At 37.5% G+C, this 144,179-nt stretch overlaps 1 protein-coding gene and 1 pseudogene across 1 annotated transcript; both read left to right on the forward strand.

Annotated features, from left to right (window-relative positions):
- Positions 1-40,868: 40,868 nt before the first annotated feature.
- LOC146468836 (uncharacterized) lies at positions 40,869-112,180 on the forward strand. The gene is made up of 5 exons (XM_085124085.1): positions 40,869-41,154; positions 42,198-42,324; positions 42,950-43,021; positions 51,880-51,951; positions 112,075-112,180. The coding sequence occupies exons 1-5, from the start codon at positions 41,013-41,015 to the stop codon at positions 112,178-112,180; spliced, it is 519 nt and encodes a 172-aa protein (XP_084980211.1). The 5' UTR covers positions 40,869-41,012.
- On the forward strand, positions 100,977-102,744 carry LOC146468837 (uncharacterized; annotated as a pseudogene).
- Positions 112,181-144,179: the final 31,999 nt, after the last annotated feature.

The following is a 144,179-nucleotide window of genomic DNA, read 5'->3' on the forward strand; positions in this document are numbered from 1 at the left end:
ATAATTCCAAAGAAAAGCCCCTCTTTTCTCTTGCATAGTATTTCCTGACCTTACTTTCTTGTGATGAACCGTAACTGGAGTATTGTTAATGACTAGCATATTCCTTCAGCTTAGAAAGTCTCAAAATGTGCTCAATTTCTGTAGCCACCTTTTTGAAAATCAGCTCAGAAAGCTCAATGGTATAAGTCAAATGAGTTCAACGAGCTTGAACAAATGAAAATATGGTGCATATGTTATAGCCCTGCTTGTCTAAATCACATTTCTTTTTTGTCAAGCAATGTAACTGATGTTAACAGAGGGCCTTGAAGCCCGAACTTAGCCTGTCATTTCAGGATATGTTGTATCTAAGAGACCTGTTAGCCTTTGTTCTATGGCAGTCATTAAGGACATGATTTCTAGCCAAAAAATACAACTCTTAAAAGCACCGTTTCTTGTTCATTTCATTTCTACGGATCATTCTGAAGTGATTTATGATGCAAAGCAGAATATCAATCCTTTCTTGCAAATTCAAGGCTATACCCTTGTGCTTAAGCTCAATGGTATAAGTCAAATGAGTTCAACGAGCTTGAACAAATGAAAATATGGTGCATATGTTATAGCCCTGCTTGTCTAAATCACATTTCTTTTTTGTCAAGCAATGTAACTGATGTTAACAGAGGGCCTTGAAGCCCGAACTTAGCCTGTCATTTCAGGATATGTTGTATCTAAGAGACCTGTTAGCCTTTGTTCTATGGCAGTCATTAAGGACATGATTTCTAGCCAAAAAATACAACTCTTAAAAGCACCGTTTCTTGTTCATTTCATATCTACGGATCATTCTGAAGTGATTTATGATGCAAAGCAGAATATCAATCCTTTCTTGCAAATTCAAGGCTATACCCTTGTGCTTTCTGAGCTGATTTTCCAGAAGGTGGCTACAGAAATTGACGTTTTTGTTACCTTTTCTTAAGATATTTATTTATTTATTTATTTTTTTTTTAGCGTTTCTTATTGAATTTCACATCAGTAACTTAATAGATTACAATGGTCATTATCAAATATTTATAAAACCAAAATATTTTTCTATTACCCCCCCCCCCTCCCTCCCTGATTTGCTAACCTAGCCCCACTCTCTCTCAAATGTCTTGTAACCGCGCAACGATTTGGCTTTGAATTCGGCGCGCGCTCTGAGATCAGAACTAAGTCATTAGACCTAGCGTTTCGTTTGGCTTCCTGAAGCAAAGTTTTCCTGAGGACATCATTAAGTCTAGTGATGGGAGAAGTCTTACGAGTGCAGTTTCTGCCTCGTACTAATATGCTTGCTACCAATAGTCCTCTTTTAAGCTAAACGAGTAATTTTCAGTTACTCGGGCTTGGACTATTAAAGGCTTGTATATTGTGGGCTTTGCTTGAGGAGGTGACAGTCTTTGGCTTTAAAAAGTAGGTCTTAGGGATGAGTTCTTTTCGGGCAACGTGAAATTTTCGCGAATTGTTTACCCAGCCAAAGACTTAATATATTTTTGTGGTGGAAAAGGGCGCTAACCCTTCCCTTTTCAAATGTTGATTTCAACATCCGGGATATAAGCTGATATGGAAAACACTAGCAAGAATGGGCAAGGATTTTCTCTTCAAGAAGCGTGAGTTTGAAAAGCTTTTCTATTATTTTTCGCCGTTATAACTGTAGCGTTGTTAGGCTAGTCATCGATTAGTCGAGAAGTGCGATTTTGGTCGGATTTCCGGACTCAATGTCATAAATAATTTCCAGATGTTCGTTCGGCGTGATTCTCATTACGTCTTGAACTTATAATTAACACGGAAAATCAATTTAAAACGCTGTCTTGCCCCGATTAAGCCGATTCTTTTGTGGAAGGCTAGTCTTGAGCGCTTAACGACCGGGTTTTGGTTGAGATTTAAGATGCGTTGGCGCCGTTAATAATTACCAAGTGTTACACTTGTTTAGTCGGATCACAGGTCATGTTTCATTTCACTCGGATGTCAATGTCACGTATAATTCCAAAGAAAAGCCCCTCTTTTCTCTTGCATAGTATTTCCTGACCTTACTTTCTTGTGATGAACCGTAACTGGAGTATTGTTAATGACTAGCATATTCCTTCAGCTTAGAAAGTCTCAAAATGTGCTCAATTTCTGTAGCCACCTTTTTGAAAATCAGCTCAGAAAGCTCAATGGTATAAGTCAAATGAGTTCAACGAGCTTGAACAAATGAAAATATGGTGCATATGTTATAGCCCTGCTTGTCTAAATCACATTTCTTTTTTGTCAAGCAATGTAACTGATGTTAACAGAGGGCCTTGAAGCCCGAACTTAGCCTGTCATTTCAGGATATGTTGTATCTAAGAGACCTGTTAGCCTTTGTTCTATGGCAGTCATTAAGGACATGATTTCTAGCCAAAAAATACAACTCTTAAAAGCACCGTTTCTTGTTCATTTCATTTCTACGGATCATTCTGAAGTGATTTATGATGCAAAGCAGAATATCAATCCTTTCTTGCAAATTCAAGGCTATACCCTTGTGCTTAAGCTCAATGGTATAAGTCAAATGAGTTCAACGAGCTTGAACAAATGAAAATATGGTGCATATGTTATAGCCCTGCTTGTCTAAATCACATTTCTTTTTTGTCAAGCAATGTAACTGATGTTAACAGAGGGCCTTGAAGCCCGAACTTAGCCTGTCATTTCAGGATATGTTGTATCTAAGAGACCTGTTAGCCTTTGTTCTATGGCAGTCATTAAGGACATGATTTCTAGCCAAAAAATACAACTCTTAAAAGCACCGTTTCTTGTTCATTTCATATCTACGGATCATTCTGAAGTGATTTATGATGCAAAGCAGAATATCAATCCTTTCTTGCAAATTCAAGGCTATACCCTTGTGCTTTCTGAGCTGATTTTCCAGAAGGTGGCTACAGAAATTGACGTTTTTGTTACCTTTTCTTAAGATATTTATTTATTTATTTATTTTTTTTTTAGCGTTTCTTATTGAATTTCACATCAGTAACTTAATAGATTACAATGGTCATTATCAAATATTTATAAAACCAAAATATTTTTCTATTACCCCCCCCCCCCTCCCTCCCTGATTTGCTAACCTAGCCCCACTCTCTCTCAAATGTCTTGTAACCGCGCAACGATTTGGCTTTGAATTCGGCGCGCGCTCTGAGATCAGAACTAAGTCATTAGACCTAGCGTTTCGTTTGGCTTCCTGAAGCAAAGTTTTCCTGAGGACATCATTAAGTCTAGTGATGGGAGAAGTCTTACGAGTGCAGTTTCTGCCTCGTACTAATATGCTTGCTACCAATAGTCCTCTTTTAAGCTAAACGAGTAATTTTCAGTTACTCGGGCTTGGACTATTAAAGGCTTGTATATTGTGGGCTTTGCTTGAGGAGGTGACAGTCTTTGGCTTTAAAAAGTAGGTCTTAGGGATGAGTTCTTTTCGGGCAACGTGAAATTTTCGCGAATTGTTTACCCAGCCAAAGACTTAATATATTTTTGTGGTGGAAAAGGGCGCTAACCCTTCCCTTTTCAAATGTTGATTTCAACATCCGGGATATAAGCTGATATGGAAAACACTAGCAAGAATGGGCAAGGATTTTCTCTTCAAGAAGCGTGAGTTTGAAAAGCTTTTCTATTATTTTTCGCCGTTATAACTGTAGCGTTGTTAGGCTAGTCATCGATTAGTCGAGAAGTGCGATTTTGGTCGGATTTCCGGACTCAATGTCATAAATAATTTCCAGATGTTCGTTCGGCGTGATTCTCATTACGTCTTGAACTTATAATTAACACGGAAAATCAATTTAAAACGCTGTCTTGCCCCGATTAAGCCGATTCTTTTGTGGAAGGCTAGTCTTGAGCGCTTAACGACCGGGTTTTGGTTGAGATTTAAGATGCGTTGGCGCCGTTAATAATTACCAAGTGTTACACTTGTTTAGTCGGATCACAGGTCATGTTTCATTTCACTCGGATGTCAATGTCACGTATAATTCCAAAGAAAAGCCCCTCTTTTCTCTTGCATAGTATTTCCTGACCTTACTTTCTTGTGATGAACCGTAACTGGAGTATTGTTAATGACTAGCATATTCCTTCAGCTTAGAAAGTCTCAAAATGTGCTCAATTTCTGTAGCCACCTTTTTGAAAATCAGCTCAGAAAGCTCAATGGTATAAGTCAAATGAGTTCAACGAGCTTGAACAAATGAAAATATGGTGCATATGTTATAGCCCTGCTTGTCTAAATCACATTTCTTTTTTGTCAAGCAATGTAACTGATGTTAACAGAGGGCCTTGAAGCCCGAACTTAGCCTGTCATTTCAGGATATGTTGTATCTAAGAGACCTGTTAGCCTTTGTTCTATGGCAGTCATTAAGGACATGATTTCTAGCCAAAAAATACAACTCTTAAAAGCACCGTTTCTTGTTCATTTCATTTCTACGGATCATTCTGAAGTGATTTATGATGCAAAGCAGAATATCAATCCTTTCTTGCAAATTCAAGGCTATACCCTTGTGCTTAAGCTCAATGGTATAAGTCAAATGAGTTCAACGAGCTTGAACAAATGAAAATATGGTGCATATGTTATAGCCCTGCTTGTCTAAATCACATTTCTTTTTTGTCAAGCAATGTAACTGATGTTAACAGAGGGCCTTGAAGCCCGAACTTAGCCTGTCATTTCAGGATATGTTGTATCTAAGAGACCTGTTAGCCTTTGTTCTATGGCAGTCATTAAGGACATGATTTCTAGCCAAAAAATACAACTCTTAAAAGCACCGTTTCTTGTTCATTTCATATCTACGGATCATTCTGAAGTGATTTATGATGCAAAGCAGAATATCAATCCTTTCTTGCAAATTCAAGGCTATACCCTTGTGCTTTCTGAGCTGATTTTCCAGAAGGTGGCTACAGAAATTGACGTTTTTGTTACCTTTTCTTAAGATATTTATTTATTTATTTATTTTTTTTTTAGCGTTTCTTATTGAATTTCACATCAGTAACTTAATAGATTACAATGGTCATTATCAAATATTTATAAAACCAAAATATTTTTCTATTACCCCCCCCCCCCCCTCCCTCCCTGATTTGCTAACCTAGCCCCACTCTCTCTCAAATGTCTTGTAACCGCGCAACGATTTGGCTTTGAATTCGGCGCGCGCTCTGAGATCAGAACTAAGTCATTAGACCTAGCGTTTCGTTTGGCTTCCTGAAGCAAAGTTTTCCTGAGGACATCATTAAGTCTAGTGATGGGAGAAGTCTTACGAGTGCAGTTTCTGCCTCGTACTAATATGCTTGCTACCAATAGTCCTCTTTTAAGCTAAACGAGTAATTTTCAGTTACTCGGGCTTGGACTATTAAAGGCTTGTATATTGTGGGCTTTGCTTGAGGAGGTGACAGTCTTTGGCTTTAAAAAGTAGGTCTTAGGGATGAGTTCTTTTCGGGCAACGTGAAATTTTCGCGAATTGTTTACCCAGCCAAAGACTTAATATATTTTTGTGGTGGAAAAGGGCGCTAACCCTTCCCTTTTCAAATGTTGATTTCAACATCCGGGATATAAGCTGATATGGAAAACACTAGCAAGAATGGGCAAGGATTTTCTCTTCAAGAAGCGTGAGTTTGAAAAGCTTTTCTATTATTTTTCGCCGTTATAACTGTAGCGTTGTTAGGCTAGTCATCGATTAGTCGAGAAGTGCGATTTTGGTCGGATTTCCGGACTCAATGTCATAAATAATTTCCAGATGTTCGTTCGGCGTGATTCTCATTACGTCTTGAACTTATAATTAACACGGAAAATCAATTTAAAACGCTGTCTTGCCCCGATTAAGCCGATTCTTTTGTGGAAGGCTAGTCTTGAGCGCTTAACGACCGGGTTTTGGTTGAGATTTAAGATGCGTTGGCGCCGTTAATAATTACCAAGTGTTACACTTGTTTAGTCGGATCACAGGTCATGTTTCATTTCACTCGGATGTCAATGTCACGTATAATTCCAAAGAAAAGCCCCTCTTTTCTCTTGCATAGTATTTCCTGACCTTACTTTCTTGTGATGAACCGTAACTGGAGTATTGTTAATGACTAGCATATTCCTTCAGCTTAGAAAGTCTCAAAATGTGCTCAATTTCTGTAGCCACCTTTTTGAAAATCAGCTCAGAAAGCTCAATGGTATAAGTCAAATGAGTTCAACGAGCTTGAACAAATGAAAATATGGTGCATATGTTATAGCCCTGCTTGTCTAAATCACATTTCTTTTTTGTCAAGCAATGTAACTGATGTTAACAGAGGGCCTTGAAGCCCGAACTTAGCCTGTCATTTCAGGATATGTTGTATCTAAGAGACCTGTTAGCCTTTGTTCTATGGCAGTCATTAAGGACATGATTTCTAGCCAAAAAATACAACTCTTAAAAGCACCGTTTCTTGTTCATTTCATTTCTACGGATCATTCTGAAGTGATTTATGATGCAAAGCAGAATATCAATCCTTTCTTGCAAATTCAAGGCTATACCCTTGTGCTTAAGCTCAATGGTATAAGTCAAATGAGTTCAACGAACTTGAACAAATGAAAATATGGTGCATATGTTATAGCCCTGCTTGTCTAAATCACATTTCTTTTTTGTCAAGCAATGTAACTGATGTTAACAGAGGGCCTTGAAGCCCGAACTTAGCCTGTCATTTCAGGATATGTTGTATCTAAGAGACCTGTTAGCCTTTGTTCTATGGCAGTCATTAAGGACATGATTTCTAGCCAAAAAATACAACTCTTAAAAGCACCGTTTCTTGTTCATTTCATATCTACGGATCATTCTGAAGTGATTTATGATGCAAAGCAGAATATCAATCCTTTCTTGCAAATTCAAGGCTATACCCTTGTGCTTTCTGAGCTGATTTTCCAGAAGGTGGCTACAGAAATTGACGTTTTTGTTACCTTTTCTTAAGATATTTATTTATTTATTTATTTTTTTTTTAGCGTTTCTTATTGAATTTCACATCAGTAACTTAATAGATTACAATGGTCATTATCAAATATTTATAAAACCAAAATATTTTTCTATTACCCCCCCCCCCCTCCCTCCCTGATTTGCTAACCTAGCCCCACTCTCTCTCAAATGTCTTGTAACCGCGCAACGATTTGGCTTTGAATTCGGCGCGCGCTCTGAGATCAGAACTAAGTCATTAGACCTAGCGTTTCGTTTGGCTTCCTGAAGCAAAGTTTTCCTGAGGACATCATTAAGTCTAGTGATGGGAGAAGTCTTACGAGTGCAGTTTCTGCCTCGTACTAATATGCTTGCTACCAATAGTCCTCTTTTAAGCTAAACGAGTAATTTTCAGTTACTCGGGCTTGGACTATTAAAGGCTTGTATATTGTGGGCTTTGCTTGAGGAGGTGACAGTCTTTGGCTTTAAAAAGTAGGTCTTAGGGATGAGTTCTTTTCGGGCAACGTGAAATTTTCGCGAATTGTTTACCCAGCCAAAGACTTAATATATTTTTGTGGTGGAAAAGGGCGCTAACCCTTCCCTTTTCAAATGTTGATTTCAACATCCGGGATATAAGCTGATATGGAAAACACTAGCAAGAATGGGCAAGGATTTTCTCTTCAAGAAGCGTGAGTTTGAAAAGCTTTTCTATTATTTTTCGCCGTTATAACTGTAGCGTTGTTAGGCTAGTCATCGATTAGTCGAGAAGTGCGATTTTGGTCGGATTTCCGGACTCAATGTCATAAATAATTTCCAGATGTTCGTTCGGCGTGATTCTCATTACGTCTTGAACTTATAATTAACACGGAAAATCAATTTAAAACGCTGTCTTGCCCCGATTAAGCCGATTCTTTTGTGGAAGGCTAGTCTTGAGCGCTTAACGACCGGGTTTTGGTTGAGATTTAAGATGCGTTGGCGCCGTTAATAATTACCAAGTGTTACACTTGTTTAGTCGGATCACAGGTCATGTTTCATTTCACTCGGATGTCAATGTCACGTATAATTCCAAAGAAAAGCCCCTCTTTTCTCTTGCATAGTATTTCCTGACCTTACTTTCTTGTGATGAACCGTAACTGGAGTATTGTTAATGACTAGCATATTCCTTCAGCTTAGAAAGTCTCAAAATGTGCTCAATTTCTGTAGCCACCTTTTTGAAAATCAGCTCAGAAAGCTCAATGGTATAAGTCAAATGAGTTCAACGAGCTTGAACAAATGAAAATATGGTGCATATGTTATAGCCCTGCTTGTCTAAATCACATTTCTTTTTTGTCAAGCAATGTAACTGATGTTAACAGAGGGCCTTGAAGCCCGAACTTAGCCTGTCATTTCAGGATATGTTGTATCTAAGAGACCTGTTAGCCTTTGTTCTATGGCAGTCATTAAGGACATGATTTCTAGCCAAAAAATACAACTCTTAAAAGCACCGTTTCTTGTTCATTTCATTTCTACGGATCATTCTGAAGTGATTTATGATGCAAAGCAGAATATCAATCCTTTCTTGCAAATTCAAGGCTATACCCTTGTGCTTAAGCTCAATGGTATAAGTCAAATGAGTTCAACGAGCTTGAACAAATGAAAATATGGTGCATATGTTATAGCCCTGCTTGTCTAAATCACATTTCTTTTTTGTCAAGCAATGTAACTGATGTTAACAGAGGGCCTTGAAGCCCGAACTTAGCCTGTCATTTCAGGATATGTTGTATCTAAGAGACCTGTTAGCCTTTGTTCTATGGCAGTCATTAAGGACATGATTTCTAGCCAAAAAATACAACTCTTAAAAGCACCGTTTCTTGTTCATTTCATTTCTACGGATCATTCTGAAGTGATTTATGATGCAAAGCAGAATATCAATCCTTTCTTGCAAATTCAAGGCTATACCCTTGTGCTTTCTGAGCTGATTTTCCAGAAGGTGGCTACAGAAATTGACGTTTTTGTTACCTTTTCTTAAGATATTTATTTATTTATTTATTTTTTTTTTAGCGTTTCTTATTGAATTTCACATCAGTAACTTAATAGATTACAATGGTCATTATCAAATATTTATAAAACCAAAATATTTTTCTATTACCCCCCCCCCCCTCCCTCCCTGATTTGCTAACCTAGCCCCACTCTCTCTCAAATGTCTTGTAACCGCGCAACGATTTGGCTTTGAATTCGGCGCGCGCTCTGAGATCAGAACTAAGTCATTAGACCTAGCGTTTCGTTTGGCTTCCTGAAGCAAAGTTTTCCTGAGGACATCATTAAGTCTAGTGATGGGAGAAGTCTTACGAGTGCAGTTTCTGCCTCGTACTAATATGCTTGCTACCAATAGTCCTCTTTTAAGCTAAACGAGTAATTTTCAGTTACTCGGGCTTGGACTATTAAAGGCTTGTATATTGTGGGCTTTGCTTGAGGAGGTGACAGTCTTTGGCTTTAAAAAGTAGGTCTTAGGGATGAGTTCTTTTCGGGCAACGTGAAATTTTCGCGAATTGTTTACCCAGCCAAAGACTTAATATATTTTTGTGGTGGAAAAGGGCGCTAACCCTTCCCTTTTCAAATGTTGATTTCAACATCCGGGATATAAGCTGATATGGAAAACACTAGCAAGAATGGGCAAGGATTTTCTCTTCAAGAAGCGTGAGTTTGAAAAGCTTTTCTATTATTTTTCGCCGTTATAACTGTAGCGTTGTTAGGCTAGTCATCGATTAGTCGAGAAGTGCGATTTTGGTCGGATTTCCGGACTCAATGTCATAAATAATTTCCAGATGTTCGTTCGGCGTGATTCTCATTACGTCTTGAACTTATAATTAACACGGAAAATCAATTTAAAACGCTGTCTTGCCCCGATTAAGCCGATTCTTTTGTGGAAGGCTAGTCTTGAGCGCTTAACGACCGGGTTTTGGTTGAGATTTAAGATGCGTTGGCGCCGTTAATAATTACCAAGTGTTACACTTGTTTAGTCGGATCACAGGTCATGTTTCATTTCACTCGGATGTCAATGTCACGTATAATTCCAAAGAAAAGCCCCTCTTTTCTCTTGCATAGTATTTCCTGACCTTACTTTCTTGTGATGAACCGTAACTGGAGTATTGTTAATGACTAGCATATTCCTTCAGCTTAGAAAGTCTCAAAATGTGCTCAATTTCTGTAGCCACCTTTTTGAAAATCAGCTCAGAAAGCTCAATGGTATAAGTCAAATGAGTTCAACGAGCTTGAACAAATGAAAATATGGTGCATATGTTATAGCCCTGCTTGTCTAAATCACATTTCTTTTTTGTCAAGCAATGTAACTGATGTTAACAGAGGGCCTTGAAGCCCGAACTTAGCCTGTCATTTCAGGATATGTTGTATCTAAGAGACCTGTTAGCCTTTGTTCTATGGCAGTCATTAAGGACATGATTTCTAGCCAAAAAATACAACTCTTAAAAGCACCGTTTCTTGTTCATTTCATTTCTACGGATCATTCTGAAGTGATTTATGATGCAAAGCAGAATATCAATCCTTTCTTGCAAATTCAAGGCTATACCCTTGTGCTTAAGCTCAATGGTATAAGTCAAATGAGTTCAACGAACTTGAACAAATGAAAATATGGTGCATATGTTATAGCCCTGCTTGTCTAAATCACATTTCTTTTTTGTCAAGCAATGTAACTGATGTTAACAGAGGGCCTTGAAGCCCGAACTTAGCCTGTCATTTCAGGATATGTTGTATCTAAGAGACCTGTTAGCCTTTGTTCTATGGCAGTCATTAAGGACATGATTTCTAGCCAAAAAATACAACTCTTAAAAGCACCGTTTCTTGTTCATTTCATATCTACGGATCATTCTGAAGTGATTTATGATGCAAAGCAGAATATCAATCCTTTCTTGCAAATTCAAGGCTATACCCTTGTGCTTTCTGAGCTGATTTTCCAGAAGGTGGCTACAGAAATTGACGTTTTTGTTACCTTTTCTTAAGATATTTATTTATTTATTTATTTTTTTTTTAGCGTTTCTTATTGAATTTCACATCAGTAACTTAATAGATTACAATGGTCATTATCAAATATTTATAAAACCAAAATATTTTTCTATTACCCCCCCCCCCTCCCTCCCTGATTTGCTAACCTAGCCCCACTCTCTCTCAAATGTCTTGTAACCGCGCAACGATTTGGCTTTGAATTCGGCGCGCGCTCTGAGATCAGAACTAAGTCATTAGACCTAGCGTTTCGTTTGGCTTCCTGAAGCAAAGTTTTCCTGAGGACATCATTAAGTCTAGTGATGGGAGAAGTCTTACGAGTGCAGTTTCTGCCTCGTACTAATATGCTTGCTACCAATAGTCCTCTTTTAAGCTAAACGAGTAATTTTCAGTTACTCGGGCTTGGACTATTAAAGGCTTGTATATTGTGGGCTTTGCTTGAGGAGGTGACAGTCTTTGGCTTTAAAAAGTAGGTCTTAGGGATGAGTTCTTTTCGGGCAACGTGAAATTTTCGCGAATTGTTTACCCAGCCAAAGACTTAATATATTTTTGTGGTGGAAAAGGGCGCTAACCCTTCCCTTTTCAAATGTTGATTTCAACATCCGGGATATAAGCTGATATGGAAAACACTAGCAAGAATGGGCAAGGATTTTCTCTTCAAGAAGCGTGAGTTTGAAAAGCTTTTCTATTATTTTTCGCCGTTATAACTGTAGCGTTGTTAGGCTAGTCATCGATTAGTCGAGAAGTGCGATTTTGGTCGGATTTCCGGACTCAATGTCATAAATAATTTCCAGATGTTCGTTCGGCGTGATTCTCATTACGTCTTGAACTTATAATTAACACGGAAAATCAATTTAAAACGCTGTCTTGCCCCGATTAAGCCGATTCTTTTGTGGAAGGCTAGTCTTGAGCGCTTAACGACCGGGTTTTGGTTGAGATTTAAGATGCGTTGGCGCCGTTAATAATTACCAAGTGTTACACTTGTTTAGTCGGATCACAGGTCATGTTTCATTTCACTCGGATGTCAATGTCACGTATAATTCCAAAGAAAAGCCCCTCTTTTCTCTTGCATAGTATTTCCTGACCTTACTTTCTTGTGATGAACCGTAACTGGAGTATTGTTAATGACTAGCATATTCCTTCAGCTTAGAAAGTCTCAAAATGTGCTCAATTTCTGTAGCCACCTTTTTGAAAATCAGCTCAGAAAGCTCAATGGTATAAGTCAAATGAGTTCAACGAGCTTGAACAAATGAAAATATGGTGCATATGTTATAGCCCTGCTTGTCTAAATCACATTTCTTTTTTGTCAAGCAATGTAACTGATGTTAACAGAGGGCCTTGAAGCCCGAACTTAGCCTGTCATTTCAGGATATGTTGTATCTAAGAGACCTGTTAGCCTTTGTTCTATGGCAGTCATTAAGGACATGATTTCTAGCCAAAAAATACAACTCTTAAAAGCACCGTTTCTTGTTCATTTCATTTCTACGGATCATTCTGAAGTGATTTATGATGCAAAGCAGAATATCAATCCTTTCTTGCAAATTCAAGGCTATACCCTTGTGCTTAAGCTCAATGGTATAAGTCAAATGAGTTCAACGAACTTGAACAAATGAAAATATGGTGCATATGTTATAGCCCTGCTTGTCTAAATCACATTTCTTTTTTGTCAAGCAATGTAACTGATGTTAACAGAGGGCCTTGAAGCCCGAACTTAGCCTGTCATTTCAGGATATGTTGTATCTAAGAGACCTGTTAGCCTTTGTTCTATGGCAGTCATTAAGGACATGATTTCTAGCCAAAAAATACAACTCTTAAAAGCACCGTTTCTTGTTCATTTCATATCTACGGATCATTCTGAAGTGATTTATGATGCAAAGCAGAATATCAATCCTTTCTTGCAAATTCAAGGCTATACCCTTGTGCTTTCTGAGCTGATTTTCCAGAAGGTGGCTACAGAAATTGACGTTTTTGTTACCTTTTCTTAAGATATTTATTTATTTATTTATTTTTTTTTTAGCGTTTCTTATTGAATTTCACATCAGTAACTTAATAGATTACAATGGTCATTATCAAATATTTATAAAACCAAAATATTTTTCTATTACCCCCCCCCCCCTCCCTCCCTGATTTGCTAACCTAGCCCCACTCTCTCTCAAATGTCTTGTAACCGCGCAACGATTTGGCTTTGAATTCGGCGCGCGCTCTGAGATCAGAACTAAGTCATTAGACCTAGCGTTTCGTTTGGCTTCCTGAAGCAAAGTTTTCCTGAGGACATCATTAAGTCTAGTGATGGGAGAAGTCTTACGAGTGCAGTTTCTGCCTCGTACTAATATGCTTGCTACCAATAGTCCTCTTTTAAGCTAAACGAGTAATTTTCAGTTACTCGGGCTTGGACTATTAAAGGCTTGTATATTGTGGGCTTTGCTTGAGGAGGTGACAGTCTTTGGCTTTAAAAAGTAGGTCTTAGGGATGAGTTCTTTTCGGGCAACGTGAAATTTTCGCGAATTGTTTACCCAGCCAAAGACTTAATATATTTTTGTGGTGGAAAAGGGCGCTAACCCTTCCCTTTTCAAATGTTGATTTCAACATCCGGGATATAAGCTGATATGGAAAACACTAGCAAGAATGGGCAAGGATTTTCTCTTCAAGAAGCGTGAGTTTGAAAAGCTTTTCTATTATTTTTCGCCGTTATAACTGTAGCGTTGTTAGGCTAGTCATCGATTAGTCGAGAAGTGCGATTTTGGTCGGATTTCCGGACTCAATGTCATAAATAATTTCCAGATGTTCGTTCGGCGTGATTCTCATTACGTCTTGAACTTATAATTAACACGGAAAATCAATTTAAAACGCTGTCTTGCCCCGATTAAGCCGATTCTTTTGTGGAAGGCTAGTCTTGAGCGCTTAACGACCGGGTTTTGGTTGAGATTTAAGATGCGTTGGCGCCGTTAATAATTACCAAGTGTTACACTTGTTTAGTCGGATCACAGGTCATGTTTCATTTCACTCGGATGTCAATGTCACGTATAATTCCAAAGAAAAGCCCCTCTTTTCTCTTGCATAGTATTTCCTGACCTTACTTTCTTGTGATGAACCGTAACTGGAGTATTGTTAATGACTAGCATATTCCTTCAGCTTAGAAAGTCTCAAAATGTGCTCAATTTCTGTAGCCACCTTTTTGAAAATCAGCTCAGAAAGCTCAATGGTATAAGTCAAATGAGTTCAACGAGCTTGAACAAATGAAAATATGGTGCATATGTTATAGCCCTGCTTGTCTAAATCACATTTCTTTTTTGTCAAGCAATGTAACTGATGTTAACAGAGGGCCTTGAAGCCCGAACTTAGCCTGTCATTTCAGGATATGTTGTATCTAAGAGACCTGTTAGCCTTTGTTCTATGGCAGTCATTAAGGACATGATTTCTAGCCAAAAAATACAACTCTTAAAAGCACCGTTTCTTGTTCATTTCATTTCTACGGATCATTCTGAAGTGATTTATGATGCAAAGCAGAATATCAATCCTTTCTTGCAAATTCAAGGCTATACCCTTGTGCTTAAGCTCAATGGTATAAGTCAAATGAGTTCAACGAGCTTGAACAAATGAAAATATGGTGCATATGTTATAGCCCTGCTTGTCTAAATCACATTTCTTTTTTGTCAAGCAATGTAACTGATGTTAACAGAGGGCCTTGAAGCCCGAACTTAGCCTGTCATTTCAGGATATGTTGTATCTAAGAGACCTGTTAGCCTTTGTTCTATGGCAGTCATTAAGGACATGATTTCTAGCCAAAAAATACAACTCTTAAAAGCACCGTTTCTTGTTCATTTCATTTCTACGGATCATTCTGAAGTGATTTATGATGCAAAGCAGAATATCAATCCTTTCTTGCAAATTCAAGGCTATACCCTTGTGCTTTCTGAGCTGATTTTCCAGAAGGTGGCTACAGAAATTGACGTTTTTGTTACCTTTTCTTAAGATATTTATTTATTTATTTATTTTTTTTTTAGCGTTTCTTATTGAATTTCACATCAGTAACTTAATAGATTACAATGGTCATTATCAAATATTTATAAAACCAAAATATTTTTCTATTACCCCCCCCCCCCCTCCCTCCCTGATTTGCTAACCTAGCCCCACTCTCTCTCAAATGTCTTGTAACCGCGCAACGATTTGGCTTTGAATTCGGCGCGCGCTCTGAGATCAGAACTAAGTCATTAGACCTAGCGTTTCGTTTGGCTTCCTGAAGCAAAGTTTTCCTGAGGACATCATTAAGTCTAGTGATGGGAGAAGTCTTACGAGTGCAGTTTCTGCCTCGTACTAATATGCTTGCTACCAATAGTCCTCTTTTAAGCTAAACGAGTAATTTTCAGTTACTCGGGCTTGGACTATTAAAGGCTTGTATATTGTGGGCTTTGCTTGAGGAGGTGACAGTCTTTGGCTTTAAAAAGTAGGTCTTAGGGATGAGTTCTTTTCGGGCAACGTGAAATTTTCGCGAATTGTTTACCCAGCCAAAGACTTAATATATTTTTGTGGTGGAAAAGGGCGCTAACCCTTCCCTTTTCAAATGTTGATTTCAACATCCGGGATATAAGCTGATATGGAAAACACTAGCAAGAATGGGCAAGGATTTTCTCTTCAAGAAGCGTGAGTTTGAAAAGCTTTTCTATTATTTTTCGCCGTTATAACTGTAGCGTTGTTAGGCTAGTCATCGATTAGTCGAGAAGTGCGATTTTGGTCGGATTTCCGGACTCAATGTCATAAATAATTTCCAGATGTTCGTTCGGCGTGATTCTCATTACGTCTTGAACTTATAATTAACACGGAAAATCAATTTAAAACGCTGTCTTGCCCCGATTAAGCCGATTCTTTTGTGGAAGGCTAGTCTTGAGCGCTTAACGACCGGGTTTTGGTTGAGATTTAAGATGCGTTGGCGCCGTTAATAATTACCAAGTGTTACACTTGTTTAGTCGGATCACAGGTCATGTTTCATTTCACTCGGATGTCAATGTCACGTATAATTCCAAAGAAAAGCCCCTCTTTTCTCTTGCATAGTATTTCCTGACCTTACTTTCTTGTGATGAACCGTAACTGGAGTATTGTTAATGACTAGCATATTCCTTCAGCTTAGAAAGTCTCAAAATGTGCTCAATTTCTGTAGCCACCTTTTTGAAAATCAGCTCAGAAAGCTCAATGGTATAAGTCAAATGAGTTCAACGAGCTTGAACAAATGAAAATATGGTGCATATGTTATAGCCCTGCTTGTCTAAATCACATTTCTTTTTTGTCAAGCAATGTAACTGATGTTAACAGAGGGCCTTGAAGCCCGAACTTAGCCTGTCATTTCAGGATATGTTGTATCTAAGAGACCTGTTAGCCTTTGTTCTATGGCAGTCATTAAGGACATGATTTCTAGCCAAAAAATACAACTCTTAAAAGCACCGTTTCTTGTTCATTTCATTTCTACGGATCATTCTGAAGTGATTTATGATGCAAAGCAGAATATCAATCCTTTCTTGCAAATTCAAGGCTATACCCTTGTGCTTAAGCTCAATGGTATAAGTCAAATGAGTTCAACGAGCTTGAACAAATGAAAATATGGTGCATATGTTATAGCCCTGCTTGTCTAAATCACATTTCTTTTTTGTCAAGCAATGTAACTGATGTTAACAGAGGGCCTTGAAGCCCGAACTTAGCCTGTCATTTCAGGATATGTTGTATCTAAGAGACCTGTTAGCCTTTGTTCTATGGCAGTCATTAAGGACATGATTTCTAGCCAAAAAATACAACTCTTAAAAGCACCGTTTCTTGTTCATTTCATATCTACGGATCATTCTGAAGTGATTTATGATGCAAAGCAGAATATCAATCCTTTCTTGCAAATTCAAGGCTATACCCTTGTGCTTTCTGAGCTGATTTTCCAGAAGGTGGCTACAGAAATTGACGTTTTTGTTACCTTTTCTTAAGATATTTATTTATTTATTTATTTTTTTTTTAGCGTTTCTTATTGAATTTCACATCAGTAACTTAATAGATTACAATGGTCATTATCAAATATTTATAAAACCAAAATATTTTTCTATTACCCCCCCCCCCTCCCTCCCTGATTTGCTAACCTAGCCCCACTCTCTCTCAAATGTCTTGTAACCGCGCAACGATTTGGCTTTGAATTCGGCGCGCGCTCTGAGATCAGAACTAAGTCATTAGACCTAGCGTTTCGTTTGGCTTCCTGAAGCAAAGTTTTCCTGAGGACATCATTAAGTCTAGTGATGGGAGAAGTCTTACGAGTGCAGTTTCTGCCTCGTACTAATATGCTTGCTACCAATAGTCCTCTTTTAAGCTAAACGAGTAATTTTCAGTTACTCGGGCTTGGACTATTAAAGGCTTGTATATTGTGGGCTTTGCTTGAGGAGGTGACAGTCTTTGGCTTTAAAAAGTAGGTCTTAGGGATGAGTTCTTTTCGGGCAACGTGAAATTTTCGCGAATTGTTTACCCAGCCAAAGACTTAATATATTTTTGTGGTGGAAAAGGGCGCTAACCCTTCCCTTTTCAAATGTTGATTTCAACATCCGGGATATAAGCTGATATGGAAAACACTAGCAAGAATGGGCAAGGATTTTCTCTTCAAGAAGCGTGAGTTTGAAAAGCTTTTCTATTATTTTTCGCCGTTATAACTGTAGCGTTGTTAGGCTAGTCATCGATTAGTCGAGAAGTGCGATTTTGGTCGGATTTCCGGACTCAATGTCATAAATAATTTCCAGATGTTCGTTCGGCGTGATTCTCATTACGTCTTGAACTTATAATTAACACGGAAAATCAATTTAAAACGCTGTCTTGCCCCGATTAAGCCGATTCTTTTGTGGAAGGCTAGTCTTGAGCGCTTAACGACCGGGTTTTGGTTGAGATTTAAGATGCGTTGGCGCCGTTAATAATTACCAAGTGTTACACTTGTTTAGTCGGATCACAGGTCATGTTTCATTTCACTCGGATGTCAATGTCACGTATAATTCCAAAGAAAAGCCCCTCTTTTCTCTTGCATAGTATTTCCTGACCTTACTTTCTTGTGATGAACCGTAACTGGAGTATTGTTAATGACTAGCATATTCCTTCAGCTTAGAAAGTCTCAAAATGTGCTCAATTTCTGTAGCCACCTTTTTGAAAATCAGCTCAGAAAGCTCAATGGTATAAGTCAAATGAGTTCAACGAGCTTGAACAAATGAAAATATGGTGCATATGTTATAGCCCTGCTTGTCTAAATCACATTTCTTTTTTGTCAAGCAATGTAACTGATGTTAACAGAGGGCCTTGAAGCCCGAACTTAGCCTGTCATTTCAGGATATGTTGTATCTAAGAGACCTGTTAGCCTTTGTTCTATGGCAGTCATTAAGGACATGATTTCTAGCCAAAAAATACAACTCTTAAAAGCACCGTTTCTTGTTCATTTCATTTCTACGGATCATTCTGAAGTGATTTATGATGCAAAGCAGAATATCAATCCTTTCTTGCAAATTCAAGGCTATACCCTTGTGCTTAAGCTCAATGGTATAAGTCAAATGAGTTCAACGAGCTTGAACAAATGAAAATATGGTGCATATGTTATAGCCCTGCTTGTCTAAATCACATTTCTTTTTTGTCAAGCAATGTAACTGATGTTAACAGAGGGCCTTGAAGCCCGAACTTAGCCTGTCATTTCAGGATATGTTGTATCTAAGAGACCTGTTAGCCTTTGTTCTATGGCAGTCATTAAGGACATGATTTCTAGCCAAAAAATACAACTCTTAAAAGCACCGTTTCTTGTTCATTTCATATCTACGGATCATTCTGAAGTGATTTATGATGCAAAGCAGAATATCAATCCTTTCTTGCAAATTCAAGGCTATACCCTTGTGCTTTCTGAGCTGATTTTCCAGAAGGTGGCTACAGAAATTGACGTTTTTGTTACCTTTTCTTAAGATATTTATTTATTTATTTATTTTTTTTTTAGCGTTTCTTATTGAATTTCACATCAGTAACTTAATAGATTACAATGGTCATTATCAAATATTTATAAAACCAAAATATTTTTCTATTACCCCCCCCCCCCCTCCCTCCCTGATTTGCTAACCTAGCCCCACTCTCTCTCAAATGTCTTGTAACCGCGCAACGATTTGGCTTTGAATTCGGCGCGCGCTCTGAGATCAGAACTAAGTCATTAGACCTAGCGTTTCGTTTGGCTTCCTGAAGCAAAGTTTTCCTGAGGACATCATTAAGTCTAGTGATGGGAGAAGTCTTACGAGTGCAGTTTCTGCCTCGTACTAATATGCTTGCTACCAATAGTCCTCTTTTAAGCTAAACGAGTAATTTTCAGTTACTCGGGCTTGGACTATTAAAGGCTTGTATATTGTGGGCTTTGCTTGAGGAGGTGACAGTCTTTGGCTTTAAAAAGTAGGTCTTAGGGATGAGTTCTTTTCGGGCAACGTGAAATTTTCGCGAATTGTTTACCCAGCCAAAGACTTAATATATTTTTGTGGTGGAAAAGGGCGCTAACCCTTCCCTTTTCAAATGTTGATTTCAACATCCGGGATATAAGCTGATATGGAAAACACTAGCAAGAATGGGCAAGGATTTTCTCTTCAAGAAGCGTGAGTTTGAAAAGCTTTTCTATTATTTTTCGCCGTTATAACTGTAGCGTTGTTAGGCTAGTCATCGATTAGTCGAGAAGTGCGATTTTGGTCGGATTTCCGGACTCAATGTCATAAATAATTTCCAGATGTTCGTTCGGCGTGATTCTCATTACGTCTTGAACTTATAATTAACACGGAAAATCAATTTAAAACGCTGTCTTGCCCCGATTAAGCCGATTCTTTTGTGGAAGGCTAGTCTTGAGCGCTTAACGACCGGGTTTTGGTTGAGATTTAAGATGCGTTGGCGCCGTTAATAATTACCAAGTGTTACACTTGTTTAGTCGGATCACAGGTCATGTTTCATTTCACTCGGATGTCAATGTCACGTATAATTCCAAAGAAAAGCCCCTCTTTTCTCTTGCATAGTATTTCCTGACCTTACTTTCTTGTGATGAACCGTAACTGGAGTATTGTTAATGACTAGCATATTCCTTCAGCTTAGAAAGTCTCAAAATGTGCTCAATTTCTGTAGCCACCTTTTTGAAAATCAGCTCAGAAAGCTCAATGGTATAAGTCAAATGAGTTCAACGAGCTTGAACAAATGAAAATATGGTGCATATGTTATAGCCCTGCTTGTCTAAATCACATTTCTTTTTTGTCAAGCAATGTAACTGATGTTAACAGAGGGCCTTGAAGCCCGAACTTAGCCTGTCATTTCAGGATATGTTGTATCTAAGAGACCTGTTAGCCTTTGTTCTATGGCAGTCATTAAGGACATGATTTCTAGCCAAAAAATACAACTCTTAAAAGCACCGTTTCTTGTTCATTTCATTTCTACGGATCATTCTGAAGTGATTTATGATGCAAAGCAGAATATCAATCCTTTCTTGCAAATTCAAGGCTATACCCTTGTGCTTAAGCTCAATGGTATAAGTCAAATGAGTTCAACGAGCTTGAACAAATGAAAATATGGTGCATATGTTATAGCCCTGCTTGTCTAAATCACATTTCTTTTTTGTCAAGCAATGTAACTGATGTTAACAGAGGGCCTTGAAGCCCGAACTTAGCCTGTCATTTCAGGATATGTTGTATCTAAGAGACCTGTTAGCCTTTGTTCTATGGCAGTCATTAAGGACATGATTTCTAGCCAAAAAATACAACTCTTAAAAGCACCGTTTCTTGTTCATTTCATATCTACGGATCATTCTGAAGTGATTTATGATGCAAAGCAGAATATCAATCCTTTCTTGCAAATTCAAGGCTATACCCTTGTGCTTTCTGAGCTGATTTTCCAGAAGGTGGCTACAGAAATTGACGTTTTTGTTACCTTTTCTTAAGATATTTATTTATTTATTTATTTTTTTTTTAGCGTTTCTTATTGAATTTCACATCAGTAACTTAATAGATTACAATGGTCATTATCAAATATTTATAAAACCAAAATATTTTTCTATTACCCCCCCCCCCCCCCTCCCTCCCTGATTTGCTAACCTAGCCCCACTCTCTCTCAAATGTCTTGTAACCGCGCAACGATTTGGCTTTGAATTCGGCGCGCGCTCTGAGATCAGAACTAAGTCATTAGACCTAGCGTTTCGTTTGGCTTCCTGAAGCAAAGTTTTCCTGAGGACATCATTAAGCCTAGTGATGGGAGAAGTCTTACGAGTGCAGTTTCTGCCTCGTACTAATATGCTTGCTACCAATAGTCCTCTTTTAAGCTAAACGAGTAATTTTCAGTTACTCGGGCTTGGACTATTAAAGGCTTGTATATTGTGGGCTTTGCTTGAGGAGGTGACAGTCTTTGGCTTTAAAAAGTAGGTCTTAGGGATGAGTTCTTTTCGGGCAACGTGAAATTTTCGCGAATTGTTTACCCAGCCAAAGACTTAATATATTTTTGTGGTGGAAAAGGGCGCTAACCCTTCCCTTTTCAAATGTTGATTTCAACATCCGGGATATAAGCTGATATGGAAAACACTAGCAAGAATGGGCAAGGATTTTCTCTTCAAGAAGCGTGAGTTTGAAAAGCTTTTCTATTATTTTTCGCCGTTATAACTGTAGCGTTGTTAGGCTAGTCATCGATTAGTCGAGAAGTGCGATTTTGGTCGGATTTCCGGACTCAATGTCATAAATAATTTCCAGATGTTCGTTCGGCGTGATTCTCATTACGTCTTGAACTTATAATTAACACGGAAAATCAATTTAAAACGCTGTCTTGCCCCGATTAAGCCGATTCTTTTGTGGAAGGCTAGTCTTGAGCGCTTAACGACCGGGTTTTGGTTGAGATTTAAGATGCGTTGGCGCCGTTAATAATTACCAAGTGTTACACTTGTTTAGTCGGATCACAGGTCATGTTTCATTTCACTCGGATGTCAATGTCACGTATAATTCCAAAGAAAAGCCCCTCTTTTCTCTTGCATAGTATTTCCTGACCTTACTTTCTTGTGATGAACCGTAACTGGAGTATTGTTAATGACTAGCATATTCCTTCAGCTTAGAAAGTCTCAAAATGTGCTCAATTTCTGTAGCCACCTTTTTGAAAATCAGCTCAGAAAGCTCAATGGTATAAGTCAAATGAGTTCAACGAGCTTGAACAAATGAAAATATGGTGCATATGTTATAGCCCTGCTTGTCTAAATCACATTTCTTTTTTGTCAAGCAATGTAACTGATGTTAACAGAGGGCCTTGAAGCCCGAACTTAGCCTGTCATTTCAGGATATGTTGTATCTAAGAGACCTGTTAGCCTTTGTTCTATGGCAGTCATTAAGGACATGATTTCTAGCCAAAAAATACAACTCTTAAAAGCACCGTTTCTTGTTCATTTCATTTCTACGGATCATTCTGAAGTGATTTATGATGCAAAGCAGAATATCAATCCTTTCTTGCAAATTCAAGGCTATACCCTTGTGCTTAAGCTCAATGGTATAAGTCAAATGAGTTCAACGAGCTTGAACAAATGAAAATATGGTGCATATGTTATAGCCCTGCTTGTCTAAATCACATTTCTTTTTTGTCAAGCAATGTAACTGATGTTAACAGAGGGCCTTGAAGCCCGAACTTAGCCTGTCATTTCAGGATATGTTGTATCTAAGAGACCTGTTAGCCTTTGTTCTATGGCAGTCATTAAGGACATGATTTCTAGCCAAAAAATACAACTCTTAAAAGCACCGTTTCTTGTTCATTTCATATCTACGGATCATTCTGAAGTGATTTATGATGCAAAGCAGAATATCAATCCTTTCTTGCAAATTCAAGGCTATACCCTTGTGCTTTCTGAGCTGATTTTCCAGAAGGTGGCTACAGAAATTGACGTTTTTGTTACCTTTTCTTAAGATATTTATTTATTTATTTATTTTTTTTTTAGCGTTTCTTATTGAATTTCACATCAGTAACTTAATAGATTACAATGGTCATTATCAAATATTTATAAAACCAAAATATTTTTCTATTACCCCCCCCCCCTCCCTCCCTGATTTGCTAACCTAGCCCCACTCTCTCTCAAATGTCTTGTAACCGCGCAACGATTTGGCTTTGAATTCGGCGCGCGCTCTGAGATCAGAACTAAGTCATTAGACCTAGCGTTTCGTTTGGCTTCCTGAAGCAAAGTTTTCCTGAGGACATCATTAAGTCTAGTGATGGGAGAAGTCTTACGAGTGCAGTTTCTGCCTCGTACTAATATGCTTGCTACCAATAGTCCTCTTTTAAGCTAAACGAGTAATTTTCAGTTACTCGGGCTTGGACTATTAAAGGCTTGTATATTGTGGGCTTTGCTTGAGGAGGTGACAGTCTTTGGCTTTAAAAAGTAGGTCTTAGGGATGAGTTCTTTTCGGGCAACGTGAAATTTTCGCGAATTGTTTACCCAGCCAAAGACTTAATATATTTTTGTGGTGGAAAAGGGCGCTAACCCTTCCCTTTTCAAATGTTGATTTCAACATCCGGGATATAAGCTGATATGGAAAACACTAGCAAGAATGGGCAAGGATTTTCTCTTCAAGAAGCGTGAGTTTGAAAAGCTTTTCTATTATTTTTCGCCGTTATAACTGTAGCGTTGTTAGGCTAGTCATCGATTAGTCGAGAAGTGCGATTTTGGTCGGATTTCCGGACTCAATGTCATAAATAATTTCCAGATGTTCGTTCGGCGTGATTCTCATTACGTCTTGAACTTATAATTAACACGGAAAATCAATTTAAAACGCTGTCTTGCCCCGATTAAGCCGATTCTTTTGTGGAAGGCTAGTCTTGAGCGCTTAACGACCGGGTTTTGGTTGAGATTTAAGATGCGTTGGCGCCGTTAATAATTACCAAGTGTTACACTTGTTTAGTCGGATCACAGGTCATGTTTCATTTCACTCGGATGTCAATGTCACGTATAATTCCAAAGAAAAGCCCCTCTTTTCTCTTGCATAGTATTTCCTGACCTTACTTTCTTGTGATGAACCGTAACTGGAGTATTGTTAATGACTAGCATATTCCTTCAGCTTAGAAAGTCTCAAAATGTGCTCAATTTCTGTAGCCACCTTTTTGAAAATCAGCTCAGAAAGCTCAATGGTATAAGTCAAATGAGTTCAACGAGCTTGAACAAATGAAAATATGGTGCATATGTTATAGCCCTGCTTGTCTAAATCACATTTCTTTTTTGTCAAGCAATGTAACTGATGTTAACAGAGGGCCTTGAAGCCCGAACTTAGCCTGTCATTTCAGGATATGTTGTATCTAAGAGACCTGTTAGCCTTTGTTCTATGGCAGTCATTAAGGACATGATTTCTAGCCAAAAAATACAACTCTTAAAAGCACCGTTTCTTGTTCATTTCATTTCTACGGATCATTCTGAAGTGATTTATGATGCAAAGCAGAATATCAATCCTTTCTTGCAAATTCAAGGCTATACCCTTGTGCTTAAGCTCAATGGTATAAGTCAAATGAGTTCAACGAGCTTGAACAAATGAAAATATGGTGCATATGTTATAGCCCTGCTTGTCTAAATCACATTTCTTTTTTGTCAAGCAATGTAACTGATGTTAACAGAGGGCCTTGAAGCCCGAACTTAGCCTGTCATTTCAGGATATGTTGTATCTAAGAGACCTGTTAGCCTTTGTTCTATGGCAGTCATTAAGGACATGATTTCTAGCCAAAAAATACAACTCTTAAAAGCACCGTTTCTTGTTCATTTCATATCTACGGATCATTCTGAAGTGATTTATGATGCAAAGCAGAATATCAATCCTTTCTTGCAAATTCAAGGCTATACCCTTGTGCTTTCTGAGCTGATTTTCCAGAAGGTGGCTACAGAAATTGACGTTTTTGTTACCTTTTCTTAAGATATTTATTTATTTATTTATTTTTTTTTTAGCGTTTCTTATTGAATTTCACATCAGTAACTTAATAGATTACAATGGTCATTATCAAATATTTATAAAACCAAAATATTTTTCTATTACCCCCCCCCCCTCCCTCCCTGATTTGCTAACCTAGCCCCACTCTCTCTCAAATGTCTTGTAACCGCGCAACGATTTGGCTTTGAATTCGGCGCGCGCTCTGAGATCAGAACTAAGTCATTAGACCTAGCGTTTCGTTTGGCTTCCTGAAGCAAAGTTTTCCTGAGGACATCATTAAGTCTAGTGATGGGAGAAGTCTTACGAGTGCAGTTTCTGCCTCGTACTAATATGCTTGCTACCAATAGTCCTCTTTTAAGCTAAACGAGTAATTTTCAGTTACTCGGGCTTGGACTATTAAAGGCTTGTATATTGTGGGCTTTGCTTGAGGAGGTGACAGTCTTTGGCTTTAAAAAGTAGGTCTTAGGGATGAGTTCTTTTCGGGCAACGTGAAATTTTCGCGAATTGTTTACCCAGCCAAAGACTTAATATATTTTTGTGGTGGAAAAGGGCGCTAACCCTTCCCTTTTCAAATGTTGATTTCAACATCCGGGATATAAGCTGATATGGAAAACACTAGCAAGAATGGGCAAGGATTTTCTCTTCAAGAAGCGTGAGTTTGAAAAGCTTTTCTATTATTTTTCGCCGTTATAACTGTAGCGTTGTTAGGCTAGTCATCGATTAGTCGAGAAGTGCGATTTTGGTCGGATTTCCGGACTCAATGTCATAAATAATTTCCAGATGTTCGTTCGGCGTGATTCTCATTACGTCTTGAACTTATAATTAACACGGAAAATCAATTTAAAACGCTGTCTTGCCCCGATTAAGCCGATTCTTTTGTGGAAGGCTAGTCTTGAGCGCTTAACGACCGGGTTTTGGTTGAGATTTAAGATGCGTTGGCGCCGTTAATAATTACCAAGTGTTACACTTGTTTAGTCGGATCACAGGTCATGTTTCATTTCACTCGGATGTCAATGTCACGTATAATTCCAAAGAAAAGCCCCTCTTTTCTCTTGCATAGTATTTCCTGACCTTACTTTCTTGTGATGAACCGTAACTGGAGTATTGTTAATGACTAGCATATTCCTTCAGCTTAGAAAGTCTCAAAATGTGCTCAATTTCTGTAGCCACCTTTTTGAAAATCAGCTCAGAAAGCTCAATGGTATAAGTCAAATGAGTTCAACGAGCTTGAACAAATGAAAATATGGTGCATATGTTATAGCCCTGCTTGTCTAAATCACATTTCTTTTTTGTCAAGCAATGTAACTGATGTTAACAGAGGGCCTTGAAGCCCGAACTTAGCCTGTCATTTCAGGATATGTTGTATCTAAGAGACCTGTTAGCCTTTGTTCTATGGCAGTCATTAAGGACATGATTTCTAGCCAAAAAATACAACTCTTAAAAGCACCGTTTCTTGTTCATTTCATTTCTACGGATCATTCTGAAGTGATTTATGATGCAAAGCAGAATATCAATCCTTTCTTGCAAATTCAAGGCTATACCCTTGTGCTTAAGCTCAATGGTATAAGTCAAATGAGTTCAACGAGCTTGAACAAATGAAAATATGGTGCATATGTTATAGCCCTGCTTGTCTAAATCACATTTCTTTTTTGTCAAGCAATGTAACTGATGTTAACAGAGGGCCTTGAAGCCCGAACTTAGCCTGTCATTTCAGGATATGTTGTATCTAAGAGACCTGTTAGCCTTTGTTCTATGGCAGTCATTAAGGACATGATTTCTAGCCAAAAAATACAACTCTTAAAAGCACCGTTTCTTGTTCATTTCATATCTACGGATCATTCTGAAGTGATTTATGATGCAAAGCAGAATATCAATCCTTTCTTGCAAATTCAAGGCTATACCCTTGTGCTTTCTGAGCTGATTTTCCAGAAGGTGGCTACAGAAATTGACGTTTTTGTTACCTTTTCTTAAGATATTTATTTATTTATTTATTTTTTTTTTAGCGTTTCTTATTGAATTTCACATCAGTAACTTAATAGATTACAATGGTCATTATCAAATATTTATAAAACCAAAATATTTTTCTATTACCCCCCCCCCCCTCCCTCCCTGATTTGCTAACCTAGCCCCACTCTCTCTCAAATGTCTTGTAACCGCGCAACGATTTGGCTTTGAATTCGGCGCGCGCTCTGAGATCAGAACTAAGTCATTAGACCTAGCGTTTCGTTTGGCTTCCTGAAGCAAAGTTTTCCTGAGGACATCATTAAGTCTAGTGATGGGAGAAGTCTTACGAGTGCAGTTTCTGCCTCGTACTAATATGCTTGCTACCAATAGTCCTCTTTTAAGCTAAACGAGTAATTTTCAGTTACTCGGGCTTGGACTATTAAAGGCTTGTATATTGTGGGCTTTGCTTGAGGAGGTGACAGTCTTTGGCTTTAAAAAGTAGGTCTTAGGGATGAGTTCTTTTCGGGCAACGTGAAATTTTCGCGAATTGTTTACCCAGCCAAAGACTTAATATATTTTTGTGGTGGAAAAGGGCGCTAACCCTTCCCTTTTCAAATGTTGATTTCAACATCCGGGATATAAGCTGATATGGAAAACACTAGCAAGAATGGGCAAGGATTTTCTCTTCAAGAAGCGTGAGTTTGAAAAGCTTTTCTATTATTTTTCGCCGTTATAACTGTAGCGTTGTTAGGCTAGTCATCGATTAGTCGAGAAGTGCGATTTTGGTCGGATTTCCGGACTCAATGTCATAAATAATTTCCAGATGTTCGTTCGGCGTGATTCTCATTACGTCTTGAACTTATAATTAACACGGAAAATCAATTTAAAACGCTGTCTTGCCCCGATTAAGCCGATTCTTTTGTGGAAGGCTAGTCTTGAGCGCTTAACGACCGGGTTTTGGTTGAGATTTAAGATGCGTTGGCGCCGTTAATAATTACCAAGTGTTACACTTGTTTAGTCGGATCACAGGTCATGTTTCATTTCACTCGGATGTCAATGTCACGTATAATTCCAAAGAAAAGCCCCTCTTTTCTCTTGCATAGTATTTCCTGACCTTACTTTCTTGTGATGAACCGTAACTGGAGTATTGTTAATGACTAGCATATTCCTTCAGCTTAGAAAGTCTCAAAATGTGCTCAATTTCTGTAGCCACCTTTTTGAAAATCAGCTCAGAAAGCTCAATGGTATAAGTCAAATGAGTTCAACGAGCTTGAACAAATGAAAATATGGTGCATATGTTATAGCCCTGCTTGTCTAAATCACATTTCTTTTTTGTCAAGCAATGTAACTGATGTTAACAGAGGGCCTTGAAGCCCGAACTTAGCCTGTCATTTCAGGATATGTTGTATCTAAGAGACCTGTTAGCCTTTGTTCTATGGCAGTCATTAAGGACATGATTTCTAGCCAAAAAATACAACTCTTAAAAGCACCGTTTCTTGTTCATTTCATTTCTACGGATCATTCTGAAGTGATTTATGATGCAAAGCAGAATATCAATCCTTTCTTGCAAATTCAAGGCTATACCCTTGTGCTTAAGCTCAATGGTATAAGTCAAATGAGTTCAACGAGCTTGAACAAATGAAAATATGGTGCATATGTTATAGCCCTGCTTGTCTAAATCACATTTCTTTTTTGTCAAGCAATGTAACTGATGTTAACAGAGGGCCTTGAAGCCCGAACTTAGCCTGTCATTTCAGGATATGTTGTATCTAAGAGACCTGTTAGCCTTTGTTCTATGGCAGTCATTAAGGACATGATTTCTAGCCAAAAAATACAACTCTTAAAAGCACCGTTTCTTGTTCATTTCATATCTACGGATCATTCTGAAGTGATTTATGATGCAAAGCAGAATATCAATCCTTTCTTGCAAATTCAAGGCTATACCCTTGTGCTTTCTGAGCTGATTTTCCAGAAGGTGGCTACAGAAATTGACGTTTTTGTTACCTTTTCTTAAGATATTTATTTATTTATTTATTTTTTTTTTAGCGTTTCTTATTGAATTTCACATCAGTAACTTAATAGATTACAATGGTCATTATCAAATATTTATAAAACCAAAATATTTTTCTATTACCCCCCCCCCCTCCCTCCCTGATTTGCTAACCTAGCCCCACTCTCTCTCAAATGTCTTGTAACCGCGCAACGATTTGGCTTTGAATTCGGCGCGCGCTCTGAGATCAGAACTAAGTCATTAGACCTAGCGTTTCGTTTGGCTTCCTGAAGCAAAGTTTTCCTGAGGACATCATTAAGTCTAGTGATGGGAGAAGTCTTACGAGTGCAGTTTCTGCCTCGTACTAATATGCTTGCTACCAATAGTCCTCTTTTAAGCTAAACGAGTAATTTTCAGTTACTCGGGCTTGGACTATTAAAGGCTTGTATATTGTGGGCTTTGCTTGAGGAGGTGACAGTCTTTGGCTTTAAAAAGTAGGTCTTAGGGATGAGTTCTTTTCGGGCAACGTGAAATTTTCGCGAATTGTTTACCCAGCCAAAGACTTAATATATTTTTGTGGTGGAAAAGGGCGCTAACCCTTCCCTTTTCAAATGTTGATTTCAACATCCGGGATATAAGCTGATATGGAAAACACTAGCAAGAATGGGCAAGGATTTTCTCTTCAAGAAGCGTGAGTTTGAAAAGCTTTTCTATTATTTTTCGCCGTTATAACTGTAGCGTTGTTAGGCTAGTCATCGATTAGTCGAGAAGTGCGATTTTGGTCGGATTTCCGGACTCAATGTCATAAATAATTTCCAGATGTTCGTTCGGCGTGATTCTCATTACGTCTTGAACTTATAATTAACACGGAAAATCAATTTAAAACGCTGTCTTGCCCCGATTAAGCCGATTCTTTTGTGGAAGGCTAGTCTTGAGCGCTTAACGACCGGGTTTTGGTTGAGATTTAAGATGCGTTGGCGCCGTTAATAATTACCAAGTGTTACACTTGTTTAGTCGGATCACAGGTCATGTTTCATTTCACTCGGATGTCAATGTCACGTATAATTCCAAAGAAAAGCCCCTCTTTTCTCTTGCATAGTATTTCCTGACCTTACTTTCTTGTGATGAACCGTAACTGGAGTATTGTTAATGACTAGCATATTCCTTCAGCTTAGAAAGTCTCAAAATGTGCTCAATTTCTGTAGCCACCTTTTTGAAAATCAGCTCAGAAAGCTCAATGGTATAAGTCAAATGAGTTCAACGAGCTTGAACAAATGAAAATATGGTGCATATGTTATAGCCCTGCTTGTCTAAATCACATTTCTTTTTTGTCAAGCAATGTAACTGATGTTAACAGAGGGCCTTGAAGCCCGAACTTAGCCTGTCATTTCAGGATATGTTGTATCTAAGAGACCTGTTAGCCTTTGTTCTATGGCAGTCATTAAGGACATGATTTCTAGCCAAAAAATACAACTCTTAAAAGCACCGTTTCTTGTTCATTTCATTTCTACGGATCATTCTGAAGTGATTTATGATGCAAAGCAGAATATCAATCCTTTCTTGCAAATTCAAGGCTATACCCTTGTGCTTAAGCTCAATGGTATAAGTCAAATGAGTTCAACGAGCTTGAACAAATGAAAATATGGTGCATATGTTATAGCCCTGCTTGTCTAAATCACATTTCTTTTTTGTCAAGCAATGTAACTGATGTTAACAGAGGGCCTTGAAGCCCGAACTTAGCCTGTCATTTCAGGATATGTTGTATCTAAGAGACCTGTTAGCCTTTGTTCTATGGCAGTCATTAAGGACATGATTTCTAGCCAAAAAATACAACTCTTAAAAGCACCGTTTCTTGTTCATTTCATTTCTACGGATCATTCTGAAGTGATTTATGATGCAAAGCAGAATATCAATCCTTTCTTGCAAATTCAAGGATATACCCTTGTGCTTTCTGAGCTGATTTTCCAGAAGGTGGCTACAGAAATTGACGTTTTTGTTACCTTTTCTTAAGATATTTATTTATTTATTTTTTTTTTTAGCGTTTCTTATTGAATTTCACATCAGTAACTTAATAGATTACAATGGTCATTAGCAAATATTTATAAAACCAAAATATTTTTCTACTACCCCCCCCCCCCACTCCCTCCCTGATTTGCTAACCTAGCCCCACTCTCTCTCAAACGTCTTCCAACCGCGCAACGATTTGGCTTTGAATTCGGCGCGCGCTCTGAGATCAGAACTAAGTCATTAGACCTAGCGTTTCGTTTGGCTTCCTGAAGCAAAGTTTTCCTGAGGACATCATTAAGTCTAGTGAGGGGAGAAGTCTTACGAGTGCAGTTTCTGCCTCGTACTAATATGCTTGCTACCAATAGTCCTCTTTTAAGCTAAACGAGTAATTTTCAGTTACTCGGGCTTGGACTATTAAAGGCTTGTATATTGTGGGCTTTGCTTGAGGAGGTGACAGTCTTTGGCTTTAAAAAGTAGGTCTTAGGGATGAGTTCTTTTCGGGCAACGTGAAATTTTCGCGAATTGTTTACCCAGCCAAAGACTTAATATATTTTTGTGGTGGAAAAGGGCGCTAACCCTTCCCTTTTCAAATGTTGATTTCAACATCCGGGATATAAGCTGATATGGAAAACACTAGCAAGAATGGGCAAGGATTTTCTCTTCAAGAAGCGTGAGTTTGAAAAGCTATTCTATTATTTTTCGCCGTTATAACTGTAGCGTTGTTAGGCTAGTCATCGATTAGTCGAGAAGTGCGATTTTGGTCGGATTTCCGGACTCAATGTCATAAATAATTTCCAGATGTTCGTTCGGCGTGATTCTCATTACGTCTTGAACTTATAATTAACACGGAAAATCAATTTAAAACGCTGGTTTGCCCCGATTAAGCCGATTCTTTTGTGGAAGGCTAGTCTTGAGCGCTTAAAGACCGGGTTTTGGTTGAGATTTAAGATGCGTTGGCGCCGTTAATAATTACCAAGTGTCACACTTGTTTAGTCGGATCACAGGTCATGTCTCATTTCACTCGGGTGTCAATGTCACGTCTAATTCCAAAGAAAAGCCCCTCTTTTCTCTTTCATAGTATTTCCTGACCTTACTTTATTGTGATAAACCGTAACTGGAGTATTGTTAATGACTAGCATATTCCTTCAGCTTAGAAAGTCTCAAAATGTGCTCAATTTCTGTAGCCACCTTTTTGAAAATCAGCTCAGAAAGCTCAATGGTATAAGTCAAATGAGTCCAATGAGCTTGATCAAATGAAAATATGGTGCATATATTATAGCCCTGCTTGTCCAAATCACATTTCTTTTTTGTCAAGCAATATAACTGATGTTAACAGAGGCCCTTGAAGCCCGAACTTAGCCTGTCATTTCAGGATATGTTGTATCTAAGAGACCTGTTAGCCTTTGTTCTATGGCAGTCATTAAGGACATGATTTCTAGCCAAAAAATACAACTCTTAAAAGCACCGTTTCTTGTTCATTTCATTTCTACGGATCATTCTGAAGTGATTTATGATGCAAAGCAGAATATCAATCCTTTCTTGCAAATTCAAGGATATACCCTTGTGCTTTCTGAGCTGATTTTCCAGAAGGTGGCTACAGAAATTGACGTTTTTGTTACCTTTTCTTAAGATATTTATTTATTTATTTATTTTTTTTAGCGTTTCTTATTGAATTTCACATCAGTAACTTAATAGATTACAATGGTCATTAGCAAATATTTATAAAACCAAAATATTTTTCTACTACCCCCCCCCCCACTCCCTCCCTGATTTGCTAACCTAGCCCCACTCTCTCTCAAACGTCTTCCAACCGCGCAACGATTTGGCTTTGAATTCGGCGCGCGCTCTGAGATCAGAACTAAGTCATTAGACCTAGCGTTTCGTTTGGCTTCCTGAAGCAAAGTTTTCCTGAGGACATCATTAAGTCTAGTGAGGGGAGAAGTCTTACGAGTGCAGTTTCTGCCTCGTACTAATATGCTTGCTACCAATAGTCCTCTTTTAAGCTAAACGAGTAATTTTCAGTTACTCGGGCTTGGACTATTAAAGGCTTGTATATTGTGGGCTTTGCTTGAGGAGGTGACAGTCTTTGGCTTTAAAAAGTAGGTCTTAGGGATGAGTTCTTTTCGGGCAACGTGAAATTTTCGCGAATTGTTTACCCAGCCAAAGACTTAATATATTTTTGTGGTGGAAAAGGGCGCTAACCCTTCCCTTTTCAAATGTTGATTTCAACATCCGGGATATAAGCTGATATGGAAAACACTAGCAAGAATGGGCAAGGATTTTCTCTTCAAGAAGCGTGAGTTTGAAAAGCTATTCTATTATTTTTCGCCGTTATAACTGTAGCGTTGTTAGGCTAGTCATCGATTAGTCGAGAAGTGCGATTTTGGTCGGATTTCCGGACTCAATGTCATAAATAATTTCCAGATGTTCGTTCGGCGTGATTCTCATTACGTCTTGAACTTATAATTAACACGGAAAATCAATTTAAAACGCTGGTTTGCCCCGATTAAGCCGATTCTTTTGTGGAAGGCTAGTCTTGAGCGCTTAAAGACCGGGTTTTGGTTGAGATTTAAGATGCGTTGGCGCCGTTAATAATTACCAAGTGTCACACTTGTTTAGTCGGATCACAGGTCATGTCTCATTTCACTCGGGTGTCAATGTCACGTCTAATTCCAAAGAAAAGCCCCTCTTTTCTCTTTCATAGTATTTCCTGACCTTACTTTATTGTGATAAACCGTAACTGGAGTATTGTTAATGACTAGCATATTCCTTCAGCTTAGAAAGTCTCAAAATGTGCTCAATTTCTGTAGCCACCTTTTTGAAAATCAGCTCAGAAAGCTCAATGGTATAAGTCAAATGAGTCCAATGAGCTTGATCAAATGAAAATATGGTGCATATATTATAGCCCTGCTTGTCCAAATCACATTTCTTTTTTGTCAAGCAATATAACTGATGTTAACAGAGGCCCTTGAAGCCCGAACTTAGCCTGTCATTTCAGGATATGTTGTATCTAAGAGACCTGTTAGCCTTTGTTCTATGGCAGTCATTAAGGACATGATTTCTAGCCAAAAAATACAACTCTTAAAAGCACCGTTTCTTGTTCATTTCATTTCTACGGATCATTCTGAAGTGATTTATGATGCAAAGCAGAATATCAATCCTTTCTTGCAAATTCAAGGATATACCCTTGTGCTTTCTGAGCTGATTTTCCAGAAGGTGGCTACAGAAATTGACGTTTTTGTTACCTTTTCTTAAGATATTTATTTATTTATTTATTTTTTTTAGCGTTTCTTATTGAATTTCACATCAGTAACTTAATAGATTACAATGGTCATTAGCAAATATTTATAAAACCAAAATATTTTTCTACTACCCCCCCCCATCCCCCACTCCCTCCCTGATTTGCTAACCTAGCCCCACTCTCTCTCAAACGTCTTCCAACCGCGCAACGATTTGGCTTTGAATTCGGCGCGCGCTCTGAGATCAGAACTAAGTCATTAGACCTAGCGTTTCGTTTGGCTTCCTGAAGCAAAGTTTTCCTGAGGACATCATTAAGTCTAGTGAGGGGAGAAGTCTTACGAGTGCAGTTTCTGCCTCGTACTAATATGCTTGCTACCAATAGTCCTCTTTTAAGCTAAACGAGTAATTTTCAGTTACTCGGGCTTGGACTATTAAAGGCTTGTATATTGTGGGCTTTGCTTGAGGAGGTGACAGTCTTTGGCTTTAAAAAGTAGGTCTTAGGGATGAGTTCTTTTCGGGCAACGTGAAATTTTCGCGAATTGTTTACCCAGCCAAAGACTTAATATATTTTTGTGGTGGAAAAGGGCGCTAACCCTTCCCTTTTCAAATGTTGATTTCAACATCCGGGATATAAGCTGATATGGAAAACACTAGCAAGAATGGGCAAGGATTTTCTCTTCAAGAAGCGTGAGTTTGAAAAGCTATTCTATTATTTTTCGCCGTTATAACTGTAGCGTTGTTAGGCTAGTCATCGATTAGTCGAGAAGTGCGATTTTGGTCGGATTTCCGGACTCAATGTCATAAATAATTTCCAGATGTTCGTTCGGCGTGATTCTCATTACGTCTTGAACTTATAATTAACACGGAAAATCAATTTAAAACGCTGGTTTGCCCCGATTAAGCCGATTCTTTTGTGGAAGGCTAGTCTTGAGCGCTTAAAGACCGGGTTTTGGTTGAGATTTAAGATGCGTTGGCGCCGTTAATAATTACCAAGTGTCACACTTGTTTAGTCGGATCACAGGTCATGTCTCATTTCACTCGGGTGTCAATGTCACGTCTAATTCCAAAGAAAAGCCCCTCTTTTCTCTTTCATAGTATTTCCTGACCTTACTTTATTGTGATAAACCGTAACTGGAGTATTGTTAATGACTAGCATATTCCTTCAGCTTAGAAAGTCTCAAAATGTGCTCAATTTCTGTAGCCACCTTTTTGAAAATCAGCTCAGAAAGCTCAATGGTATAAGTCAAATGAGTCCAATGAGCTTGATCAAATGAAAATATGGTGCATATATTATAGCCCTGCTTGTCCAAATCACATTTCTTTTTTGTCAAGCAATATAACTGATGTTAACAGAGGCCCTTGAAGCCCGAACTTAGCCTGTCATTTCAGGATATGTTGTATCTAAGAGACCTGTTAGCCTTTGTTCTATGGCAGTCATTAAGGACATGATTTCTAGCCAAAAAATACAACTCTTAAAAGCACCGTTTCTTGTTCATTTCATTTCTACGGATCATTCTGAAGTGATTTATGATGCAAAGCAGAATATCAATCCTTTCTTGCAAATTCAAGGATATACCCTTGTGCTTTCTGAGCTGATTTTCCAGAAGGTGGCTACAGAAATTGACGTTTTTGTTACCTTTTCTTAAGATATTTATTTATTTATTTTTTTTTTTAGCGTTTCTTATTGAATTTCACATCAGTAACTTAATAGATTACAATGGTCATTAGCAAATATTTATAAAACCAAAATATTTTTCTACTACCCCCCCCCCCCACTCCCTCCCTGATTTGCTAACCTAGCCCCACTCTCTCTCAAACGTCTTCCAACCGCGCAACGATTTGGCTTTGAATTCGGCGCGCGCTCTGAGATCAGAACTAAGTCATTAGACCTAGCGTTTCGTTTGGCTTCCTGAAGCAAAGTTTTCCTGAGGACATCATTAAGTCTAGTGAGGGGAGAAGTCTTACGAGTGCAGTTTCTGCCTCGTACTAATATGCTTGCTACCAATAGTCCTCTTTTAAGCTAAACGAGTAATTTTCAGTTACTCGGGCTTGGACTATTAAAGGCTTGTATATTGTGGGCTTAGCTTGAGGAGGTGACAGTCTTTGGCTTTAAAAAGTAGGTCTTAGGGATGAGTTCTTTTCGGGCAACGTGAAATTTTCGCGAATTGTTTACCCAGCCAAAGACTTAATATATTTTTGTGGTGGAAAAGGGCGCTAACCCTTCCCTTTTCAAATGTTGATTTCAACATCCGGGATATAAGCTGATATGGAAAACACTAGCAAGAATGGGCAAGGATTTTCTCTTCAAGAAGCGTGAGTTTGAAAAGCTATTCTATTATTTTTCGCCGTTATAACTGTAGCGTTGTTAGGCTAGTCATCGATTAGTCGAGAAGTGCGATTTTGGTCGGATTTCCGGACTCAATGTCATAAATAATTTCCAGATGTTCGTTCGGCGTGATTCTCATTACGTCTTGAACTTATAATTAACACGGAAAATCAATTTAAAACGCTGGTTTGCCCCGATTAAGCCGATTCTTTTGTGGAAGGCTAGTCTTGAGCGCTTAAAGACCGGGTTTTGGTTGAGATTTAAGATGCGTTGGCGCCGTTAATAATTACCAAGTGTCACACTTGTTTAGTCGGATCACAGGTCATGTCTCATTTCACTCGGGTGTCAATGTCACGTCTAATTCCAAAGAAAAGCCCCTCTTTTCTCTTTCATAGTATTTCCTGACCTTACTTTATTGTGATAAACCGTAACTGGAGTATTGTTAATGACTAGCATATTCCTTCAGCTTAGAAAGTCTCAAAATGTGCTCAATTTCTGTAGCCACCTTTTTGAAAATCAGCTCAGATATATATATATATATATATATATATATATATATATATATATATATATATATATATATATATAGATATATATATATATATATACTTCTTATTTCATTTCATTTATTTATTTATTTAATTTTTTTTTTATTTTGTCATCCGCATTTTCCCATCCGCCATCCGCATCCGCCATCCGCAGCCATCCGGTCAGCGTTTAACAGATACCCGTACAGTTTATCGATTGAGCATGTATTTGGCAGACTTCGCGTCTCTGTTTATTGACTCGAGGCAAACCAATCTCGTCCCCAGAGCCCGCTTTTCTTTTGGTCAGCACCAAGAACGCGGACTTCTGGGCTAATCCAAATGAGGCCACCTTTGATTGACTGGTAAAAGCATGTCTATTTCACGGACCGGAAGCTATTTTTCGGCGCGAAATTGAAATACGGGGCAATGGCGGAGTTTACGACTCCCAACACGACTTCCACGAAAGTTGCGAAAAAAAAAAAAAAAAAAAGAAAATTGCTATCGTAGTTGTAATGCGGTTGACAACCACCGCATTTATATATACGGAGTAAAAGCAAAATCAGACGGAATTTTAATAGCGCTTAAGAGTAAATGTCAGTAAAAATCAAAGAAATCGTGGCCATGGTTAAAAAAATCGATTTCGCGCATACTTTGTTAGTTTGAAGGCCTTAGCTGGGTAAGTATGTAAAGGATATAAGGTTAGGTTTTTGAAATATTCTTTATAACAGCAAAAAAAAAAAAAAAAAAAAAAAAAAAAAACACGAAAAACGGTCACTCTACCCGAAGCTTCTATTTCACCATGCGAGAACCCGAAATTTTTACACTTCCCAGCTTCTCGCTGCACAGACATTTACATAGCTGTGAATCTTTCTTTAGTATAATTTAATACATTGATTCTTCCTCAGTCAAAAGATAGTAATTATTTTCATCTCTGCTCGTTTGTGAGCGAACTGAGACGCAACTGAGCTCGGATGAAGTAGACACACTTTTCTCTATCACGCAAAAGCCCAGAATAATCCAAATTCAGCGAGAAAAAAAGCTGACCGGTAGTGACTCAAATCAACTGATACTTTGACAAAAGACAGTACAGTCATGGAATTTTAGGTGTACAGTTTTTAATCTTTAGGATCTAGAAGAACATTTGCACGAACGCCGATCAAAGTTTGAGAAAATTACAATTCAGAAATCTACAACTCTACATAACATGGCATAATAGAATAAATTAACTTCTCGGCCAAAGTTTGTCTAAAAAAGGCTTTAAACTATTTTCAACGCTTAAAACGTTTTAAAAAATATATTGATGTTAAATATTGTCAACACGGGTACAACAAACCAACAAACACCACAACAAACAAAAGATAAAATTAAATCTCACTCGCTCCCTAATCTGTGTCACGCACGAGCGACTTGGCTACAATAACAAATTCATATTTTAAAATATGTTACTTAACGATGTTCCAGATTTCCCGGTTAACTTGATGAAGAAATAGAAAATAACTTGATAGCAATACAACCTGGAACAATTAAAATTAATTCTATTAAGGATGAGAAGCTTCATAATCCTTCGATAGCCAATCGGAAGTAACTGTTCCCACGAGAAGCAAATATTGCATCGTTCTCTAAATAAACAAATCTACTTATCCATATCTCTAAAACATTAAATCTAAAACCAGAGTTGATTGTTGGGCAAGTTCACAGACATACAGAACAACGATGTTTTTTGACTATTGTCGGTGGGATTTGCGCGGGGATTTGCGGCGGAGACGAATGCACTAGCTTCTCAACTTCCGTCAAACCACTCAAGCAGTGTAACAAGCATACAAAGCATCACAATAAGTCCTTGAAATTTTCCGGAGTTGAAACAGAAGTAGAATTGATTTTGGCAAGAATGCGTTTTTTTAAAAGTTAACGAATTTATCGGAGATGGCTGTCTGCCCTGTTCATCGTGCTAGGTTCAGCATAAAAGTAATTTTTGCACCACCCGAAGGTTGTTTCGGGTCACTCTGAAGCAGCTGCGGAAAGAGACCGCCCTGGAAAAGAAATATATTTATGCCAATCCATGAAGTTATTAGAACTTTCAAAACAGGACGTCCCAGTTGGCTCAGATAAATAACCAGTTATAAGATGTAGTACCAAGCAGGAACTGTATCCAATGAGTTTTGTATTCTCTTCATTCTGGTGATACGAGAATATATGACCATATATGAAAGAAATCATGCATTTATTCGAACGACGGAGAGAAATAATTAATGTTGGTTATCGTGAAGGTCATGTTGTTACTTATCTCTTCATTCTGTTGTCCAATCCAATTATCATAACAACTTTTATTTCATGACTCTCATGTGTTATGGATTGCGCTTATATTATATAAGCCAACATTCCGGTCTTTGTTTAAAATTGTTACGATGATCCTTGAGAATCCGAACAATTAAGTGTCCTCTAAGCTTATTTATTTGATCTTGCATCAACGCATTCAGGGGCAATACCAAGAAAATCGATGAAGAATCTTCTTCACTTGACAGAAAATAGTCAAATACATGCGGTAGAAGCTGATATATGAGTGATTTCCCATATCCTGTAGGAAGTATACAAATAGTATCCTTTCCTTCAAACACGACACTTTTTAAAGCTTCATACTGCGCTTCTTTCAGAGAAAGCTCAGCTTTGCCCAACTTCTCTAAAGCGAACTCTAAAGCACAATGAAAGTGATCAATAGCAGCCGCCATTGTCTTTTTCCATCAAACCTCACGCAGGCGCAATCAAACTGGAACCAGGATTTGGTGGTTCCGGTTTTGGATTCTGCCAGAGCGTCCGTTTCCCGTTCCGCTGGACAAGGGTAACGAAGGCTCTGGGTACGAGATTGGAGGCAAACAAACTTTATTGGCACTCCCTGAAAAGGGCTTTTCAGGGACAATGATAATTAATTTACAAGATCATACGTCAAAATGATAGTAAATCTAAAGGCCATAATGATGCAATGTAAAGATTTATACAAGAAGAAGTGAAGTGAAGAAGTGACAATTTGAAACAAACAAACAAACAAACAAAATCGACAATTTTCTGACGAATTTTGTTTTCTCTTATAATCACCTGAGTAATTATATTAAGAGAATTATTCGCCTCAAGCTCAGTAAATGCATGTTATAATGACGGCATGGAATCGTAGAAACGTCATACAATAAAATTCCGATAGTAACAACCCCCCCCCCCCCCCCCGAAAGTAACTTTTCTCCGAAGGAAACGTCAAAACTTTGTGGCTTCTTAGATATCCCGAAAATAGCGAACCCCCGAAAGTAGGGAAGTGCCCCAAAAGGTATCTATACCAAGTCTTTTTAATTGCGCTATATACTGAATGCCTTTATTGTTTTTCAATCCATAGTCAAATTTTATAATGTACAATACTAATATCTTCGTGCATTGACAAATTGATCGCGATAAGGCACATTACAACAAGTGAAAGCCTTAAACGATCATTCGTCCTTGGTGGCGCAATGTAAAAACTAAACTGGTATAGTAACGAATTAACAACAGGGACGTTTCTTCAAATTAAAATTGAAAACTCTGTACACTGCAGTATAAAACGCATTGGTATGTTATGGAATAAAAGCGCTGAGTTTAGCCTTTCTTCCCTGAGTCAGAGAAGAATTTGATTTCCTCTGCATCGGCTGAAACACGCATGCAGTAGTCCGGTAGACCATTAACGCTTATTTCACTGTCCCCGCTACCAAAAATGGGTAGTGCAAAACCATATTTCACAAATGAACGTATAACTGTGTCTTTATGACTTAGGTATCACTGTCACATACCTTCTGTTTATTAAATTAAACGCCATCTTCATACCATGGAATCCAAATATATTTTTTTAAATATAATGCTATTTATATTTCATTGCTTTGTTTCATGTTTTTGTTCCCGAAAATAACGCCCTTTCCCCATTCAGTAACGATATTCACCCCCACCCCCTCCCCCCCCCCCCAAAGGAAGAAACGAGTCGCAAACGCTGCTAATTCCGAAAGTAACGAAGGTCGCTACTGTCGGATTTTTTCGGTATTATTTTATGATCTTTTCCTCAAACTTTTTTCTTTAGATAAACCCAAGATAACGATTCCAGTGGTGAGAACAGTTCCAGGTCACATAGTAAAGTGTTCTGCTGAAGGAACTCGTCCCATGAACATGTCACTAATTCAGAATTTCACCATTTTGGATCAGAGAACCGATATTGCTGTTGCCAAAGTTACGAAGGAGGGAAACGCCACATGTGTGGCTAAAAACCAAGCTGGAACAGATTCAATGACGTTTTCTGTTTCAGGTGTGCCTTTTCTTTTGTTTTCCTTTTTGTTTGTTTTTTCCTTTAGTAACTAACTTTTGGATTTTTTTTTTTACTAATACATATTTAATTCACATTAAATTTTCACCTTCATTCTTTAAACAATAATATCCACATGGAGATTCCAAGTTTCTTTAACTAGGCAACTCTTGAAACTCATTTAAATTTCTGTTTCCTGACCATTTTCAGTAAAATTGCTTGGACTATGAACAATTAAATGTCCCACGGAACGAGCATTGAGTCAAGTGAACATTCGCGTACCTCACTGATGCTTACTTCTTTCAAATGGATAAATATTTTTTTCTCTTTCATGACATAAAGGGGGTGGATTGGTTGCTTACTCGCGGGAAAGCACTCCACTGAGGGTTGTTTTCTAATCGAGAAAATCGTTATTTTGGGAAATTCTAATAATCGTTAAAATCGCACTGCAACAGTAAAGTATTTTTCGTAGAAAGACACCTTAACAGTGATCAGTTTAATCGGCCACCAAGCCTTTAAGGTAGGGGGACCGTGTGTCTGCCTTAAGAGCATCGGTTTCGTTCACTGATGTAGGGGACACGCTGTTAACCGCGGAGGAAACATTAATACCATTTATACAAATGTAAAACCGTCATTAGCTCTGCAAAGTGAAATAATTATGCCACTTGAAATCTGGAATTACGTCATGTTTTCCAAACGGCAACCGACTTGAATAAAACAGCTCTCATTTGTCCACATTAGAAGACCTCACAAGAGCGTCTGAACTAACCAAGTGAAACTAATTCAAGTTCAGGGAACTACATTTACAGTTAGTCAAAAAAAAAAAAATTGCTGCTACATGATGTTTTAGAAGAAGGTATGATGAAAGTTGCTGGTTTTCCTTTCGATATTGGCAATGTTTGTAAAGTTTGAAACCAGAAGACGTCCTCCTATCCAGGCTAAATAGAAGAAATTTTGTCGTCGATAATCCTGGATAAGAGCATCTGATCCAATTCTACATAGGTCGATCCCAGACGTTAACGCAAAGCTAACTTTTAATCTTTCAGATTGCGGGAATCAGTGCTCTGTCCGTGGGAAGATAAGATACAACCGAGTTGAGAACGACTATACATGCATAAATACAACATTGACAGCTGACCTCCTGCAATGCCTTCCAACAACTGCCACAAAGCTGTACGATTCTCCTTTTCTTCTCGAATGACCATCTCCTTACAGGCTTTTAACAGTTAAATTCTATATAAGGGTGGTACCTACTAATAACGGGATATTTTTGCAAGGTTTAAAACTATGCGAAGGAAGCAGAACTTAGCAAGTGTTCTTTGTATCCAACAAAAAAAATTGAGGGAACCACGCTTTTTCCATAGATAAAAAAGCTTCAACTTTGAACAAAACGCCATACATTGCTTTGTATTTTTTTTTTTCAAAAATAATTGTTGCTTAATTATCTCTCTAAAAGAAAAAAGTGCGCGGCTACCCCCAAATTTCTTTTCGGATTTCAATAGCCCTTGCTAAGATCTGCTTTTCCCGCATAGTCATAAACCGCATAAAAATACTTCTTTATTAGTGGACACCTTCCTGAAAATGAATCTATCTTTAATTCTCCTGAGAAAATATTATAAGCCCATCAATAAATTTTAGGGCGAAAGGTTTTTTTAATTCCAGCCTTGATTAACAAATTGCCTTTTTAAAAAAAATATCTAACTTTAATCTTCAATGATGACTCCATTGACATAAAATGGCTTCTTATAATTTTTGGAACCCCGTTTTATATATACAATTTTGGCTTAATTTTGAACAGAATTTTACACGAGACTGGGATCAAGGATTTACCCATGGGAACATTCCGTCATATGACAGGCCTTAATTATCTGTAAGTAGGTGGGAAAATGGGATTACATAAAATATATTGTAGCTGAGTTTAATCGTTTGTCTCACGATTGAGTCACATAAATGTGGATCGCAACGTTTCGACCGCTATACCGCTGGTCTTCATCAGGCGATGGTTTTGACTGATTTCTAGCAGTATAAGTATATACTGTTACGCAATCAATCGACACCATTGAAAAGCTGATTGGCGGAAAAGTGCAGGCGTCATTTTACAAATAAAACATTCATGAAGGGTCGAACCTATTAGTAGTATCAAGGCTGTAAATTCAAAAATGAGAATGTTTTTTTTTTATTTTCGTATTTATTAAACGACCAATAATATCGGTGTTGGAATAAAAATTAGAGGGAGCATAAAACCGGAAGGGGTTCGACGCTGCTTGGCAAGAACTAAGATGGCTTTTACCCTTCTTTCAGCTGGAAGGTGAAAGCGTGCAAACCTTTTGAAGCCTTTAAGAAAGGACTTTAAGGAAATCTGCTGAATCTGCTAAAGTTGCATTGACCAGGTCGGCCCAAGTTGCTGTAACCACATCGAGTCAATCTGATCTGTTTGAGGTTGCACAATGTCACGCTATGCTATTAATCTCATCAATTTGCAACGACCGCCTATATCCGTTTGATTTACGCAAACGTACATAATACTCTATACCATTCAAAATTTTGCACCTTTCGATCCAAACTTGTGCTAAACTGAGCAACACAAATAAACTTCACTTACATTGTGTGGTGTTTCATTCGATAGTATTTAACGTTTGGAGTCGGTGCCGCTGATACTCCAAACAAAAAAAGAGTGGAAAAGTAAGCGAGTTTAAAGAAAACATTGGACGCTATCCCATTGGCTACTTTGTGTGCTTTCTATCAGTACAACATGTATTCTTTTCAAACTCATTAATAATTCATCAAGAGAAAACAAAGAAAATCACTACCGTGACCGCGGTTTGGATATGTGATCCTAATTACCATAAAATTTTGTCGACTTTAGCCTTGAATTTCTCCAAGAATAGGCCATTTTACAGTTGTGTGTTTAGTGACCTGGCCTTGGATTGGAAGCGAGGCTGGGGGTGACCTTGTTTTGATACAGACCTCACTGCTTTTCATATGTAAATGAAAACTAGTTAGCATAAGAACAACATGATCTACATATGAAAAGCAGTGAGGTTTGTATCAAGACAAGGTCACCCCCAGCCTCGCTTCTAATCCAAGGCCAGGTCACTAAGCACACAACTGTAAAATGGCCTATTACTGATCATTTGAGAAGCCATATCAAATACTCGAAAGTGTCTTCCATCAGACATCCAAACACCTACTTCTCAGTGTTTGGATATCCGATGAAACACGGTTTCTCGTGTCTGATATACACTCGATTGCAAAAACGTTCACACCTAAAAAGCATAAACCGTGAACGATGAGACCTAACGGATTTGTGGGTTGTGTTTAAACCATAACCTCATAACCTCATAACCTTACCATTCTCATTCTTTGCAATAAAAAATACAGTGCTGACTTAATTCTTTTGAATAATTTTCTACCAAATATTGTTTAAGTTCATTGCCTGTTTTGAACTAAGGCAAATCGCGTATTGTATTTCACTCAAATTTGCCCTTGTTGGCCAACTTGGACACTTTAAGGAAAGCTTGAACAGTTTCCATCATTCACCACGTGCAACTAATTTGGTCATCAACCGTCGCACGGGAATAGAATATTATGCAAATAAATTTAGTACACTTATACCAATCAAGCCATTGGGTCTCATCGGTCACGGTTTATGCTTTTTAGGTGTCAACGTTTTTTCAATCGAGTGTATAACATCAAGTATAGAGTGTTTTCATTTACGTGACTACCGGCCATATTGGTTTGCTGAAACAAAAGAAAGTATTTGCATTCCCAGAGGTTTAGTTTGGGACACCAACATGGCCGCCATTTCTTTATTTTGGGACACCAACATGGTCGCCGTGACGTCATGTGAAAACACTCTATAGAGTGTGTGCACGGCGGCCATGTTGGAGGACTAAAACAATAGAAGATATTTGCATAAAAATAGAATTTATTTCCCAAAGGAAAATCATTGTATTGTTTCGGTCTTCCAACATGGCCGTCCTGCACACACTCTATATGATGACAAAAATACATGTATACAAACCTAAAACAGGCTACAATATTTTTAATAATTGAAGCCTGCACACTGCAATATTTTTTGATATTGTGGCATGCTTATTTAGCGCGTTTAATTATATTACCCCTGATAATTTCCCTGCTGACAAAAAGGACCGCCTCAGTTCTCCTCAGACAGTTGTTTTGTCATCTTAAAAACTACAATCGTTGATTTAATGCAGAGAGAGAACAATAGAATTTCATGGCGATCAGTAATTATTTATTTCAGTCAACCAGTGTCCAGGAAAATTTTACTATTGCCTACCCTCATCATGTTTTTCTATGATGTTTAAAACGATAGAGGAGCAACACTAATTGCGGCCGCTTCTAAAGATGATGGTAAGGTGTTTTCCGAGAGCCAGGAAATATGAAATGAACAATTTTCCAATGAAATGCGATGTAACAACTACCGTAGCCTCCATATCACCTCATATGTATGGTGTTAACATCATTCGCTTGGGTGCATGAAATAATGCGCCATTTATGGGGTAAGATTCTGCCTCAACTAGAGACAGCCAAATTTAAAAATTGAAAAATTAATTTCGTTCCTTCTCAATCGATTGGAACCAATTGTAATTTTTTTTTTTTTAAATAACTTCTCACAATCCATAGTACAACTTATAAGAAAAATACCAAATAATACTAAACAGCATGAAACAGAGGCACTCAAAGTTTTCTTTGGCAAAAAGTCACGTCAACATTTTGTAACTATGGAAAAATAGTTAGTTTTGTTTTCGGAGGAGGATGGGAAGAGGGGGTGAAAATAGGTTGTAAAGGATAGGAAAAAAGGGCAGATAGAATTCTTGCAAAGCCAGAAATTAAACAGCTAGTAAATTCAGGGAATAAGATTCCCTTCCTGAAACTTTCTTAACATTAAGTGTTCAGCAAAGCATTTGGACCGACGAAAATGTATTAGCTTATACAAAAATGTCCTTAAAAGGCCACATGACTATCTACGAGCACGGGAGAAATAAGTAAGGTGTTGTTCTCTTTCAGAACCCCATTGGAGACACACATAAAACTGCTTTCATTTTGTTTTCCAAATCGAATACTGTTCATATTTTTTTTGATTCTAAAAACAATAATTGTGTTGCAACATAATTGCAGTAAGGTAAAACCCACAAACTAGAAAAATAGCTACGCTATAAGCGGTTGTATTTTTCTTCGAAATTAATGGAGCATATTATGCCATGATACAAAACGGCGCACTTTTTAAGAAGCGAGCGACGACGCTGCAAGAAACGCGGAAGGAAACCCTCCTAAGGTCCCTCCGTTGTTACTCAAACTTTTCAGTTTTCTCCGTTGCCACTCAAATATCACTCGATTCTGCATTTCCGCATGTTACACGTTATTACCTCTTTATAAAACTAATGCTATGAAAGTAGCCTTTTAAACAAGGTAATATAATCAAAGGTGAGCAAACGAAAATCGAAAGTTGCGTTATCCTTACCAAAGCTTCGTATTTAATATTTTTCTCGATCTCTTTTAAATGAGACGTAGATCGGCGGCTGTTACAAATGTGTGAGATCTAATAGCGTAGTTGGACTTCGTGCGGAATAAGTTTTTTTTTTTTAACAAAGCCGAACCGTTCAAGGCTTGGAAGATTAAGCATATTTCTTGCAGTCCTCCATAACAAAACTGCTAAGGATTATCTTGACAAATATCCCTGGGTACAGTTGATTCATACATATTCATGTTCCTTGTGTACGTGTAAATGTGACAAAATGCGCTCTGATAGCATCACTGGGTTCCACGAGCTTCCCTGCTTTTCTGCTTTAGGCTAAAATAAATAAAAAATAATAAACAAATAAATTAAGAAAACAACCAGACACTCCCAGGCCGCCATCTCAGTTATTGCAAACTAAGTCACAACATTTTACCCTCCCTTCCCCATACTGATATTTTTGTCTTGTCCCTTTTCAATTCATTTAATATTATTTCTATAAATACAACAATAAAAATACGATGTTGATTTTTGATACTGCTTCTTATAAATTCGACCATTTATAAATGTTGAGTAGGTCTTTCAAATTATCAATATAACTTTCATCAAGTTCTAAACAACTAAAATTGAAATAAATATAATATTATTTTAATCTTGATCACAGGTCAGAAAAATGAGAAACTTAAAATTTGACTTAAAAGTTTATTTTTCTGAAAATTGAAAATTATAAATCAAGATTTATATTTTTAAAGGGCAACTTTTGATTTTCATCAAAATTGAATGGACGGAATGTTTACGGACCGCACAGCGCACTTCTGGTAGCAAAACACGTCAACATCATAGAGAACGCCAAGGCCCACTCTGGGAATTTAAGTCCTCTGAAATTAACTCAGGGAATTTAAGTCGCTTAAGGGTAATCGTCGTTCCTTTAGGGGTTAATACTTGTGGTTTGGTACCCCTTAGGGTGGTAAAATCTAAAATTACTTCCGTCAGAGGCATGGTGATACCCCTTAGGGTAATGAGCTGAAAAATATGTCAGCAAACAAATGTCAATCAACTAGTTTGGTACCTTTTAGGGGTAACAAATGGTTCAGGTCATGCCCACCAAACAGAATTCTGGTTCTTTTTAAGGGTTCTTTGCAAAATTTCTGACGAACATCTCTTCACTTTTATATGGAAGTAGCTCTGTATCTTTTTTCCGTGCTTTTAAAAATTGCTTAGGTCGGAAAAAGCTCAAATATGCCCCTAGAGGATAAAATTCCCCACTTCAATAAAAAAAAATGTGACTTTGTTATCTATAACAGTGTGCTGATTGGGTTACTGATCTCTGTCAATGACTCAGCTGGTAGTCGGAACATTGTAGAGTACCGTCAACCATGCCCGATACAAATGTGACGGGTTGGAGGATCCTTTTTTAAAAGTGAAAGGCCTGCTTGTTAAATATTTTAACATACACCCTAAATAAATGGTACAATAATATTATTTCGCTGGTATGGCTCCAATTCTCTTGCACCCCAAGAAGCCTTCTTGGCAGGTTATTAACACATGTGTTTGAAAGCAGATACGAATTAAGCGATAGATTCAAACTACGCTGAGGCTTATGTCATGTGCAGTTATTGAGGGTAGAAAGCCCGAGGGGGGGAAGGTCCTCCCATAATTTTGGATAAGGGTGTGCAGCCCGCTTTCCAAAACCCTTACCCTATTTATGACATAAATCAGCGATTTTCCTTACCCTATTTATGACCTGACCAAAAATTTGATACCCTATTTATGACCTGATAGAGTCTGGTCAACTTCAGTTCAAGAACCCCTCGAGCCCAGCGCGTGACCGAAGCGCGTGCCAAGCCGTTGCGGCACGCACACAGTTGCTGTAAACATCATGATGAAGAAGTAGCTTCTGCTAAAAAAAGAAAAAAAAAACAACGAATTCCATACTGGAGTGCAAAAATTGATATTCTATTTATTACCAAAATTGCGGCAAAATGGCTAAAACCGATACCCTATCTATTACCAAAGCGGCTATTAGCGGAAGATTCTGAGGCTAGCCATGAAGACCAAGAATCAGACACTGACATTGATGAAATATGCGTAATATAAAATCCGGGGCCTCTTACCCCTGCAGTCAAGCAGTCAAGGCACTGAGAGACTTTGTGATGTCCTTTGAAGAGCCAAGGGCAAGGGAGGGAGAGTTTCTTTGTTGCCTTTCTATCATCATGATGGAGGATGCCCTTTTTAAAGTTAGAAGTCAAAGAAAAGCGACAGGCAAAATTCAAGAATACTTTCGGAAATGACCTATGAACCGTGAACACTATAGTATATAAACATGGAACGGTACATCGGATGGCTAAATTTTAGCTTTGTATACGTTAAAGAGTATGTACATAGAACCTCAGAGATTACATGCACTGCAAATACTATGGAAGGATGTTATGTTGTGTTTCGGTTGTTGCATTTGTGATTCACTTGCCCATTGCAATTGAATAAAATACATACAATTCAGATATCAAGTTACGGAAACTTATTCATTTTATTGATTGCACTTTAAAAAATTAATTGTTAACCATATCCCGATACAATGATATATTTGGTTACTTTTCCGCCAACTCGTTAAATCGGGAGTTCGTTTTCAACGATTTCCCGATTTAACGAAATGATTTTGCTCTACCTTTGCCATATCGTAAAATCGGGGTTCAAAGTATAACTTACATAAATTTAGATCTTGGGTAATTAGGTCAAACTGATTTTTTGAGACTTATGATGTACTGTTTGATGATCGATTTTAGGATTAAAGCTGTACATTTAAGTGACCCGATCTTTTTCCATAGGGATTTGTCAGGAAACAAAATTCAAACACTGTCTCAGGAGATATTTTCAAATCTGACGTCGCTGAATAAGCTGTAAGCTGTTGGATATAATTTTGTTTGTAATCGTAACACTAGAATAAATTTTTACAGGCACCTTAATGGGGTGTTTACATGTGAAAACTCGCCCCGGTGCGAGTTTAAAACCGGTATGACATTGCGATTTCATACCGTGTTTACATGAAGACACTTCATTCCGCCCGACGTGATTGTGATGCCCAGGTGACGCCATATTGGATTGGATATCGAAGACTGCACATGCGCTACCCGTTCTAGACTCCCAGGAGAGTAATTTCATGCCGGAGCGAACAGCCGTACCGCGTTTACATGACATCGGGATGAGTTTTCGTACCGGAATGAAAATCTCGCCCCGGTACAGTTACCGGGGTGAACTCGCACCGGTATGACTCGCTCCGGTACAAGATTTTGTGCTGGTATCATGTAAACGAATACAGAGCCACAAGAGGGATCGTACCGGAATGAAAGTCGCGCCGGTATCATGTAAACATTCCCTGTGAAAGAAACATAGCAGACACGTGGGGGCTGTACCATAGAAAAGCCTGCAGTCGTAATTCATTTTATCTCATTTTGACTGGAAAGATCTCAGAAATTTTATTGTCAACGTTTGTTTGAAAAAAAATTCCTAATATTCAACGGTATTGAAAAATCGTGAAACCGATTACGGATCGTAGATGGCTGCCTTTTAAAGAACATGACAGAATTTTAACGTCGATTCTTGTCATAAGCTCACCTGGTGATACAAGCCCGCAAATGATCCCCGGACCGGAAATGATCCCCAAATTGAACCGCAAATGATCCCCGAACGGGAAATGATCCCCATATTGGACCACAAATGATCCCCGATCGCCTTACCATAAATATAGAATGGAATGGACTCAAATTTGGACAGTGGATTTAAACTTTATAGAATTCATATATTTTTTTTAATAACACCAGTGTTATATTTAAACTATCTGCATGCAAATTTCTCAACTTTAAAAATTATAATATAGCAACACAGTGCAACAGAACAATTTACCTATAAACTGTAACATACATGTATATGATTTACTTATACCATTAGTACAATGCCTAAAATGTGCACAAATTGTACGAAACTCTTCCAAATTAAAAAAAAAACGGGTCAGTTAAGACTTTCGCAAGTTTTTCTCTTTTTTCGAAAAAGGAAGGAGAATCGGTCAATGCACTTCAGATGGCGGTCAACACCCACTATCGTCGCCTTTGTTCTTAAAGCCTGGTTTACACGTACGACGCAAGCATAAGCATAAGCACAAGCATAAGCACAAGAAACCTACGTGTAAACCGGTGCGACGCAAGCATAAGCGCCTTGTGCTTGCGCTTGTGCTTATGCTTGCGTCGTCCCGGTTTACACGTACGACGCAACGACGCAAGCATAAGCACAAGCACAAGAGAATGGAACGATTCTCTTGCGTAGTTACGTGGACAATAGTCATAGAGAATTGAAATCTGAGTGTTGACTGTCGATCGATTTTTTGAGAGCGGTGCCGGTCGGTATTGACAATAGAATCGGGATAGCCGCGTGTTTTGAAGATTTGACGCATTTCCTCTTATTTGTTTGGGTAAAATTAGATTAATCACTATATAAAGGTCGAAGTTTAAGTATACGACAATACCCGATAGAATTTTTCACTTGCAACGGGTGAAAAGATGAAAATAACGAAAATAACTGTAGGTTTGTAGTGTAATCCTAGCCTTTACATCTTTCCTTTGTAAAACTGGGATTCAGCTGTGCATTCTTTTTTCAACAGTATTTTCCGTCTTCATCTCCTCACTGCGAAAGAAACTGTTTTATACACAGCGAATCTATCGTTTTACAATTAGTTATTTAGTTAGCTTGTAAGTTAGTTATTTAATTTAGTTAGTTAGTTTGTTAGTTAGCTAGTTAAATAATAAGTTAATTAATTAGTTAGTTCATTAATTAATTAGTTAATTAATTCATTCTCAGTTATGTCGGCTGAAGATTTAAGGCAGCAACAAATGTCTTTCACCATTGTCTGGCTTCTCAATAGTGACCCAGCTGTGGTTCATGGCCTTAAGATCTCCCTCTGCAGTTCGCTACTATGCATTCTTGAGCCTGTCACTCGTGCGTCTGCCATGAGATTTCCAAAGAAGTGATTCTTTATTATGTTTAATAGCTCTATTAATAATCATGCAACAAAGAGAAAATATTATTATTATTGTGTCATAGTGTAATGTTGAGGGTTGTTAGAAGCGTGAAGCTCTTCCTACGAGGTTTGACAATAAACATTGATTTGTTTCACGTGAGTCTTTCACAGATTACAAAACTTAGCAAGATGATTGAGCAGTAGGGACTATTAACTAACATTTAAACGTTGTAAATTGCAGATATTTACACAATAACCAGCTGCAGGATTTACCAGAGGGTATTTTCTCTTCCCTGGTTTACCTTCAAGAACTGTAAGTACCACACAGACGAATGTTTTATTTTGCTCTTTCTCAATATAAATGCGTTCTTGTACCATATACTGAGTGCATTCTCAGCATTCCAGGTGGATGTCCTGGGAGGATTGGGGACTGAAAGGATACATTAAGACCTCATTAAGACACATTAAGACAAATCATCCCCGAACGGGAAATGATCCCCGATCGCCTTACCATAAATGTAGAATGGAGTGGACTCAAATTTGGACAGTGGATTTAAACTTTATAGAATTCATATATTTTTTTTTATAACACCAGTCGTTATAGTTAAACTATCTGCATGCAAATTTCTCAACTATAAAAATTATAATATAGCAACACAGTGCAACAGAACAATTTACCTATAAACTGCAACATACATGTAAATGATTTACTTATACCATTAGTACAATGCCTAAAATGTGCACAAATTGTACGAAACTCTTCCAAATTAAAAAAAAAAACGGGTCAGTTAAGACTTTCGTAAGTTTTTCTTTTTTTTCGAAAAAGGAAGGAGAATCGGTCAATGCACTACAGATGGCGGTCAACACCCACTATCGTCGCCTTTGTTCTTAAAGCCTGGTTTACACGTACGACGCAAGCATAAGCACAAGCACAAGAGAATGGAACGATTTCCATTCTCTTGTGCTTGTGCTTATGCTTGTGTCGTTGCGTCGTACGTGTAAACCGGGACGACGCAAGCATAAGCGTAAGGAAAGGAAAGTGAAAAACAGTGACAAGTTGTCAGCGTACAATCTAGTTACTCATGCGTTGCCATTTTCCGCCATGTTGGAATCAAATCTCGCGCTAAAAGGCAGCCCGGCTGCGCGATTGCGCCTAATTGGTTTGCTTCTGCGCTTGCCTATGTCACGTTATGCTTAGGCTTATCCCACTTGTAAACATCCTTGTGCTTGTGCTTATTCTTATGCTTGCGTCGTACGTGTAAACCAGGCTTAATCGGATCTTAGTCTTAAGCATAACGTTTTAGCCTCGATCGTCCAATACGTTATCGTGTAATATATTGATTTTGTCTTTCGCTTTCGTTTTGCCGCTAATCGGACTCCCAGTCTTTCTTTATTTTTTTGACAAAACACACTGTCCTCGGCATAGACCTGCAGAAGACCATTGTCCCCCTCCATGGCAAGCCGCATGCCTAAACAACCGATTTTGCCATCCAGTTTTTTCCTCGATCACTTCAGGAGGCCTCTATTGTTTACGGGAGTATTGTTGACAGTTTAAAACCACATTTTCGGTGCAATCCGAGTCTCACTGGTTGTAAAAACTTCACAGCAATCAACATTCACTCACTGCGTGCAGTCGATTATTTCCGGTTCAGTCAAAAACCTCCGAATAATTGAAAAATCCGGAGTAAAATAAAGTTATCGTCGATATGCAGCAAGTATTAAACACGGCAAAGCTAAGGCGACACACGCGATTACTGGCGATACGTATACACCCGAGATAAAAATGGCCGAGTTTAAAATCTTCCTCTGAAGATATCAGAGTAAGCTGGATCACGAAGCAAAGGTGACGCACCCAATTGCTTATTGTTCTCAGGCGACACACCCCAGAGAACAACTGGCATGTAAAAAATTATGTTCCAGTTTATATAAAGTAAATTGTTTTGCTGCACTGAGCTGCTACATTATATTTTTAAAAGTTGTAAAATTTGCATCCAGATCGCTTAACATAACGACTGGTAATAAAAAGAAAAAAAAAAGAAGTGTATAAATGTGTCGAAGTGTCGAAATTTGAGTCCATTCCATTCTATATCTATGGTGAGGCGATCGGGGACCATTTGCGGTCCAATCTGGGGATCGTTTCCTGTCCCAGGATAATTTGCGGTTCAATTTGGGGATCATTTCCGGTCCGGGGATCATTTGCGGGCCGGGATCATTTGCGGGCCTGTACATCGTGATAAGACTGTTTACAATGCCTTCTTTTTTTGTGTGATTGTCGACAAATCATATTTCGATTGAGCAGCCACCGTCTTAGTTTTTAATAGCGAGCGCAACCTGGGAGCCCTTGTCAGGTTTTATAGCGTGGAGGAGAAGGGGTTAAATGTTTTTCTCCCCCACCCCCTGCCGGCTGCTCGGCAGTTTTGGCACTCACACCATATTGCGCTCGCCATTATAAACCAAGCTGCCATCATTTCGATCAGAGAATACGATCTCAACTTTCACATTTGGCAGGCAGGGGTTTAAAAACAGTCGATTTGGTGCCGTCAAATAAATTATTTTCGGCGTATTTTTCCATCAACGTTTAAGTGTCATATGCTTAATATTAACTTGTTTATAGCAGCTGGTGTAATTACCTCTCCCGCAATCTGTTTGGGTATAAAAGTAAGAAAGAAAGAAAGCACCGTTTCACATTGACAATACAATCGGATAGATTCACTAGCAACTTTTGTGGCAACTTTTGTCACTGGCTATTAACTTAAAAAGTTAATAGCCAGCAATTAACCCTTTAAAGGGTTTCAGTTTAAAACATGAGGTTTTTAAATTTAAGGGGAGTAAATGAAAAAAAGTTAAAATAAAGATGACTGAACTACCCCAGCTATAGAGTGTAAGACAACGACCCCAAGAATCATAGACACTGCCAGTAATCAGGGGCGAAATGCAACTGAGCAAAGGAGTTTCTAGTTTAGCGCTAGACCTTCACCCGACTTCCCCTTCACGAGGCTCAAAATACAAAAAAAGAAAAAAAGATTTTGGTCGAAAAAATCCAGTTGAGAAAACAAGGGAAAGAGAAGATGCAACTGTAGTCAAAATAATGCTTTTCATTGCGTAGTTACGTGGACAATAGTCATAGGGAATTGAAATCTGAGTGTTGACTGTCGATCGATTTCTTGAGAGCGGTGTCGGTCGGTATTGACAATAGAATCGGGATAGTCGCGTGTTTTGAAGATTTGACGCATTTCCTCTTATTTGTTTGGGTAAAATTAGATTAATCACTATATAAAGGTCGAAGTTTAAGTATACGACAATACCCGATAGAATTTTTCACTTGCAACGGGTGAAAAGATGAAAATAACGAAAATAACTGTAGGTTTGTAGTGTAATCCTAGCCTTTACATCTTTCCTTTGTAAAACTGGGATTCAGCTGTGCATTCTTTTTTCAACAGTATTTCCGTCTTCATCTCCTCACTGAGAAAGAAACTGTTTTATACACAGCGAATCTTTCGTTTTACAATTAGTTATTTAGTTAGCTTGTAAGTTAGTTATTTAATTTAGTTAGTTAGTTTGTTAGTTTGTAAGTTAGTTTGTTAGTTAGCTAGTTAAATAATAAGTTAATTAATTAGTTAGTTCATTAATTAATTAGTTAATTAATTCATTCCCAGTATGTCGGCTGGAGATTTAAGGCAGCAACAAATGTCTTTCACCACTGTCTGACTTCTCAATAGTGACCCAGCTGTGGTTCATGGCCTTAAGATCTCCCTCCGCAGTTCGCTACTATGCATTCTTGAGCCTGTCACTCGTGCGTCTGCCATGAGATTTCCAAAGAAGTGATTCTTTATTATGTTTTATACCTCTATTAATAATCATGCAACAAAGAAAAAATATTATTATTATTGTGTCATAGTGTAATGTTGAGGGTTGTTAGAGGCGGGAAGCTCTTCCTACGAAGTTTGACAATAAACATTTATTTATTTATTTATTTATTTATTTATTTATTTATTTATTTTACGCGAGCCTGTCACAGATTCCAAAACTGAGCGAGATGATTGAGCAGTAGCGACTATTAACTAACATTCAAATTTTGTTAAATTGCAGATATTTACAGAATAACCAGCTACAGAATTTACCAGAGGGTATTTTCTCTTCCCTGGTTTACCTTCAACAACTGTAAGTACCACACAGAGGAATGTTTTATTTTGCTCTTTGTCAATATAAATGCGTTCTTGTACCATATACTGAGTGAATTCTCAGCATTCTCAGCATTCCTGGGAGGATTGGAGAGTAAGAGGAAAACATTAAGACCTGTGCTTTACCGTGGTTGTAATCAAGTTGTATGATATTTGGTTATTAGAGGAAGTGGGTAACTTTCTTGTTTGCAATTTTAAGACCATCAACTGTTTCTCGTAACCATAGAACGCTTTGATTCCTCGTCCTCGGAACAAGTCTGACATTCCAGCTTCCTTCTCCTTTGATTGTTGAGATAAAATTTAGAGTCCTCATCGTGGCCATTGTACCGATTTTTTTAAGGTCAAACGGCGTGATCTGAAATTGGTTTATAAGCCAGTGGTGAGTGTATAAAAATGATAGCAAGACGGTATGATAAGTTATCGCAAGTGGATGAAATTAAACATGCTGTGAACATCGGAAAACAGAACCGCACATACGTTGCCTAATGTTATTGCTAAATGCTTGATGCCACACCATAACTTTTAGGTAATTCCACTGGATTGCATTGCGCATTTTTTCTGCGCATAAATTTAGGGTCATTAACGCGCGTCTAACGCGAGAGTGCACGCTTTAAACAGGATGTGTTCCTTGAAGCTAAACCAGCCAATTACTAAATTATTATTTTATCCCTAACGAACACCATGAGCAATTTTTATTCTCTTGGTAATCTTACTTAGCTATTATCCTATTCATGTTTTAAAGTTTTTGAGAAAAAAAAATTGACAACAGAAAAATGAGTCATTCCCGGAAATACGAGCTTGCCCATCATTTCGGGACTGAAAATAGTGATACTGTGAACACGCTTGCAAGAAGCGTTTTGGTTCAATACTGATTAATAATGTGCTTAATGTTATCTTTTATTGCTGCGTATGCTTCATGCACTCCATGCATAACATTTTTATCAACTCTACTTCATCTTTATTATTTATGTTACCACACGACCTGACAAGAAATGACCAAACAGAGTCATTATTAAATGCAAAAACTGGAATCAAATATTAATTTCATTCCAAGGTAATCACCTTAGCGGTAAAATAGATCGCTGGGCAAGAGCTGCAGCGCAAGGTTTAGCACCGAAAAACGGAATGAAGAGAAAATAAAAAAGCGAAAGATTATCTAAGTACTTCGATATGTACGCACGATTCTCAGAACTGCTGAAAAAGTCCTTTTTTTGCAAAGGTTTCTGTTGCGTTCGTCCATTTTTTCGACACAGCCTTGTTAGTTTTGCTTTCCTTTGTATTTCTGGATATAAGATAAAGTTTTCTTAATTGCATTCTATAGTTGACTTATAATGATCAAACATATGACACTATCTTGCATTTCATTTCCTTATTGCAAATAAACATCTGTTGTTTCCTGAGAAACTAACACATTATCCAACTCACTCGGAAAAGAAACCGCGTAACATTATAATATCTAATAGAGGCATTGTATACATTCAATGTTTGAGAAACACTGTTTTGATTGACAAGTATAATAGCTAATGGAAACCTGACGGCTAGTCACTACCATCAAACGGAAGTGGCTGACCTATCTTGCGCAAAATGAGCTGCGTTAACCTTTGTTGTTGTTGTTGTTAAAATGTTTTGCGGAAAAAGAGCACATCTATTTGCGAGAGGAAACTGTAGTTATTGTTACCCGAAAAAATCGTTTAAAGTTGAAATTTTTTTATATAATGAAAGGAAGTGAAAGGAAACATAAATATATAACACTAAAGAAAATAGAAAAAGTAAAAGAAAAGAACGAAAAAAAAATCAAGAATTAAAAACAAAAGGAAAGAGATACTTCTAATACTGGAAATTGGTAAAGGGTCAAATCTATTATATGCAGTATCAAGACTGAAAATTCAAATATTAAATCGTATTTCGACTTCGCATATATAAAGGGGAAAAGACGTTGGTATTGGAAAGGGAAAGTAAAGCCTGTAGTGCTTGGGAGCGGCTGATTGTTTTCTAATCTTTATAGCTTAAAGGCGAGAAAGGTCCAACCCTCTAGAACTCAGTGATGCTTGCTAAAAAGCCTGGAAAAAACTTCTAAGAAAAATGCTGAGTCTCCTGAACGTCGATTGGTTCGGCTTTGTTTTAACAACAGGCTTTCAATACCAACTGTTAAAAGTCACACGCTATTTGAACTCACGCTTTTGTAACAACCGCTGATCTTTGTTTGACTTTAGCCACGGGGGAATAATTCATAAATTATCTGTAAATTTTCTGATGCAAGCCTGTGATATGACGAGCTAGACAAATAAACTTCACTAACATTTTGCTTTATATTTTTACTTTATATATTTTTTTAGTCTCCCCAATTAGTAGGGCACTTGTGCTCGGCTATTCAGATTTGAGACTTAAATAAAGTTTTTGTTATTATTATTATTATTATTATTATTATTATTATTATTATTATTATTATTATTATTATTATTATTATTATTATTACATCGTGTGGTGTCGTGTGAATTTATGGGGTTGATGTTTTTTAGTTTATTCCGCTGATGCTCCAAACAAAAGAGGAGAGGGGAAGCAAGCGAGTATAAAGAAAACATGGTCGACGCATGGGATACATTGTGGGCTTCCTCAAAAAATCAACATTATTATCAAAACAATAATTGATTCATTAATGAATTTATTTAGCACCAACTTTCCATTTCCGTGCGAATACATTCGTCTTTGATATTCATATTACGTACAGATGACAGATAACCGATACTATTCCAATATAAGTTAAATTGATGCCATCAATTGCTTATTATATGCGGATATTTATCCCTGGAAAAGTGCGTTTTCCCTGGAATCAGGCGATACCCTGGCACCACTTTCCTATTGAACAACCTATTGTGATAAATTCTGTCCATTTAAAAAGGAAGAGCGCAGGAACACCAATTGTCTTCGCCTCTGAATATTTTCACTGGTACGGTGTATTTCGAGAGTAATTAAACGTTGATTGAAAATATTCTCTATTTATTGCGATGCAACAGCTAACATGGCCTCCCCATCATTTAATATGTATGGCGTTCAGACCATTCGCTTGGAGACGTGAGAAAAGATTCGTCGAGGAAGTATACGCCTCATCAGAAAGTTCGAGGAAAGCTTACTATAGTGAATGTAATGTGTGATGCAAGATACTAGTTCAACTCAAAACAAAACTAAAAAATTAAAGTTTCATTTATTTAATTTCGTTACTTCGCAGTCAATTTCAAACAATTTGTCAACAAGAAAGATATTAAATAAATTTTTAACTACTATAACAAATACAAGTTATAAACAACGTCAAACAGGGAAACCCAAAGGTTCTTCGACAAAAAGCCTGCTCAAAATTTTGATCACCGGAAAACTAAAACCATTTGTTTTCGGAGGGGAGAATATGTGGTTTACGATGTGATAAAATATAAAAAAGGAAGTATGGACGATTCTATTGACAGTGCTGAAAACGACGATGAAGGAGTGGAGCTTTGCCGTCAATTGAAAGCACTATGGGGAGTTTCAAATATGTAAGCCAGAAAGTGGATCTTTAATCCGCCTAAAGTTATTAAGACTAAATGCCAGTAAAAATCATCAAAGAAATCGTTTTCACGGTCAAAAAATCGATTTCGCTCATATTTTGTTAGTTTGAAGGCCTAGGTAGGTAAGCAAAGGAAAAAAGGTTATTTTTTTTTAAATATTCCATATAACCAGGCTAGGAGCCATAATCAGGGATGGAGACTGTAACGAGATGCCATTTTGACTTGTGGGCTTGTCCCCATCGCCATGTGTTGAACCAAAAAAATATATTTTTAGAAAAACTTGCGCCATACGGGCGTGCGCGCACGCGTGTAAATGGCCAGGATCGCACGTGGAGAAATTGAATGTTTTTTTCTACCCGTTCAAACCGGCGTCCAAATTTAAAATTTTGCTTGGGGATATATCCTCGATGCCCACATTTAAGGGATTAGACCCTCACAACGAAAAGGTAACAATTGAAAGAAGACGGGGGAAGTTGGAATGAACGGCATATTGATCACATGACTCTTAAAGTAAAGTCAAAAAGGCGCCAAAACGGTGGCCGGCTGCCTGCGTTGTTACAATTGAATGAATATGTACTCAGACACGTAAGTGAATTTTTTCTCAGCTGCTTTCTATCACTTTTGCCAGTATATGGTTTAAATGGTACCCGAAAATTGTCTAAAGTTTAGTTACTTGATATTGGAAAAAGTCTAAACAGTTGTGGAAAGTTATGATGCATCAAACTTGTTACGCAGTTTTCGCAACCTCCATATTGAACTCTGTTAGTTTCACTGTTTTCTTGCTCATGTTGAACTGGAAAAAGAGCTTTAAGCTGCTTGGAATCAAGTTCCGTGGCCATGGAAAGGAAGAAGGAAAACAACAACCGGCTACACGGATGGACTTTCTAACCAGGAAAAAAAATACGCTAAAAAAATGTACCTTCTCACATTCCGCGTAAACCCGCAGCCGCTTTCTTGGCTATAAACAAAGCCTGATTCCGGGATATAAAACCGTGGAGGATGCATTTGACTGAGACCAACACCGAGTTGAAACATTTGGATTGATTTCTGGGTTTGAGTCAAGACACGTACTTCAGAATTAAGTAAAACATTTCTTCTTTCATTTCAGCTTTCATTTTGTTTTCACTCCCGCGGACATGCATGAAAACTTTTCGATTGTCTGCTAGTAGTTTTGTTTCACCCTTCAGTTCTTAATTTCTGCCGGAGGCATTTTGCGAATTATCAGCTTATTTTGATGTTTAAGTTGCTAGTTTGATGTTGAGGAAATTTATCCTGCGAACTTGAAAAAAAGAAAAAGTTTGTAAACAGATAAGAACGTGTTTACAGCTTTCTTGTCGCTTGGATGATCATAAAATCAACAACTAATAAACGAATGAACATTAGTTTCAAGTCTTACGTGTTATACTTCCTGAAAGCAGCAACTCAACAGCCGTCAGTTTTAATTTTGGCAAAAAGAGGTAATCGAAAAATTCACTTCTGACCGATCTTGAAAAATTTGGCACAGATCTGTGAAAGAAACATGTTCAATTCGACAGCTTTTAGCTTGACTACTTAATTTCTGCCTAGAAAGTGAATAAACTTTTATTTATTACGTAAAATCATACATTCGAAAAACCGATGACAGTTTACAAAATTTTGTACTTTAAATTTAAATGTTTTCTACTTGGGTTTCAATTCAGTCAGGAGAATTTCCTGGAGTTGTTCCCAATGCTTTAGTTTACAGCTGTAGTTTAGTTAGATTAGATGAAGACACTTAAACATGTACAGGGCAATGAAATGTTACTCTCACATTTAGAGTATTTAAAAATTGTGTATTTATGTCAAAACAGAACTGGACTTTCTCATCAATTTAGCCCCACGCAAATTTGCGTGTATCCGTGCGTGTTTATAACGTGAAAGGTGGCGCAATTTTTTCTAAAAATTAGATTTTTTTTGGTACAACACATGGGGATGCGTGGAGCCCACGATTACGGTCTCCATCCGTGATGATGGCTCCTATTATAACGGCAAAAACCATGAGAAACGGTTACCAGCCAATCCACCTTAAACCAGGCCATTAAAAATAGAAGAATGATGAAAAATCATTTTCCTCAAACAACTTCAGACGATGTGTTTTCGAGTTTTGTAGTATATCGGGACGATATTTCTGAAAGTTCTGTCATGTAGCATGTTAATCTTCAAAAACTGTGACCTTTTTACTGGAAGGGTCCTGACACAAAAAATAACAACAGATTATCAGGCGTCTCCTATACAAAAGCTTCTAAGACTTCGATATCACGTCAATCATGATACTTTATTGCATTGAAATGCATTTCAATAACGTGTCTGAACATTTTGGTACCAAAAATGTTAAACATCTCTCCAATTTTAACTTCTTGAAGCCTACATGAAGAGCTTATGCAATCACCAAATTTGCGACAAAAATTGCCCTGAGAAACTTCAGATTCTTGCATTTGCTACCAAGGATCATATAAACCGTCGAAATACATTTAAATAAAATCAGGTTCTACATATAGAAATGAATTTCAATTATACATTTCCTTAAAAAATCAGTTCGAACTTTTTTGTAAATTTCGTTTTCTTCTGGTAACGGAAAAGGTAACGGAGGTTACCATTTGTACTGTAAAACTCTAACAACTATTTGCCATAATTTTTAAACATTGTGTTTATCTTTTTATGTCTACCATTCTAATATGAAACATTGTGACTAAATTGAATTGATTAGAAAGCAGTAAGTCTAGAAAACTTCCCGTTTGATCTGAATTTTGTCTGTTTACATCATGTAAAACTCGCTTTTCTCGCTTGAAAAAGAATTATTGATCCACGCTATTTGTAAATTTTGCATTTCAGCTTCTAGAAGGATTGATTAAAATTGTCTCACACGAGATTAATTATTACATGATAACTCTGTCCATATAACAAATAGGGAGAACGTTAACGTTAATGGTAACGGAGGTTACTCAGTTGTGACCCTCATATCATCTGTGTTGCTGTAAGGCCAGTTTTGCTTCTGAAGTCAATCACAAACTGTTCAGCAGTTCAGCTACATGTTTCCTTGGTGGCGATCAAACAGGCTTTCAATCATCGATACAGTGTCCCCGTTTAGCTTGTACTGCCGTTGGGTTTTTCCACAAGGGACAGGAGGCTCTATTACAGCCAGGACAGACTTGAAGTCCATCCAGATCGTATCGGCTGGGGTTGGCCATTTTATGAATCCAGCTTGCTTTTTTTGAGTCGTGCATGAATGATATGTTGGCATCGTTTTCGGTCAGATCAACTGCCAGTACTTTGCCCACATACCATTTATCATCGTACACAGCAGCCACCCAGTCTCCAACCACAGGGACGACCTCTGCTTCCTCCGGACACTCTTTGAGGAGATGTTGCTTCCACAAGCATGGCGATTCTGGATTGAATATGCCATTGGTGAAGCACTGCTGGCAGTGGCAGGATGTTTCTCTTGTGATGACCTTCCCAGGAGCGATGGCTGCGACGGCGTGAACAGACATTGTGCCTGGTACAGGTTTCAGCTATCCAAATTTCTCAATTTCTGATTGAGCTGCACTACATGTCTCCTTGGAAACAAAGGAGAAAGAAACAGAGCTTGAAGACTGGTGCTGCTGCGTCCGAGCGAAGAAGTCAGAGGCATCTTGGATAGTTACCTTCTGTTGGCGGACTGCTTCATCGGCCATGCGTTTGACAGAGCCTCCAACACCATCACAAGGACCTTTGCCATGGCCAGCTTCAAAGTAGTTCCAGGATGCATTGACTCCAAACAGCTCTTTGTGGTGACTCAGCAAATAAAACATTGTTTTATTTCTGTATTGAGAGGTGGGGCTGTCGGTGTAGTAATGAATATGCTTAATCTGTGGAAGTATGCTTTTTAAATGCGGGATAAGTTCTTTAATGAACGCAAACACGGTTCCTGAATTGTGCCCCAATTCATCGGAAACGAAGACCCTGCTCTTGTGGGACACTTGCCCATCCTCAGACCGGTAGTACGCAACAGCAGGATAGAGGGTCACCATTGAAGCATTCCAATATGCGGACTGCACTTCTTCTAGGTGTAGTTTTCTGCGAAATCCATCTGCACGATTGCCTCCTCATCAGCGAGGTTTTCTTTCAAAATTTTCAGCTGCTTGTACTGAATCTGCACTCTTTTTGCGTGTCCTCTGAATGATTCCACTTCCTTTCTAAACAGCTCTCCAAATTTCTCTTTTTCAATGTCCACAGCCAGAATCTTCATCTTCTTCTTTCCATCTTCATCCACCCTCTTCCAGTGGCTGAAGTTTACGCCTGCCGGGAGTTTGTTGACCAATTCTTGCACTGCATTCTCGTCTTTATAATTTGCTATAAACACATCAGGACTTGTGCTCACTTGGACACCCAAGGTTTTTAAGGCTCGTTGCTTGAGCGACATGTTTTGGTGGTGCTGGCATAGACACGTGCGGCGCGAGCTAAACGATGTCGGTATGATATATTTCGGCCTTCTTTGGGCAAAGGCTGTTTTGCCAACCCTTATATTGGGATTTTCTGCCCTGAACTTGGAATGCAGATTGTGAATGTAGTCGTTCAGGTAGTGTTTCTGCACCTTTTCGCCATTACAATTTACGAAGTCATCCTTCCCTGGCATAACACGAGAGTCTCCTCTTTCTAAAAACGCAACCATGGCGTCAGTCAGTTTCTTTGACTCATCTGGAAGGCGCCTTCTGGATGAATACGACAACTTTTTATTCACCTTGGACAGCAAATCTCTGCTGATCCCCGTCAACTTATTAACAAAACGAAGACAACGGTATTTCTTTAGGATTCCACCACCAGATACAACACTGGCTGTAAGCCCGCGCCGAGTGTTACTTTTTTGTGGTCCCTTCTGCAAAGCTTGCTTGACCTCGTCCGACACGGCTTGAGCGAAAATCAATTGCTTTCGAATAATGCGTGGCACTGTTCGCGGGCTCATTCCTGCCTTCCTCAGTGTTGAGTTTGCTTTGCTGCGCGACGTTTTTGAAGACTTTTCTTGGGTGGTGGATTTTGGTTTCTCCTTGGACTTGGACTTCACCTTGGACTTTCGCTGCAGTTGCTTCTTCAACGTCTGTGTTTTTCGTTGCAGTTGGACGTTCTTCTCCTGGAGGCTTTTAATTCTTTTGTGAGCCTTAGCCACCCCTCTACTTATCCGTTTTCTGGTCAAGGCTGTTTTTTTCCCTTTGAAATCCATCTTCACAACCATTTTATGGGGCTGGTTTGCATCTCCTGTCGAAGTGGTAGGTTGTTTGCTTTGCATTCTTCTTTCTCTGAAACGCTTCGCCTTTCCTCCGCTTGGCTGTTTCATTTTCATTAAGAAGAGCAGCGGGGATGTAGGCTTGCCTTTTTCGACCTCTTTCCCGTTGCAGGCACGTTTCGTTGTTTTCCAACTTCTTCCTTTCTCGGTAGGCCCGCTGAATCTCACTTCTTGTTTTCCTAGGCTTTTTTGCCACGCCTTCTTCTTCCCTTTTCCTTTCGCGATAAGCTCTCTGAATTTCGGGGCGCGTTTTAGGTGCCGTTTATCTAAAAGCAGGGAACTTATATCAATTTGCGGAAATCTACTAACCTATGGACTATTAAATACTTTTAACGACTGATATCCAAGTAAACGGTATCTTAATTGAACATTTGAATCATTTCCTTGCCCTAACATTTCTTCTGCTTCAAGATACTCGAATAATAGCGTGACATCTCTGATCCATTCAGAAATAACCTCCGTTACTATTGTCGTTACTTTGATATAATAGATTATTATAGTATGAAATAACTCTCGCGGAGTCCTTTGATAAGGAATGCCTTTGTAAAATGTAAAGATAATGATTTACCTTTGTATTCATGTAGAAAATCGTCAAGTGGAAGTTAAGAAAGAGCCTCTTCGTCGAAATCTTTGTGCCACGTGTGTCTCACGGAAAGCAGTAATGAAAGAAAGAGACATTTCGCAATGCAAAGAGGTATTATATAGCGTCTCATTTACTGCGTGACTTCAAAACTATTCTATTTATGTCATTACAATGACGTGTTTATTTGTTCTGAACATTTTTTCAATACTTGGTAACGGAGGTTATTGGTAACGCTCGGTAACGGAGGTTATTATTTTGATTCTTCCAACTCAATATTTCTCAAAATAATCAGTCAAAAGGAACGATTTTCTTTGGAACAGCATCTATAGCTGTGTTGTTCACCAGAAATACTGAGGTAACGGAGGTTATGCCCTTATCCATAACCTGCGATTCGGCATGACGTCATACAAAATAGTTTTAACTCATTTAAAGCCTCCCCGACCAGACTTGCTGGATCGATTACCCAAAAACGTAAGATAAAAATTCTACCATTAGACGTCCCAAAGTCAAAGCCATAACGTTTTGAGATCTTCTGTTTGTTTGGTAACGGGGGTTAGCTAAAATTCTTGGACATCCTTCCCATAATTACTGTTTGGTGGATATTTATCGGAAACAGGTGAACAAGCCGTCATTCTGACCTGTCTTAATCATTCTACCCTGAAAATAACAATATAAGCGAGTGATGTTAGTCAATTTAAAGTAAAGAGTCAATTTTCATTCGTATGTTGACTGGGGACATTACAATTTGATACAATGGGTCACTTTAAGGACCTAAAAGAAATACAGAAACGAAGATCAAATGCTAGTTTTATAAATTGATCGTATTCAGAGTGTCCAAAACAATTTAGAAAAAGACAAAAAATTAGGTTATTGCATTTCATCTTTTCTTCTACACTCTGAGGCACATAATAACTCTTTTGGCCGGATTTAAGGCGGATTGACTGTTACGCTACCTGAGGAGCTCGCATTTCACCACGAGAGAAGTCGAAATTTTACAATTTTCAGCTTCCCGCTGTTCATACATACATACATACATACATACATACATACATACATACATATCCATTATTTAAACACGATGGGGTTTAAGGCTCAGAGCTTGTGGAGTCGTGTGAAAATAACTGATTACAGTATAAAACTATATTAAAATGGTGATAACATTACATACAGAACACAAAACAATTGACTACAGCAATTAAGACATAAAATGTAAAATATTCAGTAGCATTTGAAATCTTGGTAGTGCCTCGGCAGCGACTGGGCCGACTGTGCGCTAAAATCAAGTTCCTTAAAATAAGAGTCCTTTTTCACTTTACGATAAAAATCAGCAAACTAGCCCGTAAAGTGAGTCGAGACAGCGTTCCAAAGGATAGCACCTCTATAGCTTATAGAGTTTTTCAGAAACTTTGAATTAAAACGGGGGACGATTACGTCATTACTCCTTCTGAAGTTGTATCCAGTGCGAGGTTTATTTGCCAGGTACGAAAGAGCCGCAGGTGCATGCCTCACCTATAGACACGCTATGAATTAATTTAATTAATCGAAGTTTATAATAAAAGGTTAAAGTGTTCCAATTCGAGTGTCGGTATACTTCGTCAGTAGGCGTATCGTGACGTAAGTTATATATTATTCTGGCTGCTATTCGGTGTAGTAATTCCAAAGATTGCAGAAGGTCTGTATTTGGGCAGCCACCCCAAACGACCAGCCCATATAAAACCGATGGCAATATTATTTTTAAGTACAAGTCCAATAGGGCATTTCGGCTCGAGAACGAACTCCTTTTAAAGAGAACGATTCAGCTTATTAGCAAAGTTCATTTTTAAATCTGTTAGGTGGTGTACCCAGGAAAGCCTGTCATCGAAAGTAATACCCAGAAGACGAGTATGTTTTACCCACTCGATCCGTGCCTCTCCTGTTGCCTCTCCAATAGTGACAGGAATTAGCGGCCCGATGTGCGGTTTTCTCATCAAAAGCATAGCTTCGCACTTAGCCGAGTGAGGGGTTAACGAGTTCTCTAGGCACCAGCTGTTCAGTTCAGATAAAGCTCTATTCAAAGACGTGACAGTGTTATCGGCAGTAGTCCAGACATTTATATAGCTATGAATCTATATAAAATAAAATAATCCAAATTCAGCGAGAAAAAAAAGCTGACCGGTAGTTTCTCAAATCCTCCGATACTTTGACAAAAGACAGTTCAGTAATTGATTTTTGGGTGTACGGTTTTAAATATTTAGGATCTAACAGAACTTTTACACGAACGCCGATCAAAGTTTGACAAAATGATAATTCAGCGCCATTGAAATCTAAAATTCTACATCACCAAGGCAAGGCGTAAAAGAATAAATTAACTCCTCGGCCAAAGTTTGTATAAAAAAAGGCTTTAAACTATTTCCAACACTTTCAACGATTTTAAAAAAAAGTACATTGGTGTTAAATATTGTCTACACGAGTACAACAAACCAACAAACACCAAAATAACCACAAGATAAAATTAAATCTCACTCGCTCCCTAATCTGTGTCACGTGCGAGCGACTTTGCCAAAATAACAAACAGATGTTTACAGCCCTTGATTTAGTCATATTTTAAAATATCCTACTTAATGATGTGCCAGATTTCCAGGTTAACTTGGTGAAGAAATAAACAATACATCCTGGAAGAATTAGGATTAATGCTATTTAAGATAAGAAGCTTTATCATCCTTCGATAGCCAATCGGAAATAACTTCCCACGAAAAGCAAATATTGCATCGTTCTCTGAATAAGCAAATCTAGTTCTCCATATCTCTGAAACAATACATTTAAAACCAGAGTTGATTGTTGGGTACTAACAGAACAACGATTTCTTGTTCGTTTTTGACTATTGTCGGTGGGATTTGCGGCGGAGGTGAATGCAGTAGCTCCTCAACTTCCGTCACACCACTCGAGCAGTGTGACAACCATACCAAACATTACAACAAGTCCTTGAAATTTTCCGGAGTTGAAAAAGAAGTAGAATTCATTTTGGCGAGAATACGTTTTTTTTCAAAAGCCAACAAATTAATTGGAGATCTGCCCTGTTAATCGTGCCAGGTTTAGCATAAAAGTAATTTTTGCACCATCCCGGAGGTTGTTTCGGGTCACTCTGAAGCAGCTATGGAAAGAAGCCGCATTGGGAGAGGAATATATTTTATGCCAATCTATAAAGTTATTAAAACTATCAAAACAACACGTCCCAGTTGGCTCCGGGAAATAACCAGTTATAAGATGTAGTACCAAGCAGGAACTGTATCCAATGAGTTTTGTATTCTCTTCATTCTGGTGATACGAGAATATAATTATGACGATTTATCGCGATCCTAAGGGATCTTCTCATTGCGCTTAGACGACGTCATTTTGTGATAATGGCTGTTTTTATGCTACAGACGTTAAGGTCGTATAAGACGTTAAAGTCGTCTCGAGACGGTAAATAAGACAAACGCATTTAACGTCTGACGACTTTAACGCTTTTAGTTAAGTGCGTCGTTTAGGCGCACTTTACAGACGACTTTAAAGTCTCAGACGTTAAATACGTCTAGTATAAAAACGAGACGCATTTAGCCCTGACTCGTCCACAGATGACTGGCACGAGTCAGAAATCGAGGCTTAGCGCTTAAACAACATGGCGGCGAAGAAGAACTTGAAGGAGTCTCCGGGCAAAAAGTGGAGTGAAGTTGAGCTCAGGTCTACTTTTATGCGTCCCGTTTTTATACCAGACGGCTTTAACTTCTCAGACGTTAAATGCGTTCAGACGACTTTAACGTCTCTAGCATAAAAACGGCCATTGTCGCCTCAAAATGACGCTTTTTGATTGGCTCAAGAACTGTCATGTAAGCATGACAATATGGGACTAAATGGGTTCAGCGCGCATAGATCAAAATTTTGCTTCTGTGAATGAACATGTGAGGTTGGATGGTGTTGACATTCATTTCTTTTCGTTTAAGTTTAAAAGGTTCTGACACTGTTCCAGGATCACTTAAAATATTTTTTTGTGGTGTACATGTACCATGATACAGCGAATACAACTTTTTTCTTGAAGGTGAGCGAAAATTAGCTGATGAAGAGAAATTTACTTAAAAGACTTTCTTGAGTGTGAAAGCGGCCACGGTAAATGACAATGAGCTTAAATTCCAATAAATTATGGCATTTTCAAAGCAAAAGGATCTGTTCTTTTCTGATGTCTCTTATCTCTAGAAAAAATTGCTCCAAGAGCTCGGTTGCGTTCTCTTTCATGGCTCAGGTCTGTCAGTTTGATATTCTTGTTGTAGCGCCGAATGGCAGACGCGGTATTTTTTACGGTATTCTTCGCCGCTTGGTCTCTTTCAAATTTTTAAATCTCCACGGCATCTAAGCTAGGATAACAATGCTCTGTTTTCGTTTTTGGGTACTGGTATGTTTGCTCTTTTTATTCTTGCTTCTGGTTGTAAGGTTTATCCATCACTGTTTTCATGTTGTTGTTTATTTCGGCGGTAACACATTTTCAATAAAATTTGGTGGTAAAATGTTCAAACCTACTGGCTTGTCTATTTTATCAATGCCAGGTGCTTTATGGACTGTAAATTTTTGCTTTTTACTTTGTTTTGACGTAAAAACTAAAGCAAACAATTCAAATAACCCACCCTGAGAAAAAATTTCGCGCACGGATATTACCATAGCTACAGTTTAAGTGTTGTACGAATTTCTCTTTCAATATAATCAGCGCACGATTTGTGCTTAAGCCGTTTACTCTCTCCAGCAAAATGTCAGTATCGCGATAATAAACTAAATTCGATTTTAGACGGCAATACGACTTTATATTGACGGCGTTGGAAGAAAATATATTCCGTATTGGGCTCTGTCGCCTCGCGACTCCGCCCAATATGGAATATATTTTCTTCCAACTAGCCGTCAATACAATGTCGTATTACCGTCTCAAAATCGAATTTAGTTTATAATATGCAAGAAAATCATTTATTTGAGCGACGGAGATAAATAGTTAATGTTGGTGAAGGTCATCTTCATTCTGTTGTCCAATCCAATTATCATAACAACCTTTATATCATGACTCCCACGTGTTATGGATGATCGTGTCTAAAAGTACACACGAGTGACCACGAATGACCACGAGTGACCATGAATAACAACGAGTGACCACGAATGACCACGAGTGGCCACGAATAACCACGAGTGACCACGAGTGACTACGAGTGACCTCGAGTGACCACGAGTGAGAGTAACATGAAAATATTATTCTGACGTCATAATGACGTCATTTTTATCACACGATCACTACCTAACCTCAAATGGACCATTTTATTTTTTGGACACCAAAACAAGTTAATTTCATACTGAGGACGTTTCAGATAGACGAGAGGAGAGCGGATGGGGGGAGGGGAGGGATATGTGGGGTGGGGTGGTCTAAATCTACCTCCTCCTGTTACCTTTTACCCCACCCCTTCCCACTTTTTTGTTGACTTTGCCTTTTAAGAATTTTGGGACTGCGAAATGTAATTAATGGGGGACTTAATGTAAACGGCCTTTTTCCGCACTTGACATGGCTTTAATGGAAATATCTCGTTCATGTTTCAAGCAATGCAAAAACTCTATGCTCATCCCGTGAATCTATGTTGTGGGATGTTTTGTGAAATTTTATTATTATTTATCGGAGCAGATAGTTTTTTCTAGAAGGATTGGTAAAATTAAGAGGAATAAGAAATATTGAAGATTTAGTGGAGTCAAGAGAGGATGAAGGTAAGAGAGGTAATCCCCCATATAGGCCCTATCCCCATCGTAATCCCTCTGAAGTTATTTTTAGAAGGTATCGATTTTCTCGCGGATAATGTTACCTCGCGCGTTACGTGTTTTTCACCGTTTTCACGGCTAATCACAATCATACACTTCCATAAAAGAAATTGTTTCTCGCGTAACTTCCAACGAATCTCTAACACGTGATTTGAAAGCTAATAGAATGTAGATTTTAACGTCCGAGGAGATTTTAAACTCACTGTGACAAAACTATCAAAATTTTCGTGCCGCGGTTGTGATCTTTATACTCGTCTCTTCAATCGCGGCTTCAATTCAGATGCAATGTAACACTCTTGCAAAAAAAAGCTAAGATTTGTTTCTCGCCTTTCTTTTAAAGAATCCCTTGGCTACATGCGTGATTAAAAAGCTAATGGAATGTAGATTTCAATGACCAAAGGGATTTGAACTCAGTGGGATAAAAATATCAAAATTCGTGCCGAGGTTGTGATGTTTATACTCGTCTGTTCAATCGCGGTTTTGACAGCTAAATGTAACACTCTCGCATGAAAAAAGATTTATTTCTCTCGTTTCTTCCAACAAATCTCTTAACTACATACGTGATTTAAAAGTAAATGAACATGAAATTTAATTTACTACGGATTTACTCATAGTTCCTTAAATGCGAAAACTATAAACAGTTTTCATCGCTTTCTTTACCCTCACTTCTTCCAAATCAACAATCAGACGATCAAATCCTCGAATTGTTGTTAATATTTAGCAAGAGTCCGCAGCATCAAAAAAGCTGCTGCTCTTATAAAATTGGCGCTAACACATGACGCGCTCTTCAGTTAATTTGTTTCCCACGTAAATCGTATTTCGCATAATTATGCCATTCCGCACGCCATTCCACATACCATTCCGCAAACTCTTTCCGCCTTTTACCCTCACCGCACCACCGGTGGTTCACTAATAAAAGGTAATGAAATGCGGTAAACTTAGTCACCCGCGCTGAAGGGGCCAAAAACCATTGCTCCAACGCGTTTCTTAACTTCTTTAATGTCAAATATCCGATGCGGTAAACGTTGCCATAAACGATGCGAAAGCAATAATCGATACGGTTGCTAGAGAAATAAACAAGGAAAATACAAGTTACTACAGCAAAAGGGCAAACCAAAAGACAAGAACATAGAAATAACAAAATAAGCAGAAATGACGAGCTAAAATAATACTTACAAATGTTATATGGCCTTTAAAACGGACAAACGAAGCGATGTAGAAAAACGCAATAAACCTAAAACCGTATTCTCCAAAGCACAAAACGAGAATGAATAAAAAAGCAAAGACGCGAATTTATACTAATGAGCTACGGAACAATAGACGAAGTTTGGAGAAAAAACTAACAGAATAATAATGAGAACGACATGCAAGCGTGACACACAAAAAATGTTCCAAAAAACAAAGAGTTCGTTATGTAAGAATGCCGCCGCAACACGCGCCTCATCCACTCTCTCCTATGTCCCTTGGAAATGTCTAAGGTATCAAATTTACGTATTTAGGTGTCCGAAAACGGTCCATTTGCGGTTAAATAGTGGCTGTTTGATAAAATGACGTCATTATGACGTCAGTATAATATTCTCTTTTTATTCTCACTCGTGGCCACTCGTGGTCATTCGTGGTCATTCGTGGTCACTCGTGGTCACTCGTGTGTACTTTTAAACACGATCGTTATGGATTGCGCTTATTTTATATTAGCCAAAATTCTGGTCTTTGATTAAAATAGTTCATTTCAGCTTTGCTAAAAAAATTCCTTCAGAAAGATATGACCAGAAGAAAAAAAAAAGGGATGGTAAACTTCTGGATTGGAATAAATATATTCCTTTCCACAGCTGCTACAGAGTGACCCGAAACTGACTTCCGGGATGGTGCAAAAATTCCTTTTTAACCTTGACGATAAGCTGGACAAATAGTCATTTCCAATAAATTTTTCGCCTTTTCAAAACACGCATTCTTGCCAAAATCAATTCTACTTCTAGTGCAACTAGAAGTGGCTAATGTAGCTTGAGTAAAATGATCTGCGTTTTTTTTTTTTTGTTAATATTTTTTGGGGAAAAAGAATACATCTAATTGCGAGAAGAAATTATAGTTATTGTTACCCGAGAAATCGCTTTAAGTTAAAATTTTTATATAATGAAAGGAAGTGAAAGGAAACGTTATAAATAAATAACACTAAAGAAAAAGGAAAAAGAAAAGAAAAAGAAAAAAATAACAAAAAATCAAAATTGAAGAAAAAGATAAGATACTCGGAATTGGTAAAGGGTTAAATCTATTACATGCAGTATCAAGACTGAAAATTCAAATATTAATCGTATTTCGATTTTCGTATTTATGAAAGGGGAAAGACACCCGTTTTGGAAAAGTAAGGTAAAACCTGTAATGCCAGGTAGCGTCTGATTGATGACTGTAAATTCTAATTTTTATAGGTAAAAGGCGAGAAAGGTCTAACCTTCTAGAACTCAGTGATGCTTGCTTAAAAGCCTGGAAAAACTTCTAAGGAAAATGTTGTATCTCCTGAACGTTGATTGGTTTGGCTTTGTTTAAAGCACAGGCAGTCAGTACATACTGTTAAAGGTCGCACGCTATGGAACTGACACTTTTGTAACGACCGCTGATCTTCGTTTGATTTTAGTCACGGGGGAAATACTCCATCAATTCATAATGTTTCTGATACAAACCTGTGTTATAATGAGCTGGACACTTCACTTATATTGTGCGGTGTTGTGTGATTTTATGAGGTTGATGTTTTTTAGTTTATCCCGCTGATGCTCCAAACAAACGAGGAGAGGAAAAGAATCATGGGCAACGCATGGGATACATTGTGGGCTTCCTAAAAAATCAACATTGTTATCAACGCGACAATTGATTGATAAATGATTTTTTTTAGCACCAACTTTCCGTGCGAATACATTCGTCTTCCGTATTCACATTACGTATATGATGACAATTTACCGACACTATTCCATTGTAGGTACAATAGATGCCATCAAGCGCTTATTATAAGCGGGTACTTGTCCCTGAAAAAGTCTTGAATCAGGCGATACCCTGGCACCAAATATGGCCCGAGCATAATTTGAAAACAGCTTCTTGTTTAATAATTTAATTTCTGTCATTAAAATGCCTAATATTTTGGAGCTTCTGTTGGGTTTTCGTAAGTGCTTTTTTCATACTTTTAACAACAGTTTCAGGCACATCCGTTTCCACTTGGCCCAATTATATCTCATAATGCCATTTTCCTAACTTATTATCTCCTTCTTATTTGTAGAACGTAAGTGACGAGCGAAATTTGAACTGCCCATCTATAAGTTAACGGTTTGGAGGAGGGTGGTGTTTCTGCCTTTGAACTGTGGCTGGTGTAATCGCAAGTTGATTGAAAAATAAAAACAAAAGAAAAAAAAAAGAAAAAACAAACAGACAAACAAACAACCTAACAACAACAACAACAAAAGGAACAATGTATACGCACCAGCACCAGATATCATTCGCGACCCTATTATCAAGTCGGATCAACCAAGGTTGGCACTACTTTAGCCGGTATTCCTCGCTCCAGGGGTAACTTCATGCCATTTTTAAATGTTTCCACGCAGTCAGCAAAGGTCTTTAGAGGCGTTAAAGAGGAATAAGTAAAAGGGAAATTAGTGTCCCAAAGTCCAGACATAGTTAATGAAAACAAAATTTTACAACTCACACCGAAAATGTTAAGTTGAAATTATTGTCAGCTGCGTCGACTTATACCGAGAGAAAGTAGTTAAATTTCTTTAAAAAAAAAAATGCAAGTACGAGGCTAGCTAGTAATATATTGTCCTTAATATTCATAACCTGCCTTACCCTTCTGATTTTCTTTATTCCATAAAATAACCTTTCATTTCGTTTGCAGGGACCTCAGCAACAATCGAATTCAACATCTACCGCAAGATATCTTTTTACACCAATCAGAGATGTGGTATTTGTAAGTGTGAGAGCCTTTTTTTCTTTTGTTGCTTCTTCTTCTTTTTCTTTTTCTTTTCCATAACAGTCATTTAACCAGGTGAGCTGCGTAGAGTCTAACACTCTTACCCCCAACTCTGGTCCCATTTTTTTGTGGGCCATTTAAAACTCCATGCATTTTTGTGCCAAACTTTTTTGGGTCACTTTGCATGACCTGAAATCGGTATATAAAAGAATGGTGAGTGTATGAAAATGAGAAGAAGATGGCATGATAAGTTATCGACGCGAATGGATTGAATTGAACATGGTGTGAACACCTGGAATGGAATCGCACATGCAATGCCTAGTATTATTGCTAAATGCTTGATACCACACCATGAAATTAAGGTGCTTCCACGGGATGCATTGCGCATCGTTAAGTTAATTAATTCATGCGTCATTATCGCGCGCCTTTGGCGCACACACGCTGAAAGCATGATGTGTTTATTGAAGGTAATTTTAGTTAACTAAATTGTTATTTTCTCCCTATCTATCCCAATATATATATCTCGGTATTTTAGCTTAGCTATTATCCTTTTTATGTTTATTTTTTTTTTTTTTAGAAAAATAATTGACGACAGAAAAATGAGCATTCCCGGGAAATCGAGCTTGCCCACGATTTGTGGTCTTAAAATAGTGTTTTGGGTCAATACCGATTAATACTATAGTTCCCTACCAAAAAGATTACCTTATGCTTCATACATTCCATGGGTATTTTTTTCTCAACTCTGTTTTACCTATATGCGTTCTGCTACCACACAACCAGATAAGTAGTGATCAAATAGACTCATTTTTAAAGGGAAATAGAGGAATCGAATTACTTACCTTTATTTTAAGGGAATCACCTTAAAAGTAAAATAGATCACTCGGCAAGGCTGCATCACATGTTTTAGCACCTAAAAGGAATAAAATAAAGATAAAGAAGCTGAAGATGTTCTCACCATTCGATATATATGCACGTTCTCATAACTGCAGAAAAAAAAATCATTTTGCAAAGGATTCCGTTGCGTACGACATTTTCTTCAACATAGCCTTGTTAGTTATACTTTCGTTTGTAACTCTGGATATGAGATAATGTTTTCTTAATCACATTGCATACTTGACTTATGATTATTAAACATATGACACGATCTTGGATTCCATTGCCTTATTGAAATAGACATCTGTTGTTTTCTGAGAAACTTGAAAATTATTTGACTCTCTAGGCAAAGAAATCGCGTAACATTATAATATCTAATAGAGGCATTGCATGTATGCAATGTTTTATTAACGATGTTTCGATTAACAATACACCTGAACGGTTAGTCACTAACTACCGAAGAGGCTGACGGATCTTGCACAAAATGAGCTGTCGTTTATTATTTTTTCTTTGACAGCCCAATGGGGAAAAACAGCACATCTAATTGCGAGAAGAAATTGTCATTATTGTTACTGGAAAAAAGTCGGTTAAAGTGTAAAATTTTGTACAATGAAAAGAACTGAGAGGAGACATTTTAAATAAATAAAGACAAAAATTAAAAAAAAAATATGAGAAACGAAAAAATTGGGAATTGAAAAATTATAAAATTTACATGACATTTGTAAAGGGTCAAATCTATCAGATGCTATATCAAGACTGAAAATTAAAAAAAAAGTCGTGATTCGATTTTCGTATTTATGAAAGGGAAAAAAACATCGGTTTTGGAAAGTGAGGGTCAAAGCTAAAGTGCCTGGGAGTGTCTGATTGTTTCCTAATCTTAATAGCCTTAAGGCAAAAAAGGTCCAACCTTCTAGAACTCAGTTTTTCTTGCCAAAAAGCCTGGGGTAACTTCTAAGAAACATGCTGAATCTCCTGAACGTTGATTGGTTCTGCTTTGTTTTAACCACAGGTAGTCAGTACGAACTGTTAAAGGTCAAACTCTATTTGATCTCACACTTTTGTAACGACCGCTGAATTTCGTTTGATTTTAGCCATGGGGGAAATACTCGATAAATTCAATTCAATTCAATTCATTTATTTTTGCCATTAACCAAAAAATACAATATAAATACATTAAATGTGATACACAATATTCCTACCACTACTACAATGTTCCTACTAAACTATTTGCAAGATCAAATGTGTTAAAGGCTAGGAAGCCTATATAAAGGCCAGGGGCTTTCAGAATGTTTCGGATACAAGCCTGTGTTATAATGAGCTAGACAAAAAAAGATCACTTGAATAATGCGGTGTTGTGTGATTTTATGGGGGTGATGTTTTAAGTTCATCCCGCGGATGCTTCAAACAAAAGAGGAGAAGATAAGCAAGCGAGTATAAAAAAAGCATGGGCGATGCATGGGATACATCGTGGGCTTCTTAATTAATCATCATTGTTATCAATGTGACAATTGATTAATAAATGAACTTTTTTTTAGTACCAACTTTCGGTGCGAATACATTCGTCTTCCGTATTCACATTATTACGTATATGAGGACAATTAACCGATACCATTCCAATATAAGTACAATGGATGCCATGAACCGCTTATTATATGCGGGTACTTGTCCTTGGAGAAACTCGTTTTTTTCTTGAATTAGGCAATACCCTAGCACCACTTTCCTATCGACCAACCTAACGAATTCTTTCCCTTTAAAAAGGGAGAGCGCAGGAAAACCAATAGTCGTCGCTTCTAAAGAGTTTTAGTGGTAAGGTGTATCTCGAGAGTTATTGAAAATGAAATTAAAATATTCCCTATTAATTTCGTTGTAACAACTAACATGGCCTTCACATCACCTAATATGTATGGTGTTCATATTATTCGCTTAGAGATGTGAGAAAAGATTCGTTCAAGATGAATACACCTCATCAGAAAGTTCGAGGAAAGCTTCCTATAGTGAATGTAATGTGTGATGTTATATACTAGTTTAACTGAAAACAAAACTGAAAACTGAAAATTCAAATATTTAATTTGGATACTGCGCAATCGATTCCAAACAATTTTTCAACAAGAAAGAGATTAAATAAATTTTTAACTATTATAAAAAATACAAGTAATAAACAACATGAAACAGGGAAACCCAAGGGCTCTTCGGCAAAATGCCTGCTCAAAATTTTGATCACCGGGAAACTAAAACCTTTTCTTTCCGGAGGGGAAAATATGCTGTTTAGAATGTGAAAAAAGAAAATGCAGGTAGCATTTTCGTAAAGCCAACAACAGCTAGTCAATTCAGGGAATAAGATTCTGTTTCCTAAAACTTTCTTCAGCTTAAATTTTTAGCCATAGCATCCGGGCAAACAAGACTGTATTGGCTTGTACAACTATGTCATTAACAATAATTATAAGAGCCAAACAAGCCACAAAACGATCTTCGAATACAGGGGACCACATTAAGTGTTTCTGCTTTTAAAAATGTTATCGTAAGATGCCGCTCATAAAACCGCTTGTGTTGTCCAAAGCAAAAACTGTTCATAATTTATTGGGATTCCACAAAGAAAAATGGTGACGTAAAAAAAAATCACAAACCACAAAAAGCAAGACTACAAGCAATTGTATTTTTCCTCAAAGATAGGGTAGCGTGATATAAGAAGATGAACAAAAACAAAAGAATGGCGCAATTTTAAAATAGAGGGCGACGAAGCTGCAAGAAACGATTACGCAAGCTCTCTATCAGGCTCCGTCCTTGTAATTTACAATTTTATGTTCTGTCCCTTGCCACTCGAGGGTCACGTTTTTACGAAGTTCCGCATTGCATACGTTGCTACTTCTTAGAAAACTTACGCTGTAGGGGTAACCTTTCAAATGTGGTAATATGGTGAAATAGAAAAAGTAATCAGACAAAAAACCTTTAGTTGTGTTACCCTCGCCGAATCTTTTTTTTTAATTAAAATAGGGCGAAATCAAACGGAGAGTAGCGACCGTTACAGATGAATGAACTCAAATAGCGTAGCGTTTTTATTCATTTACCTCTGCTTTTCACTTTCATTTCCGTTTTTTTTTTTGCCTAACTATGATCAATATGACTGTTGCTCTGCCATTAATTTTGGTCCCATGTGTATACTTTGTTCTTATTACTTAACTGAGGAAGCACGTTCTTTATAAGCCCGGTGGCCTCCCTTTGGCTTCCTCGCCATTAGTGTTTAAATAATAATAAATAACTTTTTGCATTTGTACAATTTATTGCAAAAACAATAAACTGAAACTAAAGCGTGACGTCGTGCGACCTCAAACAGTTGAAATTGACTGGATTTTGTTACAACAAAGCCGAACCGATCAATGTTTAGGAAGGTATAGGAGATTCAGCATATTTCTTTGAAGTCCTTCTATAACGAAATTTAACGCCCAAGAAAATGGGAGGCTTTGTAGCAATAATAAGTGAGTTGCACAAGGTTCGCCGCCTTTCCGCTTGAGGCAGCTTAAAGCTTAGAATAACATGAAACACTCACAGGCCGCCATTTTAAGTTTTGCCAAGCAAAGTCTCACCATTTTACTCTTCTCTTTCCCAAATTGATTTATTTTACCCTTTTGAATAAGTTAATTTCATTATTACGAAAACCAAAATAAGGTTTGGACTTTTGAATCTGCTTCTTGCAGTTCCGATCCTTTATAAATGTTTAGTAAGTTTTGCTAATTTATTTTATTTTCTATAATTATTGAAATGTAAAATTTTAAATTTTGATCTTCATGATAGGCGAGCAAATAAGGACTACAAGATTTTCTTTGTCCCAAGACCGAATTATAATAATAATTAATAATAATAATAATAATAATAATAATAATAATAATAATAATAATAATAATAATAATAATAATAATAACAAGGAAAATACAGGGAGATGTAAAGAATCAACCATAAGAGGAGACAGAAAAAATCTGAGCCCCAGCTGGGATTCGAACCCACGATCCTCCGTGTTCTAGATCGGATGTTCTAACATTGAGCTTCTGGGGACTCGTTGGTTGATTCTTCACATCTCCCTGTATTTTGCTTTATAATATCCTGCAATGAAAACAAAATTTGTACATTTCAAAAGGTAACGACCTCAGCGCAAAGGACGCCATTTTGGGGGAAGGGAGGAAAAGGGGTGCGAAAGTCTTTTTCAATTTATTTATTATTATCAATATTATTATTTTTATTATTATTATTATTATTATTATTATTATTATTATTATTATTATTATTATTATTATTAATATTATTATTATTATTATTATTATTATTATTATTATTATTATTATTATTATTATTCTTTTCATGTCTTTTATTGGAATTGCTGGGTCGGAGTTTCTTTTTCCGCAAAGCTACCGTTACTGGCTTCGACAACAAAAAAATGTAGATTTAATTCATCCAATTTCTTTCTCCATAGGATATTGTCAGAAAACAAAATTTCAGAACTGCCTAACGAGATGTTTGGAAATCGGACGTCGCTGAGTTATCTGTAAGTTGTTGGATATAATTTTGTTTGCGCGTAAGACCAGTAAAGTTTTTACAGTCATGTTAGTTATTAAAACATAGTGAATATACTGGGGCTGTACCACAGCAGAACTTTCCGTCAGCTGTGAGAATTGTATGGTGATTTGTAGGAGAGCTTGGATCATGAGTCAGACGGAAAACTAACGAGTGGTCATTACTGCAAAGCTATATTTCTTTTAATCAATTTTGTTTGTGAGGCTGATGTGTTTTGGCAACACAATGCCTCCCTATATTATGCCGCAAATGACACTACAAGGGCGCAAATAAACAATATTCCCGAAAAAAAGTCATGTCATTATCATTATTATCAATAAACAAGGCCAAATGATATCAAGAATGCGAGTTTAAATAATACAAGCTAAGTGAATAACGAATTCAAAGTCACTTAAATCATCATGTATTAAAGCGTTGATTGAACAAGCTATTAAAGAATCAACTCAGTCCAGTGAACTTAAATTACCGTTCTAATCACTGTCACTTTCGATAATTATCCGACGGCGCTTGGCAGGTTTGAAGTCGAAGTGATCAGTAGGTTAAGAAGGGCCTGCCCCATGATAGACGTTCATAGTTCCGATTTGAATGTGCTGAGTGCAGTTTGGATATGGCTGGGCTAAAGAGAGAAAATGATTCTGCAGCATTTGCGAAACTGAGGTGACTTCTCCAGTCCTGCCGGTATTTTCGCCTTCGGAATGTGTTGACGAACGAGAGCCTTGAGAGGTTTGTGTGAGCGGATGTCCATAAAACGCTTCTTGCAAAAGCCTGGAGCATTGCCGTTTTTGTTTACTGGTAGTTTGAGAAATATAGTGACTCAAGCTCCTCTCATCTTTGTGCTTCGTTATCGCACAAATCTATTTAGCATCGACTCCACGTTGAAAGAAAGAAAGAAAGAAAGAAAGAAAGAAAGAAAGAAAGAAAGAAAGAAAGAAAGACAAAACATACAACTAATTGCAGACAATTGCCAATAAAGAAAGAATGAGAGAAAGCACCATTTTACATTGATTCAAACAACTCAAGTGTGCCTCTCACGTAGGGACTTTCAGTTCATAGGAGCGATGTTATTTTTCGGCTCTTGTACGAATCTATATTTATCGATCTGACGCAATTCCAGTCCCCTTGGTCTTTCTGATAACTCAATTTTTATAATATTTTAGCAGTTAGTACTGATACTTTACCAGCTTCAGTGTTACGTACGATGAAGAATCTAGTAAGGGAGATTTGGGAAGCAAATATTAGCACTTTGATTCAATTGTTATTTAGCCGCAAATCTCTTGTGCTAATGTTGTTATGATGAAAGTCGCATTTAATCATACGAAGCGTTTTTCTCGTTTACTTCCAGTAAAGATATTGCTTTGTTGTAAAAAAATGAAAGTCACTTCCTGTTTATATAACCAAAAGTCTCCTAAAGTGGCTGACGAATCCTACTGTCGTTTACCTCTTTTGTTATGGGAGCCCTAATGAGCAAACATAGAACAGCTAATTGCGAGAAGAAACAGTAATTGTTATCGGAAAAATCGTGTAAAAAAGCGTGTATTGACAGGAAAGGGGAGGGAAAAGAATCAATCAATCAATCAAGCAAGGAAGCAATCGATCAATCAATCAATAAAACACAGTGTGCACATTGTATTTTAAAACCGTTACAAACTCGCAAGGGGGCTGCAACAGCCAATAAAAGTCGGATAAGAAAACGATAATCAAACCCTGGCTACTCACCTAGCTTTCAAAAACTCATTAATAATTCGTAAGCCCATTTGACCTATCAAATGTCCGATAAAACATCACGTGGGTGGTTTTAAAACCCGATAAAACCTCCTCCTTATTAGTATTCAGTAGTTAATGTTTTCCTAGTATGCTAATTTTCAACGTTCATAGAACCATTATTGTAATGACCTTGCTTGACACCCGCTTTACCAGGAATGTTTTTGAAGCCGTTCAAAAAACTCGCAGCATGTTCTTTATCGGGTCTAAAACTACGAGGCGCACCCGATAAAACACTGCTTCTCGTATTTTAAACATTATATGACTTCTGCTTCCCAAATCACACACACATAGACGTGTATTGTATGCGGCTAATTATCTGTGGAAGCTAAAGGCCGATTTAGACAGCACCACTTTTGCTTGCCACTGTCGCATGCGATTTCTATTCTCGGTTTGTTGTCACGCAATTGAAAAATAAAATCGAAACCATTCCATGAATGAAGTCAAGAAATTGACATGGTATAGAGGATAAATAAATAAGGCATCTGTCCAAGTGTCAGGTCTGTGCGGCATTCCGTACTCGAGTTATTTGACAAAATGTTCCACATAAATTTATAGACCTTAGTATGGAGACGCCATGTTTGTGTCCCTCTGAGGGGCACAAACATGGCGGCCGGAAATAGGAAAAAACATCTGGAGTTCACTTTTGCCAGAAAAGAGGTTTGTTTGCCCTTGTGAATTCTCGAATGTCTAGATTAATATTTCTCCTCAAACTTAAATTGTTTAGAATGCTGAAAATCACCCGAAGAGTCAATTTTAAGATACGGAAAAGCTCTGTCACGGCCGTCCTCCTGATGTCACGCACGACGGAAACTCGGAAATTGAAACTGTTCTATTTTCAAAAGGAAGCACGACATCGAGCTAAGAAATTGTGAACAGACATATTTTTAGGTAATCTTTCCTTGGATGAAGGTAAAAATTTTGTAGGCCTCCCAGTTTTGAATTCTAGACTTTTGGTGACGTCACGTGAAAACCAAGAATAGCGCGCGTCATGCAAAAAGTCGCACACAACTCTCGTCGTTCAACATTGCCTATACCTACGATTGTCGTAGGATTTTCAGACATGTTTTAAAATTCCTACGACATTTTTTGTGACGAGCACAACAGTCGTAAGCGAGTTGTAGGTTTGATTTACACGAAACAATTCGTGTCGTAGGCCTGTCGTAAGCTTCTCGCGTTCGACGAAGTCGCACTGTGTAAATCGGCCTTAAAAGTGCTGTACAGGCCTGCAAATGATCCCTGGGAAATGATCCACAGATTGGACTGCATATGATCCCCGATCGCCTCACCATAAATATAGAATGGCATGGACTCAAATTTGGACAGTGGATTTCAACTTTATAGAATTCATTTTTTTTTTAATAACACCAGTCGTTATATTAATCTAATTGCACGCAAATTTCACAACTTTAAAATTATAATGTAGCAGCTCAGTGCACAGTGCAACAGAACAATTTGCTCATAAACTGGAACATACTTTGTACATAATTTACTTATACCATTACAACGCTTAAAATGTGGACGAATTGAACGAAATTCGTCATTTTTCAAATAGGGCGAACAATACGAGATAAATTTTGCCAGTGCAACTCAAAAATAGTTTACTGGAACAGACCAACTTACTTGGATTGGAAAGCCTCCTCAGAGAGTAGCACAATTTCGCACTGATGTAGTAAGCGTTTCCCTAAGTAACCCAGCCACTCCCATCCCGAACGTATTCACTTTAGAAAATTCGCGAATCATAGTGAGTGGGAGACGTACCTTCCACGGATGTCCATTACGCGTGAGTGAGGTGATTTTGTTGCCTTATTAGGCCTGGTGAACATTCTCGATATTGCGGTTGCCGCGGTGTCTAGCTTCGGGAGAAGGCTTCTCTATAATCTACCCAAGTAACCATAGTCAGGAAGAAGCTGATATCGACGGAATTTTTTTGGTGTGCCATGAAGCCCACCAAAGCAACTTCCATAGCCTTTAGCAAATAGACGCAAAAACAACAGATGTACTCGAAGAATTAAAATTGAAGTATGGAGAAGGCGAATTACTGAAGATCAAATTTGCCTAAAATGTGGGAAAAATTGACAGCTATTCCTAAGGCGTCTATGAGGGGGACAATTGTCTTCTGAAGGTCTATGCCGACGACAGTGTGTTTTGTAAAAAATTTTAAAAGACTTGGCCAATCAGCGGCAAAACGAAAATGAAAGACAAAATCAACATATTATACGACAACGCATTGGACGACCGAGGCTAAAACGTTATGCTTAAGACAAAGATTTGATTAAGAATAAAGGCGACGATAGTGGGCGGATTTGACCGTCATCTGAAGCGCATTGACCGATTCTTCTTCCTTTTTCGAAAAAAAAAATTGAGAAAGTCTTAACTGACCCGCTCTTAATTTTGAAGGGTTTCGAACAATTCGTGCACATTTTAGGCTTTGTAATGGCATAAGTAAATCATATAGATGTATGTTCCATTTTTTAGGTTTAAATTGCTCTGTCGGTACTGTGCTGCTATATGTTAACTTTTAAGGTTGTTAAATTTTGCATGTAAATAGTATAAATATCACGACTGGTGTTACAAAAAACGACTGTATTAACAAAAATGAATTCTATAAAGTTGAAATCCATTGTCCAAATTTGAGTCCATTCCATTCTATATTTATGGTAAGGCGATCGGGGATCATTTGCGGTCCAATCTGGGGATCATTTCCCGTCCAGGGATCATTTGTGGTTCAAGTTGAGGATCATTTCCGGTCTGGGGATAATTTACGGGCCGGGGGCATTTGCAGGCCTGTACAGTGCTTCTTTCTTTGAATCAGCAATATCTTGGTACCATTTTCGTATTGTGCATCATAAAGAAATCTCATCATTTTATGTCATGATATAAAAAAAGAATAGCGGAGGAACACCATTTGCCGTCGCTTCTCGCTACTCCTTAAGTTTTAATTTATGTATTTTCTTCAAAATTTTATAGCTTATTTTGAACTACCCATATTTTATAGCCACTTCAGTGTTTACTTTTCCAGGAACCCAAGTCAGCTGTAAATTCAATAGTTATTGGAAGTAAATAAAGGGGTTAGTTGTTAAAGAAACTGTTGTGTAACTTCGGTGGGTTAAAGACGGATCCAAGGAGTGATGTTTTGGATGTTAGCTATCTAGGAATTGTGAGTTGTGTGTGGTTCAGTATAGCGAGCAGTTGTGCTACAAGGGTGGTGCAAGAGGGAAAATCATTGTTTGATTCCATGGGGATTTAGAGTGCCGATTTAGAATATGAAGCTTTCCTCTACATTCTTTTTTTTTTAACAATTTTTATTGCCTTACATGACACGTCATTTAAAATACTGAACACTACTAAGTAAACATTAGTTACAATACTCACAATACTAACCACAATAACTATATCTACATTGTCAACAATACTTACTATACTTAGAAAGCTAAAAGTACTTACAATGTCCACACTACTTACAGAAATAACGCTGTCTTCATGTGAACTTATACTACATATACTACTGGCAACACAATACCTACATTACAGTACAATATATACGATACTTACACTATTTATAAAAGAATATTTGTGCTACTAACGCTCCATTTTTTAAGAGGACATATACAGTACTACGACTACTTACGACTTATTTACGATTTGTACGCGTATCAATTAAAAGTAAGGACGAAAAGATAAAAGTAAAAGAAAAAGGACACTAAAAAGAAAGGGAAAAGAAGAAAGAAGGCCGCACTCCTAACGCAGAAACCTTGGAACAAGCGTGGAGTTAAAAATCAACATTTGAAGATTGAGTAGCGATCAGGGGACTATCCAAAACAAAAAAAAAGTAAATTGAAGACACAGTTCATTTAAAACAGTTCCATTTTAAGTCGTATTTCTTAACAGCGTTCGTCTTGTAAGCAAAACATTTTTGGATTTCTTGGCACTTTAAGAAGTTGTGCGAAAAAGTATGTACATTCGGCAGGGTTTTCTTAATTTTGGATGAGTAATTCAGTAAATGGGATATCTGCCAATTAGAAGTGCATGATGTAAAAGTATATCCTCAGTATTATCGACTAAACCCAGACAGACACATTCCCAGAAGAGATGGATCACGGTTTCTGTATTTTGTTCACAGAAGGTACAGGCATCCGTTAATGAAATACCTATTTTATAAAGGTATAATTTTGCGTGGCAATTCTTCTTTGAAGGAGTTTAAATTGGAACGTTAAAAGTTTAGTTTCTCTAGTGCAATAAAAGGGCAGAATATATGACTCATCCCATTTTTTTTTTTAATTTTGCCATGGCAGACACAACACCGTAGTACGATAAAAAAAAAAAGTAGTCTTAATTTTATAGCGCGACTTAAAGTCCTCATACTTTAAAAAATCGGAAGTACGATCTAAACTTCCTTTGACCTGACTTATTCCCGCACGGGGACAATTTCGATAAAAGACAGATTGATAAGCAATCCTTTTAAGGGAGTTGTACTAAATCGGTGAATTTCCAATGTATGTTGGCTTTTATTCGTAATTTAGATTTGACCAAATTTCAATTACCTCTTTAGTGAAAATATCTTGAATATTCAGATCAGCTACATCAGCTTGGTTTAAGTCACCAGTTAGAAGTAATTTGCTGCCATTTTTCTTAGTAAAATAATAAAAAAAAAAAAGTTTCATTTTGTTTGGTTGTTGTCATCAAGGTACTTCTGCACCTATTTGGCTTTCAAAGCGCAATTAAGGATTGGATATCATTTTTAATCCACCGTATCCTCTAAATTCTTACTACTTTCTGTGTTGATACATCATGTGGAGATATGCCACTGACTATCAGGTATTCCTGAAAAAGGTTAGGTAAATTTATGATTTATGGTTGCATTTTTGACATTTCTTGAGGTATTTTGAAGAAATAGAGGTCGTTGCCAGAAATACAATCTCGCCCATCATTTTTGGACATAAAATAATAACAAATTTAAATGTTTGGTCTATGAAATGCTGTGGATCAAGAACAAAAGACCGAAACTGAACACGCAAGCGGTTTCTATTCGCGCGAAACTCTTTACCTGAATGCTTTTATGCTAATTTATTTTCTCACTTTCAATACCTATAAATATGCCTTTCCGTTATTTCCATTTTACTCATTTGACAATGACGATATGAAGTCGTCGAAACGTCATGCAGTTTTACTATCGTTAATTTTCTTGTTAAAACATAAAATAATAATACCAAAAACACGCACGCAAAAAAACGTTTTGAGTTAATACTGATGGATATTGCATTACCAAGGACGTTATCTTGCATTGCCTCTTATGCTTCATACATTCTATGAATAACGTTTTCCTAAACTCTATTTAATCTATATAATTTCTGCCACTTCACTATCTGGGAAGAACTTATCAAATAAATTCATATTAGAGAGCAAATATTAGAATAAATTAGTACTTCTATTTTAATGAAATCGCATTAAGGGCAAAATAGATCGATGGGCAAAGGCTGCAGCCCAGAGTTTAGCAACAAAGAAAGAATGAATCTGGTTCGATATTTAAAGCAAAGTACCGAGATTCTCACAACTGCTAAAAAAAGCCTCCTTCTTTTGCAATGGATTTTGATGCATTTGTCCGTTTTCTTTGACACAGCCTTGTTATTTTTTCTTTTCGTTAGCTCTTCTGGAGATAAGATAATCGCATCTGTTAGTTCAGTTTGTAATTAATAACTATCTAATAAAGATAATTATGGCGCAATTTTCGTTTCCGTGCAGTTATTGCAAATAAAAGTCTGTTTTTCTGAGACCCAAACACACAATATATGACTTGCTCGGCAAAGTAATTGCGTAGCATGTAACAGCCAACAGCGGCTAAAATGTCATCTAGTTACTTCGTGGCAACAGCGAAATTCTAGAGCGTCTACCATTGTTTCGTTGCGGCATTGTTTACATTTTCACCTAGAACAAAAGAAAGCATGATAACACTCTTAAGCGAGATCTTCGCATTAACAGAGAGATCTTCGCAGTAAATGTTAACGTTGTGACGTCATAAGCAACTTCGATTGAGGTTAACTAGATCCTAGTCCGCGGGACAAATATCAGTGTAAACTAGCGGGATTTTCGACTAAAAAACCCGGATATTTTAGAAATTTTCATCGCTTTTAAACTCTAAAGTTGTTTTTTAGAGATGTTGAACTACAAGAAACAGAAAAAAAAGTTCGTGCCATATGCACTTTAAAAAGTCTGAGAGAGGTGAAGATTCCCCGATGTCTGCGAATTCCAGAGCCTGTGAATTCGAAGCACATCGTAATATTTGTTGATGCCTCTCGGCAAGCTTATGATGCGGCTGTTTATATCCGGTGCGAATGTCATAACGATGCCGTCACCAGTCGGCGTGGAGTTCTTAAGGAAGTGGAGCGCGACAGAGGCACGAATTTCGTAGATTAATTTGGCGAATTAAAGGAACTCGTCGGTCAGTTAGACCGACAACAGCTTCAGAGCAAGACAGTTGAACTTGTAGAAACATGGAGATTCAATCTACCAGCTGCCCCGCATTTTGAAGGAGCCCACGAAGTTATGGTGCAAGCAGATAAGAAATCCATTTATGCCGTTGTAGGACACCGATATGTGACCGATGAGGAGCTGATCACTGTGTTTACAGGGTTGGAGTCCCTCCTTAATTCCCGTCTGTTGACTTACCAGAGTTCAGATCTGCGAGAAGATGTTTCATTGACCCCTAACAATTTCTTGCATGGCCAAATGGGAGGAAAATTTGCCCCTAAGTCTGTTAAAACCACTATTTTTCATTTACGTCAAACGTGGCGAAAGGGTCAGGACATTATAAAAAAAGTGTGGAGGAGATGGCTCAAAGAAGGTGTTTCTGCCCTCCTGCCAGCCGACCAAAGTGGACTTTAGAATTCCGAGACCAAACATTTGGAGATGTAGTTCTTGTGATTCAGCCAGATGTTCTAAAAGGGCGTTGACCATTAGGGCGAGTTGTTAAAGTTTATCCTGGACGTGATGGCCACACCCATGTAGCTAAAGTTACGTGTGGAGTGAAGACTGTCGTAAGACCAATTAACAAACAGATTTCCATTGGAATTAATAGCTTATCAGTTATTTAAAAACACAATAGGACTAACTCCCAGTGCGGGAAGGGGGAATATTAAGAAAACAGTAAACGAACTGCGCTTAGATTTATTGTGGATTTTCGTGAAGCGTTTTGAAGGTGGCTTTTTGCCGATTACTGCGTGCTTGTTGGTTTTTGAAAAAAATTCCTCAACCCCAAATTTGAAGAGCAAAGTGTTGTAAATTAACATCACCTCTCTGCTTTTCACGATAAGGAAGAGAATTGAACAAGAAAAAAATATGTTGTAGGGTGTATGATAGTAACATCTTAACAAGGGCAAAACAAATAATTGGATCACCAGAACCTCCACAGTTAATTATCTTTTTCCCAGTGGGTTGCTGTAAAGAAAGAAAATTCTACAGTGTAAATCAATGAAACAATAAGAAGGCACGTGTCAAGTGGGATGGAGGAAGTCTTACTACCTGTCTCGAGCGTCAATTTCTAGTGAAAGACAGGAGCAGGTCTGGCCGCTGTGAAGTGTGTCAGATAATCCGCTCCGGAGTCAGCGTGCTAGTCGTCGCTTGTAGTTTTCCCTAATGTATGGTCTACAAAAGATATTGCATTCGTAATTCATCCTTATGACCAAAAGTCAGGTGAAAAAGCGAGTGAAACTTTCCCTATGATGATTGAATGTCGAATAACCAAATTGTTTGCTGATCCCACACAAACGCGCGTTCGCCTGACATGGTCAGTTCATGTTCGTTTTTCAAAAAACAGTACTTAGTCTTCTTCGGCCAAATTTCTTTTCCTTTGTACTAGGCCTTGAAGTCAATGAAGAGATGCTTTATTGATGTTTGTTAGCTCTATTAATAATCGTGTAAAAAGTGAAAATATCATTATCCTCCTTTGATTGTTGAGATAAAATTTAGGGTCCTCACCGTGGTCATTGTACGAATTTTTTTAAGGTCACCCTTTGTGATCTGAAATTGGTTTATAAACCAGTGGTGAGTGAGTGAAAATGATAGCAAGACGGTATGATAAGTTATCGCGAGTTGATTAAATTAAAAAGGGTTTGAACTTCGGGACCAGAACCGCACATGCGTTGCCTAGTGTTATTGCTAAATGCTTGATGCCACACGATAAAGTTTAGGTGATTTGACTGGATTGTATTGCGCATTCATTCTTCGCATAAATTTTTACGTCATGAACGCGCGCGTGACGCGCAAGCGATGCTGAAAACATGATGCGTTCCTTTAAGCTAAGCCTATCCAATAATTAAATTGTTATTTTCTCCTAAACGAACACCATGAGCTATTCTTTTTTATCTTGTTTCTTTTTTAAATTAAATATTATCCTATTTATGTTTTAAAGTTTTTTAGAAACAAAAACTGATGGCAGAAAAATGAGTCATTCTCGGAAAAACTAGCTTTCCCACAACTTTAGGACTGAAAATAGTAATACTGTGAATACGCTTGCAAGAAACGTTTGGTTCAATACTGATTAATAATGTGCTTAACGTTATCTTTTAGTGCTGCTTATGCTTCATAAATTCTATGCATAACATTTTTCTTAAGTTTATTTCATGTAAATTATTTCTGTTGCCACACGACCTTGAAACAAAAGATCAAACAGAGTCATTTTTAAATGCAAATACTGTAATCAAATACTACTTTCATTTTCAGGTAATTACCTTAGCGGTAGAATAGATCGCTGGGCAAGAGCTGCAGCGAAAGGTTTAGTCCCGAAAAACGGAATGAAAACAAAATAAAGAAGCTAAAGATTTTCTCAACACTTCGATATGTACGCACAATTCTCACAACGACTGAAACGGTCCTCATTTTGTAAAGGTTTCAGTTGCGTTCGTCCATTTTCTGCGACACAGCCCTGCTAGTCTTAGTTTCGTTTGTATTTCTGCCCAAAATGAGCTGCGTTTATTTATTAATTTTTTTGACAGCCCTGTTGCAAAAAAAGAGCACATCTAATTGCGAGAAGAAATTATAGCTATTGTTACCCTAAAAAAAAACCGTTTAAAGTTTAAATGTTTTAGTAATGGAAGGAAGTAAAAGGAAACATTGTTAATAAATAAAACTAAAGAAAAAAGAAAAACGAAGGAAAAAAAAAGTCAAAATTGAAAAAAACATTAAAAAGACCTACTCGATATTTGTAAAAAGTTAAATCTATCAGATTCAGTATAAAGACTGAAAATTCAAAAATGAAATCGTATTTCGATTTTCGTATTTTTAAAAGGGAAAAAACATCGGTTTGGGGAAGGGAGGATAAAACCTGAAGTGCCTGGGAACGTTTCATTATTTCCTAATCTTAGTTTATAGCCTGGAGGCGAGAACGGTCCAACCTTCTGGAACTCGTGATGCTTGCCAAAAAGCTTGGAAGGACTTCTAAGAAAAACGCTGAATCTCCTGAAACTTGACTGATTCGACTTTGTTGTAACCACAGGAATTCAACACGAACCATTTAAGGTCGCACGCTATTTTATTTGATCTCGCACTTCTATAACGACCGCTGATCTTCGTTTGATTTTTGCCACGAGGGAAATCACTCCATAAATTCAGAATTTTTCTGATGAAAACTAGTGATCAACTGAGCTAGACAAGTAATCTTCGCTTACATTGTGTGGTTTTGTGTGATTTGATAGTGTCTCATGTCTTTTAGTTTATCCCGCTGATGCTCCAAACAAAAGAGGAGAGGAGAAGCAAGCGAGTGTAAAGAAAACATGGGCGACGTATGGGCTAAATTGTGGGTTTCCTAAAAAATCAACATTGCTACTAATACAACAATTGATTTATTAATGACATTATTTAACATGAACTTTCCATATCCGGATGCATACATTCAACTTTCGTATTTACATTGCGTGATATGAAAACAAATGTTAGTTCAATATATTAGTTACAATAGACTCCATCAAGCGTTTATTACATGAGGGTGCTTGTCCTTCGAAAAGGGTGTTTCCCCTTGAATCAGGCAATACCCTGGCACCACTTTCCTTTTGACCAACCTGACGAATTCTTTCCCTTTAAAAAGGGAGAGCACATGAACACCAATTGTCGACGGTTCTAAAGAAGTTGGTAAGGAGTATTTCGAGGGAAAATTAAACGTTAAATGAAATTAAAATCTTCCCTTCTTATTGCGATGTAACAACCAACATGGCCTCCACATCACCTAATATGTATGGTGTTTATACCATTCGCTTGGGAACACGAGAAAAGATTCGTTCAGGATGAATGTACAACATCAGGAAGTTCGAGGAAAGCTTACTATAGTGAAAGTAATGTGTGATGCAAGATACTAGTTCAACTCAAAACAAAACTGAAAACTCAAAATTTCATTTATTTAATTTCGTTACTTCGCAATCGATTCCCAACAATTTTCAACAAGAAAGAGATAAAAATAAATCTTTTACTACTATGATAAATACAAGTAATAAACAACATAAGACAGGGAAACCCAAAGGTTCTTCGGCAAAATGCCTGCTCAAAATTTTGATCACCGGAAAACTAAAACGTTTTGTTTTCGGAGGGGAAAATATGTGGTTTAGAATGCAAAAAAAAAAAAAAGAAAAGAAAAAGAAAATGCAGGTAGCATTTTCGTAAAGCCAACAACAGCTAGTAAATTCAGGGAATAAAATTATGTTTCCGAAAGCTTTCTTCAGCTTAAATGTTTAGCTATAGCATCCGGGCAAACAAACCTGTATTAGCTTATACAACTATGCCACTAACAATAATAATAAGAGCCAAACAAGCCACAGAACGATCTTCGAATACAGGAGACAACATTAAATGGTTCTGCTTTTAAAAATGTTATCGTAAAATGCCGTTCATTAAACCGCTTGTGTTGTCCATAGCATAAACTGTTCATATTTTATTGAGATTCCACAAAGAAAAATGGTGTCGTGAAAGGTAAAAATCACAAACCAAACAAAGCAAGACTACAAGCAGTTGTATTTTTCCTCAAAGATAGGGTAGCGTGATATGAGAGGATGAACTAAAACAAAAGAATGGCGCAATCTTAAAATAGCGGGCTACGAAGCTGCAAGAAACGATTACGCAAGCCCTCTATCAGGCTCCGTCCTTGTAATTCACAATTTTATGTTCTGTCCCTTGCCAATTGAGGGACACGTTATTACGAAGTTCCGCATCGTATACGTTACTACTTCTTTAGAAAACTTACTTGCAGGGGTAGCCTTTCAAATGTGGTAATATGGTGAAATAGAAAAAGTAATCAGACAAAAATCCTCAAATTGTGTTACCCTCGCCGAATATTCCTTTTTAATTGAAATAGGGCTAAATCAAACGGAGCGTAGCGACCGTTACAGATGAATGAACTTAATAGCATATCTTTTTTAGTTATTTATCTCTGCTTTTCACTTCCTTTTTTTTTTTTTTTTTTTTTTTTTTTTGCCTAACTATGATCAATATGAATATGTAATATTTTTTAAGATTTACTGTTGCTCTGCCATTGATTTCGGTCCCATGTGTATACTTTGTTCTTATTACTTAACTGAGGAAGCCCGGTGGCTTACCTTTGGCTTCCTCGCCATTATTGTGTCAGCGGTCAGCGATGGCGGATAGACGTGGATTTTAGAGCTCCGCTTAGTTCTGGCTAGACCGCGCGTATTCCATCACATAAACATTGTAATAGCACTTTGGGTCGGTTAGAGAGACCGAAAGAAGCAAATTGGTAGGTTTTCAAGCGAAAATGTCGGAAACTCCATCTGACACGTGTTCATTCGAAGAACTTTATAGGGTCGAAGACTTAAAGGACATCTCGAAATGCTTCGCGAAACTTCACACAAATATAGGAGCAGAATTTCGCCTGGTTCGTGAGAAACTCAAGGAAACAACCGACCGAGTCGTGGAATTGGAGAAGGCGATGTCACACTTCGAAAATGAGCAGTAAGAGATGAAGGAAAGTACGATACCCGGGATAATAAAAGAGGCTGAAAAGCGCGACAAGTCCATACGCGACGAACTTCTTGCCCTGAATCTTTGGGGCAGGAAATGGAATCTCATTTTTCACGGTATAACCGGGGAGTTAAAAGAAACTTCTGAAGCTACAAGACACAAAATTCAAGAATTCTTCAATACTACACTCAAGATGGATCCAGGTGAAGTGAAAAATATTAATTTCGCTGCGTGCCATAGAATTAGAGGAAGCCGAGACGCAACTAAAGAGTCGATCATCGTCAGGTTTGTCGACCTGCAACAGCGGGATTACATTTTTAATCTAGCCAAGAAGCTCCCAAAAGGATCAGGTTATGGAGTGATGGTCGATCTACCACCAGAGCTCTCGAAGCTTAGAGGCCGACTTCTCAAGAAGAAATGGGAGCTTCCCTTTCAGCAACAAAAGGAGGCGAAATTAAAGTATCTACAGAAGGCCCCATTCATTCAACTAGTCGTGGCTGGTCAGGTTCAAGAATCGGGTTGAACTATGGAAAAAGCTAAGTTATTGCCTGTCTTACTGAGTAAAAGCTAATTTCAAGAATAGCATATCTAATAATTATGTCGCTATTAACTTTTTGTTTAAGTACTTCTAGTACGCGCGAGGGAAAAATTTCCGCACAGCCCCATACATTAATTATGCATGCTGATGTATTAATTATGTATGCGCTTCATTGTTTTAAAAGACAATAACCTATTCCCATGTGTTTTGCATATATACATTGCAAATAATACTTACTGCGTCAATAAAAGAGGGTTTCGTCGTGTCATGACTTTTTCTCCTCTTCTCTCTCCATTTTCCCAATCCCATTTTCTTTATTTCTCTACCCCAGCCCCCTAACGCTTTTCTTTTTCTTTCTTTCTTTTTTTTTTTTTTTTTTTTCGGTCTACCTACCATACCGTGCCTTGAACTGAAGTCTTACTGTTAGCGTTGGATTCCCTGTCCATCTGCTTTACCACTAGACTACGAGGGATTTGTTGGAAATTACCCCTCAACAAATATATTTTATTTTTTGTAAGCCTTTAAAAATCTACATAACAATATAGAGGTAATTTTTTCCTGTGCGTTGCACTTGCCTTGTCATTTTCACGGGAAAATGCGTCATTTTCGCCCCTTGATTGGCCAGTCTCGGTTTGTGTATTTCTCCTAGTCATAGCCCCATGCAACCATGTTATAGTGAGTTATAGAGCATTAACGAGTCTTGGCCGACTTCAAATCGTGTAGTTGTTGCTTGTGCTCCGAATCGTCGTCTTATTATTTTTGCGTCCTTTGTTGTTTCGTCCATCGCTTCCCCTACGTCAATGCCATGCCACTACGTCTGTAATTTGACTGACCTTCGCCCATCGTTCCAAGCCTTTAATCACCTTTTAAAGTCGCCCAATATCCTTGCGGATTACGAATGGTGAACAGAATAGTACAAGGAACACAATCTAAACGTGCCGTCCGTGAAATGTCCGCCAGTTGGGTGCAAGAATGCCCTAAAGACGAGCAATATTGGCGTATATTGTAAGATGCCAGCCTTTACGAAGTTCACCAGGACTGACAAAGCATTGTAGCGCTCTACGCGCTCTTCGAGATACGCCGGAGGAAGACGAAATATCAGATACCGTAACACATGAAGCCCGCACGTCTATGTTAGCGAGAACCTCTGGCTTTATTTTAGGAACGACAGCAGCAAAAATAGAACGTAAAACAAAAAGAAAGGTAAAGAAATACTTTATTTTTGATAGTTTACGACAGTCGCGATTAAAAACCACTGGTTAATCTGCCTTTATTTTTACGGCCATGCGAAAACATGTCACTCAATTCTAAACATTTTTAAAACGAGGACAAATTAAAATGTGTAAAAATTGCTAAAATTGTCAAATTTTGTTTAGATTTTCCGTATTTTTTCCCTAAAATTCGAAGATTTCGGCAAAGCCCATATAGACTTAGAAAGAAAATATAAAACTAAGAGGAACAAAGCGAAGTAATCCCAACGGCGCACTATTGTTATCCCTATTGTTTCCTTTGAACAAAGACTGTATGCATAATTAATGTATGGGGCTGTGCGGAAATCTTGCCCGCGCGAGTCGCAGCACAGGACATCATTACTATAAGCCAGAAGCTGCAATCGCTAACAGGACGCTACTTGTTGTGTTTGTTTAGTGTCTGTTTGTTCTTGTTCTGGATTGATAAGTCTCAATCTGTTTTCGTCTTACATATGCAAATATATATATTTATTGTAGCATTTGCTCTGTGCCAGCAAATCAATTCTACCCTTTTGCGTTGTAATAAGTATGCAAGATTAACAGATCATAACATTTAAATTCAGTGAGGATAAAATTAACAGATTGAAGATCGGGACATTGAATTGTAAAGGTTTAGCAGATGAAAAAAAAAGAAAAGACGTCTTTAATTGGCTTCGGCAAAAGAAACTTGACATATATTGTCTACAGGAAGCGCATATCCAAAATAGCAAAAGAGAACAAGCAAGGTGGAAATCCCAATGGGGCTATGAGGCGTTTTTTAGCAGTTTAGATAGCAAAAGTTGCGGAGTTGTTATTCTATTTAACAATACATTTGAATATGTGCTGCACAATGTAATTAGCGATCAACAAGGCAGATATATCGTATTAGATATTTCCATTTTTCAGCAACGTTGCACTTTGGTTACTCTGTATGGTCCGAACACTGACTCGCCCGAATTTTTTACAAACCTGAAAGAAAATCTGATCAATTGGGAACTGTCAAATCAACCTATTATATTATGCGGGGACTGGAACGTGGTGCTAAATTACCATAATGACACGATAAATTACTCAAAGGAAAACAATCCGAAGGCTCAAAAATCTGTGCTGGATTTAATCGATACTTTCGAGTTGGGCGATGTCTATAGAGACCAGGAACCAACTGGACGAAGTTATACTTGGAGTGCGTACAGTAATTTAAAACAAGCAAGACTCGATTATTTTCTTTTGTCTACTGATTTAACCGGTCTAGTGGAGTCAATTCAAACCAATGCTGGCTATCGCACGGATCACTCGTTAGTAGTTATGAATATGATTTTTACACATCAGGAAAGGGGCAGAGGGTTCTGGAAATTCAATAATTCTCTACTGTCAGATCCGGCATATGTGAAACTTGTCAAGGATTGTATAAATGAGACTGTGGATGAATACAAAATTAATGGTGACATAGAAAATCCACAGCCCCATACTTTTTCCATTAATGACCAACTTTTGTTTGAAACACTTAAGCTTCAAATTCGGGGTAAAACTATTTCTTATGCAGCATGGAAGAAAAAAGAGCAAAATAAGACTGAAAATTTTTCTAGAAAAGGAAATAAATTTTCTTCAGCAGAGTTTAAATGAATCTCCCTGTGAAACAACCAAAAGGAAACTCGCCCAAAAACAGAATGAGTTACAAGAACTGAGAGAGCATAAAATGCGTGGTATAGTTATAAGGTCAAAAGCTAATTGGATAACTAGGGGTGAAAAAAGCACTAAATACTTCTTGAATCTGGAGAAAAGACATTACACAAACAAATTAATTCCTAAGCTAGTTTTAGAGGATGCTACCGAAATCACAGACTAAAAAGATATAATTAGGGAGCAGGAGCGTTTTTATGAAAAGCTTTATACCTCCAGGAAAACTGAATTCAGGGCTGATCATTCTGCCACATTTTTCAATCAAGATAATATAAGGGTGAAGTTGACTCCTGAAGAAAAGGACTCTTGCGAGGGTAACATTTCTGCTAAAGAATGTTTAGATGTCCTAAAAGCTATGGGTGATGGAAAAAGTCCTGGGATGGACGGTTTTACCGTGGAATTTTATAAATTTTTTTGGAATGACCTCAGCCATTATTTAGTGCGTTCAATTAATTTCTCATATAGCATTGGCGAAATGTCGGTCACTCAGAGAAGCGCGCTTATAACTACCTTACCTAAACCAAATAAGACAAAGTTCTATCTGAAAAATTGGAGGCCGATATCTTTACTTGGAGTTGATTATAAAATAGCTTCAGCTGTTGTCGCAAATCGTATTAAGAAGGTTCTCCCATCCATCATTTCACACACCCAAAAAGGCTTTTTAAAAAACAGGTCTATGGCCGAAAACACAAGGCTAATTTATGATATTATAGATAAACTAAATTCTAACAACGAAGAGGGCTTACTGTTATTAATTGATTTTGAAAAAGCATTCGATTCAGTAGAATGGAACTTTCTTGACGGAGCCTTAAAGTTTTTTAATTTCGGAGAGTCTATAAGGCGGTGGGTTAAAACCTTTTACAAAAATATTAATAGCTCCATTTTATACAATGGTCATTGCTCCAATTCTTTTTCGGTCTCAAGAGGTGTTAGACAGGGAGATCCCCTGTCACCATACCTTTTTATTATTTGTGCTGAACTTCTCGCAGATGCAATAAAACAAAACGGTCAAATTAAGGGCATCACTGTTGATAATGAAGAATTTTTACTTGGACAGTATGCGGATGACACTTTTTTCCTTTTAGATGGAACTGAAACTTCACTCTCCCAATGCCTAGACACCTTGGAGCTCTTTGGAGAGTGCTCAGGTCTGAAGGTGAATGTAGAAAAAACTAAGGCGGTATGGCTGGGTAGTAAGAGATTCTCGAAGGTCATATTACTTCCGGAGAAAAATTTAGCATGGGTATTTAATGAACCTTTTGACATCCTAGGGATAACGTTTTTTGTTGAAACCCAGAAAATAGTGGAGTACAATTACAAAATAAAGCTACAGGAGGTCAGAAAACTTTTAGACTCGTGGTCCTGGAGACTTTTGAGTATCATGGGCAAAATACAGGTAATTAAGTCTCTCGCAGTATCTAAATTTGTTCATCTCTTAACAACACTTCCTACTCCAAATGCCTTTTTTCTTAAAGAATTAGAAACACTCTTCTTCTCCTTTATCTGGGATGGAAAGAGTGATAAAATAGCAAGGAAAACAATCATTAATGATGTAGATGATGGGGGATTGAAGATGACCGATATTCGATCATTTGCCAAGGCTCTGAAGATCTCCTGGGTTAAGAAAGTGTGGGACGTAAATTATCAGGCAGACTGGAAAAGGCTCCTGCTTTCCGATCACCTTTACTGGAATGATGTCTGGTTACTAAACAAAAGATCATTATCACGCCTGGCTTGCTCTTTTGGGACAAATACTTTCTGGAGGAATGTAGTTGAATCATGGGCAGATTATGTTCAGGAAACTGTAGAAGCCGGTGACCTTCTGTCACAGCCACTATGGAATAATGTCTTCATTAAGATAGAAAATAAACCTGTGTTTTATAAGTCGTGGTACAAAAAAGATTTACGTTACGTCAATGATCTTGTAGACGAATCCGGCATTTTTATGTCACCAACCAAATTGATTAATAAGTTTAGCCTAACTTGTACCTTTTTACAAGCTTATGGTATTATGTGCGCAATTCCAAGTTCATGGAAGTCAAAGATTAGAGAGTTTGGTAAACGGTTACCTGTGGTCAAATCCCAAAATATAGATAGGTTATTTAAGACAAAAAAGGTGACCAGCTTTACTTATGACGCTTTGCGAAAATCGGTTGCCATACAGCCAACTAAGGTGCAGCGTAAATGGAATAAATATCTACCATCTCCTGTCGAGGATTGGTCTACCTATTACAGTATCCCTTTCTTATGCACGAGTGCTAGTAAGCTGAGAAGCTTTCAATATAGGATATTCCATAGAATTATTGCCACAAATGTATTGTTAATGAAAATGGGTATTAAGGATCACGATAATTGCTTTTTTTGTGACAGTAAACCTGAAACCATAGAGCACCTATTTTGGTACTGTGACCGGATATCCCACCTCTGGATCGCCCTCGCAAATTGGATCTGGTCGGTAACAGACATTGAAATAGAATTTTCTCTTGAATCTGTTCTCTTGGGCTATACAAACTGTATGCCTTATAAGAATGCGATTAATTGTATTATTTTAGTAGTCAAGTTTTTCATATACAAATGCAAAATGGAGGGACGTGAACCCGACTTCGCTGGCGTACAGAGCTACGTTAAGTTTCATTACAATATTGAAAAATTTGCACGTGACTTTTCTCATCACGATAAAATTTTAAGTAAGTGGAAACCGATGAAAAAATTATTTTGTCAATAAATGATGTAATGTGCTGTAATGTAAGTAGAATAAGCATTGTACCGTATTTTAAGTTGAGTAAGTATTGTAATGTAAGTAATGTAAGTTGTATCTTGAAAGTAGAGTTATTGTAATGTTAGTGGTGTAAGAGATCTGTATTGTAAGTAATGTAAGCAGTTTTTGTGTTTTGCAAATTAAAAAAAAAATAAATAAAAAATAATTAATAACTTTTTGCATTTGTACAGTTTATTGCAAAAACAATAAACTGAAACTGAAGCGTGACGTCGTGCGACCTCAAACAGTTGAAATTGACTTGATTTTGTTACAACAAAGCCGGACCGATCAAGGTTTAGGAGATTCAGCTTATTACTTTGAAGAGGTCGGGAAAGAAGCGCTTGTTTAGTAATTACCTTGATACGTTTGTTTGAGTTATATTTTAGTGACCTTCAACAGTTGGTCAAGTAATCTATTGTTTCGCTAGTTTTAAGGAAATTCGTTTAATGTCAGGAAACGTTGCGGTCCCGCAACTAAGAAGGCTGAACTTTGATTATTTAATCGTGTAATTAGAGGTAAAACCGCATGTAAAACTAATGTAAGGATTATCTCTGAGATTGTCAAATGTGCCCACGAAATAGGAAGTTAGTAACCGCGAACTTTGTGGAACGTGATGTACCGAACTTTACTATGATATCAAACTTTGTAACCACAACACCGGATTCACGTGGCTGGGTGTGGATATCCGTAGGTATTAAAAGCAGAATTGTAATCTTAACTTAGTCAGAATTGTTAGATCGCAGAATGTGTAACGTCGAAGTGTGAAGAATAAAGTCATTTTAAAACGAAAGTATACAGTCCAAGATTGTCGAACCGGCAACGTACAGAAGTTCTCTCTATCGCAAGCGAGAAGTTCTGAAACACCTGGTCCTTCGAGCCGGATCCTGAAGATGAGCGAGTTGAAGCAAAACACGAAGTCGAGATCAGGCCATAAAGGCTACGTGAAGCAGCTTTTGGCAGAGATTGACGCTTGCCTCGAAAACTACAGCGAGGAAAGAAAGCATGAATTGTCCCAATGGAAGGAGGCACTCCAAGAACAACTTGTCAAGTATGCAAATTTAAGTGACGATATCCTTGAAATTATGGAGGCCGACGAAAAAGTAACCGATGAAGAATTGACTGCCGAACTGTACGAAAGCAACAAGATGAAGATCGACATAAAAACGAGATTGGCCGCAATCAATGAACGTTTGACCAGTCAGAACGCACCCGAGCTAGTTTTTCAGCCAAGCCCAAGTCCGCCGATAGTGAATCCGCCCCAGCAACAGAGTTCCTCCGTTCGAGCAAGATTACCAAAGCTCGAAGTACGAGAGTTCGGCGGAAACATCAGCGAATAGCAGGAGTTTTGGGAGTCCTTTGAGAACGCCATCGACAAAAACGAGACGTTGGCAGAAGTTGACAAGTTCTCCTACTTGCGAGGACTATTAGTTGGACCGGCCCGATCAGCAATAGTGGGATTTTCGCTAACATCGGCAAACTATGGAGCCGCGACGGACCTGCTAAAGAAAAGATACGGGAAAAGGAGTGCGATCCAGAGGGCGCACATAAAGGAACTGTTGAACGTGGACGCGATTTACAGCGAGAGAGATACGCAACGGCTAAGACAAATGTACCACTTTGCGGAAACCAAGTACCGCGCCCTCGAAGCGCTTGGCGTGGAGCAAGACACGTACGCCGCCATCGTGGTGCCTTCTCTTCTGGAGAAACCGCCAGAACAGCTGACTGACCATCACCAGAGGAGAGGACCATCACGCTTGGGATTTGGAACAGTTGCTTAAAACCCTTGGACGCGAAGTCGAACCCAGAGAGGAGTACAACAAAAACACGCGACCCGCGAGGAGTCCTCGAGATGACAGCCGAAAAACGACAATGTATGCCGGAAAGGATACGAACTGTGCTTTTTGCCTAGGCGGGCATAAGCATGAGGAATGCAAGAAGGTCACGTAAGCCAGCGAACGTAAGCGAATGTTACTTAAATATGGTAGGTGTTTTAATTGTATTAGAAAGGGACATTTATCTAAAGATTGTAAGATTGTCGTTAACTGTAAGTTTTGCAAGGGAAAGCACCATTCGTGTCTTTGTTGTGCCGACTCCCCAGGGGAGGGTAGATCGTCCGAAACCGCGATAGACCCTAGTAATGTTGTAGAAGCGGTTAGCAGTAGTATGCATATTGAAACGGAAGGGAGTGTTGCGTTACAAACGGCACAAGCCCAAGTAGCAGGGAAGGGTAACGCGCGAATAAGAGTACTTTTTGATAGCGCGAGCCATATGTCGTTTGTTACCTCGCGCGTGGCCCATGAATTCCGCCAAGAAACCCGCCGGAAAGAGTGGCTTTCTGTCAACACCGTGACCTTCGGACAGAGAGCAATGGGTTCCAGCCTCAGGGAGGTAGTTGGGATGCATTTGATCCCAGTAGGGGGTGGTAGAATTAGAAAGGTCAGACGGAGTTTACTATATCCCTTATTTGGCATGTCATACGCAAAGAAGCGACCACAACGAAGTTGAGAGTGGTGTACGACGCGTCAGCGAAGTCAGGTAAGGAAGGCATCTCACTGAACGATTGTTTACATAAAGGACCGTCCCTTACGCCGTTGTTATTCGATATTCTGATCAGGTTCAGGGAAAAACAAGTGGCGCTCATAGGCGACATCGAGAGGGTGTTTCTAAACATCGAAGTTGATAAGGAAGACAGGGATTTCCTTCGGTTTTTGTGGTTCGATGACGTGTACGATCCGACAAGCAAGGTGGTTGTGTATCGGTTTTGTCGTGTAGTGTTCGGTTTGAACGCGTCTCCATTCCTTTTGAATGCCACGCTAAGGCATCACATCTCCAAATTTAAAGATGAAGACGCAGACTTTGTGAGAAGAATGATCGAGAGCAAGAGAGGATGAAGGTAAGAGAGGTAATCCCCCATATAGGCCCTATTTCCATCGTAATACCTCTGAAGTTATTTTTAGATCTCCCGCGAGATCCAGTGTCCCAAGAGGGTTAGGTGATAGCCAATCATATATCCTGAATTTTACCCACATTGACAGCTGAGCCGATTCCCACGCAATGCTACGCGTCTTTCGCGAATTGATCTAAAAACAAAATGTCGGAACATGCATACAGAAAGCGTTGCCTGCATATGTTTCGTGGGCGAATGCGAGTTTAAAGTGGTTGTATTTGGACAACGCAGATTGGAAAAGAATCTCTCCGGTATGATTTCCTTTAGAGCCCAGCAGTGCGGAAATAATGCAAGAATATTACAATACAATTAGCTGGCGAAAATTGAAAGCCGTGATTGAACAGACAAATACATATATCTCAACCCAGGCACGAATTTCGATATTTTTATCGCAGTGAGTACAAAATCCCTACAGTCATTGAAATCTACGTTTTATTTACTTTCTAATCACGTATGTAGTTTAAGAGATTCGTTGGAAGAAACGCGATAACAAATCTTTTTTTTTTTTTTTCATGCAAGAGTATTACATTTAGCTGTCGAAACAATGAAAGCGGCGATTGAACAGACGAGTATAAACATCACAACCTCCAGCAAGAATTTTGATATTTTTATCTCAGTGAGTTCAAAATCTCTCTAGTCATTGAAATGTACATTCCATTAGCTTTCTTATTACGCGTGTAGTTAAGAGATTCGTTGGAAGAAACGCGAGAAACAAATCTTTTTTCATGCAAGAGTGTTACATTTTAATAGCTGTCGAAACATTGAAAGCCGCGATTGAACAGACGAGTATAAACATCACAACCTCCAGCAAGAATTTTAATATTTTTATCGCAGTGAGTACAAAATTCCTTCAGTCATTGAAATCTACGTTCTATTTACTTTTAAATCACGTATGTAGTTAAGAGATTTGTTGGAAGAAACGAGAGAAATAAATCTTTTTTCATGCGAAAGTGTTACATTTAGCTGTCAAAACCGCGATTGAACAGACGAGTATAAACATCACAACCTCGGCACGAATTTTGATATTTTTATCCCACTGAGTTCAAATCCCTTTGGTCATTGAAATCTACATTCCATTAGCTTTCTAATCACGCATGTAGCCAAGACATTCTTTAAAAGAAAGGCGAGAAACAAATCTTAGCTTTTTGTCGTATCCTCTTAATACATAAATTAGAGGAATGCTAGCCGTGAAACTAGCCCAGAGAAAGACACACAACTAGTCAACCATGTGCTCTCTTTATTACTCTCATCCCATAATAATCTCGGCCTAGGTTGCTACTTCATGTAATACACGACATCCCTCCTTTTCTTAAAGGAAACAAGGAGTAACAGTCCTCTAAACCTAATCAGAAACAAAACGTATTTAAATGAAATTCAAAGACGAAGACTCTTACGCAACTAATGACTTAACAAGGTTAGTAAGTTCAAACAGTATCTTTTCTCTCGATGAGTGTCCTTAACAAATACTTAGTCTTTGGCTTTAACGACTTGGTAAACTCATAAGTGACTAGTCCACTATTCCATAACAAAGTCTTTGTATTTCTGTGGCAGTGTCCTCTGTCTCTGAGGTCTTTCATAACTCGGTCTTGCTGGGGTACTAGGCACTGTTGCTTGATCAACTACAACATCCTTATGGAGTGGAACTGCCTCATTTTCATTCTTCACACTTGCTCGTGTTAATGGTGTAATCCTGGTCAAAGGTATACTTGATGGTGTGGCGGGTGCCACTGGTGTCAATTCATATGTAGCTTGACTTGGTATTGTGGTAGGTACTGAGGATGTGTCTCCTACTGCAGATTCGCCTGGAACAGCAGATGGTGCTTTGCTTGCAGACATAGGGGTCTCTGACACAAACTTCTTTACATGGGAAGTATTTCTTGAGTACTGGGTCCCACCCTGGGATTCTACTACGACACTGTTGCCTGTCTTGCTTACAACTTGGAATGGTGATGGATTAAATGGTGTGGAGAACTTATCCTTCTTCTCTTGCCTCACAAGTACTTGGTCACCAACTTGAACATCAGACGGTCTCGCATTCATAAACTTATCGGCATGCGCTTTGGTCTTTGCTTTGACCTCTGCATCCCTGTCACGGATTTCCAAATCTGGACGATAATCAGCATGTAGTTCTGGCAGCTTTCCCTTTATCTTCCGATTGAACAACAGTTCGGCAGGGCTTTTGCCGGTAGTTGCATGGTCAATACCTCGGTACTTGGTCACATATCTTCTTAACTCCTTCTTCCAGTCCAACCTTTCAGCTTGAGCAATGCGAATTCTCTTCATTAAGGAGGAATTTTGCCTTTCAACTTCTCCATTAGCCTGGGGCCATTTGGGTGTAGTCTTGAGATGCACAATTCCATTCTGCTTACAGTACTCCCGAAACTCTTCTGAGCGGAACTGTGGTCCATTGTCAGACTTGATAGTTGTGGGAAGACCGTGGCGACTGAAAATCTCTTCTAGGTTGTCGATTACTTTCACAGTGGTAGTGGATGTCATGATCGCATACTCATAGTAACGGCTATAGTAGTCAACAACAACTAGTATCGAGTGTCCAGATGGGAGTGGTCCTAGAAGATCTATGGCCAGATCTTGCCAAGGTCCCTCTGGTAATGTCGTAGACCTCAATGGCTCCGGTGGGTCTGGACGTGTCACCAGTTGACATCCATAACAAGACTTGCAAAATTTCTCTGCTGCCTTATCCATACAAGGCCACCATACTTTGCTTCTCAAGTTTTGCTTTGTTCCTACGATTCCCAAATGTCCCTCATGGCCTAAGGCAATTGCTTGAGACCTTAGCTTGCTTGGCAGTACAATACGGGTACCTCTTAGGACTAGTTGCCCGATCACACACAGTTCACCTGCAGCTGGTGAATAAGCCTTGCATTTCTCAAATCGACCAGTTTTAACTGCTTCTCTCAGAGCTATCAACTCTTCGTCCACTGCAGATGCTTCTTCAACTTCTCTTGTAGTTAGGGCTGCGGGTGTAGCACTGATGGCTGCAAATCGGACATATTCTTCTGCTCCATGTTCATAACTCGTTGCTTTGTTCCGACTTAGCAAACGGGAGAGAGGGTCAGCTATGTTGCTTTGCCCTGGAGCATACACAATGCGGAAGTTGTACGGTTGTAGACGGATTACCCATCGTTCAATTCGGGCTGAAGGTTTGGAACGGGGACCATAGATGACTTCCAACGGTTTGTGGTCGGTTACCAGATCAAACCTCATTCCATAGATGTATGCATGGAATCTCTCGCATGCCCAAACAAGAGCAAGGGCCTCCTTTTCAGTTTGGGAGTATTTGCGTTCACACTCTGTGAGGCTGCGGCTTGCATAGCAAATTGGCACCCGTACTCCATCCTGGCTTTGCACTAACACGGCTCCAAGGCCAACAGGACTCGCGTCTGCGATGACTTTGCTTGGTGCATTCTTGTCGAAGTATGCGAGTGTTCCTGCTTCAGCCATGCTTTGCTTCAATGACTCAAAAGCAGCTTTTTGCTCAGCTCCAAAATGGAATGGGACATCTTTCCTGGTTAGTTGCCTCAGTGGTTCTGAGAGTGTGGCAAAATGAGGAATAAATCTGCTGCTGTAGTTAGCCAATCCCAGGAAGCTTCGTACTTCGCTAACCGTCGTTGGCTCTCTTGTCTCCTGCAGAGCTCTTACTCTTTCCTCTGTTGGGCCAATTCCTTTTTCAGAGAGGAGAATGCCCATAAAAACCAATCTGTCCACGTTGAACAGGCATTTGTCAACATTGAGGGTCAAACCATGCTGTCTGAGACGTTGCATAGTTTTGTGAAGGCGCTGGTCATGAGTTGTCTGGTCTGGGCCATGTACAATGATGTCGTCAGAGATATTGTCGACTCCCTCTATTCCAGCCAAGGCGGTAGATATCTCATGTTGGTACTGCTCACTTGCTGAACTCACACCAAACAAAAGGCGCTTATACCTGTACAAGCCTTTGTGTGTCACAAAGGTGGTTATCTGGCGTGACTCGGGACTAAGTTCCAGCTGATGATATCCCCACTTTAAATCTAACTTGCTAAAAACTTTGGAGCCATTCATGTTGTGCAGCAACTCATCTACGGTTGGTATGGGGTATCGACCCCGTATTATTGCTTCATTTGCTCTCCTCATATCAATGCAGAGACGAATATCACCGTCCGCCTTCGGAATGATTATTACTGGGTTCACCCATGGCGTTGGCCCATCGACCTCTTCTATGATGTCACAGTCTAACAATTCTTGAACCTTTCTCTCCACCTTATCTTGCAAATTGAAGGGAATTCGCCTCAGCGGCTGGGCTACTGGTTTCACTGCTGGATCTATGTGTAATGTGACTTGTTTAGATTTCAGCTTTCCAATTCCACCAAACACTTCTGGGAATTTTTGCTGCAGTATCTGCTTGGTTTCAACAACCGTAGCGATGTCGACACCTATTTTCAACACACCCAGCTTCATTGCAGTATCCTTGCCAAGGAGTGGTACTCCCTTTCCTTTAATAACTAGGAATTCAGCTTGAGCTTTCCCTTGGCCAACCACCACTTCACAGGTAAAACGACCTTTTACTGGGAGGGGCTTGTTAGATGCATAAGCATATAGTTTCCTGTCAACAGGGGCAGCTTCAGACTTGCACTTAATCCTTTTAGCTTTCAATTGCTCCCAAGTTTCTTCATCAACAATGTTATTGGTGGCTCCAGAGTCCACCAGCATCTCTAATTCTACCCCACCTACAGACAACTTAAGCATGTTTGACTGGACTCTATCCGTAACTCTGAAAGCATAATCAACTTGCTCCCCACTGGCTTGTGGTTCTTCTTGGATTTGGTTAACTCCTGGTTTCTTTGTTTTGGTTTTGCAGACACTAGCAAAATGGTCTTTCCCTTTACATTTTCTACAAGTTTGGCCTCTAGCAGGGCATTTTGAATCTCCGCCCAGATGACCAGTTGACCCACAACGATAGCAATGAATTTCTCTGCCCTTGTTCCCTTTACTCCTTTGTTTACTCTTGGGTCTCCCAGCTTTCTCATAAACCCTGTTTGCATCTACTTTACTCGGTTCACTCATACTGAGCTGAGACATTTGGTGCTCTACACTTTCACACTGTTCTGCGAGTGCTAACGTACGGGCAAGGGTTAGCTCTTCCCTTTCCTCAAGCAATTTACGTCTCACATAGTCTGACCTACATTTGCACAGGACAGCGTCTCTTAACTGGTTGTCAAAGTCTGCACCAAAATTGCAGTCCTTTCCTTCTTTCCTTAATCGAGTTACAAACTGCAAAACAGTCTCACCTTCCTTTTGTTGGAGTCGATGAAATTTCTGGCGAGCGAAAGCAGAGTTGACTTTAGGAAGAAAATACCTATTCAACGCTGTTACAGCTGCTGCGTAATCGGTTGCTTCGCCGGTGTCCGCGAGAGTAGAGAAGATTTCTTGTACATCGGGGCCTGCGAAATGGAGTAACATAGCTCTTCTCCGTTGTTTCGTGGCTGCATTTGTACCCTCGGTGATAATAAGACCTTTGCCATCCGCGAACAGTTCAAAAGAAGTTAACCATCGCTTCCATCGTGGTCCCAACGTGGCTGGATCCGAGTGACAATCGAACTTAGGAATCGAATTTGAAACGCCATTTTCGCTCGAAGACATCTTGTGCCGTACTTATCCTCGTCGCCAATGTCGTATCCTCTTAATACATAAATTAGAGGAATGCTAGCCGTGAAACTAGCCCAGAGAAAGACACACAACTAGTCAACCATGTGCTCTCTTTATTACTCTCATCCCATAATAATCTCGGCCTAGGTTGCTACTTCATGTAATACACGACACTTTTTTTTTGCAAGAGTGTTTACATTACATTTGAATTGAAGCCGCGATTGAACAGACGAGTCTAAACATCACAACCTCAGCACGAATTTTGATATTTTTATCTCACTGAGTTCAAATCCCTTTGGTCATTGAAATCTACATTCCATTAGCTTTCTAATCACGCATGTAGCCAAGAGATTCTTTAAAAGAAAGGCGAGAAACAAATCTAAGCTTTTTCATACAAGAGTGTTACATTGCATTTGAATTGAAGCCGCGATTGAACAGACGAGTATAAAGATCACAACCGCGGCACGAAAATTTAATTATTTTTGTCACAGTAAGTTTAAAATCTCCTCGGACATTAAAATCTACGTTCTATTAGCTTTCAAATCACGTGTTAGAGATTCGTTGGAAGTTACGCGAGAAACAATTTTTTTTATGGAAGTGTATGATTGTGATTAGCCGTTGTGCAATTGAAAACGGTGAAAGACACGTAACGCGCGAGGTAACATTATCCTCGAGAAAATCGATACCTTCTAAAAATAACTTCAGAGGGATTACGATGGGGATAGGGCGTATATGGGGGATTACCTCTCTTACCTTCATCCTCTCTGAGTTCTTAACCAGTCACAATTAGATGGAATGAATTACAGTAAACATTAACTTGTCGAGAGCTTCTATGTAGATGACTTAGTGACCGGAAAAGACGACACAGGTAAGGCATTTACTCTGTACAAAGGCTCCAAAGATAGGCTAGCACGTGGTGGTTTCAAATTGCGCAAGTGGAAAACGAATGACGAGGTGTTGAGAGGTCTGATTGCTTAAGATGAGAATCACAAAACCGCAGATGAGAGCGTGACAAACGAAGAGGAAACGTACGCGAAGCTCACGCTAGGTTCGGAAATAAGCAAGAGTTGCCCAAAGGTTTTAGGTCTCCCATGGGATTGTGAAAGTGATCTCATCTGTTTTAGTTTCGAGAAGATCGTAGCGAAAGCGCAAGAGATTCAACCGACTAAGCGAAGTTTGCTCAGCATTTTAGCCAGCATGTTTGACCCCCTGGCCTTGGGATTTTTAGTCCAGTCATTGTCTGCATAAATATGTTGTTTCAAGAGCTGTGCCGCGATAATCTAGGCTGGGATGACAAACTCGAAAGCAAAACCGAAAAGAAATGGCGCGAATGGATTGCGGATTTGTCTAAGGTCAGGGGGATCTCAGTCAGTAGGTGCGTATATGATGTCCCCAAACAGGAGGTGCTTGAGTGTTACTTGCATGGTTTTGGAGATGCGAGTAATAGAGCGTATTGTGCTGTTGTATACTTTGTCTGTCACACACATGATGGGGTTTATACGAGATTGTTGACAACAAGGTCGAGAGTGGCACCGTTGAAGGTACTGACTATTCCCCGTCTGGAGTACTCTGGAACTTATGTCAGCAAGAATTTTGGCCCAATTAATGAGCACGGTAAAGAAAGCCTTAAAAGCACAGGTGAGTCTGACCGGCACTAGATATTGGTTAGATAGCAAGACGGCAATATGCTGGATTCAGGACGGGGGAGTGGAAACAGTTTGTTAGACACCGAGTGAATGAGATTCTCAGGCTTTCAAACAAAGAAGAGTGGAGACACTGCCCAGGAGAAGAAAACCCAGCTGACATTGGATCAAGAGGAGCGTTCAGTTCAAAGCTGAAAGATGATGAGCTGTGGTGGAAAGGACCTCCATGGCTGTGCAAAGAAGAGAGCTGTTGGCCCACAAACCAAGTCGTCACTTGTACAACAGAAAGCCAAGAAGAGTAAAAAAAGACAGCAACCGTGATGATTGTAGACACACAAAGTCCACCAAAAGTGGTGGACATCGATCGGCAAGGTAGGTTGAGAAAGTTATTACGAGTGACTGCCTGGGTGTTGCGTTTTATTCAAAATTCAAAGCCAGGAAGCACGAAAACAGAAGGTGAGTTGTCTAAAGAAGAATTGATCGTCGCCGAAAACAAATGGATCGAGGCGGTGCAATTAGATTTGAAGCGCCAGAAGGATTTTTTGAGTTTGAAAAAGGTCTTAGGTTTGGAAGAAATTGGTGGAGTATTAAGATGTGTGGGAAGGTTAGGAAACTCGGATTTGGAGCCGGACGCACAGAGACCAATTATCCTCCCAAAAGACCACATTTACACGAATAAGACGATAGAAGAATGTCACGAAAGAGTGCTTCACGTCGGAGTGAGAGGGGCCCTCGCAGAGTTGGGGTCAAAGTTTTGGGTTCCTAAAGGTCGGCAATGCGTGAAGAAGGTCTTCAATAAATGTGTTCTCTGCAAAAAACTAGAAGGGAAGGCGTATGGCGCACCGTGTAGCGCAGCGCTGCCAGAATTTCGCGTTACAGAGGCACCCCCGTTTTCAAAGGTAGGTGTTGGTTTCGCGGGGCTATTTTACGTTAAGACACAGACTGGGAATATGACGAAGGCCTACATTGCGCTATTTTCATGTTGCGTGACGAGAGCATTGCATTTAGAACTTGTAGAAAGTCTGTCAGCAGAAGCATTCACTCGAGCTTTGAGGCGATTTGCTGCCCGTCGAGGAACACCAGCACTGATTGTCTCCGATAATGATGATGATAATAATAATAATAATAATAATAATAATAATAATAATAATAATAATAATAATAATAATAATAATAATAATAATAATAAAACCAAGAATTGTGCGCTTCAAAAGGTAACGACCTCAGCGCAAAGGACGCCATTTTGGGGGAAGGGAATAAAAGGGGTGTGAAAGTTTATTTTCAGTTTTATTTTTTTATTATTTTCATTCATTTTTTTTTTCATGTCTTCCATTGGAATTGCTGGGTCGGAGTTTCTTTTTCCGCAAAGCTACCGTTTCTGGCTTCGACAACAAAAAAATGTTCTTGATAGAAAAGGTGAAACTATCATGTTCAAATATACAATACTCATGATGTATTGTTTGATGATTTTAAGGTTAAAACTGTAGATTTAAGTGATCCAATTTGTTTCTCCATAGGAGATTGTCAGAGAACAAAATTTCAGAACTACCTAACGAGATATTTGCAAATCTGACGTGGTTGAGATATCTGAAAGTTGTTGGATATAATTTTGTTTGCGCCTAAGACCAGTAAAGTTTTCACAGTCATTTAATTAAAACATAGTGAATATACTGAGGCTGTACCACAGCAGAACTTTCCGTCAGCTGTGAGAATTGTATGGTGATTTGTAGGAGAGCTTGGATCATGAGCTAGAGTTAGACGGAAAACTAATGAGTGGTCATTACTGCAAAGCTATATTTCTTTTAATCAATTTTGTTTGTGAGGCTGATGTGTTTTGGCAAAACAATGCTTCAGATTATAATAATTCGTTATACCTAAAGTAATACAATTATTAAGTTGTCTCTCTTATACTAATCAAGACTAAAGAATTCGCTCGGAGGCTGAAGAAGGAGGAGGGGGGATTAGGGGGTAGGGGGTACTATCAGCGGGATCTTTTGACAATTATCATACTTTAAATATACCATGCGGTTCGTTCAAAAATCATCTTAAAAACAATTTTAAGTACAATATTTAGTCTGACTTGTTAATGTTTACTGTAATTCATTCCATCTAATTTTGACTGGTTAAGAACTCAGAAATTTCGTTGTGAATATTATTCAAAAACACAATAAAAGTTTCCTGCTTTTCCACGTTTTTGAAACATTCTTAAAATTCAATTGATTGCGGATCGTAGAAGACTGCTTTCTAGAGTACATGGCAAAAATACCGCCAGAAATACAAGCTCGCCCACCATTCTCGGACATAAAATAGTAATAATAAAAAACACGCACCAAAAAATGTTTTGAGTAAATACTGATTGATATTGTCCTACCTTAGCAAGGACGTTACCTTGCATCGCCCTCGGGGAGAATTAATAAAGTATTGTATTGTATTGTATTGTATTGTATTGTATTGTAGCTGGTAAATGCTGCATTTACACGATATTTACACACCCTTGCAAAAGTGAAAAAGATGTACACATTTGAAACAACTTTACTTTTACAGTAAATGTGAAGACAATACACACTTTTTCTCCAAGAAAACAGATTTACATGGGTAGCAAATATGAGGTAAAATAGTGTGTTTGCTCGATTTTGGTCATATTTGCACACAAATCAAATATCGTTTTTGCAATACATTAACAAGCAAAGCAAACGTGGTAAATACCGCATTTACGCAATATTCACACACCGTTGCAAATGTACGTGCAAGAGGAAGTACACGTTCAAGACAACTTTACCTCTAAGGTAAATATGAGTAACACCACACATTTGTTCCAAGGAAAATGGATTTACGTGGTGAGCAAATGTGATAAAATATGTTTCCTTAACTTTGGTCATATTTGTGCATAAATCAAATCTCATGTTTGCACGACATTTGTAAGCAAAGAAAAGCCGGTAAAAATGAGTAACACCACACATTTGTTCCAAGGATAATGGATTTACGTGGTGAGAAAAATGTAATAAAATATCATGTTTGCTTAAGGTGATTCCATCGAATGGCATTGCGCATAATTTTTCGCGTCATTTAGCGCGCGCACAACATTACTGGCCCTTGAGGTTAAGCTCGGCAGGAAAATAAATGGTCCTTTTCTTCTAAACGAGCACGGTGACCCCCATTTTTTAATGCATCAATTTAAATGTCATACGGTTGACCACTATATATCGCGATTTAAAGAAAAGTTTAATACTCTACTTTGAGATATTTTTATTTGAATGCTTTAAAAAGCACGTATTTAGGTAGTGCTGCTTACGTGCACACGCAGCAAAATCTTTAATTTCTTTCATAATCTTAATTCCAGTTCAATGAAAATAGTTTGTTGTGTAAGATTAAAGTAAATTTTGTTGAATTGCTTCGATATTTTAATGCAAGAAATTAATTTTTCTAGAAATGATAGTTCCCTATTTCTGATTACTAGCGTTCCCAATATAAACCTCGTGGGTCATCTATTTACTATAATAGCCATCCAGGTTGCACAAAAACGAGCACGGTGACCCCCATTTTTTATTGCATTTTTGTAATGCTCATAACATAGTGATAAACTAGACCAAGTCTTAGAAAATTTTAAATACTCCTTCTTTTTCAGCGGAATCACCTTAACTTTAGTCATATTTGTGTATAAATCAAATCTTATGTTTGCACGACATTTGCAAGCAAGGAAAAGACGGTAAATATGAGTAACACCACACATTTGCTCTAAGAAAAATGGATTTACGTGGTGACCAAATGAGATAAAAAACAAAAAACATGATACCTTGTCTTTGGTCCGAATCTCATGTTTGCACGGCATTTACGAGCAAAGAAAAGCTTGTTAATATGAGTAAAAACACACATTTGCTCCAAAGAAATTGGATTAACAGGGGGGGCAAATGAGGTTAAACATTATTTAAAGAAGATGAAATCGTATTTTCACCAAAATGTTTATTCTGTGATCACAAATAGTCCTAAATTTAGTTACAGTGTACATGTATTTCTGTCAGTACTTGACAAACAATAACTTTGATAACTCTCTGCATTTTTAAAAGAACTTATTACATTATACATGTACTTCAACTTTGAACAATAACCAATGCTTTCTTCCTTCTTTTTTGGAAATAACAAAAAGTGTTCTCTTGTCAGAAGACACACTGTAAACATCACTTTTAAAATAATATCTGAATTATGCATTATTTACAAGTAATAGGTCCTTGCATACAGCAAAGAAAATAGCTTTTTTTAATTATGCTCAAACTAATCAATGAAAAAAACTTCTTTTAATTTTTTTCACCAACTAACCAACGAATGTGTTCAATTCCACAATTTTATCACGCAAAAATTATGTTTCATCATTTGTTAAAAAAAAAAAAACACTATCAGTTTACATTTGAAATAAAGCTAAATACCTGTAGAGTGACAATGCAACTTAAACAGCTGAAATTAGGAGTTCCATAAAGTATCCATATCGGTCCATGGAAGGGGATTGACATTTTCTGGAACAAAACAATCACCTGCCACTTAAACAACATGACCACCCTTGTACACCATTTTACAGTTGTGACCAGTGAAGAGTAAAAGTTTTAATGATGCGACATTTTTTAATATGAAAGTAAAGGAAACACGGGTCCATGAAAAGATTTTAGTGTCATTATTTCAACAAAAATTTCAACTTTACAATTCTCTACCCCCCCCCCCCCAAAAAAAAAATAAATAATAATAATAATAATAATAATAATAATAATAATAATAATAATAATAATAATAATAATAATAATAATAATAATAATAATTTTGGATATTTATACAGCCAACTCTCCTAAGATTGACACCAGTACCAAGATGGCTACCTCTATAAGCTAGACAGGTTTTGTTGGTCCTGACATGTCTGAAATTAATTCCCTTGTTTGTAACTTATAAACTCTCCCCTGCAACATTTTCTTTTTGCATTTTGAAATTAATGTATGATTCAAGACACATCACCATTTCACTACGCCACTCAGAAATACCATGAACACTTTCATTTGACTTTGACATGTATGCTACAACCATTCCAGCATGAGATGGCAAACCATAGAAAGGATTACCATCAGGTCTGTAGTTTAATTATCTGTAGTAGGAATATTGTAATAGTAGGAATATTGTGTGTCATCTTTAATGTATTTATGTTGTATTTTTTGGTTAATGGCAAAATGAATGAATTGAATTGAATTTCCAGACTTCATGAAATAATTAAAGTGTTGATGGTTTTATGAATCACAATGTAATTAACTCCAAGTAAAAGTGCTCAAACTGTATATTACTGTGTGAATCCAAAACCTATGAACACGTTCATTTCCCTTGAATGGGACCGTCATCTTCGGGAGCTGGGCAGCTTTACACTGACGTGGTTGCATAACTTCATTAATTAGTAGCTATTAGCTTTTTTTTATATTGTCAAACACTTTTATCATGAGCCTGTGGCTCGGGGGACTGGGAGACCACCCCCTGTGTATTTGACATTAAATAAATTACTTAGTACTTACTTACTTACTTAGTTCAAAATCAACTGCAAATCACGCAGCACAAAGATGATTTAAAATTGAAGGGGTGTCTGGAAAAAAGCCCTGAGTAGCTTGCGATAAACTGTTAGATTCTCCTTCCAAATTGCGTTGTATTCACTTGTGAGACTAAAGGAGAATTTGACCTTACATCGAAGTCAGTTAGGGCCTTTTCCAGGCACCCCTTTATTTACAAGCTCAATTACTCTCTTAATCATAACTATAAAAAAATTCTCAAATCTGATTGGCCATCAACAGCCATAATTCAAGCATTAACAGGACAGTGTACACATCATGCCCTGTGTAATTGGACAGTTAACCTGTCATGCCTGATGTAATTGGACAGTGTGCCTCATTTTGTGTAATTAAATCAATCTCAAAACTTAACTCAACTGCTGTCCTCTATTTATTACCAAAAAGTTAAACTGTTAGCTTTTTTTCTCAAATTTTGTTGGAGTTGAGATTAAATGATAACAGGACTTTGTATCATCCAATTCTTTCTGTAACCATACTCATGATTAAACAAAAACTAATCACTGATTTTCTTAATCACTTGTACGATTACAGACCAAATTGGCTCCACTCAGTCCTATTACCATTATTGTACATGTACAACATAAGGTCTATTCACAAACTTGTTTTATCACTTGCAAAATCTAAAAAAAATCTAAATCTGAAATCAAAAAGCATATTCCATCAGGTTAAAGACAATAGGGAAACCACAAACTTGAATAGTGATTTAAATACAGCTGCTGACAAATGGTACAGGTGTCCAACTTGAGTTATCCAATTTGAACAAGTTGTAATTTGACATCTGCAATTGAATTTCCAGGTTTTTCGTTCCTATGATCGTACAAATAGGCATGTGGAGAACCAATCAGATTCAAGAGTTTCGTTATTAGCACTACAATAAATATATCTCATTACATGTAAGCCTGGTTCACACTAGCAACATAACAACAAACGATAAAGGGTATCCCCCTACACTTAGATCACAGTAACTGTAAGTTGTGGTAAGGGTTTCTGTACCAGGGCTCAAATTAACGGCTGGTCAACGGATAATGTCCGGAATGATTGGAGTGTTGACTGGTCAACCTATGTCTTGCCAGTCATGTTGACTGGTCACATTCAATCGTATTGAGGATGAAATAAATTAAAATTTCCATGCTGTTCAGTTGTTATCAGTATGTACATGTAGTGTGTTGCTGTGTATTGCAGATCTTTGATCTGAAATCCTGGGTGAAATGCAACCAGAACCGTTTTTTACAACTCTGGGCATTGAAACAGACATCGGGGTTCACGCACTTCCAGACGCACAATTAAAAATATTTTCACTTTCATTAGTTAATTTATTAGTTATTTTGTTTTCATTCCGCCACTGACTGTAATTTATTACTATTGTTGACTATGAGTGCTTTAAAGTACTAAAAGCTCTAAGCAACGCCTTTTTTGGAAATATATAAGGCCAGTTTTGCTTCATGTGCCCTTGTTTTAAGAGTTATTTATCTTGTAAATTTGCACATCCAGAAAAGATACGTGACCAAGCTAAAATGAATTTGACCGGTTATCATTTCCCGGAGACTGCGGAAAATATTTCGAGCCCTGTGTACTTGCCTTGTTTTAAAGAACAATCTTTGTCATGTCATTCGTGAAGCGTTGGTTACACTGATAAACTATTTGAAAACTGCTTAACTGATTTAAAACAATAAGCTTTACTGAAACACTGAAAAACAAACAAATAGTTGAATAGTGAAATAATGGCGAACCAACCGTATGACAGTCATGATGTTGTAACACATGTTTACTGAGTAGCACCTATTGTTTTGCATCAAGCACGATCAGTATATAATTTTCAAATTGTAACCAACGCATTCGATCGCATTATAATATTTTACGTTAGTCTTATTATCACCTTAGTTATCCCCATGGCAAATACAGAAGCATGTGGGTTGACTCTTGCCGGAACGATGATCGGTGCCATGTTTATTCCGGTTGTTCTGATGCGACAGGACAATCCCGGTGGCGATGTAATGTTAGTGATTTGATGTCGTAGAGTTTCGCAAAAACATGGAAAGTACCGCAGATCGAGATGAAAGAGAACAATCGATCCAAACGAACTACAAACACTCGTAGCATAGTTCGAAGATATGGAGCCTAAAATTCAAACGCCTCTCATGTGATCATTTATGTGGCGTATCATTGGTTAACTTTGTTCGCCGAAGGGGCTAAATGCTTCCCAGGTCACTCGCGTGCCGTTACTGCCGTCTCAAAGCTCAGCGGACAACATTGCTTATTAGGTGATGCCTCATGTAATTTTCTATTGTTTATGTTTTTGGCGCTCGGCTGGAATCCATCAAGCGGGACTTTCAGGATTTCTTGATTTTGCGTGCTTATAAAACGGCAACAAGGAAGGTCAGGAATCTCTAAATATACAAGAAAGAGGTCTTTTTATAAATGGAGGGAAAAAAAGTCTTGAAGAACGGCGGCGGATGACGAACAAAAAGGAAACATGCGCTGCACTTGCAAAGAGAAACTTCACAAAAAGAACGAATTCTCTCTTTCTTGCAAGAAAGTATTAAGCTTACGCATTTAAAAATGGTGACAATATAAGGAGACACAAATAATTCTTCATCAGAAGACTGGAAAAACCCCTTGGTTTTCTCGATTTGGAGCGAGACCAAAGGTAAGCTTTAAATTCTTTATTTTATATATGTGTCGAGCTTCGAGTCACCTCTTGCCTTATTGATCCCAGTGAGCAGTTGTTCATGTAAGGTATCAACAGCTAAGTACAGCGGGGAAAATACTTTCTTTGCAACCTTCAATTAAATACAAAATACCAATAACCAAATACTAATTTGGCTTCACAGTCTAACATATTTATTGGTACTTCAGTCAGTACAGTGATTTTGGGAGGGGGTAATAAACACCTGTGTTGGACTGGGGAAGAGAACCAACTTATTGTCCAGCACACCTTGCTAAGGATGACTTTATGTTCTAGTCAGTCAAGCAATAGATAATGCATCTATCAATGTTAAGCTCAGGGGGGGGGGGGGGGGGCATACACTGTATGTGGGGCATTTGAATGAAATGAATGAATGAAATTCTTATATACCACACATATTACCAAGTCTCATGGCGGTTTACAATTCAATGGGGTGAGGTCAGATGTCAGCGTTGGTCAATTTTAGATCTCACCCACCCACCCACAAAACAACCCAAGAATGAGTGTGAAAGATAGAAGGCCAGACCACACCAGGAGCTACGTCCCCTGGCCTTGCGCACGCTACTGGCGTACACGAGCGTAAGATGATGCTTACGCACGAAATTCGTTCGTTGCTGAATGCACGATTTTGGTGCATACGCGCTTTTTGATGCGCAGTTTAGGCACATACTAGGCACAGTTGTGGCACAGTTTTCAGAAAGGCTTCGGCACAGGTTAGGCACAGTTTTGGCACAATTTTCAGCAATAAAGAACCGGCGACCGACGCTTTTAATTTGCCGCTAAAGTTTTTTCGTCACCGTGAAAAGGGAAGAAAAAAATGGAAACGAGAAAAACAAAGAAGAATGAGATTTTTTTTTTAACCAAGTCTCATGGCGGTTTACAATTCTATGGGGTGAGATCAGATGTCAGCATTGGTCAATTTTAGATCTCACCCACCCACCCACAAAACAACCCAAGAATGAGTGTGAAAGATAGAAGGCCAGACCACACCAGGAGCTACGTCCCAGGCTACTGTTGAGAAGACTAGAAGGTCTAACCATTTGTAGATGTCATTACAAAGGCAGCACTTTTCTCCTCAATTAAATTTAAAGACCCTGAGTGTTGTTATGGTAAGGGATTGAATGCACGACCTCTGGCACAGAAGCCTAGTTCTCTACCAACTCAGCCAACCGGTCGACGGTTGACCTTCTTTGCTTTCCCCACCCTCGGGAATTTGACTAAGAATCTGGGCCCCAGGGTGGGGGATGTTTGCTTTTTTTTGCGCTGAGGAATGGGACCAAGTCACACCATCCCATTTGCTTGTCTGTGCGCCGGCCATCTTGGAGGTGCCTGTGTGGAGATTGAAAGCATTTCAGAGTGGACTTGTACCTTCTGCAAACAATCTCTATCCTATACATGTAGATGTTCTCGGGGCACTCAGTTGTATAGCTCAACATGTTAGACTTTTCGTTTCTGTTAGATTGATGCAATGATACATGTATCTGATTGAATCATTTAAAATGCAAGATTTGTATACCTCAACATGACTTGCAATCTTTCCTGTGAGACTGAAAAAAATGAAGGTTATCTGACTGTATCGCTTGAAATGCTAACTTTTTGTAGCTAAACATGGTGCATTCTTTCTTGTATGAGACTGAGAAAATGATATCTGATTACATCACTTGAAATGCTTGATTTATAAAGCTCAATATGGTATTCAGCCCATATTGTTTCTGTAAGATTGAGGCAATCACATTTGATTTTATCACTTTAAATGCTAGATTTGTTGATTAATTGCTTTGGATTACACAATACATCAAAGGAATTAATAAAAAAGCTTGGCAATTTATATCAATGATTTATATACACAACAACTACTATAAACGTAAGGGATATTACTTCCCCGAGGTGGGGACATTTGATCTGATTTGACCCAATTTTGGGGCCCTATGGTAGGGATTTTTACCAAAAATTCTTCTGAAAAGTCAAATGCTCCCAATACGCCCGATTCCCCCACCCCTTCCCTCGGGCTTAACATTGATAGATGCATAAAGGTCAACTAAGAAATATTATAGTGTTTGTATCCTCAATCCATAATACTCGCACTTTCCTCCTTATTTCAATTTTAACAGAGGCATTTTGACAATGAAATTTGATTACTCTTATTAAATCCTGAAAAAAGATGACCCAACAAAAGAGACGGTCTTAAAGGTAACTGCATTCTTTGTTTTGAGCTTTAAGCTCAAAAAACTGACAGCTTCTATGCAATACTGACTGTGTTTCAACAGAGCATAACACATTAAAACAGACTTTGACAATACATTTATTATAGACTGCAGAGAAACTGCCTGATGTATGATATACAGTATTTAAATTGCAAAGCTTGTAAGCAACCAAATATGTAGTTGTTATATTAATGGGGAAGTACACTGTATCATACAAATTTGCTTTCCTTTCCAAAACCCAAAAATGTTTGTCTGCCAGCAGAAGCAAAGAAATAATTACATCTAGTTTTGTTATAAATTATCACCCTAGTGTAATAAAACTGTCTATTTGTGGTTCTGGCCAGAGACACTGAGTAGACCGGTATAGATTGAAACTAGTTCTAAAAAATGTTAAGCTTACATGTATGATTTTCAAGTTCTCACATTTTTTTTTTTCATGTACTAGAACAGACCACGAACAGATTCCTTTCAAGAATTGGGTTGATTTCTTTCCTCTTTTCATTGTGGAATTATTTGGCAGCTGATTGAAGGTCTTATTTTATCATTTTTAACAAAAGATACCAAAAATCTTATGATACAGTGTACTTCCCTTATAAGGCTATTCCAAAGATTCACAGGGCTTCTTTGATGGAAAAATACTTCTTCCGGCTAAAGTAAAGTTCATTTGTTAATTAAACAATTTCTAAAGAAACATAAATATTAAAAAGAATCTACACAATCTCCAAAAGTAAGGCATGAACAATACCACTGACCTTTTGGTGGAAACCAGTTCATCCAGAAGCCTCTTTCACATATCATTAGAAATTTTCTTATACATTTGAGTGTCATGGTTGTGAAAAATTATCATTGACATAGGGTGAAGTTTGAAACTTTCTAGATAAGAGAGAAATGACTTGGACACCAACCAGAGCTAAGCTTAAAGATTTCAGTAGAGGGAAACATGAAAATCTTGTGATTAAAAACAAAACCAACACAGTGACATATGTGTATTAACAGAATAACTTTGTAACAAAGATAATATTTAGAACAATATTTAGAAGTATTTAGAAAAAAAAATGAGGTAAATTAATTAATGAGATTGCAAGAATAATACTGGTAAGATAAGAGTTTAAACTCCAAAAGGTACATGTAGTCATAATCATATCATTGAGCTTAGCATTGCAACAAAATGAATGAGCTTTCAATAAAAGTTATTATTAATAATTTATTGCTCCAAAAAATTATGGTTGTAAGATGTAGCTCCATTGTTTACTGTGCTAAACTTATTTAATATTGTATTTCTGTATATATTTATTTCATTAAGTTTTATACTTTACTCCTCCTTGATTTCAGCTTTTCTCCTTACTAACCCAAGAGTTGGTTATGATATCTCCACAAGACATAGATGGTAACAATGCTACAATCAACCTTGGTCACAAAGTCTCTGGAAATTGTCAAAAGAAATACTACAAGGCCAAGTATGAAGGTTTATTATAATTACTGAGATGACTGCCAAATGAAGCACTGGGACATGTACATTGCAACAGAAAATAATTGTTTGTGTTAACCCTCATCTGCTTCTGACAAATGTATATTTGGTGTAAGCATGCTGATGTCAGCAGTAATGTTGAAAGTGAAAGTTGTTTCCATATTTGACAAAGGAAGTGTTAGCGAAAAGATCCAAAGTTTGCGTGTAGGTGATCCGTATCATATTTTCTTAATCAACTTGAAAGTAGTGTATCCTTTGTAACCAAGTATACATGTAAAAAACAGTAAGGCATGTCCATTCATAAAGGGTCTGATGTGATTTGAAGTTAGCTGCAATAGAAATGAACATTTGAAGCTCACTTTTTTCATGTTCCCTAAATAAATTTCTAAGCTGCACACGTTTAGCTTACTATCTAAGTACCCAAACATATACAACACAAACATGTAACAATGTACCTGGACTATATACACTGTACAGTGTATATAAGCTTCTGTAGTATGAAGGAAGCAGTAATGAAACAAGTGTACATGTAAATACAATTTAATGCAAAGTAAAACAAAATAATGCAACCTAAGGGAACAACTACAATTCTTCTGAGCCGCCATAAATGTGTTAAAGTTGCAGCAAACGAGGCAATAACTTTTATGTTTTGTTAAAGGCTGATAATTTAGACAGGGATTTTGACTTGCACTAATGTTGTGAACAACATCTGTTGAAATTTGTTGCACTGTGTAGCCTTGTCATTAGAACTTTTGTACATAATCAGAGCTTGCTATGAGCTATTGTTTTTCTCTTATTATATTTTCTTATTATTATATTATATTTTCTTGCACATTAACATCAGGATCGTAATCACCCAGGTTTCATGTTGTAGTCAAAATTTTGTCCATTATGGTTGAGGTAAAATATCCATGTGCTGAATATTGTTCTTTCACGATGCATATAAAAAGTTATGTTTCTATTTCTGATTTTATTGACACAAGTTACTTTGTATTGATTTAGCATTGTAGACCTATATTTATATACAAACAGATTACTGAAGCTTAACTAAAATAAGATAGAGATTTTTTCAATAAAATTATCCCTTTTAAGATTCTTAACAGCAAGCTTATTCTGAGACTCACCTGAAATTTGAGTCACAAATGTTCTTGTGATTTTGGAAAGTTCAAAGTACATGTAGTACAAGGTCTTGCAAAGGTTCATTCAAGATCCTTGAAGATCTTTGCAAGGTTATTGTAGATCTTCAAAGATCTTGGCAAGATCTGCAAAGGATCCTTTAGGATCCTTGAAGATCTTTAGCAAGGTTATTCAAGATCTTCAAAGATCTTGAAAAGGTCTGCAAAGGATCCTTGAAAATCCTTTTAAGATCTTTGGCAACATAATTGAAGATCCTCAAAGATCTTGGCAAGTTCTGCAAAGGATCTTTGCAGACCGTCAAAGATCCTGGCAAGATCTGCAAAGGATCCTTAAAGATCTTGACAAGATCTTGGTAAGATCTGCAAGGATCTTCAAGGATCTTCAAAGATCTTGGCAAGAAAGTTGAGGATCCTTAAGGAGTTTTGGGGACCCTTAAAGATCTTGGCTAGATTGTTTAAGGATCCTTAACGATCTTCATAAGCTTCAGGGTAAATTCGATTTTTTTAGTTTGGTTGTTGTGGCATTCACTTTTGGTTTTTCAAAATGTGGTAGTTTCTGGAAAGCCCAACGCAAAGATGCAATCATTTTTGGCAGTCAGTAATAGCTCTTTCAAACAAAAAAGTAATAATTATCATCATCATCATCATCATCATCATCATTATTACTATTATTATTATTATTATTATGATTATTATTATCATTCACAATAGGGGAAATGTTAAGCCCAGTCATCACTTCATGTACACTGTAATAAGACATGTCAATGATACTCTATGATTGCAAGAAAACATCTAACTCCAAATTACGGAAAAAACGGCTAGGGAGGCTAAACATGTAGATGTATTTAATTCAAGGGTATTTTGTTTTGCTTGTTGTGGCATTCACTATTGGGTTTCAAAATGTCACTTGTAAGACTGCAAAGATACAGTCATCTTTTGGCAGTCTGTGAAAAATTAATACTATCATCATCATCATCATCATCATCATCATCATATTATTATTATTATTATTATTATTATTATTATTGTTATTATTATTATTATTATTATTATTATTATTATTATTATTATTATTATTATTATTATTATTATTAATAACGATATAAGGTTCCGACGTTTCGGCGACGTCATGACGCCATTCTCAAGGAATGAATGATATAAGCGAGTTCAACGGAGTAAGATCTTAGATTAACATAATTGAGTAATTTAAATAAATACTTTGGCGCGGATCGAATCTGTTTGTACATTCAAGGCTGGTCTTAATTGTTTGATGTACAGCATTTCGTAAATTAAACAATCAAATTTGTTCCTGCATTTTTTCAGTACTTTGAAACAGCTAAGGAGGTCTTCAGGGACTGCGCTCGCGTGATCCTTGTCATAATCTAAGATCTTACTCCGTTGAACTCGCTTATATTATTCATTCCTTGAGAACGGCGTCATGACGTCGCCGAAACGTCGGAACCTTATATCGTTAGTTTTTACTTGCCTGTGTATTTCGAAAGCACTATGAATTATTATTATTATTATTATTATTATTATTATTATTATTATTATTATTATTATTATTATTATTATTATTATTATTATTATTATTATTATTTTTATTTTTATTTTTTTTTTGTTTTGTTTTTTTTGTTTTTTTTTTCTTTTTATCAAGTAGACCGATTTTAAAATGCCGAATTTAATTTTTTTTAAAAACTTCATGACATTTGTTCTTTTTTTCTTTTTCTTTACAAAAACATTGTTGCTTAAAAATATGATCCTTTTTCAATCGGAAAGAAATGTGAATAGGTTTTTAATAGCTCTTTTTTTATATACTTTTAACTTATAAATAGCAATTTGTGTGAAATATTTTAATAAAGAATTTTCATTTTTAATTATTATTATTATTATTATTATTATTATTATTATTATTATTATCATTATTATCATTATTATTATTATTATTATTATTATTATTATTATTATTATTATTATTATTGTGCCTTAGTTTTGCCTCCTTGCAGGGTTGAACAGGGAGTTGGGATGGGATTTCTAAAGTTTCAGAAGGGAAGTTCCAATTGAGGTACAAAAAATTGTACTATTATTAATATTAATGAAAATATCATATACGAAAAGAAAACATTTGCTCATTTTCTATATCGGTAAAATTAAGGGAAAGTCAGTGCATCTCTATCGGGTTTCAGTTGCTGTAAGGTTATGTAAGAGGCATTAAACAAAATTTAGTTCACATAAGTAGTCACAATGCGAATGTGACAATAAATGACAATTTTTTTCTTTGTTGTAGACTTCACTGCTTGGTTATCAAAATGTTGCCATTTTTAGGAAGCCCACTGCCAAGAGGCCGAGATCTTTTGGCAGGCAGTCCAGGGTGAAATTTATTGCAAACCAAAAAATTATGCTTTTCATTCACGATAAAAGATTTTAAGATGAGCCATTGCTTCATCTGAACTGAAGTAAGATTTTTATGTCAATAAAAACTCCATGAATACGAAACAAAAACAACTGACATTAAAATGATAATGATGATGATGATGATGATGACAATGATAACACTAAATGGCCACGTTTTGGTCACAATTTGAATGTGACACGCTAAAAAAGATGAACGGCAATTTCCTCAAAAATATTGAGGGAGCGTACCCAGGATGAAACATAGTTAAAATTTTTTAAACGACCTCTGGCTAAAATGAATAAAAACTACAAGCTTTTGACTGCCCGAACTGCAGTCTTCGACGGGTAAAATGAATGAGAGGAAAGCGATGGGAAAATGTAAACAAAAAGCATGAATTGCGAAATAATAAAAAAAGTAAATAGTTATGAATGTTTGTTAACAAGAATGTTGTATTGTCCAGGTAACGGGCAAGAATTGTTATCTGCGTTGGTTGTCACTCTGTTATGCCACGCTTCTAATGATTTTCTGCTGTTTAAGGTTAATCTGCGATAATTCACTCATCTGCGATCTTATTCGAGATGAAATCGTTTTTGGAAAATGACGTGGTGTCATTTCACACCTTTACATCCCCACGGAATTGGTTTGAAATATATAAAAAATAATTCTGAAAGTAATTAGCGGACAAAAAAAAAAAGGTTACACAACAATGCGACCGTCTTGTAATGTATCTCTTAGTAATCGCATTTGTAATCCCGGGGTAGTCAATCGATAATATCGATAATCGATAGCATTCGATAACAATCGATAAAAATCGATTAATTTTTTCGAAATTCGATAAAAATTAATAAAAGATTTCGTTGTGAGTAATCGATAATTATCGATTTTTGAATCAGGGCTATCGATTCTATCGATAAATATCGAATTTATCGAAACTGAATTATCGTTCCAATTTTCGAAACGGAAACACCGAAAGATATTAAAGAACTCGCAGAGACACGGATAACAACTTTCCTGATCGTCAAACGATAAAAATTGCTTCATCTTTTCACAGACGTTTAGTATTACTCAGGGTGTATTGTATTTGAAATCCGATATAGATCCCTGGTTGATTATTCCACTGTTTTATTTATTTGCTAATGTAACACAATCGCACGCTCGTTGCTCTTTCACCCAGTCTTTAAAGGGGCAGATTTTCGTGATTTTTTGAGTAAATAGTTTACGTTTCTAATCGAACCCGGTAAATCGAACAATAAAATCAGGAAGAAAATCATAATGCAGTCTCTTTAGTCTCTTGTACAGTGCTTGACAACAAATCATTTCATTGCCGCTTTTGAAATCTACAGTTTAAGAGTCACAATCAAACGCTCCCTCAACGGAAACAGGATAATTGTTATCGATTCAATAAAGATCGATGAATACGATAAAATCGATAACATTAACACTTCGTCGGCGTGTGAGTATCGAATTTTATCGATTGACCGATAAAATCGATATCGTTTAAGTTCAATTTATCGATAGATATCGATTGATTTTATGATATCAATTTTTATCGATTGACTACCCCGGGTTGTAATTGGCTAGAAAAAAATAACACTCACTTGGCGAGGAATATATACGGCACCTAATTTCCTTACAAATTAAATTTAAACTCAACATTGCTTACTGAGTCAACAATTTAAACATTTATGCAAACTGGTTTTCTCATGTCATTGCACTAGTTTTAAGAGAGGATTCACATTAATCCCATATCCGGAGTCCTGTCCTGACTGAGTTGCCATGGTTACGTCAAGGTCATTGATCACTAATAGACCATATCAAACTGTTCCCAGATACATTTCTAGAAATAAATAAACAAATCAACAAGTCTCATAGTGTTTGGCCAAATAAATATATACCAAAAAAAAGTTATTGAAATTCAAAGTCACCGCGGGCCATAAGCTCCTGCCGCGGGGGTAATCACTCTCAAGCCCTCCCCGATCTGCACCACCCAAAAAGCCCTTTGGATTCATAAAATTCTGCGATATTCTGTTGACGTTTGATTTGTTCTATACAGAGTTAGCTGTTTTATGGCGTATTACGAGAAACAAGTTTCCCTCACTTATGGCATTTTTGGAGAAACACGTGATTTAACCACTCTGCCTCGGCCTTGGTCTTAGACAAGAAGACTTTGAGATCCAGAGGAAGACAGACTCATTAGCAGACTAAAAAGTAAAAAAAAAAAAAAAAAAAAAAAGAAAAACATGTAGTAACACGTGATTTAACCACTCCGCCTCGGCCTTGGTCTTAGATAAGAAGACTTTGAGATCCAGAGGAAGACAGACTCATTAGCAGACTAAAAAGTCAAAAAAAAAAAGGAAAAAGAAAAACATGTAGTAACTACCAACAAAACAGTTAGCTATATAAGTGAATAGGTTGCATGAAGTACAATGCTATGTGATACTCGGTCATTAGATCATTTTATTTGTACTTTATTTTTCATATTTGTATTTATACTTCTCATACATTTTACATACTTTGCCCCATTACTACACTTTCCACACATTTTACTTGATATTAATTTCTGTATAAGCTGTAAGTCGAATATTTTTCAAATCCCTAGTGATGCCGTTGATCGGCGAAAGCTTGGATTTTTAACCTTTAATTTTAGCAGTAGTTAAAGGCCTCAATGTTTACTGTAATTCATCAGTATCGTATTTAAACTGGTAAGATCTCAGACGTTTTGTTGTCAATTTTATTTAAAAAACAACGAGAACTTCTCTGATCTTGATTTTATAATTGGTGGAGCATGATAGAGAATATTGAAACAATCAGACGAACGTTAACTATGGCATTGTTGGAAATCTTTTAAGTGTTTGAATACCAGAGAAGCCTCATCAGTAGCTAAGTGCTCACGATCTTGTGTGAAAAAAATACTGGGTAGTTTCGCCGACGTAACAGGCATTACAGCCCACATAAAAATAATAATAATCATACTAATAATAATAATAATAATAACAATAAAATAATAATCTCTTTATTAAAATATTCCAGGTAAATAGTTATTTACAGGTTAAAAGTAGAGAAAAGAGCTATTAAAATCTTTTTACAGTTCTTTTCGATTGAAAAAAGAGAATTTTTAAGCACAATTTTTTTGAAGAAAAAGGAAAAAATCCATATCTCATTAAGTTACAATAGCATTCTTATTCGTTTATCGATTTTCACCTAATAAAAAAAACCCATCAAACTGTATTACATACAAACTGACTAATTTTACTGATAATAGACCAACGGACTTTTCACTTACAATAGACGAATCGCAAGGCAGCAATTATTTGCATTGAAGTCTTTGTAGCCAATAACAATAACAATAACATCACGTTTCAACTGACAAACGACAAATAACATATCGCCTTCAATCAGGTCAATGACCAAAGCCACTAATACCATCTACTGAACCTCCATAATTTACTTGAACCTAACAACGACTTTTGCTTAAGTTGTCGAAACGTCCGCCAATGTAATCGCATACAGTCCATCTCTGGATGATCGAAATTTACGTCCTTATGGCATGACCCCTGGATTCAAGCCATTTCTGGAATTGTTAATTAAAGCTGTTAACAAAGTCCTGGTAATTAATACTCCAAGTACAGCTTCAAATTCGTCATTGAATTAACTTTACGATTCACTAGAAACAAACATTAACGGAAGAAAAATACAGAATAAATAAACGCGAACTTAAAAAACTTAAGAAAAACCGAATGTACCTCAAATCGAATAGAAAACAAGCAAAAATTCAAAAGCGATAATAAAATTACTTACAAGATCTGCACGGAAATTCTGAGATAACAACAACTGATCTACAAAGGAGAAATACAATTCTTTATAAAATAAATTAACCGAAAAAGAAAGGCGCAATGCACTTATCAAATTAACGAGAAACTAACTTGCAAGAAAAAAGTAAGCATAAAATACAAGGAAAAAAATAGCATTAGTTACAAAAGCTTAACTGAAAGTAATCACAAATTAAATGTTTAAACTGATTGCACAATAATAAATGAGCAGAAAAATCTAATTCTTGTGGTTACAGTCCTCCAATGTTATAATTTAATTTCTGTCATTAAAATATATAATACTTAGGAAGTTTTCGAGCTTCTGCTGGCTTTTTGGAATTGCTAATGCCTTTTTCAAACTTAATTTTAAAATTATTTTCAGGCACATACGTTTCCACTTGGCCCTAATATATCTCATAACGCCATTTTCATAACTTATTACCTGCTAATTATTTGTAGAACTTGAGTGACGAGCAAAGTCCGAACTGTCTATGTATAACTTGATGGTTGGGCGGGAGGGGTTTGGGGCTGCGTTTGAACTGTGGCTGGTGTAATCTGAAGTAGATTAAAAATGCAAAAGAAAAAAAAATTCAAACAAAACAATCAGACAAACAAACAACAAAAACGTATACACACCAGCATGAGATTTCATTCGCGACCCTATTATCAAGTCGGATGAACCAACGCTGGCACCAGTTTAACCGGTATTTCTCGCTCCAGGGGTAACTTCATGCCAAAAATAAATGTTTCCACGCAGTCAGCAAAGGTCTTTAGAGGCTTTCAAGAGGAATAGGTAAAATGGAAATTAGCGTCCCAAAGTCCAGACGTATAGTTTTTGAAAACAACATCTCACCACTCAGATCGAAAATGTCAAGTTGAAATTATTGTTAGCTGCGTCGGATTCTACCAAGAGAGAGTATTAAAGTTTCTTTTAAAAGTGCTTTATCCCATCCCTCAAATTGCAATAACAACACTAACTAGTATTACTAAAAACTGAATCATTGCATAATAAAATTTGAGGGATTTGATTAGCTTAGCGGCCATGGTATATGATCCATTTTACCATGGCCGAGAAATGGTGACTATTAAATTGTCTTCTGGTTGTTTTTGCACAGCGAAATCAGTAAGATCTTGCAATATTTCTTGTGTGCTTTTTTTTCTAATAACACAATTATTCCACTTGCGCTTGTTGGAGATTAGATGATTATAGCCAACTTGGCGCTATGCGCCTCGTTGGCTATCTATCATCTCATATCCAATGCGCGCTCGTGGAATAATTGTTTATTATATAATTTCATTAATATTTATGACCTGTCTTACCCTTCCGATTTTCTTTCTCCCATAAAATAAACTTTCATTTTGTTTTCAGGTACCTCAGCAACAATCAAATTCAACATCTACCGAAAGAGATATTTTCACACCAATCATGGATGCGGACTTTGTAAGTGTGAGAGTTTTCTTTTTCTTTTGTTCCTTGTTTTTTCCCTAAAATCATTTAAGCAGGTGAGCTGCGTAGAATCTAGCACTCTTACTCCCCACTCTTGTTCAATTTTTTGTGGGTCATTAAAAACTCCATGCATTTTTGCGCCACATCTTTTAAGGTTATCCTGCATGACTTGAAATTGATATATAAAACAATGGTGAATGTATGAAAATGATAGGAAGATGGTATGATAAGTTATCGGCGCGAGTGGATTGAATTAAACATGGTGTGAACACCTGGACCAGAACCGCACATGCGATGCCCAGTATTATTGCTAAATGCTTGATGCCACACCATGAACTTGTGAATTAATTAACGAGTCATCATCGCGCACATTTGGCCCGCGCACGCTGAAAACATGATGTTTTATTGAAGGTACGCCCAGTTAATAGAGAGGTATGTTTTTTTTTTTACCTTGGTATTTTAACTTAGGTAATATACTACTTATGTTTTTTTAGAAAAATGTTTGAGAACAGAAAAATGCGTCATTCCCAGGAAAACGAGCTTGCCTACCATTTGGGGACTTAAAATAGTGTTTGGGGTCAATACCGATTAACATTGGAGTTCACTGCTGCTTATGCTTCATTCATTCCATGCGTTATTTTTGTTCTCAAATCTGTTTTATCTACATAATCTCTGCTGCCACACAACCTGACAAGGAGTGATCAAATAGACTCATTGTTAAAGGGAAATATTGCAATCAAACAATTCTTTTATTTCAAGGGAATCACCTCAAGGGTAAACAGATCGCTCGGCAAAAGTTGCAGCGTAAGGTTTAGCACTCGAAAAAGGAATGAAACAAAGATAAAGGAGCTCAAGATTTTCGCACCATTCGATATGTACTCATAATTCTCACAACCTCTGAAAAAGTCCTCATTTTGCAAAGGATTCTGTTGCGTTCGTCCATTTTCTTCAACACAGCCTTGTTAGTTTTACTATCGTTTGTATTTCTGGATACGAGATAAAGTTTTCTTAATCACATTCTATATTTGACTTATAATTATCAAACATATGACAGGCTCACACAATCTTGGATTCCAGATTTCCTTATTGCGAATAAACATCTGTTGTTTTCTGAGAAACTAACACATTATATGACTCATACTCACTCCGTAAAGAAACCGCGTAACAATGTAATATCTTATAGAGGCATTTTATTTATACAATGTTTGAACAATGCTGTCTAGATTGACAATTATTAATAATAACTACGATATGCTTTTGTTATCCTTGGCAAACAAGTAACCAAGGTCACAGGGGAAAGTGACAAAAGTAATTTCCCTTAAAATTATAATTAAATCAATTATGTTTTGACTTCTAGCTACAAACTGATCGAGAAACGTCAAAGGCAATAACTGCTGACGTGAAAAATAATTTACTTCAAAAATATCTAATGCACTCATGATCAGAAGAGAAAATAAATGAGCGCAATGAGCTCTATAGTCTGAGTTGGTCAGGTCTTGCACAACCTGAAGAACCAATCAGAATTTACTTTCTTATACGGATGTACAAAATACGCACATGTTGTGAGTGTGTGACAGAACGTTTGCAACTCGATGTTCAGGGTAACCTAACGAGAGCATTATAACAAGATTTTTAAAAAGTTGTTTTCTGGGTTTTTAAAAGGTCAGTTCCAGTAAGGTAACACAGGGCTTGTTTGATCTGTTCGAATTCTTTAGCTAAAAATCTAATAAAAATGGCCGATAGTTTTAGGGACGAAATGCTAAACAAAGAAGTTTTATAGTTGCTGTTATCTTTCGGAAATGTTAGGTGCCCTTTTTTTAATACTTTTAGCACGGTATTTGACCCCCCTGAATACAAAATGGGTTTGCTTTTCAGCGTTGCAAAAATTTGAAGTGAACTTTTGCTTAAATCATAGCCCTAGTATTTTTTTTTTTACAATTATATCCTAATTTTAGAGGCTTGAAAAATCTTTGCGAAAAAAATACTCAGCGAAACTAGCCGTTGGGTGGGTGTCCCTGGATGTTTTGCGATGCGGTTTCCATGCAAAACTGAGACTGGTGTATATAAATGATTGTCTTTTATGGGAGGTCAGGTTACAATAACTCGTTACAATAACTCGTTCATTGCGCATGCACGCATTTATGATTTAAAAACGGACAACAGAACAACAGTGGTTATATTTATTTATTTATATATTTATTCCTTCATTCATTCATTCATTCATTCATTCATTCATTCATTCATTCATTCATTCATTCATTCATTTATTTATAACAACTTTATTGAGACGAAGAAACAAATTTTAAAAAGGTTTCAACAAAGAAGAACCAAATCCCATATTGAAGTTGTACCCCTATTGTAAGTTTGTGACTATGGTCGTCATCTGTTCGTTGCTACAATAGTGTAACACAAATCAGATGTGAACAACCTGAAGTTGTATGTAGTTAATACTTTTACTTCATCTTCTGTTTAGGGATTCCGTGTATTTCAAGGTAGAACTAGTATTTACTCCTCTATTTTTCCAAGTCATCTGTGTTGCATGAAGATTCCGTTTTATCTTCTCCAAAAACGCAACATTTTTTTTCTAAATAATTCCCCACCCCCTATAGAAAATGTGTACACGACTTTTTGCTTTAGACAACTAGTGAAGAAATGGTAGATTAATTTCACCATATAATGAACAGTCTACAACCCAAATTAAAGTTTGAAATCGATAAAACGGAAACAACACCCAATGGCCTCTCGCTGTCACAACTCGAATTCAAAATTACCACATCCAAAAATAGCAAAAGCTCTTTTCTAATTTTACGAGGAAAAAAAAAGAACAGCTAAAAACGCGTTATTTGTTCACCATCAATCAGCTATACCCAAGAAATCAATGATCACTTTCATTCGCAATGTGCGGAAACGTATCGGGGATAGTTAACGTTGCTCCTCACTGATAACAACAACAAAGCAGCAAAACTTATTCGATGACATCCTCTGCCGTCTGAACGGATATCCAGAGAACGCATACACCAAACAAAGCGTCCCCAGAGCCATGAAAAAGACTCTCGACCCACCAACACAGCATGGTCATACCTCAAGATTCCGTACATCTCAAAACGGCTAAACCACAGGATCACTAATCCTTTTTTAGAAAAAAAAAAAAAAAAAGCGGTATGTGTTGTGTACAGATTACACACCCTCAGACGAGCTTTCTCCAAAAACACCACGGAAAGTACATGCACCAGAGACCAGTGCCCCATTTCTAAAACCAACTTGTACTAATGAAGAAACGTCGTCTACGAAATCACATGTAACAACTGCAATCAACAATACATCGGTAGCAGTACACGTTTCATCAAGTATCGTATAAGAGAACACCTCAATAACGAAAATTCCACCGTGAAGAAACACATCTCTATATAATAAAACAAAGACTATAGTGGCATTGAAATCAATACCATTGTGCAAGAAAACGACCCCGAAAATCTACGCCTATTCGAAGTACTTTCCATCAGAAAGTACAAACCTACCCTCAACTCCCGAGAAGAATACAGCGAATTCACGGACCTTTTGTTTAAATGACTATTTTAGTACATCTGGAGAGACTCTTTGTTCTGTGACACTCGTACTTTATTTTATTCATATTTGTATTTATACCTCTCATACATTTTATATGCTTTGCCCCATTACTACACTTTCCACACATTTTACTTCACATTAATTTCTGTATAAGCTGTAAGCCGAATATTTTCTAAACCCTGGTGATGCCGGATTTTAACAGTAGTTAAAGGCCTCGTTCGAAATTCAATATGGTTATTTTCATAATTCTACTGAAGGATAACATGCGAAGACATTTTCCAGTTGCACCACTTTTTTCTTTACTTCTTATTTTTTTTAGTGAGATGTCGTTCTTCGTCATTTCAATTTTTTTTCTTGGAAAGCTGATTTAATTGTAACTATCTCCTCAATCTTACTCTGCGTGAATTCAAGGGTTTCACGTAGCTTCCTTGTAGTTACTCTGCCAGGTTTTCTTCTTGTTAAACAGGAATTTGGCATTTGGTTCGATTCTCACTTATGTCTCCCATATGGCTGCAAGTTCAGGATCTTGTCTGTGTTTGTTGGTCGATTCCTTTACTTCCTCCTGTAAATCCTCCTGTAATTTTGGTTTTTCAAAATGTGGTAGTTTCTAGGAAGCCCAATGCAAAGATGCAGTCATATTTGGCAGTCAGTAATAATACTATCATCATCATCTTCATCATCATCATCATTATTATTATTGTTATTATTATTATTATTCACAATAGGGGAAATGTTAAGCCTGTATGATACTGTATGATTGCAAGAAAACAATTAACTCCAAACTACGGAAAAACGGCTAGGGAAGCTAAACATGTAGATGTATTAGACACAATTCGAACGTGACAAGCTAAAGGATGAATTCAAGGGTATTTTGTTTTGCTTGTGGCATTCACTATTGGGTTTCAAAATGTCACTTTTTAGACTGCAAAGATACAGTCATCTTTTGGCAGTCTGTGAAAAATTAGTACTATCATTATCATCATCGTCATCATCCTCACCATCATATTATTATTATTATTATTATTATTATTATTATTATTGTGCCTTAGTTTTGCCTCCTTGCAGTATTGAAGAGGGGGTTGGGGATGGGCTTTCTAAAGTTTCAGAAGGGAAGTTCCAATTGAAGTACAAAAAATTGTACTATTATTAATATTAATGAAAATATCATATACCAAAAGGAAACATTTGCTCATTTTCTATATCAGTAAAATTAAGGGAAAGTCAGTGCATCTTTGTTGGGTTTCAGTTGCTGTAAGGTTATTTAAGAGGCATTAAACAAAATTAAGTTCACATAAGTAGTCACAAAACGAATGTGACAATAAATGACAATTTTTTTCTTTGTTGTAGACTTCACTGCTTGGTTATCAAAATGTTGCCAATTTTAGGAAGCCCACTGCCACGATGCAGTGATCTTTTGGCAGGCAGTGAAATTTATTGCAAACCAAAAAATTATGCTTTTCATTCACGATAAAAGATTTTAAGATGAGTCATTGCTTCATCTGAACTGAAGTAAGATTTTTATGTCAATAAAACTCCATGATACGAAAGAAAAACAACTGACGTTAAAATGATGATGATGATGATAGTAAAAAAAATAAATGGCCACGTTTTGGTCACAATTTGAATGTGACACGCTAAAAGATGGACGGCAATTTCCTTAAAAATATTGAGGGGCCGTAGCCAGGATGAAACATAGTTAAAATTTTTGAAACGACATCTGGCTAAAATGAATAAAAACTACAAGCTTTTGACTGCCCGAACTGCAGTCTTCGACGGGTAAAATGAATGATAGGAAAGCGATGAGAAAATTTAAACAAAAAGTGTGAATTGCGAAATCATAAAAAAATAAATAATTATGAATGTTTGTTAACAAGAATGTTGTATTGTCCAGGTAACGGGCAAGAATTGTTATCTGCGTTGGGTGTCACTCTGTTACTCCACGCTTCTAATGATTTTCTGCTGTTTAAGGGGCCGATTACATGGCAAATTTCGGCCCGGGCTGAGATTTCAGCTCGGTTTCTTGAACAAATCTTCTTTAAACGACGTTTGCGATTACTTGAAGAAAGTTTCAGCCCGGGCTGAAATTTCCAGCCCGGTTTTTGAAACCAGGCATTAAACAAAATTAATTTTTTTTTAATTAAAAATTTAATTTCCAGCCCGGTTTTTGAAACCGGGCTGGAAAATTTCAGCCCGGGCAAACGGGCTTAAAAATCTCATGTAATCAGAATGAAATTGTCAGCCCGGGCTGAAAAGCGAGGTCACCTCGGTAGAATAGTGACGTAAGCATGCGCAATGATTTGTTTTCAATGAAACAAGATGGTGGCTATAAGGGCTGGCAGCCCGGGCTGAAATTCGCCATGTAATCGCAACAAAATTCCAGCCCGCCTACCAGGATGAAATTTCAGCCCGGGCTGAAATTCGCCATGTAATCAGCCCCTAAGATTAATCTGCGATAATTCACTCATCTGCGATCTTATTCGAGAAGAAATCGTTTTTGGAAAACGACGTGGTGACATTTCACACCTTTACATCCCCACGGAATTGGTTTGAAATCAAAGAAAATCCTGAAAGTAATAAGCGGACAAAAAGACAAAGGTTACACAACAGTGCGATCGTATTGTAATGTATCTCTTAGTAATCGCTTTTATAATCGGCTTGAAAAAAGAAACACTCACTTGGCGAGGAATATATATGGCACCTAATTTTCTTACAAATTTAAACTTAACATTGCATACTGAGTCAACAATTTAAACATTTATGCCGACTGGTTTTCTCATGTCATTACACTAGTTTTAAGAGAGGATTCACATTAAGCCAATAGGGTCCTGTCCTGACTGAGTTGCCATGGTTACATCAAGGTCATTGATCGCTAACAGACCATATTAAACTGTTCCCAGATACATTTCTAGAAATAAATAAACAAATCAGGACTCATAGTGTTTGGCCAAATAAATGTATATATAAAAAAAAGTTATTCAGTTTTAAAGTCATCGTGGGGGTAATCCCTCCCCAATCTGCGCCACCCAAAAAGGCCTTTGAATTCATAAAATTCTGCGATATTCTGTTGACGTTTGATTTGTTCTATACAGAGTTAGCTGTTTTAAGGCGTATTACGGGAAACAAGTTTTCTTTACTCCTGGCATTTTCGGAGAAACACGTGATTTAACCACTCCGCCTTGGCCTTCGTCTTAGTTAAGAAGACTTTGAGAGCCAGAGGTAGACAGACTCGTTAGCAGACTAAAAAGGAAAAAAAATAAGAAAAACATGTAGTAACTACCAAGCAAAACAGTTAGCTATAAAAGTAAATAGGTTGCATGAAGTACAATGCTATGTGATACTCGGTCATTAGATCATTTTATTCGTACTTTATTTTTTCATATTTGTATTTATACTTCTCATACGTTTTACATACTTTGCCCCAGAACTACACTTTCCACACATTTTACTTCATATTAATTTTTGTATAAGCTGTAGGCCGAATATTTGTCAAATCCCTGGTGATGCCACTGATCGGCGAAAGCTTGGATTTTTATTTAACCTTTGATTTAAGCAGTAGTTTAAGGCGTCAATGTTTACTGTAATAAATTTTATCGTATTTAAACTGGTAAGATCTCAGATATTTTATTGTCAATTTTATTTAAAAAAAAACAATGAGAACTTTTTTGATCTTTATTTTATAATTGGTGAAGCATGATAGAGAATAATGAAACAATCAGGCGAACGTAAACTATGGCATATTTTAAAATCTTTTAAGTGTATGAATACCAGAGAAGCCTCATCAGTAGCTAAGTGCTCACGATCTTGTGTGGAAAAAATACTGGGTGGTTTCGCTGACGTAACAGGCATTACAGCCCACATAAAAAACATAATAATCATACTACTTATAATAATAACAACAACATTAATAATAATAATAATAATAATAATAATAATAATAATAATAATAATAATAATAATAATAATAAAATGATAATCTCTTTATAAAAAAATTCCAAGTAAATCGTTATTTACAGGTTAAAAGTATAGAAAAGAGCTATTAAAACCTTTTTACAGTTCTTTTCGATTGAAAAAAGAGACTTTTTAAACACAATTTTTTTTTGAAAAAAAAGGAAAAAATCCACATCTCTTTAAGTTACAATAGCATTCTTATTCGTTTATAGATTTTCACCTAATAAAAAATACCCATCAAACTATATTACATACAAACTGACTAATTTTACTGATAATAGACCAACGTACTTTTCACTTATAATAGACGAATGGCAAGGCAGCAATCATTTCCATTGAAGTCTTTGCAGCCAATAACAATTATAACAATAACATCACGTTTTAACTAACAAACGACAAATAACATATCGCCTTCAATCAGGTCAATGACCAAAGCCACTAATACTATCTACTGAACCTCCATAATTTACTTGAACCTAATAACGACTTTTGCTTAAGTTGTCGAAACGTCCGCCAATGTCGCAAACAGACCATCTCCCGATGATCGAAATTTACGTTCTTATGGCATGACCCCTGGATTCAAGCCATTTCTGGAATTGTTAAAGCTGTTGAAAAAAGTCCTAGTAATTATTACTCCAAGTACAGCTTCAAATTTGTCATTGACTTAACTTTACGATTCATGCCGATCACTAGAAACAAACATTAACGGAAAGAAAATACAGAATAAATAAACGCGAACTTAAAAAACTTAAGAAAAACCGAATGTACCTCAAATCGAATAAAGAACAAGAAAAAATTCAAAAGCAAAAATATAATTACTTACAAGATCTGTATGGCAACTCCGAGATCACAACAACTAATCTACAAAGGCGAAATACAATCCTTTAGAAAATAAATTAACCAAAAAAGAAAGGCCCAATGCACTTATCAAATTAACAACAAAAGATTACGTAACGCGACGCCGAGAAATTAACTTGCAAGAAAAAAAAGTAAGCATAAGTTACAAGGAAAAAAATTAGCATCAGTTACAAAAGCTAAACTGAAAGTGATCACAAATTAAATGTTTCAACTGATTGCACAACAATAAATGAACGGAAAAATCTAATTCTTGTGGTTACAGTCGTTCAATGTTATAATTTAATTTCTGTCATTAAAATACCTAATATTTTGGAAGTTTTCGAGCTTCTGTTGGCTTTTCCGGCAGTGCTTATGCCTTTTTCTCGCTTTTAACAACATTTTCAGGCACATACGTTTCCGCTTGGGCCTAATATGTCTCGTAAAGCCATTTTCCCACCTTATTACCTATAGCTTAATGGCTCGGCGGGAGGGGTTTAAGGCTGCGTTTAAACTGTGGCTGGTGTGATCTAAAGTTGATTAAAAAAGCAAAAGAAAAAAAACAATTAAACAAAACAATCAGACAAACAAACAACAACAACAAAAACAAAAACGTACACACACCAGCACGCGATTTTATTCGCGACCCAATTATCAAGTCGGATGAACCAATGTTGGCACTACTATAGCGGGTATTCCTTGCTCCAGGGGTAAGTTCATGCCAATTTTAAATGTTTGCAGCCAGTCAGCAAAGGTCTTTAGAGGCGTTCAAGAGGAATAGGTAAAATAAAAAATTAGCGTCCCAAAGTCCAGACGTATAGTTTATGAAAACAACATCTTACTACTCAGATCGAAATTGTCAAGTTGAAATTATTGTTAGCTGCGTCTAATTCTTCCAAGTTTCTTTTAAAAGTGCTTTATCCCATCCCTCAAATTGCAATAACGACACTAACTAGTATTATTAAAAACTGAATCATTGCATAATAAAATTTGAGGGATTTGATTGGCTTAGCGGCCATGGTATATGATCCATTTTACCATGGCTGAGAAATGGTGACTATTAAATTGTCTTCTGGTTGTCTTTGCGCAGCGAAATCAGTAAGATCTTGCAATATTTCTTGTTTTTGTTTTGTTTTTTGTTTTTTTTCTAATAACACAATTATTCCACTTGCGCTTGTTGGATATGAGATGATTATAGCCAACTGGGCGCTATGCGCCTTGTTAGCTACCATGTCATATCCAACGCGCCCTCGTGGAATAATTGTCAAATATATTGTCCTTAATATTCATGACCTTTCTTACCCTTCTGATTTTCTCTCTTCCATAAAATAACTTTCATTTCGTTTGCAGGGACCTCAGCAACAATCGAATTCAAAATCTACCGCAAGATATCTTTTTACACCAATCACAGATGAGCGAGTTGTAAGTGTGACTTGTTTTTGTTTTGTCCCTTTTTTTTTCTAATAGTCATTTAACCAGATGAGCTGCATAGAATCTAGCACCCTTACTTTCCACTCTTGTCCCATTTTTTTTTTATAGGACATTTACAATTCCAAGCATTTTTGTACCAAATCTTTTAAGGTCACCCTGCATGACCTGAAATTGATATATAAAACGGTGGTGAATGTATGAAAATGATAGGGAGATGGTATGATAAGTTATCGGCGCGAGTGGATTGAATTAAACATGGCGTGAACACCTGGACCAAAACCGCAGATGCGATGCTTAGTATTATTGCTAGCTGTTTGATGCCACACGATGAACTTGTGAATTAATTAATGAGTCATCATCGCGCACATTTGGCGCGCGCACGCTCAAAACATGATGTTTTTATTAAAGGTAAGCCCAGTTAATAGAGAGCTATCTTTTTTTTACCTTGGTACATTAACTTAGGCATTATACTACTTATGTTTTTTTAGAAAAATGCGTCATTCCCAGGAAAACGAACTTGCCCAGTTTGGGGTCAATACCGATTAACATTGGAGTTCCCTATCGAAAAAGTTATCTTTAATTACTGCTTATGCTTCATTCATTCCATGCGTTATTTTTTTTCTCAACTCTGCTTTATCTATATAATCTCTGATTCCACACGACCTGATAAGGAGTGATCAAATAGACTCATTGTTAAAGGGAAATATTGCAATCAAATATTTCTTTTATTTCAAGGGAATCACCTTAAGGGTAAACAGATCGCTCGGCAAAAGTTGCAGCATAAGGTTTAGCACTCGAAAAAGGAATGAAATAAAAATAAAGAAGCTCAAGATTTTCTCACTATTCGATATGTACTCATAATTCTCACAACCTCTGAAAAAGTCCTCATTTTGCAAAGGATTCTGTTGCGTTCGTCCATTTTCTTCAACGCAGCCTTGTTAGTTTTACTATCGTTTATATTTCTGGATATGAGATAAAGTTTTCTTAATCACATTCTATATTGGACTTATAATTATCAAACATATGGCACAATCTTGGATTACAGATTTCCTTATTGCAAATAAACATCTGTTGTTCGAAACTAACCCATTTTCTAACTCACTCGGTAGACATTATAATATCTAATAGAGGTATTAGATGTTTAGATTGACAAGTATAATAACTACGATATGCTTTTTGTTATCCTTGGCAAACAAGTAACCAAGGTCACAGGGGAAAGTGAAAAAGGTAATTTCCTATAAGACTATAATTAAATCAATTATGTTTTGACTTCTAGCTACAAACAGATCGAGAAACGTCGGAGGCAATAACTGCTGACGTGAAAAAGAATTTACTTGAAAAATATCTAACGCACTCAAGATCAGAAGAGAAAATAAAGGAGCGCAATGAGCTCTATAGTCTGAGTTGGTCAGGTCTTGCACAACCTGAAGAACCGATTTGAATATACTTTCTTATATCATGGATGTACAAAATACGCGCATGTTGTGAGTGTGTGACAGAAAGTTTGCAACTCGATGTTCAGGGTAACCTAACGAGAGCATTATAACAAGATTTTTAAAAAGTTGTTTTCTGGGTTTTCTAAAGGCCAATTCCAGAAAGGTAACACAGAGCTTGTTTAACCTGTTCGGATTCTTTAGCTAAAAATCTAATAAAATGGCCGACAGTTTTAGGGACGAAATCAAGTTTTAGAGGTGCTGTTAACTTTCGGAAATGTCAGGTGCCTTTTTTTAATACTTTTAACACGGTATTTGACCCCCCTGAATACAAAATGGATTTACTTTTCAGCGTTGCAAAAATTTGAAGTGACCTTTTGCTTAAATCATAGCCCTAGTATTTTTTCCCGATTATATCCTAATTTTAGAGGCTTGAAAAATCTTTGCAAGAAAATACTCAGCGAAACTAGCCGTTGGGTGGGTGTCCCTGGATGTTTTTCGATGGGGTTTCCATTCAAAACTAAGACTGGTGTATATAAATGATTGTCTTTTATGGGAGGTCAGGTTTGATCATAAGGAAATTTTCTTGTATTTAAATGCCCATAGCTGACCCTTTCCTGAGCATAGAAAGTTGAGTACACGAAACTGATGGAAGTAAAGACGGACAAAAAGATCGTCAATACACTTCAATCTCTACTGAAAGAACACTCAGCAAACGAGAAAATGATGGAGTTGAATATTAAAACAAATATGAACAAAGGACGTCTTTATCAGAGGAGACGAATTCAAAATAACCTAACCTAACTGCGAAAAATAGAGGCGAAGCAAAACCAGTAAGGTAAGGTTTTATAAATCACGCTTATTAATCAAACTGGACAAAACCACCTGTTGTAAGTTCAAAGATATTTTCAAGCAAAGCTGCTCAGGTTCTGATTAGGAACTGAAATACTATTGGCATGAAATTTTGCTCTCAAATTATAAAAATAAAATTAAAAACTCAGCTGAACGACATTTCCGAGTTCATAGATAATACAGACAATTTGTATAGCTCATTTCCTTAGCCCAAACAACGTGCGTTTTCCGAATGATAAAATTGTCTTTGTATGCTACTTATCAATGAAGAAAAAAATAAAACAACAACAACAAGAGCACTAACAAAGAAACCAAAAACAAAAACAGATACATTGAAGAAAAATCTTAAAATCAACAATTTAGCGTGCTCTTGTCGTCTTTAAAATTGCTTTGTTAACAAACAATTTTCTAACAAAGTTGCGGGCCTGTAGTTTGCACGTTTTCTTCGATATTTTCGGAGACACTATTTTTTGGAATTCCTTAAGGGCATATTTAAGAACTCATAATGAAACCTGACACACTGACAAATCCTCGAACAAAGGTATTTGCTGCTTATGGCGCAGCGCTGGTATACAGCTCTCTTTTTGAAAGAAGTCAGGCAATTGCGGACAAAAACTCTGTGCAAATTAAGAAGTTGTCCGTTAGGATCACTGTAGCTCCGGTCAATGGAAGGAGTTAGCAGACAACACACCTACTAGTATTTTCTTTTTTAAGAATAAGTTAATCGTTGAGTTGATTTTACGTACTTGCTCTTTTCCCGTAATGGCGGCTGATGGTGAATACATGCACTTTACGTAGACTCATGAATAATTCTTGATTTTGAT

This window comes from Pavona decussata, unplaced genomic scaffold (genome assembly GCF_977016875.1).
Source record: "Pavona decussata unplaced genomic scaffold, jaPavDecu1.1 SCAFFOLD_128, whole genome shotgun sequence".
NCBI classification, from domain to species: domain Eukaryota; kingdom Metazoa; phylum Cnidaria; class Anthozoa; order Scleractinia; family Agariciidae; genus Pavona; species Pavona decussata.

Coding starts and splice junctions, on each gene's coding strand:
- LOC146468836 (XM_085124085.1), top strand. CDS start 41,013: ATGAACATGTCACTAATTCAGAATTTCACCATTTTGGATCAGAGAACC. Junction 42,325..42,949: donor CCAACAACTGCCACAAAGCT/GTACGATTCTCC, acceptor AATTTTGAACAG/AATTTTACACGAGACTGGGA. Junction 51,952..112,074: donor CTGGTTTACCTTCAAGAACT/GTAAGTACCACA, acceptor GTTTCTCCATAG/GAGATTGTCAGAGAACAAAA.